This window comes from Carassius auratus, chromosome 2, assembly GCF_003368295.1.
Source record: "Carassius auratus strain Wakin chromosome 2, ASM336829v1, whole genome shotgun sequence".
In the NCBI taxonomy this organism is placed as follows: domain Eukaryota; kingdom Metazoa; phylum Chordata; class Actinopteri; order Cypriniformes; family Cyprinidae; genus Carassius; species Carassius auratus.
Window position 1 is genome coordinate 29,833,203 of NC_039244.1, and position 121,896 is coordinate 29,955,098.

The window sequence follows — 121,896 nt, forward strand, 5'->3', positions numbered from 1 at the left end:
ATCACTGCATCCTTCCCGATCCTCCAATCGGTATCCAACACGTCCTCTTCCCACACCTGACATGTATTTTGGATAATTTCCCCACCTTGGGCCAACCGGAACAGAACTTATGTTTCACTTAAATTGGTCCGGGCGGAAATATTTCCCACACTACAGTTCCGCCCGGATTAGTCACCCAGTGACAATTACATTGCAACAGTGACACCTTAAAATAAAGTATAACCAAAATATATTAGAATAGATTGTTCAAAATAAATTCCTTGGTGCTTAATCCTACCTTCATTCTTTCCTTCATCCTGTCCCTCCACCTTCAAAATTCACCTTCAAAATGATAACCAACTGGTACTAAAATTTGGGAGTTGCATTTACATAGAACTGATTGAGAACCTCTAAAAGTGTATTTTGCACTCTTAATCCGCCTCTGCTGAGGACTGGTGTCATGTTTGAAGCAATGCTTAAATGTGGTTTTAAACTGGGACGTTTTCATACCAAATGAGCCATTATCGTTTTCAAAAATGGTATCCTTGCAGGTCCAGTGCAAGAAGAACGGGCATCATTCCACCACATGTTACTGAAACACCTCCTTGTAATCCTCCACAGCGAGACTAAACCCCTGTGGTGATGATCTAAAGACAGGCAGCAATTTCATTTTCCTGTCATACACACCACACACACACAGTACAGATTTCAAAGCCTGTATCGTTGTAGTCGATATTATAGTCTCCATTAGTCACTATATTTTCATTGAAACAGATAGCCTCTGATCTCTGCCTGCCATCTGGCAACATTAAAACCCACCTACAGCACAAGTCCTGCTAAGTGCAAAACAAACAACGGCATGCTGCTGCAGAGCGGAGCAGATGAGTATTATATGATGATAGTGTTAAGCCTCTTTAAGGTAGAGAGAGCTATTCATTTCTGAAATTATTCTGTATTTTTGAGAGGAATGCATTATAGGTAATCACTGTAATAATGTTTCATTGATTGTTGTTGAGATTGTTGAGGTTTGAAAGATTGAGGTTTATGTCACTCTGAAGTTCACAGTCATGATTATTTAGTTGTTGTTTTTTTTTTATTCTATGCAGTCACACAGGAAAGTAGAAAAAAAATACTTTATAATTATTAAAAATTTTAATACATTTTAAAGTAAGTAAAAAATAAAAGTATCAATTTTACGCATGTAACCATGGTTCCTTGAGGGAACAAGATGCTGTGCTGAAATGCAATGGAGAACTCCTTTTTCATGAGCAACTCTGAATATCATGTGCTATCTGTCCAATGGAGGGGCCATGACGTCACGGGCGGGGAGATTTAGCGACCACAAAGCTATAAATGCATGTGCCGCGCAGCTGACATCAGCTTCGGGTAGAGAAGCAAACGCTGGCAGGGGTGACGGGAGTATGGCATCGAGACGCAGCGTCTCATTCCCGTCGAGGAACCATGGTTACATGCATAACCTTGAGATGTTCCTCTTCAGTAAATCGCGCTGCGTCGTAACGCTATGGGGAATGATATGCCCACACCGTCAGACAAATCCCTGCCTAGTGTGCATCTGAAGATCACAGCTAAGGTGAGAGAACAGAAGAGCCAGGAGTGGCTCACATATCTAGATCGTAAAATCTGACAAAGTTGGAGGGCTTGGGCCATCCCACAGTATTGCAGATGTCCAGCATGGACACACCTGCTAAGAAGGCCTTAGAGGCCCCATACCCCGTGTAGAGTGAGCCTTGACTCCTAAAGGCGGGTGAAGACCAAAGGACTCATAGGTAACGTTGATAGCCTCAACTATCCAGTGACTAAGGTTCTGCTTAGATGCACGAAAGCCCCTCTTGGGGGGACCGTAGCACACAAGCAATTGGTCCGATTTTCTCCACAGGGCAGCTCTGTGGACGTCAAGTCAAGTCACCTTTATTTATATAGCTCTTTGAATAAAACAGATTGAGTCAAAGCAACTAAACAACATTAATTAGAAAAACAGTGTGTCAATAATGTAAAATGACATTTAAAGTCAGTTCATCATTGAATGCAATGATATTATCATGCTGCTCAGTTCAGTTTAATTAGTATCTATGCAAACAAGTCAACGATATCACTGTAAATGAAGTGTCCCCAACTAAGCAAGCCAGACGTGACAGCGGCAAGGAACCAATACTCCATCGGTGACAGAATGGAGAAAAAACCTTGGGAGAAACCAGGCTCAGTCAGGGGGCAAGTTCTCTTCTGACCAGACGAAACCAGTAGTTCAATTCAAGGCTGCAGCAAAGTCAGATTGTGCAGAAGAATCATCTGTTTTCTGTGGTCTTGCCCCTGTGGTCATCTTAGACAAGGTCTTTACAGGGGATCTGTATCTGGGGCTCTAGTTGTCCTGGTCTCCGCTGTCTTTCAGGGCTATAGAGGTCCTTTCTAGGTGCTGATCCACCATCTGGTTTGGATGAATACTGGATCCGGGTGACTGCAGTGACCCTCTGATCTGGATACATACTGGATCTGTATCTGTAATTAATGAAGCCTAAAAATCTTTTAATGGATTTGGATATTAAAAGCATATTAGTATGTTATGTGTAAGCCAGGTTAAAGAGATGGGTCTTTAATCCAGATTTAAACTGCAAGAGTGTGTCTGCCTCCCGAACAATGTTAAGTAGGTTATTCCAGTGTTTAGGCGCTAAATAGGAAAAGGATCTGCCGCCAGCAGTTGATTTTGATATTCTAGGTATTATCAAATTGCCTGAGTTTTGAGAATGTAGTGGATGTAGATGATTATAATGTAAAAGTAGCTCATTCAAATACTGAGGTGCTAAACCATTCAGGGCTTTATAAGTAATGAGCAATATTTTAAAATCTATATGATGTTTGATAGGGAGCCAGTGCAGTGTTGACAGAACCAGGCTAATATGGTCATACTTCCTGGTTCTAGTAAGAACTCTTGCTGCTGCATTTTGGACTAGCTGTAGTTTGTTTACTAAGTGTGCAGAACTACCCAATAAAGCATTACAATAATCTAACATTGAGGTCATAAATGCATGGATTAACATTTCTGCATTTGACATTGAGAGCATAGGCCGTAATTTAGATATATTTTTGAGATGGAAAAATGCAGTTTTACAAATTTGTAGAAATGTGGCTTTTTAAGGAAAGATTGCGATCAAACAGCACACCTAGGTTCCAAACTGATGACGAAGAAATGACAGAGCAATTGACGTATGTGTCCAGCGCTCGAACTGGACACACACAATTAAGCTTTTCCTGGTCGGGCTCCCGAAAGGGAGGTGGGCAGAAGGCCTGCAGCACTATAGGTTGTGGCGTGACAGAGGGAACTTTAGGAACATAACCCGCTCGAGGGTATAAGAACGAACGCTTTGGCCGTGCCAGGTGCAAAGTCGAGGTAGGTAGGGGCCACTGAAGATCTCAAACTGAAGATCTCAATCTCTCTCTAAAGAAGTAATAGTCAGTAGCAAGGCAGTCTTAAGGGTCAGATGTCTATCTGAAATATATTGAATGGAGCTTTACAAAGAGCCTCTAAAACCACAACCAAGTCCCAGGGGGAACACGGGATCGTACTGGAGGCTTCAGCCTCAGTGCACCACAAAGGAAACGTGTCTCTAGGGGGTTTCTACCCACTGATTGGCCACCGAAGGGGACATGGTAGACCGCAATGGCCGCCATGTAAACTTTTAAGGTGGAGTGGGTTAACCCTGGAGAGAACCTGGCTTGTAGAAACTCCTGAACTGTACCGACTGGGCAGTTAACAGGATCAAGCTGGCAGTCTCTGCACCATGAGGTGAAGAGTTTCAGACATACAGTTTCCTCCTTGAAGGAGCTCTGGACTGGAGAATGGTCTCAACAACCTCATTTGAAACACCAGAATCTATGAGCTTTGCCCCATCAGGGGCCAAACACACAGTCTCCACAAGAGAATAGATCTGTCCTGATTGGAATCGCCAATGGAAAGCCATCCAGGAGAGAGATTAGATCTGCGAACCATACTCAGCCTGGCCAGAATGGGGCTACTAATAGAAGATGGACCCCGTCCTGGCGTACTCTTGCCAGAACTCCAAGGAGCAGAGCAATAGGGGGGAAACATACAGAAGAAGCCTCGTCAAAGTCTGTACCTGTCCCAGTCTCAGAGGAGCTGTATGAACTAGAGAAAACCAGATGGGACATTGCAATATCTCCTGAGTCACAAATAGGTCCACTTGAGCTTTGCCAAAAACTCTCCATAACTGCTTCACCCCCTTAGTCTCATGTGGAGCTGGGGGTGCAGAGGAGCCAGAGCTGCATCTACACATTTCGTAAATGTGTGGGGTGAGAGTGCAAGGCCGAACAGAAGTACTCAATATTGGTATGCTTCGCCCCGAATGTGAACCTCAGAAACTTCCTGTGTTGTGGAAGGATGGAAACATGGAGGTATGCGTCTTTGAGCTCTATCATGACAAACGAGTACTCTGACCTGATTTGAGATACAACATGCTTGATGGTGAACATTTTGAACTTCAGCCTCATAACTGAGCGATTCAACTGATGTATTGTAGATCTATGATCGGACACAACCCCCTATCCTTCTTTGGAACTATGAAATACCGTCTGTAAAACCCGGATTCCCTGTCTTGAAGAGGGGCCACCTTGATGGACTCTTTCCTTAATAGGGTATTCACTTCTTGTTCCATGACCAAAGCCTGCTCGGGGCCGGCTAGCGTCAGGGTAACCCCATTGAATTCTACTGTGTGCAGGACCCATTGAGATACATTTGGCAGAAGTTTCCACGCTGCTAAATAATCTACTAAGGGAGCCAGTCTCTCGAGACTTCCTGGCTTCAATAACTGCCCTAAGATCTGATTTGGGCTTGTAAGTCTCTTGGTCGCGACATGGGGGAACACAAAAGATGACGCTCTGCTTTTGTGCCTCATGGTACAATGAGCTAGTATGCACCCAGATGCCCCACGAGAGCGACAAGTAACCACCTCTGATAGCTCCTAGGTGAATCCCCAATGATGCTCTCCACATCAACCTCCTTTGAGGAACAGATGTGAAGTGTCGATCCCTCACTCCGGGGGAATGAAACCGCAGAGCAAGCTTCCGGACCCAGGGATTGGGCACTGGATCTGGCAGATGAGGAAGGAGATAGTGACTCGCCCATCTCCATTCCCTCTAACAGATCCACCTGAGTGCAGCTGCCATTCTGCCTTGCCAGAAGCGGGGCCAGCACCGTGGGGAACGCTGGTAAAGGCTCACTCCTCGAAGAGAGCCCTCTGGGATCGCAGCGTCCGCATTGGCAATCTCTCACAATGCGGGCAGTCGCCCCCCTCGAGAGCCAACTGAGCGTACTCCGACCCCAGGCAGACCACAAACAGACTGTGTGTATCCCCGCTCGTAATGTAGCTTGGGCAGGGAGGAACACACAATCTGAAATGCAATCTGGATTCGTCCTTCATATGTCTCATCTTAGCCTTGCTTTTTGACATACTATTGCTTGATGTGAGGAGCTAACAGTGAAAAACGACAATAAATAAGACTGATAAGACAAAATTAAATGCGCACACAGAGCGCTTGCTGAAAGACGTGAAGCTGATGCCAGCTGCGCGGCACGTGCTCTAATAGCTTTCTGGTTTCTACATTACCCTGCCCGTTATGTCACGCCCTTCCATGGGACAGATTGCACACGATATTCAGAGTCGCTCACGAAAAGGGGTTCCCCATAGCGTTTCGACACAGCTCGAGTTCCTGAAGAGGAACTGTTTTTGTCTAAAATGTAATTAACTATTAAATCATTTTTTTTTATTTAATCATGATCAAGTTATATTATACTTTAATTGACTGGTGACTTTGTTTGTCTTTTTTATTGTTTATAATATTCTAATACATATTATAGAAATATCAATACAATACTATGTCAAACTACAGTATACTTTTTTCATTAAGACATCAGTTAAGTTGTACCACATTTTTGCCTTTATGCCCCCCCCCCCCCCCCCCCCCCAAATATACAAATTAATTAAAATCAGAAATGAAATACATATTCATAATTAAATCATTGGGGAAAAAAAGTTAGAGTTTATTACAGTAAGGACAAATTCTCACTATTAGCATGCATATTACTTGCATATTGGCTGTTTATTAGTACTATAAAGCAGATATTAATTCCTCATTCTACATGACTCTAATCTAGATCCCTTCATCTCAACTACTTTACAAATTATTAATAAGCAGCAAATTAGGAGTTTATTGAGGCAAAAGATGTAGTTAATAGTCAATAGTACGAATCAGACATTACAATAAAGTTACATTTAAAAAGTGTATTCATGTCATTGTACAGTATATATAAATTGCATTTTAAATGTATTTTTTAATAAATATATGCAGACAACAAAATGTCACTGGCCCAAAATGTAAAAAAGTAGCTTCATTTTACAGTTCTTCTGCCTCTTCAAAAAAGCAAGGACCAATAGGTTAGAGCTAAAATGATTTTTTTTTTTTTTTATCATCCTCAATCATCTAATTAAATGAAATGGAATAAATCTAAAACTGAGTTTTGTGTAAGTAGCTTTATTAAACCAGCCATGGAGCTCATCCTGCACATTACCAATTAAAATCAGCAATCTTTCTGATCAAATCCAGATATCAAATCATTAATACTTTGCTTAATTTATCATGTATTTCAGCCTGGTTAAAGACCTGAGTTTTGCCCTCTGCTAAAGAGCATCTGTAATCTCTGAGCTGGAAGATGAAAACAATGGGCTGAGGTTTCTGCCCCTGGCACTGATGCAGAAGGGCCCACCTGAGTCTCCTACAAGACATCCAGCCTTAGCGTATGCTCCTGACATCTAAGAGGGTTAGTTATATATAATAGAGAGAGAGAGAGAGAGAGATTGTGTGCTCTGAAAATGTCATTTACCATTGTTTGCTTTGACCTAATGCAATGGAGAAATGTTTCCATGTCAGAACGCTTACGAGGTAGCTTGTGACATCATGTTTGTAGTTTATCTTAACCTTTTGGTTTGTGGGATGCTGGATTCCAGTACATCACACAGTTGTGGCCTAATAGTTATAGAGTCGGACTTGTAACCAAGGGTTGTGCAGAGCACAAATTCTGAGCATGGATCTACATACTTGGCCACATTTCCTTTTCCTTTACCTTTTCCCTTTCAGTTTCCTTTTCCTTTTCCTTAAATGGCATTATCTCAAGCACTGAAAGGCACAGGGCCCTATTGCTTTCATAAGAATTAATTTGCTTATTTACTGCACTCCTTTTCCTAATGATTATTTTTTAGGGTCCAAACACTAAAAGTATACAGGGCCCTACTGTTCTCCTATGCATTATTATCTTTTATTATTTTAACAGTATTTACAGGCTTTCATGGACTGTAAAAAATAAAAAATAAATAAATAAAATAAATAAATAAAAAATTCACAAGAGTCATCAGCCATTAGGCTCGGGCCAAAAGATGGAGCTTGGGCATGTAGTGCTCCCATGAATGCAGAAAATCAACTTATTTGTATATATCACAAGTCTTGCACTGTGCACATACGTTTACATACCCCTTGAAGAATATGCAAAATGTTAATATTTTTAAAAAATAAGACGGATTATGAAAAACGCATGCTATTTTTTTATTTATTACTGTCTTGAATAAGCTATTTCACATAATCGATGTTTATTTCTGTGCGAATTAGTGCAAAGATCATCTGACCTGATTTTGGACAAAACTGCACAAAATGTGTAGGCGGAGTATCAAAAAACAGATGTGCGGACTAGTATTGATTAGATGGGAGGAGAGCTTGACAAATCTGAGATGTGTCTGATTAGTGATGTGTCGTTCAGCACTTCTGAATGAATCTTCTAAGGGAACGAGTCACTCCCTTTCATGACTTCTCTGAAATCCCTCACCTTTGAATCTCTATTTTGAAGAGTGTGACTTCTTTGGTGTCTTTTTCTGCTTGTAATGAATTAAATAAACAAATTATATGTTATAACTTATAAGGATGATGCTTAAATCAATTTTAATAAAGTATAACAAAGCTTGATGCAATTTGGTCCAAATCAATGTGATAGTGTAGCTCACTCACATAAAAATGCTTGTTTGTTACCACCTACTAGAGTTAACATGTAATATCACTGAACTAATCCGTGAACAGATCTAAAATAATATTTGGTAAATGTATTCAAAAGACTTGAGTCACTCAACAGATGAATCAACAGTTCCACCTCATATTTGATTAGAGCGTTAGTGTAAACTGAAATGATCTGGAATGATGCCTTGTGATTCAGATGCAAGATGGGTGTTAATAAAAGGACTTTCTTGATTAATTCGTTTTAGTGAGTGAATCATCCCCAGATAGCACACATACATATCCAAGGAGTCTGTTATAGATCACTTCACCAGGAAAGGATCTGCTGTGTACAAACATCTGATAGACGTCTTAAAGATATCAGGTTTAAATACATTCTACATCATAAACATCTTAAAGATACAGTATCTTCTAAATGTTTAATTGACATCCTATAGAAGTATTTCAGATGAGCAAACACTCAAAAAATATGTCTTGCAGATGTAATGCAGACGTCAAATAGATGTCTCTGTGATGTATGTGTGCTATCAGGGTGAACACTAACTATGAATTATATTATGACCAATTATAAAGAATTACCAACTAATATCTAATCACACATTGTCATTCACTTTGGTAACTGAAAATTAGCTAATATGCAAGGTGTATTTTATTAGTTGTTAAATTTGAAAATGCACTAAAACTTATACAAAACACATGTTTGAAACCAACTCATTCTTCCATAAAGGTTTTCGGTCACACTTTATTTTAGGGTCCAATTTTCATTATTAACTAACCATTAACTATGACTTTTGCCTCAATTAAATCCTTATTTGCTGCTTATTAATAGTTTATAAGGTGGTTGTTTAGTTTAGGGTATTGGGTAGGATTATGTCATGCATTATATGTACTTTATAAGCACTAATAAACAGCCAATATGTTAATAATACACATGCTAATAAGCAACTAGTTATCAGTGTGAATTGGACCCTATACTAAAGTGTTACCAGGTTTTCAACCAGCAAAGACACTTTATCAATCATAAAACAATGACCTAAAACACAGAGCATTATACAATGATTGCTTTCATGAAATGTATTTAAAAAACAAGAACAACACTACCTACTGCATATGCTAATGTAGACTTCTGTCGGTGTCCAGCTATATCAAATTTCTTTTGATAGTATTTGTTTTTTAAAATTCAGAATATACTTCAATATGCTATTTCTTTAGAAATGTACCAAAATTGGGTTTTGAAGTTTTTGCTCATGCACAAAATCCTGACTTGTAACACAATTTCTGGAAGCTGACACTCAAACATCAGAAGCCCACACCAAATCTGCAAAACCATACACTAATTAATTATTGGTCTTTGACTCAGTTTTTAATTTCATTTTGTATTTTGTGTGTGCAATTCTTGGATTTGTGAGTAAAGTTTTGTAAAGAAAAGAGGCAACTTTTAAAAAATGTGTGTGAGCAGTTAAAAAAAAAAAAGTAAGTTTAACAGTTTTATAAATAGCATGTTAACTTGCATAGTACATAGAGTTTTGGTAGTGGTTGTGTCTGAGTGAGAAAATAATTCATGTAATTTGAAAGCTGTAATCACTGAATGCATTTTGTGCCAAAGCAATGATAAATGATCCACAGTTCAGCCCACATAGACTGCTGTTGTGCTCGCTGTGAGAAGAGGTTTGGAAAAAGTGACCTAAGTATTGAGAAATGTGTCCTAGTGATTGTAAAAAAAAAAAAAAAAGAAATCTGTAAAATAATGGTCAGGATCACTGGTAGTTACTGCAGACTTGAGGGATTTCACATTAGGGTTTAACAAATAATATTTATTATTATATGTTTTACATGTCTGACAAAAACAAACATTTCTGTGAGACCCCACATGGCTCTGAAAGCTAAGATATAGCACAAATGGACCAGTAGGTGACGCTCTTCCCTTCTGAAACTGCTAATCTCTGTAACATAACAACATCTCTGGAAAACGTCCCATCACCTGCTGTGTCAGGATCAGTGGCTTCACCCCAAACATCAGCCCCCACCATCCTGAGCAGAGAAGAGCTCAAATCAGCAGCAGAAACAACATTATCCAGCACACATGTGACAACATTTAGGGCATCACACACACACACACACACACACACACAAACAAAACTCCCTCAAGCCATTTATTTGGAGAAAAAAGAGCAGTCACAGTATGTCTTAGAAAACGCCTTTTGTGTCCCACGTCAATCAAAGTAAATATTACATTATTAATAAGGGTTAAAAGATTGCAGAATTATTATTTATGTTTTAGGGTTTCAACTGTAGTCTTGTTTAACACATATGTACTCTTCAAAACAAGTTGTCAGTAGAAATCACATTAAACATAATGAAACATCATTTCATAACAAGTGAATGAGTGAAACTCATTTAATAAATGCATCTAAAAATATAATCACAACTGAATACAATATGATATAATGATAATGCAGCAATTTCAATATTTATAATGATTCATATGTAAGTCTGTAAAGTTGTCCCTATGTAAATGATTTATGCTTTAGGTGTCATCAATATGTCAGTATTGTAGGTTTAGATGCTGTAAATACGTCAATGTTGTACATTTCAGTGTCTGTGAAAAAGTAAATAATTGAGATCTCATGAGATCACCTTGTAATACCATACAGCCTCTGAGCTATCGCTGCTGTAGTTGAAAAAAAGCAGATCGAGATATTTTGACTGATGAAACATGAAGACAATAAACACATTGTGATATGATTTATCAGGGTTCTTCAAGCCATTTTGGGAATTTCATTATAATAAGGTTTATTTAAAATGCAGTGCTAATTAACATAGACCTTATCACAATATAGATTACAATTGTATTTTCTGCCTCATTCTGTCATAAGAAGCCACATCAGATCACAGAAGGAAGTTATTTCAAACACAGATGCTACAGTGAGTTGATTTCATAAATTGTTGTGTTTTGATGCTAAGCTAAGCCAACATACTATAAATAACACGTCAATAGATATTAAGTATTTAAGTATTCATCATTGTTTGATAAAAATCATAAAATCAGTTCAAATGTTGGCATATATAACAACAATTTGTTTTTATATTTTTTTGTATTTTTTATAATTGTTTTATATTATTATTTGTTATGTTTTATATAATAATACACTATAAATACATTATATATATATATATATATATATATGAAGAGTTCAGATGCAAAAAGCCTATAAGTGCCATCTGAAATTGATTTTTATCAAGCTCCTAAGCTTAGGTTGAGTCATTTTAATGTAATGGCAACTTGATGCAGTAAGACTTTTGAGTTTTCTCAAAAACAGATTTTTAGTTCTGCTCAATAAAGATACTTTGTTGACCCAATGTAAATTTGTTTGTTCATGCAATGCTGATTTTCTCATTGTACTAATAGAATTTTTTTTTTATCACAGCTGCTGAAACAATATATATATATATATATATATATATATATATATATATATATATATATATATATATATATATATATATATATATTTTTTTTTTTTTTTTTTTTTTTTTTTTTTGGAACAAAAAATTTAATAACAAATTTTTTTTATAAGGTCACCACATTATCAAAATAATGTCAAAATGACAAAATGAAAGGTAATTTAATAAGGCCTCAAAACCAGACACACAAACCTCAATAATGGTGAAAAACAAAAAAATGTTAAAAAGATGAGCTCTTTACATCACAGTACAACTAATAACTAACAATGAAGATAAAACAATGACGAAAAAGTTGAAAAGAAGTCAGCAAACAGCAAAACAATATTTCTTTAAAGGTACAGGTTGTAGGACCTGCCACTAGAGGGCACACTATCAAAACAATAACTATCGCATGGTTTGATGGCCATCAATCGGACGAGAGATAAATCATGGATTTAACGCGAGTTCAAAGATTTGCGTGATTAGATTACATACAAAGTCAACGCAAAGACGTGATCAGGCAATGGATCAGACGCGTCCTCACATGGGTCTAGAGACGCGATGCCCTGCGTTTGGCCTGTATGCCCCATAATACTAATCTTGTTGATCGTTATAATAGCATACATTTTCTGTAAAGATACGAATCAAAACAACTCACCTGTCAAGTAAAACACAAGCGAGATCGGCATCTCTTTCTAGTTGAAGTTTGTCGCAAGCTACTTCCGCATTTTTCCACGACACTGTTGTCATGTTGTTTCTATGTCAGTAAAGGCGGTAACAAAGGGGAACTAACGTCATATACAGGCGACTGCACTGCCCCGTGTAACTGTTTAGAATGGGAATTTTCTCATGATTTACAAGTAGTTGAAAACTTTAGAGATTCAATCAGGACCACTTCCGTCAAGTATATTTCATGACAATTATATTACATACAGTTAGTGTTGGCGATATGGTTATGTTCTGGGCAACACTCCACACACCTGTCCATGCAGCCATGCTTGGACAGAGCGGGGAGAGCAGCAAGACAAACCCTCCTGGGGTACAGAACAGAACCATATTGGTACACGTCAGGAACAGCTGACTGTCGGATAATGCAATCGTGACTAACGTGGCCTGACTGAACTAACGCGATGCTCAATTATTGTTAGTTATCAGCTGGACAAAATATATAACACTAGTGGTTTTGGGATATTTTATTGCAAATATCTTACAAATTGTACCTTTAACAGTAACTGCATAACTTAGTCATGCCCAGAGATGTATAGTAACGAAGTAGAACTACTTCACTACTGTACTTAAGTACTAAAAGGCGGTATCTGTACTTTACTAGAGTATTATTTTTTTCTCCTACTTCCACTTTTACTTCGGTACATATTTTCGCTGAGTTTAATAATTTTACTAGTTTGGAATTCACACAACATAAAGTGGATGGATTGATGACTGGTTATAAGGATGTTGAAATAAAAATAAAGCAGTTTGAAAAGGATATTGTCAAGTCAAAGGAGGAACTAGACGGATTCTTTGTCAAACTGGATTATGTGGAAAATCAGATGAAGAGGACAAACATCATTGTGGATGGGATCTCTGATGAAAAAGATGAAAGCTGGATGAAATCAGAGGTGAAAGTTCGTGATATCCTTTCAAGTAAATTGGGGCTAGATGACTCCGAAATGGAAATCGAGCGAGCTCACAGGATCGGACAGTATCAAGAAGGGGGTAAGCCCAGAAAAGTTGTTGTTAAACTTCTACGTTTGAAAGATAAACAGACTATCATGTCATCAGCCAAGAGGTTAAAAGGCACAAACATTTTTATAAATGAAGACTTTTCTGAGGCTCTTCAGTTGAGAAGGAGGGAACTCCTTCCAAAATTAAGAGCTGCCCGGGACAGAGGTGAAAGAGCCTTCCTGAAATATGACAAGTTAGTCATCTTGTCCAGAACTGGAAATACTCAAACATAATTGCAATGCATTTTTAGAATGATTGTGTAATTATTATCTTACATTTTTGTTTGCTGTTTTGTTAGGAAGCAAGACAAGTTTATGGCATCTCTTTTAACAAAATTGTCAAAGAAAGGATTAATTATTGCACATTTAAATATATGTAGCCTCAAGAACAAAATTCATGAGGTGATGAGAATATGCACTGAAGATAATATTCAAGTTTTAGCATTGTCAGAAACACATTTAGATATGGCTATGAGTAATTCTGAGCTTATGATTAATGGTTTTAAATTGTATAGGAAAGACCGGGATAAATATGGTGGTGGAGTAGCCTTTTATATTAGAGAACATTTTGGTGTGTTGTTAAGGGAAGACTTAATGAACAGTTATATTGAAGACATATGGGTAGAGATTTCTGTTCCACACTGTAAACCAATTTTAGCTGGTTGTTGTTATCGGCCTCCTAGTGCTAATGTGCAGTATTTGGATAGAATATGTGAAAGTATGAACAGGGTCACAGATGAAAATAAGGCCATATTTTTATTGGGTGATTTTAATATTGATTGGATGGCTAAAAACTGCTCATTAACAAAAAAGTTAAAATCTATGGCTGATACTTGTAATCTCACACAAATGATTATCCAACCAACAAGAATTGTTATGAAGGCAAACAAGGTTAGTACTTCTAGCTGCATTGACCTTATATTTACCAATGTCCAGGAATTGTGTTCAAAGGCAGTATCAGTGGCAGTTGGCTGTAGTGATCACAATTTGATCGCATTAACTAAAAAGACAAAAATTCCCAAATCAGGAGCCAGGATTTTATTATCTAGGTCATATAAAAGATTCAATCAAGATCTGTTTATTAATGAAGTTCAGAGTGTGCAGTGGACTGAAGTGTGTCAAGAAAAAGATGTTAATAAAGCCTTAAATATTTTTATGGATATAATAAATAAGATAATTGATAAATACGCCCCACTTAGAAAAAGATCAGTAAAAACTAAAAATGCTCCTTGGCTCGATGATGAGATGAAGTGCTTAATGCTGCAAAGAGACAAGGCAAAGGAGGTAGTACAGAAATTAGGAAGTGACTACAATAAAAAATTCTATTGTAAGTTAAGAAATAGGGTTTCTAAATTAAATCATATTAAAAAAAGGGAATATTATAAGCAAAAAATTAGGTCTGCAGCTGGTGATTCCAAGAAAATATGGAAAACACTGAATGAAATAATGTGTAGGAAGACAAATAATTATCAAGGGTGTGTGGAAAATGAAGGTCAGTTTATTACTAAACCATTAGAGATAGCTAATTATTTTAACACCTTTTTTAACGATAAGGTGAACAATTTAAGATCTAGCATGTATGGCAATGATGTTCAATCAGCCTGTAGTCCTATTTCTAAAATAATGAAAAATAAATTATGCAGTTTTAATTTTAGGTCTGTTGATCAAACTACTGTAGAAGAGATGTTGCTTTCAATTCCAGATGATAAACCTTGTGGAGCTGATCAGTTAGATGGAAAATTGCTAAAAATGGCAGCTAGACAGCTTTCTCAACCGATCTGTCATATTTATAATAGGTGTTTGATTGGTGGCAAATATCCAAATCTTTGGAAAGAATCTAAAATTATTCCATTACTTAAAAAGGGAAAAAAAGACTTTTTAGGTTCTAATTGCAGACCAATTAGCATACTTCCAATTTTGAGTAAGCTTTTAGAGAAGATTACCTTCAAGCAAATTTTACAATATTTTAGTACAAATGGATTACTTGCCAATGCTCAACATGCCTATCGACCAGGACACTCCACAAGTACTGCTCTTATACATATGACAGATGAATGGTTAGCATGTCTAGATAATAAGAAACTGGTTGGTGCTGTTTTAATTGATTTTACAGCAGCCTTTGATGTCATTGACCATGATATTCTTATGGCTAAACTAAAATGTTATGGTTTTTCATTGACAGCCCTTAATTGGATGGGAAGCTATCTTTCTAATAGAAAACAGAGAGTGTTCTATAATGGATCTTTTTCAGATGCTAAAAATACTTATTGTGGTGTTCCACAAGGAAGTTGCTTAGGTCCTTTATTGTTTTCTATTTTTATAAATGATTTACCATATGTTGTTAATAATGCTAATATAGTTATGTATGCAGATGACTCTACAATGTTTTCTGCAGCACATTCTTCAGCTGAACTAAAGAAAAATTTGAGTGATGAGCTTTTAACAATTTCTAAATGGGTTCAAATTAACAAATTAATTTTAAATATAGAAAAAACTAAATGCATAATTTTTAGCCAAAAATACAATATTTCTAGGGCTGCAGATTTGAATTTATTTATTGATGGGACGCCAGTTGAACAAGTAACAGATGTTACTTTGTTGGGCGTGATACTTGACAATACATTGTCCTGGTCCAAACATATAGATCATATAGTAAGCAGCATGGGTAAAGGTATAGCAGTAGCCAGGAAATGTTCTGCATTTATTTCGTCTTTGGTTTTAAAAGATGTGGTGCAGTCAATAGTTTTATCGCATCTTGAGTACTGCCCTATAATATGGTCAAGTGCATCAGAAAAGCACTTAAAAAAACTTCAGATTGTTCAGAATAGAGCAGCTAGGTTGGTGCTCCATTATCAATTTCAGGCCAGTGTTGCTGATATGCATAGAAAATTATCATGGCTTTTAGTGAAGGACAAATTACATTTACGAGTGTTGGTATATTTTTATAAGGTAATCAAGTATCACACACCATGTTTTTTCTTTGAAAAGCTTGTATATGTTGGTTTTAGACACGATCATAAAACACGTCAAGTGAGTAAGTCTCAACTGTTTTTACCATGTCCACAATCAAATTTGCTGAAAAAGACTGTATTTTATCGTGGCTCTGCTGCTTGGAATGTTGTTCCTATAAATATACGTAAAAGTAATTCAACACATGTGTTTAAAAGAAATTGTGTAAACATGTTGTTAAAGGTATAGACGTACTTCTGCTTGTGCTGCTACTATTAATATGTATGGGTATAGTTTTGTGATGTGACTGGATTAGCAATTGTATTTTTGTTATTATTTTATTTGTTTGAATGATTTTTTTGTATTGTGCAACTCTGTGGACCCCAGGAAGATTAGCAACCACTTTGTGGAAGCTAATGGGGATCCAAATTAACAATAAACAATAAACTCCGATATTTTTTTTATGTGCTGCATCGTTACTCGTTACAATTATAATAATGTTACGAATCATTCCATTAAAAACCACTGCCAGAACTGTAGATGGCAGGTTTGATGAAGCTGGCACATCATTGAGCGAATCAAGCGAGACTGCGCGTGCTGACTGAACTGCTGTGAAGAGAGAGATGAACACCGAGCCGAGCCAGATAATGACTCGTTCACGAGTCAAGAACAGGTTGCATCGGTTCTCGGATGACCAGTAACGTTAGTTCTTTCTGACAGTTCGATTCAATAAACCAGTTGAAGAAAACAGTTCACCGATTCTTTTGCGCTCGATGCAATGGCGTCATTGGCGTTGACTGCACATGGGCTAATAACATTAACACAGAATCAGTTCAGAATCAATCACCAAAAGGATCAGTTCGGTTCCAGACGCTCTGCGTGTCGGTTTGCTTCACGCTAAATCACACATGCGCAGTATCATCAGCTCATCAGTTCACGAATCAGACGCGTCTGACAGAAACGGTTCTTGACTCGTGAACGAGTCATTATCTGGCTCGGCTCGGTGTTCATCTTCAGTTCTCTCTTCACAGCAGTTCAGTCAGTGTACTGTTTGAGTCAATGAATTACTCCGGGATATTGGTTTGTTTTAACTCAGAGGGAGTGTCAGACACATTAAACAAGTTAACAGCTTAATTCATCTGTGGATTAATGCGTATTGGAGACACGAACTGTTTAAAATGATTCAGTTCGATTTGGTGAACTGTTTCAAAAAGATCCGGTTACATCGAATGATTCGTTCGCGAACCAGATATCACAAACTGCTTTGTTTTTAACTGTCTTACAACAGACACAGAAGAGAAGACAATGCTGAATAAAGTCGTAGTTTTTGCTATTTTTGGACCAAAATGTATTTTCGATGCTTCAAAAAATGTGCTCTGATGTCTTACGGGTTTGAAACGACATGAGGGTAAGTTATTAATGACATCATTTTGCAAATTGGGCTAACTAACCCTAGTAACCGTTTTTTGTTTACAAGAAGTTACAGTCAAAGGAATTGTGATTGTCCTTTAGGTTAATCATTTGAAATAGTAAAAACAATATGTTCAAACTTTTGACTACTTTCTTTAATAGCTGCATAACACAATACTTCTACTTTTACTTTCAGTACTTGAGTAGTAAATTTTAAAATAGACTACTTGCAATACTTAAGTACAAAAAATGTTGAATACTTTAGTACTTCTACTTAAGTGTGGTGCTTAAAGAGCACTTCTACTTCTACTCAAGTCACTTTTTTGATAGAGCACTTCTACTTTTACTCAAGTATGGTTCTCTAGTACTTTATACATCTCTGGTCATGCCGCAATGCATGCTGGGAACTCACAAAGCCTTAACATTTTAACAATATTAAATTCTTTGTTCAGACAACTGTGTTAGACTAGTTGGGGAAACAATTGGGGTAATTTTGTTGGTCTAACAAGGATTTTTATGTACTTTCAAAATAATGGCATTTTTTAGTATTTGAAACTCAAAATGTTTCGTAAACTGGAAAATGAGCAGTTTTATTTTTTTACACTGTATTACGTAGCAATATTTGTTAGTTCTGTTTGTTGTTTCAGGGTTAGCATCATCTGAGGTCCTCTGAGGGGTCAGCATCATCTCTTCTCAGGTGTTCTGGATCCAGACTGGAGCTTGTGTAAATCCTAGTTACCACGGGATGTAAATCCTGTGACAAAACAGAGAAACAAATAGAGACATCATATGGACATGATGGACATAAATTTAGACAAGAAGAAGTGAAATCAAAGCTCGGTCACCTGCACACACACGTTTGAGCTAACAGGGGAAATGAACAAGCAGATCATTGCTGCACTGAAGGACATGTTCTAAGAGGCAGTGCTATTTGGCTGAAGTTAATTTCAGATCCTCACCAAGCAGCACCAATGACAATCAGTGTGGTCTGAAGGACTAGGAGAGAAAAATCAATTTGTCAAAATGAATTCATTTAAAAATAAAAATGCAATACATCTTGTTACAAACTGACAAATCAATAGACATACTCAAAACAGTGTATTTAATCCAAGTTTTAAATATTAATTAAATATAACTGTTTTATTCATAAAATGTCTCTCTAATTATATATTTGCAACAGTATAGTGTACAATTTATGTAGGGTAAAATGGGGGAAAGATGCCCCCTTTAAGAACAATGTGAATTTACTTTTAAATTGCAATAGTATACTTTTCAATAGTGAAAAGTTTAGCATGTGCAGGATGATGAGGCATCAGCCAACATGTTATTAAAAGAAAAGATATTCAGCATAACACAATGTCACAGATCACTATTTTCCAGAGATACAATTTTAGATCGATTAACCTCAAAACTGTTTCAACTTGCTAAATCTCACAAATGTTGACATGTTCTTCACACTAAGAAGAAATTACAAAATTACAGTATAAAATTAAAAACAGCATAGTCATTCTATGGTAAAAAAAAAAAAAATGGTTCTCTTTATTATGTATTTTGTTAAACTTTTGAAGAGGGGTACTGTATGTAATCATTTGAAACATTTCAACCCTGTATAAATGTGAGCGATAAGATCACTGAAGATCATCTGAAGAATCATTAGTTTAAACAATGGGACACGTTGAGACCTCTGATTCGTATGTGCTTTTTATACTGTGGTATGTGACTATATATAATGATCTCTCTTCATTTCATGGGAGTTTGATTAATAAAGAATGTTTCACCTTAACCATCACTACATATTAGAACTAAATAGCATTGCTTTTCTTTTTTGGGTTACTCTAATTGCTTCCGAGTTTCCCTGTGCATGCTCCTTTTCGCTATCTTTGCATTACTGCCTTTGTGAATTGTTTGCTGATCCCAAGCAGCTGCTTTTAGACGTGAAGGTCACTTCATAGAGGGTCAAATGACAATTGTCATTGTAATTCAGCTGCACTCCTCCCAGGGTTCATACCAAGTGAACAACAGGTCATTGCCAAAATAACTTTCCAAACAGATCTTGCATGGGTTACAAGCTTGTCTTCTGTGGTCTCATGTTTAAAATGCATTCAGCACTGATCACCTGATATAGTCTTTACACAGCCTGTGTTGTTATGCAAAGCTAGAGCCATTTATACCCATGACCAGCACACGGTTCTTTCCATCTGTGGCAGGTTGGCTGGGAAGGGAACTTCATATTTAGTTAATAGAAGTGTCAAATATAGTGGAAAATCAGTACAATCAAATCAATTTCTATTCTAAGCACTTAAGGCTGTAAAAAATAAAATAAAATAAAAAATAATAGTAATAATAATAATAGTACGGTTCAGTTAATGGCCATTATTCATAAAAATAAAAAAAAAGAGAAAAAAAAACAGCAACATTATTTTGCTTATATGCTGAGGTACTTTTATCGGCTGGTTGAAAATGACATATTTGCATGTTTATTGTTTACATTTATATGCAAACCTTAACTCCACCTAACAGCTCAAGGATCATTTATCAATGTTGTGCATCACAACATACATTATAAATACCTTTATGTTGCATTTGCTAAAAGGCTTAAGTAAAATGTTACCATTATTTCTATATTTTCTGCAGAGCATTGTTGCCACATTGAAGATGCATTTACTGTAAATTGCAACATTTTGTACAGAATACAGTATGTGCAATGTTTTCATCATGCATGGTTTTCTACCTTGTTAACAGTCCCTATGAATTCAAATGGCAAAAATGTTAGCTAATTGATTATTAATAAGTAAAAAAGTATATATATATATATATATATATATATATATATATATAGTATAAATATAAGAATATATACATATATATATATATATGTGTGTGTGTGTGTGTGTGTGTGTGTGTGTATATATGAAAATAATATGAAAATAATATCAGGTATGAAAATAATATATTTTTGCCTCAACGCTATTAAAAAGTAATGTTAAATAAAAAGTTTACAGACGTTTACTTTCTCAATCAATCTATCAAACGAAAAGGAAAAAAAAAACGAGAAAAAGAAAAAAAACATACCTTTGCATTCTATAACATGAGGACCCTCATTAACATTTTAGTACTTGAATGAATTGTACAAATTGGGATACCACCCTTGTGTTCCAATTTATCTCTGAACAGCAGGGTGATTCAGATGTGGCATGCATTATGAACAACTCAAGCCCAACGCTGAATGACAGGCAGTGACCTCCTGGATCTCTCATGGTGATGACCAAAATTCATAATTCCAAGGTTCTAGCTAAATTAACTCTTTAGCCCCTATTGGCCAGTACAGATAGACGAGAGTGTCTGTTGTCTGCTGAGAGGACAATGTGTCTCAAATAGAAGCCATGGGCCATGTCCTTTTACAGCGTTCCTCTTTGTATTTGGCACCTTTCTTGGACAAAAGGGGGCAGGACATACCTGTCAGACTGAGGATAAAGTGCCCTCCAGAAGCAGAGTCCTGCACCCAGAGCGTGTCTGACCCCGTGCTGTCTCCGTCCCTCCGTGTTGCATCGTTACCATCACCATGGCCCCCAAGAAGAAGGAAGAGCCCAAACCAGTAGCTGCACCCAAGCCCCCAGAGCCTGAGCCCCCCAAGGAGCCAGAGTTTAACCCGGCTGAAGTCAAGGTACTAACTCTGAAGAAAAGACTGCAAACTGTTTTATGATTGATATGCAGCTTTTAGATGCCAAAAAACAGAAGGAAATTTTGTGAACATTTGAGACTTAAAACTGTTCAGTTTAATTTCTATCAAAATTAATTTGCTGTCTTGTTTGACTAAAGTCTGTATGTATGTACGTATGTAACTACCGTCCGTTTGGTTTATACTGAGCAATGGGTTCTGTTTCCCTATGAGTTATGGTAAAGACCATGAAAATGGATTTGTGCTAATATTCCTGCCACTTCTGACCAAAGACTTTAAGGCACTCTATCAATTGAATGGCATCCGGTTGTTTTATTCTATCTAGAGTACAAAGTTATTTATTGGCATCATTGGTTTAAGAACCTTTAATATCTTTGGAAATTTTTCATTGCAAAAGGTTCTTTAGAATATTAAAGTGTTCTCCAGACTAAAAACTGCTCACTGCTCTTTGTGGAGCTAAAAATGGTTCTATGGCATCACATTGAAAACAGTCTTTCAGAACCTCGGTTTTTAAGAATGTAGAGTATCTTGATATCAGTTCCTCTACTGAATGTCCTGAAGACAAATATTACCTTCTCACAGATGACTGCTATGCTCTTGTTGCTTTCATTAATGTCCATGAGCTATATCAGAGTCATCACTGTATGTAGAAGGTGTAGCCTGCAGATTTATTGGCCGAGCATCTACAAATTCTTATCTTCCACAGTCTGCTGTTTTGGCAGTGTGCTGCATACATATTTGTTTAATCTGCAGAGCTCAGAAGTGATTTAGAAAGCCATTTGCTTGAACTAAACAATTGTCAGTATTTGTTTTGTTATTGTCTGAGAATTCGGTATTCTGTCTTTCCCACATCAAAATGTTTTAGCAACTCATAAAAGTTCCACATATTTAAACTCCAAACATATAAATACAGCATATCATCAGTAAAACCCAGTGGCCTATCACTTTCCGGACCTTTTTTTTTTTTCTTTTTTTTTTGTGCGGGTCTAGAAATATTTGGCTTTCCTTGTGTAAGGGTGGAAAATTGACAGTAAAGCTTAAATTTCAGACAAGCCATTTTAGTGGTTGGCATTTCCACTCTACACCCCATTTCCATAGTCTGAAAGTTTGGGGTTAGGAGAAGCCATAATATATGTTCCAACCATTGAGGTTTAGGCCACACACAATGTGATTTTGATTACCCTGCTCCAGAATGGACCACCCAAACGCTATGGTATTGTTAATTATGATACCATCGCAGATTCTCAATTTCTACAGATTTTGTTGAAGACATAAAGCAAGCATGCCATTCAACTAGAAGAGATGCAGTATTTCTAATGAGCTCTGATTACTGAGAATCATCAATTACAGTAACTATAATTTGCTGCATCCAGTGGCATTGTTTTTGTGATGTTTCATTGGGCAATATGCATTTACGAATCAGTATCTCTTCACTTATATGGACAAAATTGTCAGTGTCATGCATTTGTATCCTTCAATCACTGTCTGAGCCTGCTAACCCTGAATGGTAATAGTTTGTGCTGTAATGACAAAAGGGGTATCGGGTGTACACCCGCAGGGCCACACACACCCTCTGGCTCAAGGTTGCTCATAAATTCTTTAGGACAATGAGTCACAGGACAAACAGGATTGAATTTGAGTAACCAGAGCCTGGTGAGTGTGAGTGTGTAGACATTGACAGCTGCGTGTGTGTCCGGAGGACGGGTCGCACCCTGAAGGACAAATAGCACCTAAACATTCATAATCACATGGAATCTCATTATAGTCATGTATGTCATTTATTAGACTTCAAATTTCTGTGTAATATTTTTTTTTTTTCCTCTTGGCAGATTGAATTCACCGCTGAGCAGATTGAGGGTAAGCCAGATTTTCTGTTTGCATTTCAATATTACTCATGCTTGAAAAGTACATTTAGAGAAAACCTTAATTAAATCCTAAATTAAACTGCCATTGCTTGCATTCCCCGCAAATCAGATATTTTTTGTGTTGTTATTATATGTAATTTACATTAAAAAATACAATTAAAAAAATTCTTAAAACAAGATGCATTTTATTTATTTGACAATTTTAGGTTTGTGCTTGATCACAGGGGAAAAACATTGAGAAATACGTATTCTCTCAAAACAGAACCTTATGATTTTGCCACTTGTTTTTAGATAAATGGATTTTTCCCCATAGATATTTTGGTAGCACTTTATTTTACAGTCCTGTTCCTTATGTACACACTTTGTACTTATTAGAGTAATTACAATAACTATGTAATAACTAGGTACTAACACTGAACCTTACCCTACTACTCCATGTAATTACCTTCTATTACCAGAACTTTCTTAGGTAAGTACACTGTAAGTACATGTAAATTAACGTACTGTAAAATAAAGTGCAACCGGTATTTTTCATGCAAACAAATCAATGCAAACTATTTCACTTTGATAGCCACAATCTCTCTCTCTCTTTCAATTCAATGTACATTCATTTGCATGGCACTTGTCATGATAAATAAATATATCATTACAACGAAAAGTGATCTGTTATCTGAGGTGACTGTTATCATTCATATGGTGAAAAAGTGAGGTAATGGGATAGAATAAAAACTCAACAACACATTGCCAGGACAGAGATCTAACAGAGACTTCAAGACCTAAACCATTGGCAGCGTAGAGGGTTTATGTCTGTTGGAGTGTGAGAAGCTCAAGTCCGACTGTCTTCTTTTCTGCAGATTTCAAGGATGCGTTCCAACTGTTTGACAGGACGCCGACCAACGAGATGAAAATCACCTATGCTCAGTGTGGTGATCTGATCCGGGCTTTGGGTCAGAACCCCACCAACGCTGAAGTTATGCACGTCTTAGGCAAACCCAAAGCTGAAGGTGAGACCCTGAACCTGAGAGAATCCGTCCCTCAGATATCCACAAACTGGCCACTCTCAAACTGTGTAGATCGATCATTCCACACAGATTCATCTTGCTTATGTTGTTGGCAGAAATGCAAGTGAAGATGCTGGATTTTGAACAGTTCTTGCCCTTGCATCAACACATCTGCAAGGCCAAAGACCGCGGCACCTTTGAAGACTTCGTTGAGGGCCTGAGAGTGTTTGACAAAGAGGGCAATGGGACAGTGATGGGTGCTGAACTCAGACACGTCCTCGCTACCCTGGGTAAGCTTCAACATCTAAAATAACAATTCTAAATGAGTTTAATATTCTTTCATAGAGCACTGTGAATCTCTGTTGGGAATGTGTGCTCGTGTCTTCTCTGTAGGTGAGAAGATGAAGGAAGATGAGGTTGAGCAGCTGATGGCTGGGCAGGAGGATGCAAACGGCTGTATAAACTATGAAGGTGGGTTTGCACACACTTTCCATCGCCTGCTGTTCAGCTGTTTTATTCAATGTCAGCATGGCCAGTAATATGTGCTACCTTAAAAATCTATATCTGTCATCAACAGCTGATAACATAGTAACAAGTGACAATGAGAACCAAATAATTTATCTCTCATAAAAAAGCAATTATCTCTTAACTTCTAGATGACAATATCTCAACAAGTACAATTTTGACTTTGGATGTGTCAAAACTTTTTCCCTTACAAAATGAAAAGAGTTGACAGTTTAAATCAGAAAATTGGTTTAAACTAAATATGCATTAGCACAGAATATTGATTTAGAACTTTTATTTTCCTCCCACAGCTTTTGTAAAACACATCATGGCTGGCTGAATGGGTGAGACAAACCAGGCCTTTTCCACTTTGTCTTCAATGCATCATTATTTATTGATTGATCTATTCATTTATTTATGTTTTGTTATGTTGTTTTGGTGTGCATTCATAACTAGGTGTTTAATTCAAATGATTTCACTGTATAAAGCACTTTGATTATCATTTTAATGCATGTGCACTGAAGATTATTATTAGTGTTGATTGATATTTTTTAATGGATTTTATTTTCCTCTTCTTCAGATGATCAAGACACTTCAGTTGAGGATACAACATAATGTTGATTTTATTTAATCGTTGTCTTTTTTAATTAAAACTCACACAGGTGTTTCCTGCCATTGCTCCACTGTCTCCAACTATCTCTCAAACGTTGCTTTTTGTGTTTGTCCTCAGTCTGTTACGCCTAAATGACTCCATCCTACATCATACCTGTCTGTCAATACAAAAACAACAACAACAAAAAAGTGTAATAAATGTCACGCTTGGTTTTAACAGCCTCGTCTCTCTGAATCCTTTCACTTCACTATTCTTGGAAAACTATTTATGGAAGAGCTCTTTTCAGTCTGCTGCATTCTTTTCCTCTGATTAGTCTTTCTTTGTATTAAGATGTAACTGTATGAAAAAAGACAACATACTGTATACTGCCCATCTGAGGTCTGCTCTCTCAATTTCAATGCATGTTACATAATATATTACTTGTCATATTTAACATGTCTGTAATATTTCTGTGAAAATAATCAGATGTTTTATTCATGGCTGTTGAACGTAATTGCCTTACTATAATAATAATAATAATTCAAAAGAGAAACTCTAATGGTTTCCATTACAAATACCACTACAAAACATTATAAATCATCAACAATAACTGTTAAAACTATTAAAAAAGGTTTTGATTGTTGAAGGGTGAAAAATGGCACCTTACTGTAACCAATTTTCTAAATGTTTATTATAAAACCTTTCACTGATTGTTTACAGTTTAAAGGAAGATACTCCCCTAATTTGTGTCATGGGGCATAGGAGAAATGGTGGATAGATAGATAGATAGATAGATAGATAGATAGATAGATAGATAGATAGATAGATAGATAGATAGATAGATAGATAGATAGATAGATAGATAGATAGATAGATAGATAGATAGATAGATAGATAGATAGATGTTATACTCTCTAACAGAAGGTCAGGAAAGAATCAGCACAAGGTTTCAGTAAAAGCACAAGGCAAATCATAATCCAGCTTCTGAATTGTTTTTTTTTTCTTCTTCTTCTTCTTCTTCTCACTCCTCAGTCTATGGAGTTTTCAATCAGGATCGTCCCATGTGCTGGGCCCAGTGGTGATGTTCTCATTTTCTGTAGCAGAGGAGTTCACATCAACCCTTGATTTAGCACCCTTGTATTAACTTGTATTAACAAGAGGAATCCTGTCTCCCACAATCTGACAAGTGGTGAAGCAACGGAGGTGTTCCATTATCCTGCCCCTGATGTCATACACTTTAAATTGAGGTTAGAAAAAGAAGAACAAGAAGGATATATTGGAAGAGTTTGATATAGGCCTAACTAGAGAGAGAGATTTTTAGCTTTTAAGTTTTAACTTTTCAATCATTGTTATTTTACCATCACATCGTACAGAAAGTTTTATAATTGAGAAATAATTCAATTCAATACAAAATACTTTTGACCAAAAAAAAAAAAATGTCTTCTGTACAAATGATACATTAATTCATCGTCATCACTCAAATAATTAACATTTGTGTTTATGAAGCTAAACATTGTTCAAAACATTGACACAAATCATATTCTATTTATAAAATCATATTCTATTTCAACTCTCGACTTCATCAAAGCTCCATCTCGACCTCTCTTACATCAGATTTTAAATAGTCAGCTTTACCTGACCAATTTAAAAATAGTTTACAATAATGTTTTTGAAAAATCTTACAAAAACCCTCAAAAATATTCTCTAAAATAGATCAAATTGATGATCACAAAACATATGGAATACACGTTGGATAAATTTCTATACGTACAAATGGAAAAATAATTGAAATCAAAAATAGTCAAACTTTTTGTAAGTTTATTGTCAGATATTATGTTTGATACTGTTGTTTTAATGCATACACTTTTATCATAGAACAAAGAATGAACAGTGCTCTCTTGCACCCTCAATAGTGAGTGAACGGTGAACACTGTACTATTCTCAAATGTAGCCACTAGATGGCAGACATGCATTTCACACAAACTAGAGACTCACAGGAGTGCCTAACAAATTACTGGCTTTATAAATCATCATTGCAAAATATTGCAAAAATTTAATTAAAATTCTAAAATTGTAACCCTTAGTTTACCACATTACAAGACATCATTGTATGGTTCTGTAGTATTCAGAACTTCAAATTGTTTCAAATGTAAAACGTATGGTCAAGATATTACAAAATGATGATATTTTCCCAGTATTAAAGCAATTATGTTAAATGGCCTTCAAATAAATTTCCCCATGTTCATATCTTATCATGCATGCATTCATGTTTACATCAGAAATGGGTCTGGGTTCAAGCAATGAGTGCCTGACGTTCTCAACACCTGAGATTTTACATAATCCACTGCCAAGATGCTCTGGAAAGGACTACTAATGTGTTTTCACAAACAGTGACAAACATTAAAATGTATATGTACTTAATATGCATTTGATAATTGAATGAAAGCCATGCTGCATCAAACAAAAGTGTGCCGTCCTTATGGTTCATTCCTGCAATTTCACAGCTTAGTTTCCATTATCTCAGACCTCAGGCGGGTCTCCTGTGATCAAGAGCCCTGGCATTTTCACTTAAAGTCATCACGTCAGGTTCAAAGCGCATGAAAGTGTCCTACACGGTTCGGTCATTAGGGTGATAGCCAGTTTAATATGGAATATAAACGTGCTTTTAAATGAACAAAGGCCTGGATTTGTAACTTGTCATGCAGATAATGCAATGTGGTGATGCTTGTGGACTTTGTATCTGAGGCCTGCAGTGTGAATAGCAAATGGGGATTATTAGCAGCAAAGATATATGCCACAGTTTTAAATTCTCTGCTTTTGATATTTTTAGGATATCAGGATTGCAGTGAATAAATGCTCTTTTGTCAGAGAAAGAGGTGAATGAGAAAAAAACAACAACACGTAAAAAACAGAACTCAGTGATGTGGAGAATATCAAACCACATTGTGTTTATCAGTGACATTTCATATTTGACATGTATGAGAGATGGCAGCATTCTATAATTTATGGAACATTTTTCACAATAGGAAAAATGTGTAAAAACAAAATGCTTTCTCAGTAAAACAACTATTTGTTTCAGTTGATATATTTTATCTGTTAGTTCCCAAGCTTAACCATTAAATATCATTTTGACACTACAAAGAAAAATATGTTTTTGCTGACGGTGAGTTTTTCAACTGTTGTGGACAAACTGAATGGCATTTCAGGTAACACAGTTGACAATTTACCGTTTTGACTCATAATTTCAATGGCAGCCCTTGTCTGGCCAAGCAGATGTTATTTTCTTGATCGGGTTAACCTCAAACTTTTATATTTATATAAAAAAAAAACAAGTGACCCCAGTTTGTGTCAACATTTTTGTGAGAATTTTGTAGATAGCTGGGAGCGACTGTGAGTCTGTCCTCAGGGTTTCATCCCCAGAGCAATGGTCAAACCGAGAGAGCCAACCAAGATTTGGAAAGGGTGTTGCAACATCTGGAGCCAACAACTATCAATAGTGTAGTACGCCCACAATATGTTACCAGTATCAGCGACAGGCCTATCTCCATTCGAGTGTTGTTTAGGATACCAGCCACCAATTTTTCTCAGTCTGGAATCCGAAGTCCACTCCGTTCATGCCTTTTGTCCAGAGGTGTCACCACACATGGACTAGAGCCCGCGATACTCTACTCCAAGTGGGGGCGCGCACCAAGGCTAAAGCCGATCGCCACCGGTCTAAGCCTCCCGTATATGTCATTGGTCAAAAAGTGTGCCTTTCTACCAAGAACATTGCTCTCCTTTCCGTTTCCAATAAGCTTGCTCCCAAGTTCATTGGCCCGTTCACTGTCACCAAGATCATTAGTCTGGTGGCAGTCCACCTTAAACTTCCTCCAGCGTACAGGAGAATTCATCCCGCCTTTCATGTATCAAAGACCGTGTTTCATTCTCTGATTAATCCACTTGCCCCCCACTTCTTTCTCGTGGGTTCGTTCCGGTTCTGTGTTCTGTGGATTACGTCGTCATAACCTAAACCTTTCATCATCCCTCACCAACGCACTCAATACACCATCTCACCCATCCTGTGCTGCCAGCGAGGTCCCTGCTCCACCTGCTGTCAACTGAAGCTTTTCTCATTGATTGTCATTCATAATAAATCGTTACTTGCATTTTGCTTCCCGTCCTCTATCCTGCCATTGATTAAAAATATATATATATTTATGGACATAAAGACAATTTCAAACAATGGTTATAGCATATATTCTGAAAAAAGGTTAGAAAAAATATAATTATCACAAATGGATATGAAATGTACACTCAATTATAGAATGACCTGACACTGCATTGTCTATGCTGCAATTAGAACAAAATTATTCAAAATTAAATGATTATTTCACATAAAATGTCATATTTCTGTATTTCATGTTCATATTGCTGTAACTCGCCAAGATGCATCATGACAGTTTTGACACTAAATCTAACCAATTGTCGGGATGTGAATAAGTTGAAGGGCCACAGGTGATTCGATTAGAGACATTATCTGTCTGTTTGCTGGTGTAAAGAATGACATATAAATGAGTAAAAAATACCAAAAGACATATCCAGAGGTTCACTGTAAACAAATAATCGAGATTCTAACGGTACAGGACTTTAAAAATGTTACAGCAAAAACCTGTTAATAGTTTAATGATAAGTTTCCATACTATATACAGTGAATAACTGTAATTAATTTAATGCCATTTCATGGTGAAATACGTTTTGTAAAAAAAAAAAAATGTTTTTTAGAAGTGAAAAAGAAAAAGTCATTATATAACTTACAGTGAGAAATTGTAAATTAACATTCCCAGAATTCCCTGCATGACATTTTTTAAATGTTTTTTCTTAGTTTTTCTTCTGAGTTGTTTTCAGTCGAGTTTTATCTTATATCTAATTATATTAAATGAATGTTTATTGTCTTATTCCAGTATCATTTGTGCTGCCATGATGGTGTTAAGTATTAGTGTGAAAGACACTGTGTGCGCTTTTTACTGTATATAGGCTATAATTATTTTCATCCTCAGCTTGTGGAAAAGCTGTTTGTGATGAGCTTTGTTGCTTCATGCAACTTTCTCATCACCACCTATTTTGAACAATGGTTCAAAACAGATATTAGTTATTTTGTAGTTTGGTATATTAACATTGCATAATTTAATGAAATAAGTTAAGTATGTAAAACCTAAAATTTTGTGCCATGTTTTTTTATTTTTTATGATGAGGTTCTGGCAACCGCAGCTGCCGGTATTTTACTGTAAATTTGACCTTTTAAATGCAATCTTATTGCTATCATGTTCTTAGACGGACATTAGGGATTTGACCAACACATTTTAATTATATATGAGTCTAAGTCTGTCATATCGATAAAACTGTACCCAGATGTCATTAATGTCATTGAGCTAATGCTCTGCTCTTCTGTCTGGTCTCGGCTGAACTGTCTCATTTAATCCTATAGAGTTTTTAATCCATGCCGGTTAGGCTTTTGCAGTATGTTTGGGTCACTGGGGATGAGTCATTCTCCAGTCCCTCTGCTACTAAAATAGCTTCAAACTCCAGCTTATACTGCTTACACACCGTCAGTAAATGCTGTCTATAGTCATGGATGGATCTCCTGCTACTGCATTAGATAACAAAATATCAAACCAAGTGGTCCCTATATCTCTTTTTCTCTGCACTTACATTATCTGAAAATTTTTGCAATGACAATAGTAGCTGTAGAGTATGAAGTCAGTTCCCCTTAAGTTCAAAATTTTGCCAACCAGAAATATCTAATAATCTTAGGTTCTTGACTTTCCAAATATGTCTTAAAGCACATATTGTTACAGAACAGAAAAGGTGGTTGAACAATGAATTGATGCTCCATTTCCTTTCTTGCAAAAAAAAACCTCAGTCAGCGTATAAATTATTTAACTTGACACTCGTCCTCCCAAGATACATCAGTATCTGGATGTGATGTTCTCATTCACTTTATTTAACATATTTTTACAAACCTACATCAATATCCCTGTTGATACTCACCACTTTGCTAGTACTTTATATTAAGGGGTGTAATATGCATTGGTAAACTCTGTAGTAAAAAAGTGTAAAAATGAAATGTGACATTGGGAAAATGGGATTTGATGGATGAGTTAAGATCATTTTCTGCTATGACGAATTGAGTTTGCAGTATTACGTGTGATTTTCTTTATGTTTAGATTCCCAAAGACCACAACGTGTAAAGACAATAATAATAAACCTGACTTAATCAAAACCAAGTATTTAAATCAGGATTTAACCCTCCTTGAGGTCAGATATACACTGTAGACATACGCTTTTCAGAAATGTTTCTTAAAAAAATTACTTTTTTATATTTAAAATCAGACATCAGTCTGATGTAATCAGCAACTAATGTTGGCTAATCACTACATGAATTAAGTGTCAAGAGACGAGAGACTTTTTTCTGCAATGTTTTATATTAAAACAATAACCCAGTTATGTACATTGTTTACATCCTCATACTTTTACAATTTAAGGCATCTGGGTTTTTTCATTAAATTACAGAAAATACATTATATACAAAGTATGTTAAAAAGCAAACATAAGCAAACAAATATAAAATATGGTAATAAAACATTCTGAAATACAAAATTAATTTAAAATGAAATGATATACAAAATGTATTGTCTTTGGCAAATATACAGGAGAAAAATTCTTCTATAAGAGAAACCCTTCTATAATCTACATAATTCATAGATAACAGATTAAATTTTTTATTTTTATTTATTTATTTATTTAAACGATTACACTTTATAAACTAAAACTAGATTCATTTATTTACTGCAAGTCAATGTATTAAACCATTTAAACAGATTTTAAACATAGAGGCCTAAAGGGATTTGTTATCTTGTGGCTCCCTCTGGGGGAGAACATAAGTATTCTGGCCTTTATCTAACATTCCCATTTGTTACAAGCATTTTCAGTTATAGCTCCCTAAGGCTGGAATTTGACACAATTTGCTGTATGTCTTCTGAATAACGGGTCAGCATTGTATCCAGTATTGTTAAGTTTGAACATTGTGTTAAGTCAATTGCAGTTATAATTCAATATACAAAAACTGGCGATGCCTGACCATTTGATTGATGATGTTTGTCATGAGGGTCCACAGGTGATAGGTACCACGTTTCATGCAAATTAAAGTTAAAAAAAATTAAATCAAATTAAATTTATTTGAAGATGACGGACAGACAGACAGATTACAAAATTATCATCTTTCTCAGGGATCGGCAAAATCGACTAAAAACACTGTATTATTCATGACAGGTCAGTAGATGGCGATGCTATTTTTTAACATCTCAGAGGACCTCAGATGATCTAACCCTGAAACAACATACAGAACTACCAAATTTTGCTAAACCGTATTTTTCGGACTATAAGTCGCACCTGAGTATAAGTCGCATCAGTCCAAAAATACGTCATGATGAGGAAAAAAACATATATAAGTCGCACTGGACTATAAGTCGCATTTATTTAGAACCAAGAACCAAGAGAAAACATTACCGTCTCCAGCCGCCAGAGGGCGCTGAGCAGCATAGAGTGCCCTCTCGTGGCTGGAGACGGTAATGTTTTCTCTTGGTTCATGTCAAATTAATTTTGATAAATAAGTCGATCCTGACTATAAGTCGCAGGACCAGTCAAACTATGAAAAAAAGTGCTACTTATAGTCCGGAAAATACGGTAAGTGGGATTGCGTCATATCATAATTGCTGTTAATAGTGTTCATCGTCTGTTTGTCTAAGTCTTTAATTTTTGCCCAAAATTTTTTTTCCATACTTAATGCACATAAACTGACAGTCACCACTGATAAGCTACTACTAAATATTGTAGAAACTTTATTTTCTGTAAAGTTGTTTTGCATCATAAAAAGTGCTATACAAATAATCTTTTATTGAATTTAATATATTTTTTTAAGTTTTTAAAGTTATTAGTTTATTAAAGAAACACTATGTGCCTATGCACATTCCTATAGACTGAACACATAATGCATATGTGCACAACATCACAGTTTTCACACATTCACATTTTTATACACAGAAAATAATGGCATCATTTTCAAAAACATGCACTTTAAAACCTGTTTTCAAATGTTAGCATTTTCGGGGCCCCAAAATTTTGTTGTAGTGTAAATTAAAGGCCAAAATGCATAAAAACCCTAACTAAAATTAGTTATGGTATTATTATAATTAATTAATAATAAAATTATTACAATAAAAGTGTAGTAAACATTTTTTTCTGATTGATTGCTATTTGTATAACTACAGTTTTATTATAAATACCATGGTTAAACTATGGTTTGTGTAGCAAAACCATGGTTAATTTGTGGTTACCATGGTTAAAGGGTTAGCTCACCCAGAAGTTTAAATTAGCCCATGAATTACTCAACCTGTAGTCATAGGTGTATATGACTTTCTTCTTTATTATTATTATTAGAGTTATATTAAAAATGGTCTTTGATCTTTCAAGCTGTTTGATGCCACACAGCAGCTGTTGCACTGCATTGGTCCAAGAGAAGTTAAGTAAAAAGCACATCCATTAAAAAAAAAAAAAGTGCCTCACACGGCTCCAGGGTTTAAAAAAAAAAAAAGTTTGTAAGAAAAATATCCATATTCAAAACATAATAATCACTGTAATTTAGCTTGTACTCACTGTTGTACACTGGAAGCAGTTTCGGGGGAATGATGTATATGAGGTCACCTTTGCGCACTAATGGATTATTAAATTCAATAGTTATTGCACTGTGAATTACCATGAACTAAAAGTGAAAAACTGTATTTCATTAACATTAACAAATATGAATAAATCCTGTAATAAATATAATGTTCATTGTTTGTTCAAGTTAGATAATACATGAACTAACATTAACTAATGGAGCCTTACTGTTTAATGAACTTTTACAACAGCATGAAGCTGGTTAAAGGTCTCGCCCAGTAACAAACTAAGGCAAAGGTGGAAGAAACTGAACAGAAATGTTGAGAAAGAATTTGAATTATATACATCAGTTTGGGAAGTGTTACAAACAAACAAAAATAGATACATACATACATACTGTACATACTGTACATACATACCTACATAAGTTTGCCATACTGGATCAGGGTTTAATGTGGTTATGGATAACAATCTGGTGGCCTATTTGCAAATAGCCAAACTTGGGAAAGGACGATGTTGGATGGCCCAGTATGCTAGTTTTGATTTTGTAGAGAAGTCCAAGGCTGGACAAGAAAAATGTCCTGCTTGCACTTGTCCAGATGATGGCAGTGAACAACAACCACATTTAAGGTTTAAAGGTGCAGAAGTATCACAGGATGTTTCCATTTGACTCATGCCACATATATTTAAAGTGTTCTAATTGCAAAGTGAAAAACAAATCAATCAGTTTTGTAATAGATTTGTAATAATCTTGACCAACGACTGACTCTAATACAAGAGTGTCGGTCTCAAATGGTTTGTCTAGCTTCAAACTGAGAGGACTTATGGAAGTCATACTATAAAGCACTGGCCCTTGCAAGTGTTGAAAGAACGATGTGAGCTGCTATTTGCACTGACTTTAGATGATGAATGCTGTATGAAGGCTCCATTTGTTGTTTGACTGTGAGCAGTGAGAGAGCAACAGAGCACTGCTGAAATAACAGCATGTGAGGCAGGTTGATGACCTGTTATTAAAGTTTTTCTCAGTCGCTTTGGTACATTTCTCTAATCACTCTTGAGATTTGCAAAACAGTAAGTGCATTTCTCAAAACAACTCGTACAGATATCAAAACACAATGGATGACCTGCAAAAGCCAGTCTCTTGCTCAAAATCCTTAGTTCATCTCTCAAAAATAAATATCTGTGTCAATGAACATATCACTGCCATCAGAATGACAAGTCCTTGTGTCATAGTTTACGGAAAAGACAGTCAAATTGCTTAGTCATGTTGTCAATTTAACAGTGGAGGGATGTTCTGATGTAAACTACTGTATTGAACAGTATGCCATATGCTTATGTATGCCATATATCCATTTCAAACGTACACATGTACACATTACTGTTTGTGGGATGTTGATTGAAAGAGACTGGATAGAATTCCCAGTTACACTTTTACTAGTGGTCTGACCAAAAAAATAAAAAATAATTTTACAATGCCATTGTGATATAGAAAAGGAAATATGGGAACAAAGATGAAAATAATTCCATTTTCAGAATTTGTAACTCTTGTGTTGTCCTTTGTCTATACAGTATAAGCTTTCCAACTGAAGATTCATAAGATGAACCTTTGAGCTATTTCAGAGAAAGGGTTTATCATTGGTTTATCATCTACATTCTCTTCATTAGTCAAGATTCACTTGCACAATTCATGCCAAATTGACAAAACATCTAATAATAGTGTGTAAAAATACAAATAAAAAGTGTGCTTGGCAGTTTATGACAACTAGATTAACCATTTTGCATTTAATGACTTATATGATGAACTAAAGACTAGATGTTTTGGGGGGTAAGACTATTGCACAGAAAACTGTATAATACATTTTGAGCAACATGACATTAGCAACTGATAATGTAGGAAACCGCAGATAAATGTGCGTAATCAATTGCATGAATGTACAAAAGCAATCGCAACTTGTTCAAAAGAATGAGAAACTGGTTTTATGATGTGTATTACAGTTTTTCTCAGTCGCTTTGGTACATTTCTCGAATCATCCTTGAGATTTGCAAAACAGTAAGTGCATTTCTCAAAACAACTCGTACAAATAGCAGAACACAATGGATTACCTGCAAAAGCCAGTCTCTTGCTAAATCCTTAGTTCATGTCTCAAAAATAAATATCTGTGTCAATGAACATGTCAGTGCCATCAGAATGACAAGTCCTTGTGTCATAGTTTACGGATAAGACAGTCAAATCGCTTAGTCATGTTGTCAATATCACTGATGTATGTTCTGATGTAAACTACTGAACAGTATGCCATATGCCTATGTATGCCATATATCCATTTCAAAAGTATACATTTACACATTACTGTATGTGGGATATTGACTGAAAGAGACTGGATAGAATTCCCAGTTAAACTTTTACTAGTGGTCTGAACAAAAAGAACAAAAAACTCCTTTACAATGTTTTTGTGAAATAGAAAAGGAAAAGGAAATATGGGCACAAAGATAAAAATAAGTCAATTTTCAGAATTTTTAACTCTTTTCTTGTCTTCTGTCTATACAGTATAAGCTTTCGAGCTGAAGATTCATGAGGTGAACCTTTGAGCTATTTCAGAGAAATGGTTTATCATTGGTTTATCATCTGCATTCTCTTCATTAGTAAAGATTCACTTGCACAATTCATGCCAAATTGACAAAAAGTCTAATAATAATGTGTAAAAATAAAGATAAAAAGTGTGCTTGGCAGTTTGTGACAACTAGATTAACCATTTTGCATTTAATGACCTATACGATGAATTTAAGATTAGATGTTTTAAGGGGTAAGACTATTGCACAGAAAACTGTATAATACATTTTGAGCAACATGACTTTAGCAAATGATAATGTAGGAAACCACAGATAAATGTGCACAATCAATTGCATGAATGTACAAAAACAAATCGCAACTTGTTCAAAAGAATGAGAAACTGGTTTTATGATGTGTATAAATGACTAGATGATGTGGAGGTTGTACAAGTAGTTTTGAGAATTTCATTTTTGATTTGAGAAATGCACCAAAGTGACTGAGAAAAACTGTAATTTTCTGGCCTTCTGTGTTTTTACTGGACACTATTAAATATCTTCCAAAGTAATACTGAATGTCTGGATCGAAACAGTGAAGAAGTACCAGAGAGAACAAGCGATTGATTGCACAGGTGAAATAATGCAGCATATAAATCAAAACTGTCTAACATTAGCAAATGAAATGATGATGAGGAAGTGGTTTAAGACTGTGAAGATTCATTGCTGTTGATGGACTACAGCATCTTGATCATCGTTCTGAATCCAATCCAAACGTGGAATTAACAACAACAACAAAAACGTTTTGGTCAAAATGTTTTGCTTTTTTTTTTTTTAAATAAAACTTGCCCACATACAGTACAGGTGTAGATAAAACAAGAATGCATGAAGCTCAGCATTTAAAAAAAAAAAAGGCTCTGTTATATCGTTTGACATATTGCATGTTCAGATATCCATATAACAAAATATTCCAGGGACCATGACATTTCTGTTAAATTATCAAAATGCTGGCAACTTTTAAAAAAATGCTGACAGATAGATAGACGGAAGGGGTGATATTCTGGATTGTTGCAACTATTGAGTAAAAATAAACATTTAATCAGTTCAGTTAAAACCCTTCCATTCAGGGTCCATTATCAAAATTAAACAAGAGATATAAATTAAATTCACTGCTTGTCAGATGTCACACTCCTGACCATAAAAAGCCAAAAACAATCACTTGGTCTGTCGTGCCACTTGCAGTCCAACTATGTGGCTGAATTATAAAAGAGGAAATGCTATAGCGTAAAGGTCAGACGGCTGTGGTCTGCTTGATGCTGTGAAAGCTGATGCGGGTCGGGGAGGTGGGGATGGACATGGCTCTCGCCACTCTGACTCGCAGCGAGTGTTTGTCTTGCCAGCGGTGCCATCGCTTTCTGGCTGCGGAACGTACCTATAAAGAAAAAAAAACATGTAATCTATGGTATTTTACTTGCAGCTGCTTTTCTTCACTGATTGTGAAGGACAATCTGCAGAATTCCACAAAATTTAAAACATACAGTACTACACTCTTTTTTTTATGCATTATAAAATGCATAGCTCATTGCTTTATGGTTGCAAGAACATTCTGAACCTTGTTTCCAAAAAGCATCCTAAGCTTAAGTATATTACATCTTACAATTACATTTTACAATTAATTTTAGTCATGCTACCTGTTTATTCTTTTCAGTTAAAAACAATAGAACTGCATAAAGCATATGCTTTTATAGATATACAGTATATATATATATATATATATATATATATATATATATATATATATATATATATATATATATATATATATATATATATATATAAAAGAGCAAGAAGGACCCAAAAGCAAAGGCCGTTTCTGAACATTATTGAGAATGCACACGTTATTTTTTATTTTATTTTTTTTTAAGAAAAAGGAGCACCAACACCAAAACCTCTTCCAAGTTATGAAGTATGCTGGAAGGAGCAATATGGTTTAGGGCTTCTTTGCTGGTCAAGAGCTTTGTTGTGCAAGCAGGGGGAAAAAATGATTCATCAAGGGATTTTACAAAGGAATGTCAGGACAGAAAGGTTAGGTGATCCAAAGCACACAAGCAAAATCAACTAAAGGTTGAAAAAGAAAAAGAAAAAGAAATGTTTTCCTGAACCCTGACCGTAAGTCAATTCAGATGTCGTAGCATAACCCAAAGAGAGCAGAGCTTTAAAGACAACCTAGATAATTTTATGATTATAAAAAAGTAAGTTAGATGGGTTCCTTTCATATTTTAACTTAGTAGCACACCTTAGTAGCATGCGTCTCCAGTGCCTCAAAAACACGCACTTGCAACATCACTCCTCAGATTTCTCTTGTTCAGGAAGATGATTTATCATGCTTCAGCAATCCAAGTTGAGTCATTTTATCCTTCCTCATGGTGGAACGCAATACCCTCTTGAAAATGTCTCAGTGGACTTTATTACGACAGAGGACATGCACTATAAATGTTATTTCTTTAGTTTTTTCTGCTTCAAACACATTAAATTCAAGCACTGACTGTCCACTTGCTGCCTAATATATCAGATGTCATTGTAACGATACAATCAGTGTTATTTATTTTACCTGGCAGTAACTTATCAGTGTATACACATGCCATACCATACCAGACCTTTAGTAAATATATTAGTTTAGTTAACATTCAGATTAATTGCTCACATCTTTGCTGATTGTTTTGCATTTTTATGTTGATTTATATATATATATATATATATATATATATATATATATATATATATATATATATATATATATATATATATATATATAATGGCTGTCAAATGATTAAATTTTTTTATCAAATTAATCAGAATTTTCAGTGGATTAATCATGATTAATCACTATTTGCAACTACACCTGAATCCTAACCATTTTTTTTCTGAAATGCATACCAAAAGATAAATAACAGGACACAGATACATAATTTTCATGTATTGATTCATCAATATGTGGTTCTTTTTTTCTGAATTTCAAAAGTTTAACATTTACTTAGATCAAATTTACGTGAGCACTATATCAAACCATGCCATTTAACTACAGATAGTGTAAGAGTTTTAGGTGAACCAGTGGTTAAATATAGCCACATATCTATGAAATTATGGATAGAGAAACTCAAAAGAATGAACTCAGAAACACAAACATGCGCCACAATCACATAAGCAGCACTCTGGGCACTCTTGTTTTTGGGAGGTGTTCATTTGCTCTGCCACAATACTTTAGGATCGATATTTTCACGTTCTGAAGGCTTCAAGTGCCAGTAAAACCAAGTAAAAATGCATATGCTTTTCCAAACAGCTGTAATTTTCGCTGCATTGCATGTAGGCGTTCTGCGCATGCGCAGTGTGAAACACAGGACGCTATAACACAGTGATCCTCAAATCTGGCTCGCGAGATCCACTTTCCTGCGAAGTTTAGCTTTAACCCTAATCAAACACGCATGAGTTTGCTAATCAGTGTCTTTAGGATCATTAGTAAATCACAGGCAGGTATGTTTAATTGGAGTCTGCGCTAAACTCTGCATGAAACTCGCGAGCCAGATTTGAGGATCACTGCTATAACAGGAAGAAGATGAGATGAGTGAAGTGACATTCAGCCAAGTATGGTGACCCATACTCAGAATTTGTGCTCTGCATTTAACCCATCCGAAATGCACACACACAGAGCAGTGAACACAAACACACACTGTGAGCACACACCCGGAGCAGTGGGCAGCCATTTATGCTGCGGCGCCCGGGGAGCAGTTGGGGGTTCGATGCCTTGCTCAAGGGCACCTAAGTCGTGGTATTGAAGGTGGAGAGAGAGCTGTTCATGCACTACCCCCACCCACAATTCCGTCCGGCCAGAGACTAGAACTCACAACCCTTCGATTGGGAGTCCAACCCTCTAACCATTAGGCCACGACTTCCCCTAAGAAGAAGCTCCAGCGTATCAACTACCAAAGTCGTCTCTGTTTATCGAGCTTGGCATGAATGTATTTGAGAGTAACTGGGGTAAAACCTTAAGCTTCTTCTGTGTTTTCGTCGCGGCGCTCGCCGCTGTTTTTTACTATCTTGAGAATTCAGAGATCGACGAGACTTTCCTAACCGGAATAATTTGTCACACTGCGCATGCGTGAAATGCGTTAAAAAATTTGACGTAATTAACGACAACCAACTAATTAACGCCGTTAACGCGCTATTTTTGACAGCCCTAATATATATATATATATATATATATATATATATATATATATAGTTCCCTTTCGAAGGGAACTTCGACAATACGTCAACGACGCTATGGGGAACGCCTCAGGTGTGACAGGTGTCTGAAATCAAATATCAACTCACAGCAATCATGCTGACCGGCGACAGCCGTGAATCATCAGCTTGAATGATGAGCGTGCGACCTGGATATAAAAAGGGCGCCTTGAAACCATGACAATATCCTTTTCATTTTCAGGGACTGTTTTGTCTGATTTAAACGTCTGCTTACAGCGAAGAAATGAAACGCACATCTAAGGCAAGTCCTAAAAGTTTTGTGAAATGTGCTGACCCGTGCCCAAGATATTTGTGCCCAAGATAGATGTGTGTGTACTGTTTGGGTGAAGAGCACGCACAGGATGCTCTTGAGGGAGCGTCCTGTGCAAATTGGGAGCGTTTTCCTATGAGAACGCTCCGGTCTCGTCGGGCTCTCTTCTCGAGGGAAGAGAGTTCAGCGTCTGGTCCTCGCGGATCGGGTCCCGCTCGTGCCGAGGCAGAGCGGCGACGCGCTTCATGGGGCTCCCAAATGGAGCTCGCTGACAGTCTCGAGAGGGGCGTTAACCTCTCCGACGCGTCATCGGCTGACGAGAGGGAGCTGCAGGTGGATGACGGAGACTTTTCTCCTACTAATACTGCAGCGAGTGCTCTTCAGGCCGGGCAAGAGATGGCTGAGGAGGTTGATTTAGATCCTCAACCTCGTCAGCCATCCTGCCCCGTGTACGCAGAGCTCAGCAGGGCCTTCCATTCCTTCCTGATCTCCATTCAGAGAACGAGAGGGCATGGAAGAAACCGTACTCTGCCCGTATTCATCGACATCAACGGGGCAACTTCGCTGATGTTGAGGGGATCGGTGAGTATGGTTATGTGTCGATGCCGCCCGTTGAAGAGACGTTTGCGAACTATCTAGTTTCTGGGCGGGTGTCGACACTAAAAGCTCCGACTCTGCCATCCAAGCCCCTTAAAGCCACGGCTCGCTTGAATGGCAGAGCGTACACGGCAGCAGGTCAGGCTGGTGCTGCCCTTCATACCATGGCAGTGCTCCAAGCCTACCAAGCTGACCTGCTGCAGGATCTTGACCAGGGGGCAGGGCTGTCCCCTGAGGCAGTCGCTGAGTTGCGCCAGACCACAGATTTGTCCCTCCGGGCCACTAAACAGACGGCTGCCGCGATCGGCCGATCGATGGCGGCGATGGTGGCCACAGAGAGGCATCTGTGGCTCAACTTGGCTGATATCGGGGAGAGAGAAAAATCCCTTCTCCTTGATTCACCAGTTTCGCCTGCTAAACTTTTTGGCACCTCCGTTGAGGCGGTGGTTGGAAAGTTTAGGGAGGCGAAGGAGCGCTCAGCTGCATTTAAGACCTGTATACCTCTGAGATCCGGGCCCCAGCCCAGGCAGGCGGGAGCACCTGGTCCGTCTTGGTCTGAGGACCGTAGGCAGGACCAGAGGTCTAGTGTCGCCTCTCGTGCCCCCCCTCCATGGAGGAGTAGGACACAGAGGAGGCGGGCCTCCCGCAAAAAGAGGGACTTAAGGGAGGTCATTCAGCACAAGCGCTGCAACGCTCAGCAGAAATAGGGTTTGATCTCCCTGGAGGGCCTTTTTCTACCAGCCCTCTCCCTCTTCTTGACTCCCCAGGCGTTTACGTTACACCAGCCCTGGGGATGGGCCTTATGATGAGAACTATGTTCTGATGGCCCACCGTAGCAACTGGTTGATGTGAGCGCCTCTTTTAGGCATGTAAAAGTGGTGGACCCCAGATTCATTGAGAACTCTCTGGCGAGTCTTCACTCCGCACGCCGCAGGTGAACTTTTGGTTTGTAAAATTCTGTGTGTATAACTAACACTGATTGTATTTCTCTACAGACCCTGTTCCCTGTATAGACCTAGGGGGTCATTCTTAGAGGAGCAGTTAAAGTATGGACTTTAGGGCCCTGAAGCCTCCCCCAGTTGGTGGCTAGAATGAATTAGGAAGAAGCTCAAAGAAGAATGTGATGGCCTTCCTGTCATAACATTTTATATGCGTGGTGGGCCACCGCTCATTTCTGTTTAGCCTCAGGGCTATTAGCCACCCAGAGGGTAGAGTAGTTGGTCTTCCTAAAAAAAAAAAAAAAAACTTTTTTGCTTTAGGTTTAGACTGACGCTGGCGCTTCAGATAGATCTTCAGATAGATGTCCTGCCTATCGGTTTGTGACATTGGTATCCTGAGTACTCGCTCCCCTGAGCTCTGTTGGGTTTCAGTAGGTTGAGTGTTTTCACGGCCTCTCAATCAAGTAGGCTGTGGCTCCTCCGAGCCCTCAGGTAGATCTATGCTTGTAGGTCGGCCCTCATCCGGGCCGCCTCTGTAGCTGGCCTAGGCTATGCTAGGGATGTTGGAGGCGTGTTGCTAAGTATAGCTGCCACATTCATTATGTGTTAGGCTTCCTCCCCTTGATTTCAGCCTCCTCCCTTAAATGGGAGTTGTTGGCCAAGGCACGCCCCTTTCTCTGCATTCAGGGGTGATAGAGTAATGCAGGGTGGTAGCTGAGGTAGGATCAGTCTGGCAGGGTTAGGCCATCTTTCGCTCTGCGAAGTGAGAGTTTGTCAGACCCTGCCGAACAGAGATGTTTTTGGGCCTCTAGAGCTGGCTCCACTCAGCCCGTTGAGCTAATCGCTCGACCGATGGGTTCAAGTGGGTTGGCTTGCAATTTAGCCCCCCCGCTCCCCTAGGCTGGGCGCAGGACAAATCCCTGTCACCCTTTGGAGCCACTTGCAGGCCTGCTCCCTGTCTAACATTGCAGGGGCATATGGTTGTTACTCCCCCGCTAACTCAGGGTAGTTTTGAGTAGTCCATTCTCAGCTCTGTATGTATCTACCTCACACCACGATGGCTCCGGTTGAGCAGGGAGTTCTAAACTACATTTCATTCCGGTTTTTGAACTCCGCTCTCTTTGAAGCCAGAGCATTGCCATGGGCTGACGCCTATGCATTTAGTAGGTAGGCCCCTAATGGGGCCTCCACTAGGCAGAGTGGCGTATGTTGTACTCCCCTGCTATAAGGGTATTGCTATTTGCTGAGTACACTGCCTCTGGCAATGTGATTAGGTACCAGGATGCTGTAGCAAACAGATTTCTGCCGCGAAGGCTGCACAGTTGGGTAGTAGGCCCCAGCAGGCCTCCTTGACGGAATAGCCCCCAATAGGGTTCCTAGGCCAGCTCACCTTCGGTGGTTGGCCCTGGTAGTTCGGGCAGAAGGCTCACTGCTGATTAGTAGGCCTTAACAGGCCTCCTCTGAGGTGGGTCGCAACATTGTGGAACATACACTTGGACAAAACTATAGGAAAAGTTTTTAATAGTATGGTTCCAGCAGTGTTCGTTAAAGTAGCAGAATAGACTCGCTATCAGCTAGCAGGCTCGACCAGGCCTCCCTGTTAGGCGAGTCCCCAGCAGCAGTTACATCCAGCTGATTAGACTGTTTCAGGTAGTAGGCCTCTTCAGGCCTCCCTGAAGGTGGGCTCCCACATTTTGTGGTGGTCAGGTAGTAGGCTTTACTAGGCCTCCCTGAGGGGTTAATCCCACATACTGTGGTTACTAGGTGGCAGGCCCCACAGGCCTCCCTGGAGTTGAATTCCCGCTTCTTTGAACTGTCAGGTAGTAGGTCTCATAAGGCCTCCCTGAAGGCAAAGCCCCAAAGACAGTCAACTGGACTGCCAGTCTGGCTCACTATCAGCTATGGTTTTCAGGTAGTAGGCCTCTCCAGGCCTCCCTGAAAGTAAGCTTTCCTGCACTGTGTTTATCAGGTAGTAGGCCTCACTAGGCCTCCCTGAAGTTGAGCTCCCACATACTGTGGTTGTCAGGTAGTAGGCCTCACCAGGCCTCCCTGGAGTTGAGTTCCAAATGACTTTCAGTTTCCACTTAAGGTGGTTATCTGGTAACAGGTAGTAGGCCTCTCTAGGCCTCTCTGTAGGTGAACTCCCACATATTGTGGTTATCAGGTAGTAGGCTTCACCAGGCCTCTCCGAAGGTGAGCTCCCACATACTGTGGTGGTCAGGTAGTAGGCCTCTCCAGGTCTCCCTGGGAGTAGTTTCACGGTGATGCTGGGTTTTGTAAGCTAGTGGCCACTTACTTTCAGTTTAGCAGTCCTTATCAGGCAGCTACCGGAGGTGAGTTTGCGCCCTGGCTCGGCTCAAGTTTTTATTCTCTGCTACGGGTTCCCTCCTGGAACCTTTTTATCCTGCTACAGCCTGGTTGCCTACCAGGTAGATCTTATGCTCCCCTCACTGAGGGTCAATGTGAGTATGTGGTCTCCTGAGTCTGGTCAGTCAGTCGTAGGCCTCTCATGAGGCCTCCCAGTTAGATCAGTCCTTAGGCCCTCACAGGCCTCCTCAGTGTTTTTTGAAACACAAACACTGGGTAGATCCGTGGATCGAGTAGAGAAACTCCCCTCGCTGGCAAGGGTTGTAAAGCACTATGCTGAGTCATACTCTCCAGGATATCCCGTCTCTGAGATCCGGGCCGAGTGGTTCACTGCCTGCTCCGCAGTTCCTCGGGCTGGATGCCTTCCTAAAGGCAAGTGTCCAGAGGCTCTGTCTTCGGACAAACAGGAAGTGGCCAGTCTGTAGTGTCTTATGTAGTGACACCAGGTCAGGCCTGCCTGGTGGCATTTCAGGTGGTACATTCCCCTGAATAGTGACTGGCTGGGGTTCCCTCGGGTTCCCTAGCCACATTCCCTAGAAGGGACCCCTTCTAAGAAGTTGAAGTTGTGGTCCTAGGCCCTTGAGCAGGCCCAGGTAGACCTTTCACTAAACTATGTTTATGGAGGTTTTCTGTGGTATCATATAGCTTGGGCTATGACCGTAGGGAGTGCTGTCACTGACAGCCCTGTGTGACCTGAGGGTGAGTGGTTCTAGCGTTCATTGAATTGCTGGTTCTGACAGTTGTCACTGCCATTGGGCATGCACTCCCTTTAGCATGGCGGCGTGGGTATTTCCTTCCCCATAGCGTCGTTGACGTATTGTCGAAGTTCCCTTCGAAAGGGAACGTCTCAGGTTACAAATGTAACCTTGGTTCCCTGAGAACAGGGAACGAGACAATACGTCTCCAAGCCATGCCTCAGGGTCTGCCTGCCAAACAGTCCCTTCAGACGAAAGGATATTGTCATGGTTTCAAGGCGCCCTTTTTATATCCAGGTCGCACGCTCATCATTCAAGCTGATGATTCACGGCTGTCGCCGGTCAGCATGATTGCTGTGAGTTGATATTTGATTTCAGACACCTGTCACACCTGAGGCGTTCCCCATAGCGTCGTTGACGTATTGTCTCGTTCCCTGTTCTCAGGGAACCAAGGTTACATTTGTAACCTGAGACGTTTTTGAATTTGCTGCCAGATTATACTTGAGAAAAGTGACAAGCCTTTGGGGAAATCTACGCTGCATGCTGTACCTGTGTCAGACTGTTACTATCTTTTATTATTGAATATATTGAGTATACATGAGTTTTTCAAATCATGACAAAAAGGTTTTAATGATAAATTAAATATTAAACAGAAATAATGACCATTGAGAATTTTTTATGTTTGTCGTCAAACTGTTACCGCTTCATCCCTACTTGTAACCGTCCTATTTCTAAATCTTTAGTGGTCCCTAGTGGGGGTCGCGACCCCGGTGTTAGGAACAGCTGTGCTGGAAGAGCTACCATGGCCTTCATTCAAGTCACTTGAGAAATCTGAATCTTCAGAGGATCTTGTTTTTGGACTACACATCCCTTAAGAGGATTGGTGATTTACAGCCCTTATCATTGAGCCCATCCTGTATACATTTTTCTCCCGATCAGATGAAGGTTTTGTTTCAACCAAATCTTAACAATCTAAGGTTGCCTCCAATCCATTTCACTGTGTGGTTGTGGTGTTGAATTATTTTCTTTGACCTTTGCGTCAGTGAAGGCTGAGATACTGCACAGGCTTTGGTTTGTGAGAATGTTATTGATTTATGTTAACCACATGAGCCAGTGGCATAAATCTGTTGTTTGCTTGTTTTGATGGCCACAACAGGGGTGAAGAAGAATGTCACAGTAAGAAAGCGATTTCTCTTCCTTGAGGCACATGGGTGGGAATCAGTTAAAGGGTTAGTTCACCCAAAAATGAGTGCTATAACAAGTCTCAGTTAGCTTAAACGCAGTACACGTAGCAAGGGCTTTTAAATTATATAATAAATAAAAAGAAAACAGATAGAATAGAAAAAGTAAAGAGCAAGCTAGTGTTAGAGGTTTTTTTTTTGTTTTTTTTTTTGCTTTTGTTAATTGTATAATAAATGAAAATAAAACAGAAAGAATATAAAAAGATTAGAAAGCTGCTGCATTTACAACTGTGAGCACAAGCTAGATTAAAGTGATTATTGCATTTGAATATGGATATTTTTCTTACAAAGGCGCATTGATTCGCTACAGGAGGCCTTTGGTCACCCCAACCCTGGTCAAATCTGTCTAATTTTAATAAGGGAAATTTTAACCCAGGAAGTGGTTTAGGGCCATGTTGATGGAAGCGATCTATGTATTGATCATCATTCTGAATCTGATCGAAATGTAGTCTTTGACAAAACTTCATTTTTGTCAGCTTTTTGTTTAAAATGTGGCTTAAAACTTGAAACTTGCCCACATTCAAGTGTTGGTAAAAAGGAATGCATGAATATATACATTATATATTATTATATTATTATAAGTGTTCAGATGAAAATCTGTATTTGATTATCACACAAATAATGCAGAATCTCAAATATTTCTGAAGCATTTTTTCATTAATTGTTTTTTAAACTTTTAATATTTAATATTAATAAACTTTTAAATCCTTAAAGTTTTGTTTATTTTAATGTTTAAATTAGACTTTGAGTAACAGATTTACAGTGTGTCCCTACTGAACCCCATTGTATGTGTGTGGGAATGTTGCTGTGTCATTGTGTTTGGTACCAACTTAAAAATAACCAGCATGTATAGAGGTATTTTATTTATTGCTAAGAGCAACAAATGCAGAATAAACTGTAATGCACTCATTTGCATAGCTTGACTGAAGCTAAACAGACCTAACCTATGCATAAGCATGGCGCAGCATTGATCTGCAGTGCCTCGTATGCTCAGCTGTCACAAGAATAGTCTGCTGAAACCACGTGCATCTGTAGACTTGTGCAGTTTAATTCTCACACATTAATAGTATTTATAGCTCCTGACAGGCAGTGTGACTATGAGGTATGATTATATCAAAATGTTCACCGATATGTAGTTTTCCCTATTGCTCATGTACCATTGATTGTCTCTCTGTGTCCCAATGCTGGCCACGTGCAATAGGTTGCCGACCCTGGGAACGCTTATTAAAAAGAAGCAGCTCTCAGAAAAAAAAGAGCTGGATGATCATAGTATAGGCTTTTCATTCGAAACCTGTCTTCATTTAATCAATCGGTCAATTCGAGAGGATGCTTTTGCCTTCATCTAAACAAAGCTGACATAAAGACAGTTGGTTTTGACATGGTTTGATTTGATGTTCTAGATATTTGTTAAAATAAGCTTAATTGACAGAGTAATCTTAAAGAAGAGTATTCTCCATCTTGCCTGGGGTCATAGCAAAAATCCAATTATTCCCCTAAATAATAATCAGATATGAAGAGAGGCCATTAGACTGCAGAATAACAGTCTAAAAATACACAAATTAAAGAATAAATAAATGTTTATCTGGCAGTAAACCCAGATAATGATTCAGCTCTAAATGGCATACTGTAGCTTTAATTAGTTTAATTATGCAACTTATGAAACCATATTAAAAATCATATACATATAAATTAGACAGTTACCTATAGCTATGACTTTACTAATACAGTTGTCTAATTTATTTTGTAGTCTCAAGCATTCAGAAATTGCAAAATAAAAAATTAAACAAAATTAAGCAGTTTTAGTAACAATGTTTTTTTTTCTGTAAGGGTTGTGATGTCCATGTTTTTTGGTGAAGGAATTATAGGGGCAGTGTCATCTATAATAAAATGTTATGTGCAGAAATTGTTTATATTTTATTAGCCTACATTATGTATTTTAACAGTGTAATTAAAATGTACATATTTACATTTACATTTATTAATTTAGCAGACGCTTTTATCCAAAGCCACTTAAAAAAGAGGTTAGTGGAAGCAATCAAAAACAACAAAAAGAGTGCTATAAGTGCTATAACAAGTCTCAGTTAGCTTAACACAGTACACGTAGCAAGAGCTTTTAAATAATATAATAAATAAAAAGAAAACAGATAGAATAGAAAAATAATAGAGCAAGCTAGTGTTAGATATAGATATATGTAGATATATACACACACACACACACACACACACACACATATTTGCATAATAAATTAAAAGAAAATAGAATACAAAAAGATTAGAAATGCAGTTTTTTTTAGTAGATTTTTTTTTGTTGTTGTTGGTTTTCTTGTTTTAAGAATATAATTAAAATACAGAGTGCCAAAATTAGAGAGTCAAATAAAGATGGAAGAGATGGGTTTTAAGCCGATTCTTGAAGATGGCTAAAGACTCAGCTGCTCGGATTGAGTTGGGGAGGTCATTCCACCAGGAGGGAACTTTTTATTTAAAATTCCGTAAAAGTGACTTTGTGCTTCTTTGGGATGGCACAATCAAGAGACGTTCACTTGCAGAACACAAGCTTTTAGAGGCACATAAGTCTGAAGTAATACATTTAATTAAATGGGTGCAGAGCCAGTGGTAGTTTTGTAGGTAAACATCAATGCCTTGAATTTTATGCGAGCAGCTGTGGAAGCCAGTGGAAGCCAGTGCAAATTGATAAACAGAGGTGTGACCTGTATTCTTTTTGTTTCATTAAAAATTAATCTTGCTGCTGCGTTCTGGATTAATGGTAAAGGTTTGATAGAACTGACTGGAAGACCTGCCAAGAGAGCATTGCAATAGTCCAGACTGGACAGAACGAGAGCTTGAACAAGGAGTTGTGCAGCATGATCCGAAAGAAAGGGTCTGATCTTCTTGATGTTGAATAAAGCAAATCTGCAGGACAAGACAGTTTTAGCAATGTGATCTGAGAAAGTCAGCTGATCATCAATCATAACTCAAAGGTTTCTGGCTGTTTTTGAAGGAGTTATGTTTGATGTGCCAATCTTGATGGTGAAATTGTAATGAAACGATGGGTTTGCTGGAATCACAAGCAGTTCTGTCTTGGCAAGGTTGGGTTGAAGGTGATGGTCCGTCATCCAGGAAGAAATGTCTGTTAGACAAGCTGAGATGCGAGCAGCTACCGTCGGATCATCAGGATGGAATGAGAGGTAGAGTTGAGTGTCATCAGCATAGCAGTGATATGAAATGCCATGTTTCTGAATGACAGAAACTAGTGATGCCATGTAGACAGAGAAGAGAAGTGGTCCAAGAACTGAGCCCTGAGGCACCCCAGTAGTTAGATGTTGTGGTTTGGACACCTCACCTCTCCAAGATACTTTGAAGGACCTATCTGATAGGTAAGACTCAAACCATTAAAGTGTGGTTCTTGAGATGCCCTTTGCCAGTGTTGATAGGAGGACCTGGTGGTTAACCATGTCAAAAGCAGCGGACAGATCAAGCAAGATAATTACTGAAGATTTGGATTCTGCTCTTGCCAGTCTTAGAGCTTCAACAACTGAGAGCAATGCAGTCTCAGGTGAATGTCCACTTCTGAAGCCAGATTGGTTGCTGTCAAGGAGGTTGTTGTGTGTGACAAATGCAGAGACTTGGTTGAACACAGCTAGTTCAAGTGTTTTAGCAATTCTTAATGGTATTCTGTTCTTTTAATTACCAATCATTATTGCTTCAGTGGTTTTATATAATGCATTTTAAGTAATTTTAAAGGCTATTGATGGCTTAGATTTGTTTTTATAACCAAAAGAAATTATTATCTTATTACTTTGTAAATTATTATTTGAAGTAACAAAACCATGGCTGCAAGAACTATTAATTTTTGTGTTATTCTTGTGTTATTCTTCTACAGAATATTAGATTAGCGTTGGTGGTGGTGAAATTATTTCCAACATTAAAACACGTTATCAACGTCAACAGCCAAAAAAGTTTAACAGGAATGTGCCTGGAAGTGTTGCACTTGCTTCGTTTTTACCTTTAACTAATTATTTACAATTTATTTTAATAGATATAAAAAATGTATAAGGTTTGCCTTCCTCCTCAAATGATACTGAGCTTTAACATTGCAAAACATGCAATTTTACATATGAGTTACAGCTTATTTTAATAAATATCAAAAAAGGTGTGCATTATATTTGACACCTACAGTGGATGAACTGTTTACAGTTGTTTTTATGACTAAGTCATTCTCCTCAAATGCTATTGAGGTTAGAAAAAATGTGTATACAAATATCACGTGTAACTTTAGAGATGGCTCCTATTTGCGAATATCGAACGTCCAACGTTAAGCCAACTTTATGCCAGATTTTTACTTTTATTATGTTTTCTCCTCTCTGCGCCAGACTGCTGATGTCTTTTCCACGGGCATAGATGTCCATCCATCAGTTTTGAGCATTCAATGCAAACATGAGGAGCGAGCGGTCGCGAGCATGGATGGTGGATTGGTAGTGCGTGTTTTTATTTTATTTTATTTTTTTCTTGAGCAACTGGGATGGCGCCGCCCTGGGAGCTGGTGCCCTACGCAAACTGCAAACTCTGCGTGTTAAAGAGAGGCGGTACTGTGTGTGTATGTGTGTGTATATATATATAATAACGATAATTAGCATGTCATTTTGAGGCACTGATGACACATTCCTTAATCATAATCATCCAATCAACTACTCTTTACAGGCTTCAGACAATCATGTTTCCATAGCAACAGCTACTTATGCATATGTAACCCTCTGCGTATTCAATTACTAAATATTTTTGCTAATTTGATAATGCTGTCAACTACCAATAATGACTTAATTTAAAATATTTTTTTAATTCCACAGATGTTCTCCCACAATGCAGAAATGATAGCTCTACCCACACAAATAATATCAGTTTTACCATTCTGTTTTGACATGGAAGAACAAAATATTTGTAGAAAATGACAGATGTGTCGAGTGATAATGATATTAAGATACCGTTACAGGTGACTTAATGAAAGTAATAAAAACAGCCCTGAGCAGTTTTCAGGGTGCTGATAAATTGCTCTGCTCCTTTTGGTGTTGGTGTGAAGCGAGTCAGTGTAAATAGACTCCCACATACTGTAATAATAGACTTGGGTGGCAGAGAACAGATAAGGGGACGGGGTGATGTGGCTGTGGAAAGGGCTTGTATATTGATAGTCATCTTCCAATTCTGTCCAACCATTAAATTAAACAGATGATTGACTCACCTCCCCATTAAGAAAGCAGTAAAATACTGACACAAAGAATCCCTGTTAGAAAAAAAAGAAAAGTAATTAGTTATAAAGTCACCTTAATTAACATTGTTAAGTGTAAATAATATAATTAAAAATGCATTACAAATTTGAATATTACAATTAAATATGCCATTGTGATGGACACTAGAATAGTCCATAGCACAAAATCTAATATGTTTGACCTTTTTTGGATGTAAAGTGATTATGGTGGTTTGACAGTGGGTCTTATACCAAAGGCATATTCTCATACACAAAAAAAAAAAAAAAAAAAAAAAAAAAAACAGACAAACAAAACCACCAACAAAAGAACTCCCTGGAACAAAGCTCCATTCACGAATAATTGGCACATGTTGTTACTAAGGTGTCAGCTCCAGTTCTGAAGACCGACTGCAGAGAGCAATCAAAGGTTACTGGGAAATAATGTTCTCCGGGGAAACAAACCTATTTTCCACACTGAAGCCCTTAAAATATTCATGAGAGCAGAAGAGGAGATAAGACTCCAGACCTCTTCAAACAGAGTGAGAGCAAGCGATCCGACTTAAAACACAACCTAAGACCAACAATGGTCCTCAAATCTCTTGAACAATATTTTGTGCAATTTTGATATCTTAACAATTCTTTCAGGTGCACATGACAGAGACAAGAAGAGTAAACAGAATTGCACTCAGAAATCGTAATACCATGCACATCACAATGATTGCATAAAAGCAATGGTTCATGCATCATCCCATGAAGGACTCAAAACAGCAAGCTTTCTGTTTTTAGGCTTTCCTTTATAGCCAATAATTGGAGCTTTACCCAGTAGATGAGACCTCCCACAAGTTTGGCATGTTACATAGATCAATTTGAGTAGAAATACGTACAAGGACTTAAGAGACATTGCTGTAAAGTAGATGGCAGTTATCCTTATTTCTCTTGTTGTCAGAAATAGAAATAGTCATCTGTTTGCTGTTGCCAACTTGGCATGTCCAGTGTAGACAGATTGACTGATTATAATAAACTCTATGTGCTTTTGATGTAATGTGTTGTGTCAGTCTTGTCCGTTATGGACAGAGTGTAAGCAGCAAGTGCCACTACGCTTACCGTTTCACTTCCCATGAAAACACATTATAGTTTCTAGCATTCTGTTGTAACAAGAATGCTGTTATTCTTGTACTTGCTCGTATGAATGTATGTATGTATGTGTGTATGGGGGGGGGCATGTTTTTGTGACATATCAGGACACAATAATGACATGGGTATGACACAGGTATTACAAGGAGAGGGTGACTTATGAGGACATAACCCATGTCCCCATTTTTCAAAACGCTTATAAATCATACAGAATTAGTTTTTTTTTGAGAAAGTAAAAATGCACAAAGTTTCCTGTGAGGGTTAGGTTTAGGGGTAGGGTTGGTGAAGGGCGATAGAAAATACAGTTTCTACATTATAAAAACCATTACACCTATGAGATGTCCCCACTTTTCACAAAAACAAACATGTGTGTGTGTGTGTATATATATATATATATATATATATATACAGTATATATTCTAGTAGTAGTAGTAGTAGTAGCCTAATTATTACTGTATATAGTAACATCTTTTAACATTTTTGAGTCAGTAAGATTTTAAAATGAAGTCTCTTCTCCTCTCCATGGCTGCATTTATTTAATCAAACTGCAGTAAAAAATAATATTGTGATATTGTGAAATATTATTAAATATACAACAAAAAAATTAAGTAAACAAAAAAAGAATTGTGATGGCAAAGCTTATTTATTGTTTCACATGATCATTTAGAAATCATTCTGATATGCTGATTTGCTGCTCAAGAAACATTTCTGATTATTATTATTATTATTATTATGAGTTGTAAATAGTAGTGCTTCTTAATGAAATGTGGGACATTGTATGTGCCTTATGATGCTGGTGTGCGCGGACACATGACTACAACAAATCCATTTCATACATAGATATTCAGAACACTGAAAAAAAATATTTTGAGTTATTTTGAGAAGTGTGTGATGCATAGGTAAAACTTTAAATTCACTGTTTTAACCAAACTCTCTTCATCTCCGAGTCTCTGTCCATTGAGGAGAGACATTAACAAAAAGTTCTGTGATTTCAGTTTATAGACAGGCACAGGACGTTTTCATCGTCTATCAAGAAAGCAAACTATTCAGGTTCTCAAGCCTCTGGCCCTGAGAGAAGAAGACAATACAGACACATCTGCAACAAAGTCAAGCTCCAGTTAGCAAACCTTCACTTCAGGGTACTTTCATCAGCATGTTCCAGATTGTTAAGGACCTTCTGCACCCACCGCAGGGCCTCATCTGCATGTCCCAGATCGCTATGACCCTGTGGGTGCTCCAGGAGAGCAGTGCTTCATGTTCGAGTTTAAATGTTTAATGGCATCTTTTATTTAATTGTTCTTTACATTCTCAGTATGTGAAGAGAAAAACAGTTTTATCTTCCCATAAGATGATGTAACTCTGCAATAACATCTACCTCATGCACTTTCCATTCATTGTATTCAGTTATTTGTCCAATATCTTACTACATTTGTGTCTTTCTTGTGTTGTAAAACAGTAAGAGACTCATAAGAGACACATTTTCCAATTTCTCACATATCTTTCAGATCTCACAAATCTGTCAGTCAGCTGACGGGTCCCCACCAATTTCCATAATTACACTTTTTTAATGAAGCAGTTCTCTTGAATTGCTGTTGTACTGTTAAGGTTAAATTCATTAACTGGTACCTGAGGTAAAAGAAGGGAGAGGTCATGTGACTCTCTCTCTCTCTCTCTCTCTCTCTTTAGATGTTATTTGATCAAAATAATACAATGTGACATTTAATTTATAAACCATATTTTGTATTTTCATGGTACTAGAAGTTATGTTTTAGATACTAGTATCTTTTCCATTAAGTACTAGTATTTATTCATTCGATTGTAGTGCTTATTATTTAGGTTCTAGTGTCTTTTGTAAAGTTACTAGCACCTATTCATTAGATACCACATTGTAAATAAATACAATTTGTTCATTCAACTTAACATTTTACATTTTCACTGCCTCAACTAGTTTGTAAGTTGACTGAACTAGAGCATTTGCCCCATCAACTTTCACGGCACTCTGAAGCCTAAGTCCTAGTAGCATGAAAATAGATACTAGTATGGTTTATTGATTAAATGTTAAAGCAGCTTGCCATATACACAAATCACTTTGTAGTTCTAGAGCAGATCTCAAGGATCGGGATTTGGCATTAAAGGTTGTTGGTTTTTTTGGTCGGTATCGGCTCTCCTAAGCCCGATTCTTATTTTACATCAGCTGTCATGCCGGTGTCATGGAGTAAGAGGGGGTATGTGCCTTTAAGTGAGTTTGCCAACTGCCATTAAAAGAACAAGTAGATGCACAAATGTGCATGTGTGATGTGCAAGAGACAGTGAGGTCTGTTCTAACACCTCACACACACATTTGAGCACAAGCAAAACATTTATCCACAGAGTAACCATTGTATCAAATACTTAAAGGGGGTGTGAAATGCTCGTTTTCACTCAATATCCTGTTAATCTTGAGTACCTATAGAGTAGTACTTCATCCTTCATATCTCCAAAAAGTCTTTAGTTTTATTATATTTATAAGAGAAAGATAGTCTGTAATGCTTTTTCCCGGAAAAACACGAGTGGCTGGAGGCGTGACGTGGGCGGAGCTAAAGAATCACGAGCGCCAGTAAGCTTTTGCGTTGAGAGCGTTTGGAAGTTGTGACATTACCGTGAGGAAAAAAACATCGTCCAAAACAAACCATGGCTTACAGTCAGATTCAGTGTATATTTATTATCCAGAAGAGCAGCAGCAGCAACGACGTCTCTATGTGGTATGTACTGAAACTGTATATATTTGCTTAGCGGTTTTGGAAAATGACTAAGTTCCACTTTATGTAGTCTTTTCTTTTTTCTTTTTTTTTTTTTTTTAAGCTGTACATGTGGAAAGTGCAGTTTGATGACAACATCACATGTTGTTTACTTGATGTGCTTACGCGCCGATAGCTAAGTTAACAACACAGAGATATTTGAAGCAGTTTTACTCGTGCAGTTTGATGACAACATCGCATGTTGTTTACTTGATGTGCTTACGCGCCGATAGCTAAGTTAACAACACAGAGATATTTGAAGCAGTTTTACTCACCGCATGCGGTTCCAACAGACGATCGTGACCCTTTTTCGTTGGGATTGCGTCATCCTTAAGAAATAAACGATGTGCAAATCCGGCGTCAAACTGGGCCTTGTTTGTAAAACAAGCATCTTCGAAATGCAGGGAACAAACACAAACACTTGCACAACTCCGTTGATGCTCTGTAAAAATAAACTCCATCCACTGGTCCCTTAATGCTGTTTTTTTTTGGTAATCTGTGCAGGGTTGTCTTGCCCTGGCAACCAAAAATACACTCCTTTTGTGACATTTCACGACACTCTCGCTCTGATCAGTGAATGTCTGTTGTGCTCTCAGTGCTCTGCTATACGCTCTTCCGGCATAAGTGCCCTTAGGAACCATTTAAGGAAATTACGCTCCATCTAACGTCACACAGACCCATACTCGAAAAAAACTTTTGTTTTATTATATTTATAAGAGAAAGATAGTCCTTCAAACTCCTTCAAACGTAAAACTTAATTTTTGAAACTTTGTCCATGTTTAGCATGGGAATCCAACTCTTTAACAGTGTAAAAAACTCAGTATGCATGAAATAGCATTTCACCCCCCCCCCCCCCCCCCCTTTAAGGTAAGTGAATTGAAGACTAAAAAGTTTGAAAGTTTTCAAAAAAATCTAAATGGGCAATGGGATTTTGTCAGAAAAAGGAGCAATGGGAAATGGGCTGGAATTGGAGTTGGTATGCTGAGTCAGTCATGAACCAAGAGCATGGCTTACGAGTGAATAGGAAAAAAATAAAATACAAAGGATTAAGATGGCAACTGCAAGTGTTGTGGTCCCACAGTGGAGCTTGAATTGCTTATTTTGGTGCACTTCCTCACAATCAGTTTACAGTAAATGTAAAATATATGAATGACAATATACAGTGAGAATTATATTTTACAAGAACATTATTTGCTACAGCTGGGTTTTAAAAGACACTAAACTAATATTATTGATGGACTGGATGGATTGCAGAACTGAGCTTGATGATATAGCTCTTGCCTTTTGTTGAGGTGCTTTATAGCTGAATTTATAACGAATTTTTGCAACATGTCATTGAAGTTCATGTCGAGCTGCTTAGCTGAATTAAACTTGTTTCATAAATCATGAACTTTACACAGTTACTGAACTAAACCAACAGTGAACTGACTGGAACTGATTAATGACACAATGGGCCTATATATAATACACCTGGTGCAATGCAACACAAGGGTCAGCGCAAGAGTGTTTGCTAGTTTCAGTCCAGCGCCATTCCCATTATCCTGTCCAGTGCCACCTCGTTTAATTAGCAAATGCATTTGCGCTCATTTTTGCTCACATGGGCATGCTGGTCTAAAAAAAGGTGTGTTCAGACGCATTGCTATTTTAAGGAGCTGAAAATAGACTGCGATATAGACCAACTCAAACCTGGTCTAAAGTCTGGTGCAATGTTTTTTCTTTGTTATTTAAAGAGCGGACACGCTGCTTATTAAACAAAGGGACGCACAGCAGCACACAAACATGCCAAATATAAAAAAATAAAGGATTGCAGTGCATAATATTTTTTGTTATATAAATAAATGCCTACATGTCATAATGTATAGTCATCGCATGTATCAGAATTAGGCTATTCATACACGAGCAGCTCCGTTTCATCTCTGAGATGCATTCTGTCTTTGCGCTTTCCAAATTCAGTCGAGTAAATAGCAAATCCGTCATTGCACAAGCGCAACTGGCTCGTAAAGGGAATGGAAGTTGAGACTCTGATTGGTTTATTACACGTTACGCCCAAAAAAACACCCATTACTCATTATATTCAAATAGCAAAAGTGGATTTGGACACGCCCTGAGAGCACCTGCGCCGTGTGCTTTAGACTTTGCATTTAGTTCGCTAAAATAGGGCCCAATTTTACTATTAGAGCTGCTTTACAACAGATCATGAATTTGTCTCATATTTGAGGAATATTGCATTATGGAATCTGTTATTTTTCTGTTTATTACTGTAAAGCTCCTTTGAAACTATCTGTACTGTATAAAGCCCTACATTAATAAAGGTGACTTGACTCAACAATGGTAAATTATTATTTGCTTTTTGTAATTATGAGTCCCCTTATAATCCAGTTAAAATTACAAGGTTTTTTTTCCCTACTTTCACTGTCTATTTTTAAATACAAAATAGAGGCTTGCTGCATCATTTTACCACACACAGTAAAGGAAATAAATAAATTTCTAATAACAAGGGCCTTGACTCCCACATAGCCATTAATTCAGTGATGGGCAGCTGATGTTGAGATGCTCTGTGTGCCTACACTTTTGCTGCATTTTAAAATAGCAAACTCTTGCCCACTCTAACTATTGACAGCAAAATGCAACATAGCAGAGCACTGGCCACACTGGCAAATCATATAAATACTGTATGCTATGATATAATTTGCTTTAGACATGTAGTTAATTAATAATAAGCTACTAACAGTGGTTTAAACTGAATAGGTTGTGACAGAATCAGGACTCTAATTAAAAACTGCTTTGTGATTTTGCATCTACTTCCTCCATTTTATGTTTGCGTTTCAAGAGGGCCCAATGATTTACATCTGAATAGAATATTTTTTATATATATATATATATATATATATATATATATATATATATATATTTTTTTTTTTTTTTTTTAACTATTTTAATAGAATAATAAAAAATTTCTCCAGTTTCAAAAACAGCATCACATCGCTGAGCCAGAGTGAAACTGCTGCTGGTTTGTTTGATTTGCTGTTAAGCAGTATTCTTCTCTGGACCAAACACCTGCAACAATGGTACCGCTGAGTTAAACATATAACTACAGTTCCCAGAAGGAGGAAAATGATGTACAACACATAACTATGGGATATTGAGCTCTTGCGCCATCTGCTGAAGACACCTATATTCAATGACCCAATGCGATGTGGGCGGTGCTACCAGCACACAGAATATAAATGAAGTTGCATGCGTTATCCCCTTTGTTCAGTCCAGCTCTTCCCTGTGCCTTTGACTGTGCAAGACCTGGAGGTGTTGTAGCTCATTTACCTCCTTCTGGGAACAGTAGCTATATGCATAACTCAACGTTCCCATTCAGACAGTTCATTAGGTACAACACATGGGACATATATTCACGGCTTGCAAAGTCGCCAAGGTAAATATAAGGGACCAGCACTGCCACATACCCCATGCATTTCAAGGGAGTGATGGCCCCTGGCTTGTAACTTCTGCGGTAAGCACGGACATAGCAACCATTGCCAGAGTGACATCTAGTCTATAAATCAGAACAAATGTGTGCAGTTTCGCCCAACTAGCTGCCACACAAATGTTCTCCTACATAATGCCCATGATGTTGCCATGTCCCTTGTTCAGTGCACATGCACCCCTGCAGGCAGGGCCAACCCTCTGCTTTTGTATGCAGTAGAGATTGCCTCCACAATCCAGTGAGCAAGGCGCTGCTTAGACAGTGGCTTTCCCCGAAAAAAAAAAAAAAACGTACAAACAGCTGATCAGAAAAACGCGTAGCCCACGTCTGCTCCACATACATGTGCAGAGCCTGCACAGGCCACAACAGGCCCAAATCTTCCTCAGATTTAATAAAGGGGTTTGACAGAGCAATATGCTTCAGACAAGACTTTAGGTGTATCACAGCCTCAGCAGACCACCAACCCCTCAAACTCACCTCCACAGATGTCTACACTGCATTGAGCCAACGCACGCAAGGCGTTGTGTGCTTGTGCAGTGCATGTGCAGAGTAGCTTGCAGGGGTCTTCACAAACATTTTTAACCTGTCCCTCACCCAAGCAACTGTGCCAACATGGTTAAGTCCACATCCATTGTGCCAGTACCGAAACACTCCTCCCCAATCTGCCTGAATGACTATCGCCCCGTAGCACTCACACCCATCATTATGAAGTGCTTCGTGTGACTGGTTCTAGCACACCTCAAAGACTGCCTCTCACCCACACTGGACCCACACCAATTTGCCTACCGCAGGAATAGGAGCACAGAGGATGCAGTATGCACAGTGCTGCACTCTGCACTCACACACTTGGACAATAACAACATGTATGTTAGGATGTTGTTTGTTGACTTCAGTTCAGCATTTAACACCGTCATTCCCTCCAAGCTGACCACAAAACTTGGAAACCTGGACATTAACACCTCCCTCTGCAACTAGATTGTGGTTTCTGACCAACAGACCTCAGCATGTTAGGTCAGGCCACACCCACTCCACCACCATCACAATTAACACCAGCGTACCACAGGGTTGTGTGCTGAGCCCATTCCTTTACTCCCTCTACACCAGGGGTAGGCAAGTTCGGTCCTAAAGAGCCACAGACCTGCAGATCTCAGCTTCAACCCTAATCAAACACACCCGAAGAAGCTAATCAATCCATTCAGGTTTACTAAGGTACAGGCAGGTGAGGTTTTTTTTCAGGGTTGGAGCTGAACTGTGCAGGACTGCGGTTCTCTAGGACTGAACTTGCCTACCCCTGCTCTACACCCACGACTGCAAGCCTGTGCATGGATCCAAATCCATCATTAAGTTTGCAGACGACACCATGGTGATTGGCCTCATCAGTGACAATGATGAGACTGCCTACAGGGATACAAGAGATACAGCTCCTGGCCACATGGTGTGTGGACAATAACCTGCTCCTTAACACCAGTAAGACAAAGGAGCTCATTGTTGACTTCAGGAAGAAGAAAGGAAGCACGCTTGACACCATGACGTATGATGGTTGTTGAACGTGTCTCCAGCTTCAAGTTCCAGGGAACCACCATCTCGGAGTAACTGTCCTGGACCACAAACACCTCCAGCCTTGTCAAGAAGGCTCACCAGTGCCTCTTCTTCCTCAGGACACTGGAGAAGAACCAGCTGTCTTCAGCCATAGTGGTGAACTTTTAACTGTGTGTGATAGAGAGCCTCCTGACCAGTTGCATCACAGTCTGGTATGGGAACTGCTCAGCTGCTGACCGCAAAGCACTGCAGAGGGTGGTGAAAACTGCCCAACGCATCACAGTGACACCACTTCCCGCTATTGAGGACATAAAGAGGAAGCACTGTCTATGTCAAGCTCGCAGCATTCTTAAAGGGATAGTTTACCCAAATATAAAAATGTTGTCATTAATGACTCACCCTCATGTCATTCCAAACCCGTAAGACCTCATCTTCAGAACACAGTTTAAGATATTTTAGATTTAGTCCAAGAGCTTTCTGTCCCTCCATTGAAAACGTATGTACGGTATACTGTCCATGTCTAGAAAGGTAATAAAAACATCTTCAAAGTAGTCCATGTGACGAGAGACGAGAGAAAGAACGATAATTAAAATCCAGTTCTCCAATCACCTCTGTGATGAGTCAACCTCTGGTTGACTTAACTCCAGCTTTCCTACCCAAGGTTTCCAAACTGGTGTGTAGTAAATGCCCAAGCTTTGTGCACCCGGCAGACAGTAGACGTGCACGCAGAAAGGCTGAAGATAAAAGTCTCGAAGGCAGGAAAGAGTTAAGAAACAATGGCTCCTCCAGAAGCCACATCCCTGCAGGTGTTTCAGGTGATCTTGAAAATGCAAAAACTTTCCAGGCTTCCAGAACAGATTTATAGAAAGGAGTCAGATCTGTAAGCTCATTCTCTTCTAGCTTCATCTGAAATAAATGCTTATCAAGTCCCATTCCACCAGCTCTTCTCAAAAGTACCACTGCGGTGTCAGACCAAGCACTATCATTGTTATATAATAGTCTCTGGGCAGCTTGTAAACGAAAAGTCATTAGCCTGGATCTGATATCCACCAAACTGTGGCCTCCTTCTTGTATTGGAAGAAACAGTACAGAGGAACGCACCCAATGTTGTCCGGACCAGAAAAAGTTCACTAACTTCCTTTGTACTTCTTGTACTAGTCCAGCCGGTGGTTGTAACACATTAAATCTGTGCCACAATGTGGAAGCAACCAGATTATTTACAATCAAGACTCTCCCCCTGTAGGATAGTTTGGGTAGCAGCCAATTCCAGCGAGACAATCGGGTGCATACTTTCTCCATAACACCCTCCCAGTTTAACTTCTGAAAGTCATTTGAACCAAAATGAACTCCTAAGATTTTTAACCCTGATTTACCCCAATCAAGCTTTCCTGGTAGTGATGGCAAACAATGTAGAGGATCTTGACCTGCCCAAAAAGCCTTACTTTTTGCCCAATTTACCTTTGCTGTTGAAGCCTTCTCATATAGATGAAGGACTTCAGACAGAGCAGTAATATCTTGCCCACCACTAACCAACACAGTCACATCATCAGCATAAGCAGTAATAGAAACATTTGTGTTCTGAATCACATTTGGTATTGAGAACCCACATAAAATCTTTCTTAGATTAAAAAGTAGAGGTTCAATAGCAATACTGTACAACAAACCAGACAGCGGGCAACCTTGTCGTATTCCTCTTTGAACAGAAATTGGTTTACTCAAACTACCCCCAACTTTTACCATACATGAAGCACCAGCATAAAGGAGTTGTATCCAATTTAAAAAGCTTTCCCCAAAACCAAAAACTTTAAGTAAATTGAATAAATAAGCATGATCTACCCTATTAAAAGCTTTTTCCTGATCTAGGGCAACTTTTCTAATTTGTAAAACTAAAAACTAGTTTTACAAATATCTAAAATGTCTCTTACTAAAAACAAATTATCCATTATTGACCTATTTGGTATGCAATATGTCTGATCTTTATGCACTATTGTGTGTACGTATTTGTTTAACCTATTGGCAAGACATTTTGACAAAATCTTATATTCTGTGGTCATTAAGGCAACAGGCCTCCAGTTCTATAACAAAGACAGATCTCCCTTTTTAGGAAGCAAAGAAAGAACAGCACGGCGACATGTGACAGGCAAAAACCCATCTTTAAAACATTCACAGAAAACCTCATAGAGATCAACACCAAGAAGGTCCCAAAAATGTTTATAAAACTCTGATGTCAACCCATCAACACCAGGGGAACGTCCCGAGCTGAGCTGTGTAGCAGCAGATCAAACATTAAAAAAGTTCATCAAACATTAAAAAAGAGTCCAAGGCAGTCTTAAAATCAGAGTCCATAGTATATAGACAGGAGTAAAAATCCACTGCATGATGGCGCATTTCTGCAGTGTCAGTGGTGACCCTTCCATCAGGCAGACGGAGGCAGACCATTTGTTTCTGTTGTGCTACTGAACGTTTCAAGTTAAAAAAATACGCACTTGGGGCATCCATCTCATTTACTGCAATAAACCGAGACCTCACCAAGGCTCCTTTCACCCTTTCATTTAAAAAGGACCCCAACTCACTCTTTTTCTGTTGTAGACAGTAAGATAAACCAGGATCATGTCTATCCAACAAGTCTTTCTCTATTGAATCTATAGATCGTTCAAGAGTTTGGATAACTTTCTTTATTATATTTGTGGAATTAACAGTATATTGCTGACAAAACATTCGTATTTGTGTTTTTAAAATATTAACTCTAGTTTCTGGAGAAAAAAGAATCGCCACACCTGCACTAAGATTTGTCCTATGACTAAGTATTTGTTGCCCCTTCCAGCACATTTTCCAATCAGCTTCATTATCTACATCACTATGAGTTTCCTGAAGCAATACAACATTTAGCCTTTTTAGCTGTATGCTTTCTAATAGCAAATCACGTTTATGTCTATCCCTCCCACCATTAACATTAATGGAGGCTACCCTCAAACTAGCCATACATGTATTTGAAAGGAGAAAAGACAGACATAACAGAAAAGGAAAAGGAAAAGAAACCCATGTGATGCATTCCTGATCAGTTTATTCTAGATCAGTTTAAATTCACCTGTTTGCCAAAAGTATCATCCAAAAAGTGATTTATTTCCTCAAGGGGATATAAGGAGATTTCCTTTTGAAGATCTCCCTGTGAGCCCTCAATGTCAACTGAATCTGTATCATCAGACATGGCATCAATGCTATCATTGCCTGTACACATTAATTACCCGCTCAGATTAATTTCATCAGATTCTTCACCATTAAAGTTACTTTGCTCAATAACGCTATTTCCAGCTGTGGGGTTCTCAGCATTCCGCTGCGAGTGACGTCACTAGCGCTGTACTCAGCTGACTGTATCGGCACCGTAGACACTGGTTCAGAGATGACACGCGCTATTGTATGAAGTTATTTTTGATTCAAAACAACTGAACACCTGTGGCAGTGCGATTTGTAGTTGTAGAGAAAAGCCACAGATGTGTATCAGTAAATTTGAAGTCACAGAGAGAAATGTTTTAAGAGTTGCAAACCTGTAGACTTTTTTTCTCTCCTACAAACACAACACAACAGTTACACCTTCTCAAGTTCTTCATTGAAGGTGCACAAATCCTATTCTACAAATCACATATTTAGAAACTCGTACGATCACATTTTTGAAGCAATTGCTGCAGTGAATGTGGTGCAAAACGCATTTACACACACGCATCAAGAAATGTGAAGTCGTGGAGAAATGTTGAACATCCGCAAATTCATCCGTGAATTCATCAAATGAGAGTTGCACACTAGTAGAATATTTTCTCAGAAATGTCTTGTATATTTTTCTAACACAAACACAAAGTACATAACTACAGCTGCTTGAATCAGCTGCGATGAATCTCAAACACCGTCTTTCGCTTTCAAGTGACAAGTTTCGCGCTCTCCCTTTTGCACTGAGATATTTGGTTCAAAAGTGATTTGTGCATCTGTAGAGGTAGTGGGCGGGACTGTTTAGAGATTAGAGAATTGCAGCCAATCAGAAGAGCTACTTTGGCTCGTTGCTGAGTAGGTGGAGGCTTGGGAACCGCGTCATGGTCCTGAGACCGCGTCATGGTCCTGCTCCCCAGCTCCGCCTGCAAATTTCTGGCCTCGTGGAAGGGACCCTACTCGGTTGTGGAATGGATTGGACCGGTCACTTACCACCTGAAACAGCCGGGATGACGGCAGGCGGAGCAACTCTACCACATCAACCTCCTAAAGAAATGGGTGGGGACCCGGGACCAAGTAGCTGCCCTGAGCCTCACCGAGCCCGTGGTTGTGGATGTCAACCCCCACCTTTCGGATGCCCAGAAGACGGAGCTGCAGCACCTGGTCAGTCAGTTCCAGGATGTGTTCTCCTCTCAGCCCGGGCAGACCAACGTGCTTCAACACCATATCCGGACGCCCCCAGGAGTCGTATTTAGGCAACGGCCCTACCGAGTCCCGGAGGCTCGTCGGCAGGCTATTGAGGAAGAGGTCCAACAGATGCTAAAGTTGGGGGTAATAGAACCATCCCGGAGTCCGTGGTCCAGCCCCATTGTGATGGTCCCAAAGCCGGATGGCACCCTCCGGGTACCCCATGCCTCTGGTGGACAAACTGCTGGACCGGCTAGGAAGGGCCCGGTATATCAGCACCCTAGACCTCACCAAGGGCTATTGGCAGGTACCGCTCTCCAAGCCGCCAACCCCCGAAAATGACACCTAGTCCTCTCTGAGGCCAAGTACCTGGGCTACCAAGTCGGCCGAGGACTCATCCGGCCGCAAGACAAGAAAATTGAGGCCATCCACGCCACCCCAAGACCCGAGACAAATACCCAGGTACGAGCCTTCTTGGGGTTGGCGGGTTATTACCGTTGTTTTATCCCCAACTTCTCCTCTTTAGCCACCCCCCTGACAGACCTGACCAGGAAGGGGCAGCCGGAGAAAGTATGCTGGACCCCGTCGGCGGAAGAAGCCTTCTCCCAGGTGAAAGCAGCACTCACGTCCAAAAGAAAAGGAACCTTACAGGAACAAGCTCACGCCAAGTGCAAAACTGTGGTATTTTGAGAAGCTCCCAGACATCCAAAATATCGACCCATACGAGCTCCCTGCAGCGGAATGGCACTGAGACCTTGACCATTTACCTCCATGCACATATATGAACATTGTGAATTATCTTGTTTTTGGTGTAAGTCACTACACAATGCAGGAGTTTAAAAGCCACAAGTCTTTGTAAAGTTACGAGGCTTTCTGCTGTGGCTGTGTGCAGGACTTGGTCATCTACAAGCCTCCAGGTGGTGAAAACAGTGTTGTACTGGTCAAGGTAAGTTTCTTCACATGCATTTTAGTGTGTAGCATAATGTCATAAGCAGAATCTCAACTACTTTTTAGTTAACATTAATGGTTGGCCATTGAGCATTTTCGAACAGGCAACAGTTTGTTAGATAGTTAGCTAGGCAGCAACTTCAGATGTACTTCAGGGTTTGCAACGACATTAAGTAACATACACTTCGTAGCTTTAAGAGACAACAACATAAAGACATTTTTTAGAGAATGTACCCAAGTGACAATGCAGAGAACACACTCTCATTGACTCGGGGGCGAGATCGAAAGTAAGGTCCTTTCTTCTTATTGCAGCCAACAAAGCAATCCGGCGTCTCCTCGCCAGGCCAGAGACTTGCTCTCCCTGATGCTTTGTCCATTTCAGTAACCTAAAAAACTGTATTCCATTGTATTCCAAGTCCATTCCAAGCAGTGACTTCCAGGCATGGTAAAACAGTGTGGAATTGTGAGAACCTCCTCTACTACCTTAACAACACTCATAAACAATCATGTTTGGCCGCTGGAATCCTGCCAACATGGTGGAGAGGGTGAGGTTCCCGCGAGATACTGTGATATCAAGATATTGAGAGTGAGGAGTTGTCGTTATGGTACAGAGCCCCTAGGCTAAGACACTTTTGCAGCATGAACACAAGTATGTAGTCCGCCATTTTTGTTGTTGTTATTGCTTTTACGTGATGTAGCAGTGTCTGGCTAAGGTCGAGATGTGGGGTGATGACATCATCATTTCACAAAATAAACAGATTGGCTGTCCACACAAAGACGCAAGAGTGTCATTTTCAGATTTATCCACTCTGGGACCTTGTTTAAAAAAATAGAGGTTTCAGGATCCCCAATGCTGGATCCATCTGGACGAAATGCCGATACGATACAAATTTTTTACATATAAATGTAATCACGTCTCCGTGTGGATGGGCTCTAGGACCTGAAATACTTGGGTCAGAATAGTTTACTCCAGGACCAGGTTTGGGAACCACTGAACTAGAGCAATTGCTGTTAGTGCTCATGAGACTAATTACAATAAATCTGAATAAATATAGTTTACGGATGATCACAGTTAGATACCATATACAGTGGGGAAAATAATTGTTTGATCCCCTGCTGATTTTGTAAGTTTACTCACTTGTATATCACAATATTTTTACAGCACCAAAGTAAAATTCCTATTAGGCAATTATTTCAGTAATTGAATTATACACTTTGGAAAAAAATATTGGTGTGGTCATGCATTCATTTTGAGCTCCTTGATATGTGTTTTATTTTTATTCTCAAAAACATGGAGGTGTTTACTTGCATTTTATGAATCACAGAGGACCACAGTTTCAGCTAAAACTCTTCTTTACTGTTCTACTAAAGAGGAAAAGAAGTCATCCACATCTTGGATGGCCTGAGAGTGAGTAAATTAACAGATTTTTGTGTGTGAACAATCCCTTCAAAGGTACAGTGCTTTGGTGTATCATACTTTCATTTTTTACATTTGTAAGGACTGATTTTTACAGTACTGTACTAGACACTACCAATGTCAACTATTGTATGCAGAGAGTTTCACTCTGCCAAAAACCATGCTGTGTGCATGACCTAATTGGCCAACAGGCAGCCATCCAAGTGCCTGGACAATGTGAGGGAAACAACTCCTTGTTTGTGGCTATATGTGAATATGCTGTGGCAGGCTGTAGACCAGTTGTTACTTGAGCAGGCCCGTCAGGATGAATATATCAGTTATATAATTACAGTATGGGACAGTGTCAGTTTTCACCCTGCAGATCTTTTTCCAAAATAGTTTCAGGCTCAACCTCAGTTCATGAGTCTCTATTTTACACCTTAATCCCCTGTCCTCAATCAAATAGAGTAATATTTATCTACATGGAGGTGGAAGGCCCCAATGCATGAATGTGATGTTGACGAAAATCTTATGGCCAAATATTGAAGACAGTCTTAATGTTAACAAAGTGTTTACTGTGAATTTATTTTGTTTCAAAATGAAACCACGGTATTGTTGTGAAAACACTGTAACATATTTTTCCTTGAAGTGTTATTTGGTGTTTTTGTCATTTTGGTTGGAAAATATAAGTGGAATATCTATTGTGATAACTGTGTATACTAAACTACAGAACACTTTTTGTTCAATTTTGGATTTTAGTAATTGCATTTCAAGTTTCAGTTTTATTGTTTAAATAATTGTGGAAAAACTGTAGCATTTATTATAATTTTTTTTTTTTTAGCGCTAAATCAGCATATGAGTATGATTTCTGAAATATCATGTGACACCGAAGACTGTAGTAATGATGTAAAAAAAAAACTTGAAAATTTCCATCACATAAAAAATATACATACTGAAATAAATTAGAAAAAAACATTACTTTTAATAGTAATAACATTTCACAATATTCCTTTTTTTAAAGACTTTTAAAAAAACACAATGCATAAACCTTACCATCTCCCAGACGTTTAAATGGTAATGTGCATTTGCTATTGTTTTATTATTATTATTATTATTATTATGTGCAATCAGTAATTATGTTAGCCTATATATCTTAGCAGAACATTTACAATAAAATCAAATAATAATCTTTCCAAACACAGAAAATTGCAATTACAGATGAAAGCCAACACATGTGTCCTCTTTTAGCCTTGCTGCAATATTTCAGTGTCTTTCAGGGATGTCTCATAAATAATTTTCAATGGAAACATGGATCAAAGAAGACAGGTTGGTTGGGTAATAGGAGTGGCAGAAAAAGGGACAAGGAACCTCACAGTACTGTACATGTTCATTATTAGTACTGATTCAACTCTACATTTTTGTAATTAACAGTTGTAGTAGTAGTATTAATTATTATTGCAGCCCTTAATTACAGGAATTTTTTTTTCAAAGTGGCTTTAGTATTGGTCAACTATGATTTACTTAAATTCAAAGCAAATATTACAATAACTATCTTATTTATCTTTACTTATCTTTTCACCATAATTTTCTCTGAACTAACAGTAGTTTTATAAATGTGATCAATATGGGCATGAAAATCTCTGTAAAGACGTAATGTATGACTGACCTGAAAGGACTGGAGAAATGAGTTGAAATAGATGAATACAATCTGAGATATGTCATCCTCGCCTGGGTTCACAAAAAACAGCATGTATGTGATACCGAGTAAAGGCAGAAGCACTAGAGTGGCCTTCACCGCTTTCCTGCAATCACAGAAAGAGAGAAAATGGAGAGAGAGCAACAAAATAAATCATTTGTTTTTTGCTACATAACTGATTTGAAACTCCCTAATTTCAACTTCTCATTACTTTATAAAATATAGAGAAATTGTGTGACATCTATTAGCTATGTTCACTGTATTTAAACTTTTAAAAGGTCCCATGGTTGCAGACCTCATATTAAATATAGCAGCTGATAAGGCCCGTTCACACCAAGCACGATAACTATAAAGATAACGATAAAGATATATTTCTAAAAATCGTTCTCAATATTAAAGAATAGCAGAGTCCACACAACTGTAACGATAAAAGCATAAAGGACTGTATCCTTGGAATCATTTTCAGAACAATTTTTTTTACAGCTGATGAACAATACAAACATTGACATCCAATCAGAATCCATCCTGCTATAACGAGCTCAAGGGTTTAAAGCGGCAGACACACGTGCGCTCAATAAACAGACGATATCGTTCGCTGGTGTGGACGCTAATATCGTTATCTTTATAGTTATTGTTCTTGGTGTGAATGTGGCTTTACAAACCTTTTTTTGTTGTGATGCAAAAGAACAGTCATTTTTTGTTCCCCAAAGAACCTTTCAGTGGTCATTTCCTAAAATATATTTTTTTTTCTTAGTGTAACGATCATTTTTATTATCTAAAGAACCTTTGTCCACTACTAGGAACTTTCTGTGCAATGGAAAGGTTCCAGTGGAACCACAAACAGAAGCACGTGTGAATGTGAATTATTTGGTTATGACTGACATTCCGGAAACTATTTTATGGATAAATGTTAAATGTCTGTGTGTCAGTAAGAGAGAATAAGCTAGAACCCACTGTCCAACAGTTTGATGTCAAGCATCCCCAAATAAAATCCCTTCAGGCCCGGTTTTACAGGGGTACAGAGAAGGCTGCATCTCATTGCTTGTTTACTTGATCTTAGTGCTGCGTTTGACACCATAGAACATGACATACTCATAGATCGATTACAAAACTATACTGGTATTCAAGGACAGGCTCTAAGATGGTTTAGATCCTACCTGTCCGATCGCTACCATTTTGTTTATTTAAATGGGGAGTCATCTCATATATCACCAATAAAATATGGAGTGCCACAAGGATCCGTCCTAGGTCCCCTTCTATTTTCAATATACATGTTGCCCCTTGGTAATATTATTAGAAAATACGGGATTAGTTTCCACTGCTATGCTGATGATACTCAACTATATATGTCAACGAGACCAGATGAAACTTCTAAATAATCTAAGCTAACAGAGTGTGTTAAAAATGTAAAAGATTGGATGACCAATATTTTACTCCTATTAAATTCTGATAAGACAGATATTACTTATTGGACCAAAAAAACAGTACACAGAATCTAGTAGACTACAGTTTGCAACTAGATGCACTGCTACTTCCTCTACAGTCAAAAATCTGGGTGTTATATTAGACCGCAACATGTCTTTTGAAAACCATATTTCCCATGTTACAAAAACAGCATTCTTCCATCTTAGTGTCACAGGTCAGGTGGCCCAAGCTAGACTACGCCCACCCCTAAACCAGGACCACCTCGAGGAGTGTATCAGAGGGAAGAGTCTGAGACAGAGAATAAATTTAACAAGTTTAATTTTGAAGTAAAAGCAAATTGGAAATCCTAATCTAAAATCTTCTTCTTTGTTGCCCTCAGGGATCGAAGGTGAACAGTGCAGCGACCGGGGACTCTCCCACCCTCTTCCTCTGTGCTGGTCCCCCAATAGATGGACAGATGAGTGGTCAAGTAGGTATTTCACAGGTGGGGATACGATTGGCAAGCCAGCAGTCTGATAAGCCTCCTCTGATAATTAGGTACTTCCAACCTTCCTTCCTTCTTTCACAGATGCAGAATTTGGGACAGATGGATATAAGTCAGGTATGTACACGGCAGATACACAGCCTTAAGGTGGGGATGTGTATGGAAAGTGAGAGGTCCGGTAAGTCTCCTCCGGTAAGTATGTAATTCCAACCTTCCTTCCTTCTTCCACAGATGCAAAATTTGAGGTGAATGATATCAGTCGAGTATGTATACAGCAGGTGCACGGTCTTATGGTAAGGTGGCTTCTCCTGACACCGACAGAGTGGAAATTCCAGGCAGAGCGTGCAAGCTTCACATTCGTGACAAAGGACAGTCACCTCTCTCAGTGCAGGTGGGCCACAAGGATGCAGCAAACTCGAGGTCAACAGGCTGTGCAGGGTTTCTACTGAGACAGACAGAATGAATGCTTCAGACAAAGTATACAGTTCACATGCGTTGGAAGGAACAAACACTTCTCACAATACAGATAAATGGCAGGTATACAGCGGACTCGGAGTCAACGGGCTGAACGGGGCTTCTTCTGACACAGACAGAATGGATAATCCAGACAGAGCATGCCAGCCTCAGATTCGTGACAGAGGAACAGTCACTTCTCTCAGCACAGGTGGGCTACCAGGATGTAGCAAACTCGGAAGTCAACAAGCTGCGTGGAGTTTCTACTGGGACAGACAGAATGAATGCTTCAGACAAGTCTATAGTTCACATGCATTGGAAGGAGTGAACACTTCTCACCATACAGATAAGTTGCAAGGATACAGCAGACTCAAAGTCGACAGATTGCACAGGGCTTTTACTGAGGCAGATAGTAAATATTTCAACAGGGCATCTCTTCTCCTATTAGTACAAACAGAGGGGTTAATTCAAATCCCAGATGATAATTCCTCAACATCCAGACAGTTGGAACAGATCAATGTCACAGAACTCTTATTATTGACCGTCAGCCCACATAACACATGGAGAGTGCATGGCTTATAAGCCACTACTAAATATTGTAGAAACTTAATTTTCAGTAAAGTTGCTTTGCAATGATTTGTATCGTAATAAGCGCTATAAAAATAAACTTGAATTGAATTTAATTGAACAGAGAAAGCAAATGCCAAAGGAAGCAAACCATCAGATGAATAATTTTTACTATGGAGGTGTTTTTTTTTTTTTTTTTTTTTTTTTTTTTTTTACAGGACTGAACAAAGCAGCCAGTCTGTTGATTTCTATAACACCATAGTTTTTGTCCAGTGCTCAGTTATATAAGCCCAAAAACCATCTTATCATAACAATATAAATTAAAGATTGATTGTGCAGTATAGAGAGATTCATTATAACGTAACTTTGCGAGATGACGATTAAATGAGTAATAGCTTTTTAGGGAGTGCGCTCTTGTATGTATTTAATGCATTCAGTATTTGTATAAAACTCATTTTTCACCTGCAAAAAACCTAAAATATATTTTTACATGGATAAAGACCCACATATGTTGTGTGAGAAAATCATATAAATAGAATATATATTTTTTTTTAATTATATTTAAAAAATATATTCAGAAAATCTAGTTAAGGTTACTTAGTAGATTCAAGTCCATAAATTGCAATATACTACTAAATATACTTTAGAATTTAAAATACAGGTTTGGCATGGGTTAAACGCCTCATAACCTATTTCTTAAACCACCTCATAAACAACTCGTTTTCTTCAGAAAATGTTAAAATATAAAGTTAATGAGTATGGGTTCTGATAAGGGCTGGCAAAATTAATGAGTTAATTTTTTTTTCTTTTTTTGCGTAAAGAAATTCATGCAATTAACGCAGGGGCGGAGCTAGGGTTGGCCACCCTACTCACAACTACTGCTTCTTTCTCTAAGATAGGAACTGTGGTTAAATTAGATGTTGTACGGCCCTATATCAGTAAAAATTGTAAAATCCTGTCTTGTCAGCCATTTGTCTGTGCTTATATATGAAACTAGCATGTCTATAATGTAAGAGGACAATAGAAAACACTTTTTTTTGTTAAAGTCAGTTCATCAATGATTCAGTGATGTCATCGTTCAGCTCAGTTTAGTTCAAATAGTATCTGTGTTATCAAGTATGACAATTTTGCAAGAAATTAAGTATCCCCAACTAAAAAAGCCAAAGGCGACAGTGGAAAGGAACCAAAACTCCATCTGTGACAAAAATGGTGAAAAAAAACATTGTGAGAAACCAGACTCAGTCGGGGGACCAGTTCTCATCTGGCCAGATGAAACCAGCATGGTGTGGTTTAATTCCAGACTGCAACACAAGACACACCGTGCAGAGGACTCATCTGGATCCTGAGGTCTTGTGCCGATGGCTGTCTAGGTGACGAGGTCTTTGCAAGGAATCTGTTTCAAGAACTCATTTAATTGTCATGGTCTCCACTTGCATTCAGGGCTCTAGAGGTCATCTCTAGATTCACCATTAGGATTGGATACAGACTGGATCTGGATAACTGCAGTGACCATCTGATCTGGGTACAGACTGTATCAGGTGGCTAAGGTGACCTTGGAATAAGAATGAAACCGTCTAGTAGTGTAGATCCCATTCTTCTTACGATGTAACAAGTACATTGGGTGTTATGGGAAGTGTTCCTGGTTCTGGTTGAACTAATTAATGCAGCTTAACAGTTAATCATTAGCATAACAGTAAAAGCTAATACCATGTTTCTTGACGATGTCTCACAAAGGTGGAATGTAAAGTGTGAAAAGCAACAGTCCTAGTACTAAGCCTTATGGTACTCCATACTCCCCATTGTTTACTGCTATAAATTGATGATGGTCAGATAAATATGATTTGAACCACACCAATGCAATTTCACTAATTCCAACATTATTTTCTAGTCTAGTCAAAATAATTTTGGTTGATAGAGTTGAATGCAATGCTAAGATCCAGTAGCACTAATAGAAAGATTCATCCACAATCAGTAATAAGAGCAGGTCATTTGCAACTCTGATGAGAGCAGTCTCAGTACTATAATACGGTCTAAATACTGACTGGAAATTGTCACAGATAAAAATTGTCTCTAAGAAGGAACATATCGGATACTGTCTTTTCTAGTATATTTGACAGAAAAGGGAGATTTGAGTTGGGTCTGTAATTAATTCTCTGGGATAAATTTGTGTTGTGTTTTTTTTTTTATGAGATTCTTAATAACAGCCAGTCTAAAGTTTTTTGGGACATAATCCTTATGACTTTGACAAATGAATAGTATTCAGAAGACCATCTATGACTTTCCTTAATTGCCTTTAAGTGTAAAGGAGTTTTCTCAGATAGAAAATCAGCAAATTATTTGATAAAATCTGTATGGTGCCTTGGTGGCCTGTATACAGTAGCCAGTACAAATGTAAATAGGCATTTATCATTAACACTTATTACACTAAATAATGTTATATCAGGTACCATTCATTCAAACGAAGTATACCTGAAATAAGACTTCTCAGAAATTGTAGCAACACCTCCCCATTTACCTTTTGGATGCACCTCATGTTTATAAAAGTAATCTTGGGGGGTAGTCTTATTTAAAGTAGTTTTATAATCTGGCTTTAGCCAGGTTTCTATCAAACAGAGCACATCTAGGTTTTGATCTGTGATCATGTCATTTACAAAAAAAGTTTTTTTTTTTTTTTTGTATTTGCTAGTTCAGGGAACAAACACAGACTCTATAGCAGGGTTCCTCAAATCTTGCCCTGGAGGGCCAATGTGCTGTAGTTTAGCTTCAACTATGCTAAAACTCACCTACCTGTGATTTTCTAATGATCCTGAAGACATTGATTTGCATGGTCAGGTGTGTTTTATTAGGGTTAGAGCTAAACTCTCCAAGAAAGTGGATCTTGTGGGCCAGATTTGAGGATCCCTGCTTCATAGTGTGATATCTAGGTGTTGGAGTCTCTATGTGCTGAGAATTTAATGAATTCTGTGATGTGAGGCGGCTAGCAGGCTTACAAAGGGTACAAACTCTAAGAGTACAAACTCTAAAACTATGTGTTATATTTCTAAAGAGAAGAGCGGCACCACCCCTGCAGGAATGAAGACCACCTATTTTCAACAGGTCACATCTGCCCCCAAAATTTGTCCAGTTATCTATAAAACATATGGTATTCTGCATGCACTAGTTAAGATATCCAGCCATTGAGTGACAACAGTCTGCTGTGCATCTCATCACAATGGTAACAGGGAGAGGAACAGAGATTATTTCAGTTTTTAGTTTTTTAGATAATTAAGTTATATTTTAGAAGTTTTAACAACAGAGAGTGATAGGGATTCCAAAGTCATGAAGATACCAAAAAGATGATTAAATCTGCCTTTAAACTATACATGTATGTAAGTATATATGAGCCACATTTAAGAACATGTCTCTGAAATGCTGTGGTTTTCCAAACTGTCCTGGAGCAGCCCAGCACTGTCCCCCTAATCTAACACACACGATTCAATTTGTCAGCACATCAGTAGAGACTTTAAGAGGTAAAGAGATGTGAGGAAATACTGTCCAATGTTGTTTCTTAAGTCTAATAAATGTAACAATTAATGACATTCGGTTATAATGTAATGTTAAATAGCTTAAGTCAATGGTTAAATATTAGAATAAAAAATCATTGAGATATCAGTAGCATTGATATCAATGATCTCCTTCAGTCATAAAAAAGATGCCATTAAACAAATAATAAAATATACTGTTTTGTTTCTACTTTCACTTCAAGACTGAAAGTGAAATAAGTGCAATATAAAAGTATATTTAAAAGCTTTAATATAAGGTGCGATTAAGTAGTTATTTTATTTTAATTGATTGACAGCACTAGTTTTGGTCAATTCTGAAATTCAAGCGACATCGAAATCCTAACTTTTTTGAGAAAAGAGGATTAATTATACATAAGCTTGTCCTCAAGACTCAGACTCACGCTGTTAATACTTAGGAAATCAAGTGAAGCGCCACAACTAAGTTTGCAAATGCATTCTCAGCAAACTCATATGAAAGGACTCCTTTTATTCCCTGCTCTGACTGAACTAAGTATTGCCCTGAGATACATTCACACATTAGAAAGTCATGCTTTTATGTTAAATATTTCTGAGTTTCAAGCAATCTAAAAGCCTTTAAAAAAAACTGCACCTTCAAATCCTCAATCTCCAAAACCAAGTAACTTCAAATAACATGACAATACAGATTTGCATAAGGATAAAGATGAGCTTTTTTGATTGTGTTTAGAACAGGTTTAGTGTCTATATAGTGGCATAAAGAGGAATCTTGATCATAGAACAAAGTTAACTTAAGTAGGTTCTGTTTTCCTTGATATATGTAATGCTTCTGACACACTAAACCACAACAAACTAATGTCTTAGTTATCATATTTTAATTTCACAGTTAATGCAATAAAATCAGAGCCGAACAATAACGGAGTACATTTACTTGAGTACAGTACTTAAGTACAGTTTCAAGGGATCTGTACTTTACTCAAGTATAATTTCTGGGGAGTACTCATGACTTTACTCAAGTACATTTGAGAGGCAAATATTGTACTCTTTACTCCGCTACATTTCTATCCAAACCGTAAGTACCCATTACTTCATCGGCCCCGTCCACACGGAGAAAGAGCTCACCCCAATTCGATCTTTTTTTTTCCTCATCTTTAGAAATATCCGCGTCTGCACGAAACCACAAAACGATGTAGTATACATGCCAGACCAGCATGTGGCGCTGTAATTCTGCCACAGAGATACACTTAAAACAGAGAAGACATGGACTATGCTCAGAAACCTTGCGCATGGTACACAAATGAACATGGAACATTTATTAATCTGTGTTAATGTTAGTTAATAAAAAGACAACATGTTTTTTCATGTTGTTATTGCTGTTACGTAGCGGTGTCTGACTAGGGGCGAGACGTGGGCTGATGACGTCATCGTTTCAGAAAATATACAGAAAAAAAAATACGGAAAAATTCTCCTGCCTTTGCGTGTATGTCAGTGTGAGAGGAAGGGGCTTAATACTGTCACTCAAATGAGCTGAATTTTATTTTTCCTTCTTTGTACGCTGACCTAAAGACAGCTGATTAGCTGTTCTGATATTACACAATAATGTAAACGGAGCATTTGCTTTGATGTTCTTGAGTATGCAGTGTGTTTAACACAGTCAGGTTCAAATGTGGGTGCAAAAAATCCATGCATGCATGTTTTTTTAGTTAAAAAGTATTCAATCTGATATTTTAGATAATGATTAGAAAATGCAAATTGTGTCAGGTTGTCAACATTTTGGGATCTTCTTAGACCCACATCTGACAGCATACAATTAATATATATATACATATATATACACATTATTTTTTCACTTGTCATTATGTATAGCTTCATGGTCACAAGAAAGAGAGAGTTTCAAAATTACATGAGGTTAAGTAAATAATTAAAGAGCATTTATTTTTGTCGTTTTGTCATTCAGCCTAAGCAAACATATCTCACTACTCTTGCTCAGTACAGTCATAGTGAGCAGTAGTTAGTTAAAGATCTTTACCTGTATTGTATTGTTTCAGATGTGGTTGAAGCCCTCAGTTTTGTCATTAAAATGCGCACAATGTTGAAAAGGAACACAAAATTGATCTATATCAGAGAGAAAGAAAAGAGTTAAGAGGTAAGTGGTTGTGCATGTTCTTGAAACAGTTTGATGTTTCTGCACATAATATGCAGATATTTCAAGCTGTGGAGAGCTCATAAAGACAATTTAGGGTTTTGCCCCTGCAGAATAGCTTATGTACATTAAATACTGTTTTAATGCTTTTACATGAAGAAATAGATTCAACTTAACTAGCATCAGTTCGGTAATTCCCTTCAGTACTTCAGTTCCCTATCTGAAAACAGCAGACATTGCTCTGATATTAAAAGCTGATATTCTGGCAAGGTCTGGCTTCTATTTGCTGATGTTAATAATTTTTTAAATCACAATGTTTATTACATTTACATTTTGGCCATCTCAGTCTTTGTAATGGTTTAAGAGTTCATTTTTGTTCATATCCTTTCAATATCTTTACATTATTCCTCCACTTGTTGGACCACAAATCACAAATCAGAGATAGGCAATAATACAATAATACTTACAAGAAGAACTAAAATCACGGGCCCCTGATAAATGTAGTCTATGTGCTTTCCAGGTTCCTTCCCAAACCAGCATCTGGAACACAGAGATTTTCTTCAGTGTGTCCTCACTTCTCACAGCATATATACACTTCCACAATTAAATATATACTTTATTTTGTGAATAAAATTAACAATGGGTTGAATTGTATTTCAATACTACTTGGGACTAAGTTGGATCACATACATCTATGTTACATCTAGATACATCTAACTTTTTCTTTAGTGTTGCAACTATAATACAAGTGAAGTACTAATAGTTTAATGTTTATATATTTTATATTTTACGTAACATTTTTATTCAGTATCATTTTCAATGCCATGTTGTAAATTCAGCAATAGTTCATTAACTTACCTTACAAAATGCAGTTCATTGCTTTTGCCAATTATTTATTTACTCAAAATGTATTACTAAAATTGGGTGATTTAGTCTGAAATATACTACACATTTAAGTATATACTTGTAGAACTATTAGTATACTTACAGCATAAAATTATTTGGATAATTAAAAAAATATACTCTAAGTTTAAATAATACAAATAATTAGAAATATAAGTTTATTTATTTATTTATTTTGTAAAGGTCCTATATTGCAGGAGATGTTCCTATATTGTTAGCAATTAACTAACAATGTAAAAATCCAGTAAAAATCCTAAATTTTTATGAACAGGTTTTTATTCTTTACCCCCCCCCCATATTCTTAGCTAAAACATAAAAAGGTACACTTATTTTTTTGCATACTACTCTTTCAGTGTTATAAACATTTAATTTGGAGAAAATTACACCCATTTCCAAGAATTCCAATCAAAGGCTCATTAATTGACATCTCTTGCCTGATTTACTCTACAATTATCATGTTCAGCACTCTTTTACTCCAATCACAAGCATTTCTTTCTGCAAATCAGCTACTTACTGTTCGTTTTCATAGTAAAGTTTTCCAATGGCCCATGCTATAATTATCGGACATGGTATACCTGAAAAAGGGAAGATTGCATGCGTTGGCAAGTCACACTTTACAGAGAGCAACTGCAAAAACATGGGAATTAAACATTGTTTTCCCTATTGAAATGTACTAAACAGCTGTGCCATTTTTGTGTACAATATTTCAGTGCAAAAAGCTTTTTATACATCAACCTCCCACAACTCAATCAGGCACTAAATGCACTGAACCTGAACCTGAACGGAATTTTGTGTGATTTTTCAAATATGCACCTCCTTCCCAAATGTCAGCACCATTTGCCTGCCACAAATAACACTGAGCTATTACTGCCCACAGGAAGATGGGGGAACAGAAATGAAAAGGATATGTATGTTCATTTTCTTTTGATCAGGGCATTCGTCAAAAGATGATCAAACGACAGAAGAGTGAGTGTTCAAATCGAAGAAGAGTTCAGATCGGGCACATTTTTACATTCAGAAACTGAGAATTGCACACTGCTGATTTCATGTAATACTAATATTTGGGCTTATTTAGGTCAATATCCAATATATATAAACTTGCACAGCACATGCAAATAAACAATGCTATCAGTGTGCACAATTCCTCCTGTATTTTAATGAACAATATGGAAAGAGGACACAACCATACTAAGCAAAAGCATTCTCTGAAGTGTCTGATCACACATTCTGTAGGTCAGTCTTATTTTAACAAAGCCATGCTAAACAATGGGTTGTATTGTGTGTAATGCTTTAGAGGCCAATGATTTCTCCACCTAAATGAGCAGAGAGCAAGAAATCATGAATCTTTTAGGGAGTCACATGGAAAAGCCATTAAACATGTCTACCGGGATTGCTGAAAGACAGCAAGAAAAGCTGAATTTTCAAACTACATGGCTAAATTTGTTCAACAATGAAAGAACACATCAGATATTGAGGCAGAAATATTGTCACAAATTACTTGAGCGTACTTAACCAAATATATTCATACTGTATTATGCAGCTGATGCCAATAACTCAGATCTCAATAACTGGACTGATTTTTTTCATTGCTCTGACTTGTATCACACAGCTGGTCCATTTTTACCACAGTAATTTAGTAATTATCACTGCTCAAAAGTTTGGGATCAGTAAGATGTTTTATGTTTTTTAATGAAGTGTCTTTTGCCCATCAAGGCTAGGTTTATTTGGTAAAAAATACAGTAAAAAAGTAATGCTGTGAAATGTTATTGCAATTTAATATTTTCTATTTTAATATTCTTTTCAATATAATTTATCCCTGTGATGCAAAGCTAAATTTCCATCAGCATCATTACTCCTGTCTTCAGTTTCACATAATCCTTCAGAAATCATTAGAATATGCTAATTTATTATCAGCTTTGGAAACAGTTTGTGCATCCAAAAATGTTAATCTAATTAATTACATAATGTTGTGATGAATTAATCTAATTAATCACACATCAGATTTGAAGAAATTACTCTGCACAACAATCACTTTAAATGATCTTTTCGAAGCATCAAACAGAGATTACAAAAAGTATTTTGTTTGATAAAACTTATGACATAGCTATACTCTTTTGGACAAAGTGAGTAAATGATGACATAATTGTCATTTTTGGTTGGGTGAACTATAACTTTAATTTATTTTCATAATTTTATTATTATTACTATGAAAATATTAAATTATTTATTTAATGAAATAATACTCTAAATAATAAACTAAAAACTGGTAAATGTCTTAATGATTAAGTCATCGAGTAATTTATTCATTCGTTTGATTCGTTCAAATGGTTGATTCATTCAGGAGTGAAGTAAATGGTTCTTTATGAATGGTTCATTGAATCATTAGGCTTGTTCGACTTGATGCGGGTCATCATCTTCAGGCCGATCGGTGTGTAACATCAAAGAACCGCAAGAGCTTTAGAGAGAAATTTATCAATTTAACAATCCTTAAACATATCCAAACATTTGAACGGCAGTGTACATATGTACAAAAGGCTTCTATTTATTTATATTAGCATTACAGTAACCAATACTATAATGTTTATTAACATGCTGTTTATTAAAATCACTTCAAAATCAAAGACTTATTGCTTATGCATTTTTAAACATTTTCATAATAATACAATAGCCACAAATATTTTTTGTTATGACAAACCATAGACTGTATAAAAACATGGACGTAGTGTCCATGACGTCACCCGTAGACACCTGAAGTGTGTTTTTGAAGCCTAAAATGTGCAGAGCGGGCCTTTGCCATCTTGGCAGCGCGTCACCGCACGACTCTCCCGGATAATCGAAAATGGGCAAAAAGGCGGGAGCTAGTTGCTGAAGCCACGCCCACTAAGCAGATGTCAGTCAAGTGACCACGCCCCTAATTATGCAGAACTTTAAGTCTTAATATAATTTAAACGGATGAGTTATAAAAAAAATTCAAAGAAGGGCAAAATCTTGAAAAAAAAAGAAGCTATTTAGACCAAAACAATTTTTTCACCAGGCTGTAAACATGTTTTTTTTCTGCTGTAAAGTTGGGCAATTTAACATGAGGAGTCTATGGGATTTACCCCTATCCTTATTCGCTTCACGAGAGAGCGGGAGGTTGCTGCTCGTTACAAACTGTTGTTTGTTAATATTAAACAGGGTATTGTTATTAACTGTCACCTTCTCTTCTAAACATTAGTCATAAAGTATTCAGTAAACACATGATGATCAACACAGCTTTGATTGACCTGAGCTGAGAGCTTTTAAAAAACAGCTCACTCAAAGACAATCACATGTTTTAAGTTATTTCATATTTAATTTAATTTGGTTGTGACCAAAAATGATAATCTGAGTGGGTGAGTTGTTTGCTTTGTAATTGGTCCCTCCATTTCCACTAATTTGGTTGACTGATTCATGGCAATTTACAAACATGATAGACAAGCATTGTGACACATACAGGTTAATGAGCCGATCACAGCGTAATGGAAACACTGCCTCCTCTCATGACTTTTTGTCTTTATGTATCAGCTCTTTCCTCACATTCTAACCATGCTACAGGAGCTTTACTGCAATACTGTTATTGTGTTGTCTGTTGTTGTTTTGCTTTTTTCAAATGGGCTCCTGAAAAATTATATGTAATGTGTACAGAACAAAACTGAACAACTTGTTGTTAATGATGTATTTAAACATCATGTATGAGAATTATGATGAAAGAAATCACAGTGAAGGAGGTACAGAACTTAACATTAAAAAGGCAAATGAGAACAAGCCTATAATAAACTCCAGTAAAAATCCAAACGTTTTCTTAGGAATGAGCCACATACCAAAACATTGTGTCCTGCACCTGCCAACTTTATCACATTAAATAGATCGCTATACGAGCCGAGCCCAAACAAAAAAGTTCAAAGACACTTAATAAGTGTCATTTATAATCAATGGACATGGCAACCATTCAAGAGCATACTATGTGAAGCAATCCTCTAAACATAATCAAAACACAATGACTCTACCTGCTATAGTTACAACAGGGTCAATCTTCACAGTTTGGAGAGTGAGTTCTGTTCACACTATACTGTATTTTAAATATGGTTGTCACTCCTGAAAATGTACAGTGTGTACATGGCCTGAATGTGCTTAACTGCATTGGTGGACTGCTGCCTACAGACAGCTCCCAGAATCCTCTAGTTACACACAAAGATTGAGAATACTGTGAATGACAAATATCAAACTGTTTACTTAAGGCCTTGAAATGTCATTTAGCCTTCTCAGTATTACATGTGGTACACTTCACAATGATCTGTACTGTACTTTAAACACGTTCTAACCATTTAATTATATTAGTGCCAGAATCTTTCAAATACTCAAAGAATGCCATTATAAAAAAGTAGTATACTTCAAGTTTATTTTTAAGTATAAGTATACTTAAGTAAAGTTCAAGTATATTTTTAGAAGCAAGTACACAAATATCAGTGTTTTAGTAGTATACTTGAGTACTGTTTCAGTACTCCTTGGGACTAAATTGGCCCATTTTGTAGTATATAAAAGTATACTTTTATGTATACTTTAAGTATAACAGTAGCAAACTTTATTACACAACTAGTTTACCTCTGTTTGTAGTTTATACTGCAATTATACTAATAGTGAATTTATAGGTATACTGATAGTTTACTAATTAAATACTTTTTACACTTTGAAGTATAGCCTCAGTAAACTACTAGTTAAGTAGTTTTCTACTGCAAGTATACTCATAAGTTTTCTTTAAGTGAACGTTACATCATACTTTAAGTATAGAACTATGTCCCTATTTAGGTTTTAATGTGTATATATTTTGTTGTATGAATATCTGAACATACAAAACTTCCAAAGAAAGAACAGGGTATCTGCTTGTAAACAAAAACATTTTGTTCCAGCTTCATGTATTCATTTTTGAAACACTTTAATGTGTTTCATAGAAAATAAAGAAATACAATTTTGAACAAAAAGCTGAAAAAAGACTATAAATTGGATTCAGAATGATAATCAAAACATGGATGGAGGCGATCAACACCCCAAAGCCTGACTGTAATTATTACCTCTTCATCAGTCAATATCTTATAACGTTACAGTTTTGATGCTGTTTCATATCAGATGATCGTGTTAGATAATATGTGTTAGTTTCTTTTTTCTTCACTTGTGTTTTTTTTTTTTTTTTTTGGAAATTCTGTACAGAAATGTGTACTAGCGCCCTCTACCATATAATAATGAAAACACAGATTCTAGGAGTATAGCACAAATATATTTAGACTTTTTGTAAGTATAAATATGCTTAAATGTCATTTTAAGTATATTTCTGAGGAGTACATAAAGCCCATTTCTGAGAAGTACATAAAAAGTTAACTAAAAACATAGCTTTCCATGCTTTCCTAAGTATACTAATAGCACACTTGAATAAAAAAAAAAAATCATAAGGATACTGCAATTTCATGCCATCTGTTATTTAAGACAATTAAATTCTATATTTTTTTAAATGGTAACGTTTACACCTTGCAGTTGTATTGGGTTATGTTGTGCTTAAAGAGCTTAGATGTTTAAAATGTCATACTGCATATAATAAAATTATACAGTATGTAAGCAAAAATGGAAACATTTTATAATTACCATGACCTGTATAACAGCACTAAATGGACATTTCAGATCAATGCAATCAATACCTCAGTTCAGCAAATGTCATCACAATTAAGCTTTGTTGAAAAATGTTGTTTTCCAGTTATTTTTATGATATGTAAAATATTTATACACTATAGAAGACAATGACTTCATCAAATGTTTGGTTGCAGATTTTCTTAAAAAGATTGTGCTCATCAGAAGAAAGAAATTCATGCCGTTTTGGGACAACTCATTGGAAATTTCATTTCTGGCTGAACTATCAAGATGCCAGCGGTTGAAATGACACTTGTTGTTTATTTCTTACCATCTTCATCTTCTTTCTGGAAATTGCAGCCTTGCTGATTGAACCATTTATATTTCAGCTCTGTATCTCACTTAATCTTATATTACTTTTTGTTGCTTTTGTATATATATAGGCATGATGACTATATCCTAGGAATGTTTTTGACACACGAAATTCATGGGAATCACGTGAAAGACAGTAATGTTCCAAATAATCCAAAATGAGTATCAGACTACATTTCAGCTTTCTTATTCACAGCCAGTACAAATTGCAGATGATTAGGCCTTTCAAAATAAGCAGACTTGTGTAGAAAAAATCTACTCACACCATCCAATGAAGAGGAAGACCCATTTTCTAAGCTTGTCTGTGGAATATGTCATCACAATAGCTGTGTGAAGATAGCAGCCCTCCACAAACATCCAGAAAAAATTGGTCACCACAAAGTAATTATAGATTGTTGTTATAAGACGACACCAGGGCTGTATGGAGAGAAAGGGACGGGGCGTTAATTGAGGTGAACATTTACATGTTTTACAACACTGCAAACCTTTTAAAGATTTGACACTAAAATGAAATCTATTATAGGTCTTAAAACAACCTCATGTGCCAGGCAACTACAGCATATTATAATGTGATTTATAAGGTGCAACTTGAACTCATAAAAAAAAAAGAAAATCTACTAAATTAGTTTTTTTTTTTTTTGGACTGTACAAAAAAAAAGGTACAAACTGTCACTGATGCAGAGGTAACTAAGAGGTATATCTTTGTACCTTATTTACCTCTAAGTGGTACGTATTACGTACACCCTACAGAACCCTACAGCATAGTCCTACAATATGATATGCCACACACTGCACTTTAACTTCAATACAGTTCAATACTGGACTATATGCACATCCATGACATTTTGTGCATCCAGTTCATGTATAATCTGTTGCACCTTTCCATACATATGTGAATCTGTGTCTACATAATGCAGAATGTGTACAAACTGTGTATAATGTGTGTACTAGGAGTATATGTATGTGTATATTGAACATTGTCATCCGTATAAGTCTGTATGTCTATATCTGTCTATATCTGTATGTCTATAATTATTTCTGCACTGTATGGAGCACGCCTCCCAAGCATTTCTCTCACCAAGGCACATGTGCAGTCATGATGTGACAATAAAAGTTATTTGATTTGATTTTTGATTAGTACCTAAAGTGTACATTTTGAAATGGTATTCGTCAAGGCTATTCATCTGTTTTTTTTGCATGGGAAAACACTTCTCTCATGTCACTCTCAATAAACTCATTGTTCCTTAGTTCTTCAGTTAAGCTTTTCACCAAAGTCAGTTTTACAGAGAGTCTAAATTAGCATTGTATGTTTGAAACATTGCAAAATGAAGTATTTTTGAGAGAGAAAAAAATACTACCCCATGCAATTCCTTCAATATTACTGTAATACAGAAAACAGTATTGGTGAGGAATCGTTGGCCAACACTATACATGTAAATGATAGAAACCTGCTGATGGGTTTACATACTAATAGGCTGATAAGTAAGTTTAAAAGTGTTTCATACCTCATTCGTCTCATAAATGTGTTGGTCAATCAGCTGAAGCAAAAACCACATTACATTCCTCAGAATGAAAGTCGTAATTAAGTTCCAGTGGATTATGTTGCGAAGGCATCGGATGCTCCTTGAATTTAAAATAATAAGTCAATGTAACAATCATTTCAGCAATTACACTGTGACACAGTTTTATCATTGCATGAGCTGATTAAAGAATTACATATGCATGGAAACAAGACTTAGACCACAGTCATTTCTGAAAGATTAATCATTCTCAACGTGTATTTAAGGAAATGTTCAGTAACACTTGCTATATAGTTTGCCTATTTAAAAACAGTTTATTTTATTTCTTCTTTTTTTTAATGATTCAAATTTTTATTTTTCCTGAAAAGTGGAAACAATGTATCAAAATATTGCTGTTTGTTTGAGCATCTCAACCAGCAACCTTAGTTGATGCAAACAGAGTGAATAATGACAGAAACTATCCTGTATCATATTTATTGCAATGAATGAACATTTATGAACTTTAAACAAGGCATCAAAGCAAGGTATTACTCACACGCTAAAGTGCTGAAAATACACTGACACACTTACCTCAAGCACAGAAAGAGAATGAAGGCAATAACGAGAGCTCCAACAGATATACAGTGACCAAAGTAGTTTATGATGAGGGCTATCTTGTAGTGCATGGGGTACTTCCTCTGTTAAAAAAAAAAAAAGATATATATATATATATATATATATTACACCCGGTTCATTATTAATTCCGTCATGATTAAAGAAGGAATTCATTGTCCAAGCATATGATATGATAATAAATGATTGCAATTATGACACAAATCAATGTGTATTTCATGGAAGCTTCCAAGAGAATGGAAACAGTATAATTTATATATTTCTCAGGAGTCCTTGAATGAGGTCACAAAACTGTGACACAACTCTAAAGGAATCCATTTGTCCTTTTGCAGAATGTCTGCACGCAGAAGTCATGTGAAGTAAGACGTTAACTGATGCATGAGCAAGTAAGATAGATCGAACAGAATTTAATGTCATTACACAGCATCCAGGACTATGTATATGCTTAATAAATTCTTATGTCAAATATTAGCTACTTTATACAATGTGACAAAAGCAAAATAATTGGCCAAACTGATTATATGCTGATGTCGTTCAGAACAAGCCAGAGGCATTGTGGACTCTGTAAACAACACAAAGTAAAATCACTGACATTATTAGCATTACAGTATCGGATTTAAACCAACCAAACATTTTGGATTGCTTTCATTATAGCATTATATCTCTATATAATGCACAAGCTTATTATATATATATATATATATATATATATATATATATATATATATATATATATATATATATATATATATATATATATATATATATATATATATATATATATATATATATATTATTGGCTTATGAAAAGCCATATTCAAGTTTCAAATATTCATATTCCAGACCATATTCAAACATGAAACAACAGCAGAGTAAACACAGGGAGAACAGAGCAATTACAGCATTCCCTGTGGGAAAACAGATCAAATAAAGGGTGTCGAATTTACTGTAACTCACTTGGCAGCAGTATTTGAAACTTAATGCAAATTAATATTTGAAGCTGTATTCAAAACTATTTTGTATTGCCAAAAGGTATGTAAGCATTTATTGTCAACCCTGAATGCCAATATCTCACACGACATTAAAACGAGACTAGTGAGTCTTTCATTCAGCAATCTATCTAGCCAACAAATAAAAACAAAAAATAACCAAACTCTCAAAAACTAACAGAAATCAGTGATAAAAGAATTAGTTCCCTTTCATAGATTCATTGGACGCTACATCAGTAGGTGATGTTGTAGGAACCGTTGAAGTGAAGTGTGATGATTGTCTGTAACCCGTAAAGCATCATGCCAATCTATTTCCTGATGGCACTAGAATCACCTCTGCCTTAAAAGGACATGTCCCATCATTCCTTGCACTTCTCTTCTTCAGGAAGACGGTTTATCTGTCCATGGCGTCTACAGAGCTTATTGTAGCTTATTTCAGAAACTCACTTCACAAGTGGAGTTTATCTTCTCACTGTAAGTGTTATACGTGTTTCAAACTGTGATAATTGTAAATTGAAGTATTTCGCTTGAGACAAGACTTTCTTTTCAAGAAAAAAAGGAAGGTCATCCCTTGACACTCTGGCAACCACATGAGTCAGGATGCTGGAGACGCAATAGGAAGCAAACAGCCATTTGCTTCGCCTGACAGGAAGTCAGCCATTTTGGATTTTGAGAAGTGTTTGCTTTTGAATCCATAAGAAATTAATTTGATTGTTAGCTAAATGGCTCAGCTTCATGCCAAGACACTGTGTATGCTAAATTGTGAACAGATATTTGATATCTCAAGTTTTTTGTTGTGGCAAGGCAATACATTTATGGCAAAAAGGAAAATATAAAGTGTCTCATATCTTCTGTTTGCAGCTATACTTGGTTGTTTTAGTTTTTTTACTAATGAAATATTATCAATAATCCTTTGGAAATCACTAAAGCCTAAAATTTAAATCGAAATACATCTCAAGCAGTGAAAAGGTCCATACTGATAAGCAACCATTTCTCACTCCCAAGGCAACAAAACAGGACGTTTATGTTCATTTAGAGTTGATATGTATTTAATAATAATTATCTCCAGCAAAGAAAGAAAGAAAGAAAGAATATAAAGTTCAGGCTTAGAGCATATTTACCCACCTTTTCCTCTAAAATGGGCTCACAGTTGGAGTAGTTACTTTTCAGTGCCCATGTGCCATTGTCCAAACACTCTCTGTAAGCAATTCCTGCAGAGAAGAGAATGAAAGCAGAAGTTCATAAGTCCGTGTAGTTCTTAAAGCCCCATAAGGCTCCTTTTAGTCATTGCACATCTGAAATATATCAGTTCAGTGGTCATAATAAGGTTAAAATAAATTGTTAGTCAAGAACTTCCTTGAAGAAAATGTCCTAACTCAGGAACTTGCTGAATGCACACGCATAATATAAAACAGCTTTTCTGAACGGACTCATTTAAAGTTCTACTCTATTTCAAGGGCTGCCGGCTCTATCTAGAGTAAACCTTCCAGTTAAGAGTTCACCTATTTGATATTTTGTTTTCCATTTGGGTATTTGAACATGTAATATTCAAATGCACAGAAGAATTTACTTTTTTCTTATTCCAAGGTGTTCATTTGCATATCAGAAAATCCAGCCAGCTTAAATTGTCTTGCTTTGCACTGGTCTTTTCACTCTTTTTTCCAATTTCATGGCAAATTCTTATCTCTCTTCCAAGCTGCACTTGTGAACGTAACAAATTAGATTTTTCAAAATCCTATTAATATGTTCTGTTAATGTTATTAGGGGCTTTTTTTTACAAGGACTCAGCTGTTTTTATCCATACTGAATGCAGTTACTTTTTAATACTCAAACACTTAAAAGTACACAGGACCCTTTTATTTTGCTAAGAAATATAAATGTTATTTTATTAATTTATTTTTAAGTTTTGGGGGCTTTTACGACCCTTAACTTTCTCAAAAACTTCTAAATGTGTGTACACACCAGAATCATCAGGCATTAGGCTCGTGCAAAATCTTTTAAAAACTTAGGAGGATTCATAAGATTGTCACCAAACTTGGTCAGCATCTCTAATGATTTCATCATGGCGAGGCAATACATTTTTAGCAAAATCATTGGGTGATATAGTGCCAAAGACAGATCAGACAGACAATCATTTCTTGTATTTAATAAATAATCCACAATAACTGTCACCAATCAACTAAACCATGTGTCAGAGGAATTTCCCCTAAGCTGCAACAAACACCCAGAAGTCACTTTGCCCCGAATCTGTGAATGGCTTGATCTGAGAAAGTGCTTATGATTTGTAGGGATTAAAAAAAATAAAAGCACTGGGTGGATTTTTATCATTGTAGGGTGGTTGTGTACAGTACACACACTGCCAACATATATTTAAGTTCAAAGTTAAGTTAAAAGTAAATTGCATCCGATGTCTCCTTTAAAAAAATAAAAAATAAACAAAATAAAACAATGAATGCAAGTTTTGTCAGTTTGGTACTTTGATTTATTTACCTGAACCCAATCGAGGTTTAGGGGTGAGCTGGACCGCAGACAGAAGGCAAAAGGGCCAACAAGTGCTAAGCATCTCTCGGGGAACTCCTTCAAGACTGTTGAAGACCATTTCAGGTGACTACCTCTTGAAGCTCATCAAGAGAATGCCAAGAGTGTGCAAAGCAGTAATCAAAGCAAAAGGTGGCTACTTTGAAGAACCTACAATATGACATATTTTCAGTTGTTTCACACTTTTTTGTTATGTATATAATTCCATATATAATTCCACATGTGATAATTCATAGTTTTGATGCCTTCAGTGTGACTCTACAATTTTCATAGTCATGAAAATAAAGAAAACTCTTTGAATGAGAAGGGGTGTCCAAACTTTTGGTCTGTACTGTACATCCAGCCGGCTGTTACTGCAGAATAAACCCCAACAGGGTGATCAGGACCCCGAAATGAGCAATGTTTGCTATCAGGGAATAACCACACCTCGGAACGTTGTGATTGACCAATAAGAATAAAATATTCCAGGGAGCTGTGTAATAAAAAATTAAAATAAAAAAGCATTTACTCAACCAAGCTCCAAAAATGGCTGGTTTAGATGTTGTGTTATCCAACATTCACCAGCATTTAGTTGCTTAATGGCTGAAGCATCATTCCCACCGCCAACATTTTTTGCTGTACTGTATGTGCTGTTCCTAGTGCTGTCGCTGTAATGTTATTGGTAGACTGCACGTCTAGACATATCTTTAGAAAATAAGATCACAGATGATAGGGAAGGTATCGCTAAGGTATCATTCTGATATGACTAGGAATGAGTGCTTGTTGCTAAAGAGATAACATTCTGCTGCTGGAGAGTGCTTTTATAAACTACAGCTGTGCTGGTCAATTAAATCATTCACCAGATAAACAATCTGTCAATATACAATTACAGATGGCTCATTCATACAATAATAATATGCAGAGGAAACTTCTAATATGAATCAGTGCTAAAGTGCTCATTGCATTATAAATTCAACAAGAACTATCAATGAATGAATCAAACTCACTGAGGTTGCTGACAGTTTAATTTCCATGCATCATTTTATTATATTGAAGTCTGTTTACAGACAAATCATACAGAAAAGTGAAATTACAGCATAAATTATCTGTCCTGTCTCATTTGCACTCAAGACAGGCAACATGCTGTGAGCACCACTGACACTGTCTTCACTCCTATTGGTTGCTGCTCCTGAAAGCACTTCTGTCCTATGCAATGACGTTAGCCAATAATAAGAGTGGACATTTACTGACAAGCCTGACGGGCGAAAATATTTCAGACAAAGGATGAGAAAGAATCTACTTATATATGTGTTATATATGTGTCAAAGAACTTACTCAAACAATAACAAAGTCATGCCCCTATAAAGGTTATAAAGTCAACAATAGATGAGCCCTTCATAGGGTTTAAAAGTAAAAGAGATAAAAAGTGATTATTGAAAACTCTAGCAATTTTGTTCACTGTGGCGGCGGAGGCGTGGTTTAGCGAAGTCTGCAACGGGAGAGCGAATGAAGAGACGAGCGGTGGTAAGTGGTTCAGGTGAGAAACTGTTAACAGCTGGGTCTCATTGCAGTGATTGGCGTGGGGAACCGGTACTTAAGCCGCACGACATCCAGAGAAGAGCGAGAGAGCTGAGGACTCGTGGGGAATCCGAGCGGAGGCGAGCTGGGGAAGCCTCAAAGCAGACGGGCGTTACACAGAGAGGAAAAGACGTTTAAACGGGTGCGCATGTGGCGCGACTTTATTTTCTGTTTTCTTTTAAGTCGTATAATAAATACCCACGAGCCTCAGAACACCGATTCCGGTCTCCTTCCTCTTTGATCATTGAACAATATTACACAGGTGGCGAAACCCGGGAGGAAGGAGAACACAGGCCATGCAGTCTCCGTCAGGACCATCGCCTACGCCATTTGCGGACATTATCACATCGCTCGCGGGCCTGCACCAGGAACATCATCAGGCCCTGCTGGATCTGCGAGCCGACCATGACCATCGCTTCCAGGCCATGATGCAGGTCCAACAGGAGGACCGCGAGCTGTTCCGCTCGCGAAAATGGGGCCCACGGATGACCAAGAGGCGTTTCTGGACCTATTCGAGAGGACGGCCGAGGCATGTGGGTAGCCGATGGACAGCTGGCCCGTCCGGGTGATCCCACTGCTGTCGGGGGAGGCCCAGAAGGCGGCACAACAACTGCCCGTCCCGAACCTCCTGGTCTATGCCGACCTGAGAAGAGCCATCCTCCAGAGGGTCGGCCTCAGCCCCGAACAACACAGGCAGCGCTTCCGGTCGCTAGTGCTGAGCAAAGCAGGCCGGCCCTTTGTATTGGCACAGCAGCTCCGGGACTCGTGCCGCAAGTGGCTGTTGGCTGGAGGCAGCGACGCCGAGTCCATCATCAACGCGGTGGTGCTGGAGCAGTTCATCTCCCGCCTTCCAAAGAAGACCGCCCAGTGGGTCCAGTGGCACCGCCAGGCGTCATTGGATCTGGCCACCCAACTGGCGGAAGACCAGCTGGCGGCGTGTTCCGGGGTCGGCGAGCCCCTTCCTGCTGTTTCTCTCTCTCTCTTCCCCTGTCTCCCCCTCCCCCCCTACCCCGAAATCTGTCCCTCTCCCTAGGTACCGTTGGGTGGGGCCACCGAGGTCCGGCCCCCGCTGGAGGATGGAGCCCACAGCCGGGGCACGAGGCCCTGAGCGCGGAATGGCAGCGCCTCAACGAAGGGGGACGGAGGAGTCCCCTGCTGCTTCCCCACGCCAATTCCCAGACCCACTTCCGGCCACTAGGGCGGCGGGGAGGCCTGGGCCGGCCTGCTGGCGTTGCAGGGATCCGGGCCACTTTGTGGATAGGTGCCCGGTCATGGAGGTGGGGACGCTGGTCCGGATTCTGGATGACCCACAGGCCGCCCCCGATCAAGCCGGGCTGTACCAAATACCCGTGAGTATTAAGGGGGGTACCTATCAGGCTTTGGTGGATTCAGGTTGTAACCAAACCTCCATTCATCAAAGCCTGATACAATCCGGGGCATTGGATACAGGCCGCATGGTTAAGGTAAGGTGTGTGCACGGGGATATAGTGGAATACCCCATAAAGGCCATAGCCATTAAATTTAGGGGCCAAAAGCATAATGTGGAGGTGGCCGTTAGTCCGCACCTCCGGCATCCGCTAATCTTGGGAACTAATTGGCCAGCGTTTCAGCAATTATTGGGGTGTTTAACAGTGGGTGCCGTCGGGGGGAAGAACTGGCCGGGGGGCAGGGCGAGCACTCAGGTGGGAGAATCTGTACCAGGACCTAGCGTGGTTGTCTCGGGGGATCTGAGCGGCGTGGCGAGGCTAAACCTTTCCAGTCGCCATGACTTTCCCCTGGAACAATCCCAAGACGAGACACTCAAACATGCGTTCGAGCAGGTTCGTTCTATCGATGGGCAGGTCCTCCATCCTGAGCGCCCGTTAGCCCATCCGTATTTTGCCATTATCAAGGATCGGTTGTATCGAGTGACCCGCGACGCTCAGACAAAAGAAGATACAACCCAATTGTTAGTACCTCGGAGCCGTCGGGAAATGCTTTTCCAGACGGCTCACTGTAATCCTATGGCAGGGCACTTAGGAGTAACGGCGACACTAAATCGTCTAACGACCCGATTCTTTTGGCCGGGCATTCACAAGAACGTGCGCAGGTGGTGCGCGTCTTGTCGGGAATGTCAGCTGGTAAACCCACCGGCCACCCCAAAAGCGCCATATTCTGCTAGTGCAGGTCCCCTTCGAACGAATTGGTATGGACCTCATCGGGCCGTTAGAACGATCAGCACGGGGACATCGTTTCGCGTTGGTCTTAGTGGATTACGCGACACAATATCCTGAAGCAGTGGCGCTCCGCAACATCTCGGCGAAGAGTGTGGCGGACGCCCTGTTTCGCTTAATCTCCCGCGTGGGAATCCCAAAGGAGATTCTCACGGACCAGGGCACCGCGTTTATGTCACGCACATTAAGCGAATTGTACGGATTGTTGGGCATTAAAGCGGTGCGTACCAGCGTCTATCACCCACAAACGGACGGCCTGGTCGAACGGTTTAATTGCACATTTAAAACCATGATCCGGAAGTTCGTACAAGAAGACGCGAAAAATTGGGACCGTTGGCTAGAACCCCTCTTATTCGCTGTGCGCGAGGTCCCCCAAGCCTACACGGGGGTTTTCCCCCTTCGAGCTTCTTTACGGACGTCAGCCCCGGGGGGTGTTGGATGTCCTGAAAGAAACTTGGGAGGACGGACGCTCGGATAGCAAAAGTGAAATTCAATACGTCCTGGCCCTGCGAGCAAAACTCCATACACTGGGGCGGCTATCTATGGAGAATTTGCTTCAGGCCCAGGACCGACAAAGCCAGCTGTATAACCGGGGGACTAAGCTGCGAAAATTTGCACCGGGAGATAAAGTTCTCGTATTACTGCCAACCTCTAGCTCCAAATTATTAGCCAAGTGGCAAGGACCCTTTGAGGTCACACGGCAGATAGGAGATCTCAATTATGAGGTAGTACGAACAGATAGAGGCGACTCACGGCAAATCTACCACCTCAACCTCCTTAAAAAATGGAGCGGGGAGGAGTCAGTGCTGCTAGCGACGGCAGTGACTGGGGAGGAGGATCTCGGGCCGGAGGCGGTTACTAAAAAGAAATCCCTCGCACTGGCCCTAGGGGGAGATCACCTCTCGCCCTCGCAGCTCACTGACATTGCACATTTGCGGACGTGTTTTTGCCCCTACCTGGTCGGACTGACCTGATTCAGCACCACATTGAGACAGAGCCGGGTGTCGTAATTCGCAGCCGGCCATATAGGTTACCTGAACACAGGAAAAAAGTAGTTCAGACTGAATTAGAGGCCATGCTGGGGATGGGAGTAATCGAGGAGTCACACAGTGATTGGGCAAGCCCGATAGTTTTGGTACCTAAAACGGACGGCTCAGTGCGGTTTTGTGTAGACTATCGCAGGGTGAATGCAGTATCTAAATTTGATGCTTATCCAATGCCGCAAATTGACGAGTTGCTCGATCGGTTAGGCACGGCTCGCTTTTACTCGACATTGGACTTAACCAAGGGATATTGGCAGATCCCCTTATCTCCCATGTCCAAAGAAAAGACAGCCTTCAATTTGTTACGCTTCCTTTCGGCTTGTTCGGGGCCCCAGCTACGTTTCAGCGCCTCATGGATCGAGTACTGCGGCCCCATGCTGCATATGCTGCGGCCTACCTGGATGATATTATCATCTATAGTGGGGACTGGCCGCGGCATATGGAGCATGTGAGGGCGGTCCTCAGGGCGCTGAGACAGGCGGGGCTGACGGCCAACACGAAGAAGTGTGCAGTTGGGCGGGTGGAGGTAAAGTATCTGGGCTTCCACTTGGGCCACGGGCAGGTACGTCCCCAAATCGATAAGACGGCAGCAATTGCAACCTGCCCCAGGCCCAAGACCAAAAAGGAGGTGAGGCAGTTCTTGGGGCTTGCGGGATATTACAGGAGGTTTATTCCTCATTATTCGGACCTCACCAGCCCGTTGACTGACCTCACTAAAAAGGAGGTACCGGATACGGCCCATTGAACGGAGCAGTGCCAACAGGCCTTTACCCGAGTTAAGGCTGCCCTGTGTGGCGGGCCGCTCCTGCACTCTCCTAATTTTTCTCTCCCTTTTTTCTTGCAGATGGATGCGTCGGACAGGGGGCTGGGCACGGTCCTGTCCCAGGAGGTGGAGGGGGACGACCGCCCGGTGCTGTACATTAGTCGGAAGCTCTCGAAGAGAGAGACTAAGTACAGCACCATAGAGAAGGAGTGTTTGGCCATTAGGTGGGCGGTTCTCACCCTTCGCTATTACCTCCTGGGACGGGAGTTCACCCTCTGCTCGGACCACGCACCTCTCCAGTGGCTCCACCGCATGAAGGATACCAACGCGCGAATCACCCGTTGGTATCTAGCTTTACTGCCATTTAAGTTCAAGGTGATTCACAGGCCGGGGGCGCAGATGGCTGTGGCCGACTTCCTCTCCAGGAATGGGGGGGGGGGGCTGCAGGCCGGATGGCTCCCCGGCCTGAGTCGGGCGGTGGGGGTATGTGGCGGCAGAGGCGTGGTTTAGCGAAGTCTAATTTGTGTTGGATGTCCTGAAAGAAACTTGGGAGGACGGACGCTCGGATAGCAAAAGTGAAATTCAATACATCCTGGACCTGCGAGCAAAACTCCATACACTGGGGCGGCTATCTATGGAGAATTTGCTTCAGGCCCATGACCGACAAAGCCAGCTGTATAACCGGGGGACTAAGCTGCGAAAATTTGCACCGGGAGATAAAGTGCTCGTATTACTGCCAACCTCTAGCTCCAAATTATTAGCCAAGTGGCAAGGACCCTTTGAGGTCACACGGCAGATAGGAGATCTCAATTATGAGGTAGTACGAACAGATAGAGGCGACTCACGACAAATCTACCACCTCAACCTCCTTAAAAAATGGAGCGGGGAGGAGTCAGTGCTGCTAGCGACGGAGGTGACTGGGGAGGAGGATCTCGGGCCGGAGGCGGTTACTAAAAAGAAATCCCTCGCACTGGCCCTAGGGGGAGATCACCTCTCGCCCTCGCAGCTCACTGACATTGCACATTTGCGGACGTGTTTTCGCCCCTACCTGGTCGGACTGACCTGATTCAGCACCACATTGAGACAGAGCCGGGTGTCGTAATTCGCAGCCGGCCATATAGGTTACCTGAACACAGGAAAAAAGTAGTTCAGACTGAATTAGAGGCCATGCTGGGGATGGGAGTAATCGAGGAGTCACACAGTGATTGGGCGAGCCCGAATTGACGAGTTGCTCGATCGGTTAGGCACGGCTCGCTTTTACTCGACATTGGACTTAACCAAGGGATATTGGCAGATCCCCTTATCTCCCATGTCCAAAGAAAAGACAGCCTTCAATTTGTTACACTTCCTTTCGGCTTGTTCGGGGCCCCAGCTACGTTTCAGCGCCTCATGGATCGAGTAACGGGAGAGCGAATGAAGAGACGAGCGGTGGTAAGTGGTTCAGGTGAGAAACTGTTAACAGCTGGGTCTCATTGCAGTGATTGGCGTGGGGAACCGGTACTTAAGCCGCACGACATCCAGAGAAGAGCGAGAGAGCTGAGGACTCATGGGGAATCCGAGCGGAGGCGAGCTGGGGAAGCCTCAAAGCAGACGGGAAAAGACGTTTAAATGTGGCGCGACTTTATTTTCTGTTTTCTTTTAAGTTGTATAATAAATACCCACGAGCCTCAGATTGCGATTCCGGTCTCCTTCCTCTTTGATCATTCAACAATATTACATTCATAAATTCAGTGTTTCGCTCACTTGATTACACATTTTCTTTACATAAAAAAGTTTACATTTAAAAAAAATTGAATAAGGATTTTAAGTACCTGTTGAGAATGTGTATGCAGATGGATGGCTGAGCTCCAGAAAATGAACAGCAAGTTGGCATTGAAAGGATTTCCAGAAAAAATATATGCGGTTGCTTCCATCACTGATATCTGATGTAAGCCTATTAAAAGGTATTAAGATGTGTTTGGTCAATCCCATCACAAGTGGATGACACTAAATACAGGTGGGGTGTCAAATGTTTTGAGCTTCTCTACTTTGACCTCTTCCAGAGTAGTGGAAAATGCATTTGATTGGATTGCTCCCATAGTGTGGATGCTCATGTGGTCAAATGCATTCGAACAGACACCACTGAAGGCCACCTGACTGGACATGTAATCATTGTGAGAGAAAAAAAAAAACGTTTCAGCCATTGGTCAATAGTAAACACCATACACAATATTATTCCACCTGTCCTGACTTCTAGCATAAACCCAAAGCATTTTGCACAAGTTTTGAGGTTATCATTACCGAAATTATAGTGCCTGCTTGTCTTGTCTTTATCTGATGCCTCATTTTGTGAGCATGAACTTTGTGTAAGCTTATTTCGTCCAATGGATCAAAATAGCTGAGAAAGCCCATACATTTACATTTATGCATTTAGCAGACGCTTTTGTATGTTTTCTGAGAATTGTATCCATGACCTTTTGTGCTGTTAATGCAATGCTCTACCACTGAGCCACAGGAACTCACAAACAACAAAATACAATAATTACAAAATCTATGTATTCAATCTGCAAAACTCTAACCTGCAATCTCTAATGTCATGTGTGACCCATTCCTACCTGTTCTCTTTACCTGATTTGTAATTTTCTATCATCACTTCATTATCCTAGTAAATTGACTATTACAGTGTTAAAATTGTTTCATACTGTGTAATATAGTGTAATATACTGTATACTATGAAACAGTGATTACAAACTCCCCAAAAATATATTTATATACATGCTTAAAACAATTAAACTATTAAAAACTAAAAGATATGCTAGATCAAGCCTTAAGACGTTTTTTCAATACAACCATTTTAAACACTACATTAATTTTATCAGCACAATTAATTTCAATAGAAACAGAAGCTGAAAAAAAAATTCTTAAATGTTCCAAATGATTGGTTAAGCAACTCTCTTTATCATACACAGGTCAATTTTAATGCATGTCATGTGACTGTGACAGACTTTAGAGTGGCTAATGGGATTGATTGATATGTAGTCATGTGATTAAATATTTATTTTTCAACTAATTTAAAATGCTAGTCATTTAATGAAAAAGCTTTTGGTTACTTAACATTTTTTATTTAAGATGATTTTCAAGGAGGGGGGATCAAAAGTATAAACAGCAATCTTGGGGGTGTTAATCATTTTTTAATTTATCTCTAGTTCACATTGTATTATTTTATCATTTTTTGCATGTTGCAGCATGCTTTTTTTTAAGCTGATTTTAGCGCTTATATCATTCCTTTATCAAAATCACAAAATAAATCCTTTGTTAATTCAAATCAAAGTGAAAATATATCTTCAAAGTTAACTTGAGCCTGAACAATACTAATATAAACTGATCCCAAGAAGAACATCAGAGGGCTTATAAAAGAAGGGGGGGGGGGGGGTCTTGATTCTCCATTTTTTCCATCTGAAGCAATTAGCATTATCAACTTTTAAGACCAATCAGACAGCAAGTCTTAATTTAAGGAATTAAGTTTGAGCAACAAAATGTAATTATTACATTTAGGGTGATTATTTTCTATAGTGTTCAAATGCTTATTATTTTAACTGTTAATTTATGTGTTTTTAAACCTGTTAGGTCAAAGTCATTTTAAGATAAGAAATTTACTCAGCAGCCATCTGTGAAACGCCTCTCGGGGCATGCTCCAGCTCCTATAGTTTTGAATGGGGAAACATCAAATTCTCTCAAACTGTTCATAAGCTTATGATTAAATTTCATATTTGAGATCTGACAACAGCTGCCTCATAAATGTTGTTTTATTATACTCCAATAGCGTTAAAAAAGCTTATGGCAAATATTATGCCAGACTTTTGCTTGAAGAGCTGAAGCGCATGTTACAGTCTGTTGCAACCACTTTCATTACCATTTTTATCCAAACATGTCGACTCACATGAATCTAACCCATGTGACTCTAGGCACATCTTCAGGGCAGTGACAGGGTGTGCTGAAACAGATTTTATTTGTTTACTTTTTATCAATTATATGTAAATTCATGTCCCAGTTATCACTATCAAAAAGTAAAAAAAACACTTCATCAGCCGTTATTCTATGCGTCACATTTTTTATCATCTGTGGATATTTTCCATATGTGCAAGTAATTAAAAAAAAAAATTTATTTGGCATTAGAAACTTTCAAAAAAAGTTTTTGATCATTTGTAGATAGTCGATGGGCATTTTACATGGTAAGCATTTGTTGACATGATAAACAAAACTTCATTTAACCGCCCCTTGCCAATACTTGTATGCTGATTAAAATATATAAATAAAAATGACAGATGTTTAAGATACTGTTACTATACTTAGATTGTTTTGAATTTTGACTTTTTATACAAATGTAGCAAGTTCAATACATTCTGTATATACTACATTTGAGTTTGTTTTATTGCATAAACACATTCAAACACACAACTAAAAAAATTTGTGTGTAAAAAATTTCAACATCCTTTTTAAGTTTTTTACTTTTTAATTAGTCTTCCCATTAGCATCATCATTTTGTTCATTCATATAGATTTGTGAACAACAGGCAGGATCACATGAGCTAATAATGACACAAAACAAATCAGATTTGTGTGTCTACACATAAATAAATAAAAAGATGCATGTGTTGCATTGGTTATGAGTCTTTATGTGTTTGGCTACAAGCATGAATTTCAAACTTTCTCTAAATGTGTTTTTTCCAAGATTTTCAAAAACGCATCTGGATCTGAATATGCAAAAATTCTGATTTTTGCTGGCAGTCTAAACAAGGCCTACATTATTATAGTGTTTAATCAGTTTCACCTGTGCATTATTGTCATATTGTTTACCTGTGTATATTGCCCTGTGTTAGAGTCTTTGGATGTCGGTCGTTGTCTTTACTAGTTTTGGTAAAGGTCTGTTCTGTTGCGTTTTTGGATTATTGTTGGATTATTATCTTCCCTATTTAGATTTATGTTACACGTTTGGATTATTATCACATGCCATATCTGTTTGGATTATCTTCACTTGTATTTCAAATACTTTCCTCATCCCTGCTTTGTATTGAAAGCACAATGGAGGCATTGCCTCTCACCTGTCTCTCCCTCATTCATTCTTGATAACCCCCACCAAACCCCCATGCTTTAGGGCAGTGAATCGCAACATTTTTGGGTACCAGACCCCAGGCCAATTCAGAACCATCCTCAAGGACACCCAAAACAAAATTATCCTCTTTAGCAACGAGGGGAAAGATAAAAGGAGTGAGGCACCCAGGAACATGACAAATATGAAAACCAAAATAGCAATGTCAGATTTGAGAGTTATTTATTTGTTTGTAATGGAAGGGCTGAGTATCTTGAAGGCTTCTCAGTTTCATAATGACACACCAGGTGTTGTATCCTGCAGGAAATCAAGGACCTCACGCTTCACTGAAGAACACAGCCATAAATGAACATTTTGGAATAAAAAAATGTGCCATTAACCAGCACAAATGCGGAGGGCATCTTTAAAAGATAAAACCTCTTTAGCAACATCTTCTGCTGCCATTAATATTTATTAAGCAAACTGGAAATTGGCAGTTCATAACAGTTTATCTGAGTCTGGAGTTAAGCACAATCTATTCATTACTTTGAGTGCTGCCAGCATCCGGGAAATAGTGGATCAACACAGATAGCTTGCAGTAACACCACACACACACACACACACACACACACACACACACACACACACACACACACACACACAGGGAGAATTTAAACCTATGGACACTTGTGATGGACACATTGATTGAATGTTCCTTTCCATAAATCCCATTACCAATGTACTTACAACTTAAAATCTGGCATTCTTTCAACAAAACCTGCATCAAAAAATAGAAGACAAATGACTCTACAGCTTACTTTATTTAAATGCATCAACTTTGTGTGCTGAAGGTGGAAGTCTGAACTGTATAAATATACTTAAAGCTGACAAGGAAACTACAAACTTACCTTTAACTTACTATGGATTAACTATGGATCATTTTAAAGAAATTACTTTTCAGGACTTTATTTCTCTGGCCAATTTTCACTCTAACAACCCATTCGGAAAATTCTCAAAGAATAAATTGATTATTGCGTAGGTGTCAGTAAAAGTTAATCCAACATCGGCCATTGCAAGAAAAAAAATCACAAAGTTGAGGAAGATCCACAGAGGGTATTTTTTAAGTCAATCATTTTACATACTAAGATGTTTGTGTGAAACATATTATCAGAATGTTTCGTAATGTGTTACACTTAAAAGGACATAAAATGAAATTGCAAAACAAATTTTAATAAAAACTTAATAAAATATATAGATACAAATAACTCTGTAATGGGATATTACATACTGTGGGATACAATAAAGAAATAATTTAACCAAAAATTAAAAATAATTCATACGTTTGTGAATGGGTCGAAGACAAGACATCCGATTTTGGTGTCAGCATCAAATAAAATTTACAAAAGTAATTTTATGTACATAAAAAGCATATTTAATGTTTCAAAAAAAAATTGCAAAGTAAATGTCAGATGTATTTATATAAATATTAACACATACTTATTCTGAACTATACTTATTAAAATATAAAATATAAAATGTCTACATACTAAATTTTGTTGTATTTTTAAGCAATTAAAACTAAATTCTTGGCAAATAGATCAAACCAAGTGGTTTAAAGAACAGTGGCAAAGACTGGAAAAGATTTAAAATGACAATGAATTAGTTTTGGGGCTGAACTGTGATCTTTAAACAGAGTCTTTTAATGTCATCTAATGATTCTTGTTCTAAATAAGCTTGACAAGACCTTTTGCTGTATAAACTACTGGTACACCAAATGACATTTTAATCTTCCGTAAATCTTGGTAAAAGTGTATGAGAGTCATTATTTTTTGCTAATTAATTAAAAGGATCCATTTAATGTACAGGGGAAAAAATTACGCTATATCACACTTTCATTGTTTAACTTATTTTTTGACTTTGACCCAAATGAATATTATCATAATATTTAACAAACTATTACACTAATTGGCATCTGATCCATCTGACCACTAAATAACCACAGGTCACATGAAGATGTTTCATACATTTAACAATCAAAGTTTTTATTTAGTGGCTTAGGTGTCTATATTCTTTCAGCAGGATGGTTTCGAAGACTAATAATTGAGAAGGTTAGAAGGCTGTCTGCTTTGCTGGGCTGGAAATGAACCTTAATGGCAGGAAAAATCTAACCAGGAGATGAAAAAGGCTGTTTAAATATAGCCATCGTTATCAGCTCAATCTATTTTTACATTTTCTTCTCACCACCGGGCTCTGTCATGGGACTATAGCAATTCTGTCAAAGCCCGAGAGCCTAAGAAACCTCAAAATGTGCCTGATCCACATTCAAACAAAAAATTATACCCGTAAAAAGGATGAGGTGTACATTTTGTATAAAAAAAAGAAGAAGAAAAAAGCATACAGTAAGAACGATTACAAATCTATTTTTACTAGTGGGTTAGTAGCACAAGCTTCTGTCACATCTGAGCATTATGGTGTTGTAGACCTGAAAATACACCTTGTCTGATGCAGAGTTAGTCATTAAACAGATTTAGAATCTCAGATTAGTGCAGCGATTTAAATGCAGTTATTACAGTTCAGTAACTGACATGTCAAAGTCAAACATAAACGTGCCATTATATGCTGTAGCACTCATTAGGTAATGGGGAAGAGTCAAAGATAAATCACTTACACCCTAATGTGTACGTGGACGTCCCTTGCCATGCCGAATCATGCTGAAACAGCTTGAGCTGTCTACACTAAGCATGTCAATTCAAATCAAGTCACCTTTATTTGTATAGCACTTCATACAATACCGGTTGTGTCAAAGCAGCTCCACAGTGATAAACAGCAAAACAGCAACATCTGTTATGAAACTCATCTATGGAGATTATGCTGTAAAGAAGATCTAAAAGACAACAGAGTCACATTAGCTCAAGTCAGTGATGTTTCAGTTCAAACAGTGTTGCAAGATAAGTTGTATAACAATTAGGGATGTAACTGATCCAATACTCAGTATCGGTATCTGTGTCGTGTGGTACAAATTAATATTAAAGTTATTCAATTCAGGTTGATGTAAACTCTTTTCTCACTTTGCATCAATATCCTCTTCACATTGTGCTTTAAACTTTTCTGTGTGCTATGAATACATGTTGCTTTAAGTGTGTCATTCTGTGCATGGGATGCGCATGAAGCACTTTGGCCACTCTGCTTAATAGTTAATAGTAGATAGTCTTTCTGCAAAGAAAGACTGTTAGTAGCCTTTTCTTCTGTCCTATCTATTATGTTTCTGCATCATCAGTGTGCTATACATTTAAAATATTTATTTTTCAAATTTGAGATTTATACATCATCTGAAAGCTGAATAAATAATATTTACATTGATGTATGGTTTATTAGGATCTGACAATATTTGGCCGCGATACAACTATTTTAAAAATCTGGAATCTGAGGGTGCAAAAAATCTCAATATTGAGAAAATCGCCTTTAAAGTTGTCCAAGTGAAGTTCTTAGATATGCATATAACTTATCAAAAATTTAGTTTTTAACAAATGCATTTTACAACAATACAAAGAGCAATGTGTAACATTTTACCAGATATAGTCCTACACTTATTCACTTTTATTTGTTCACCTAGTTCAGTGGTTTTCAACCTGTGGTTCATTCAGTAAATACAGTTAACAATCTAGCTTCTGATAACTTCGTTATTAACCCAACAATAGCGGGGTCAGTTAATGTTTTTGAAGTGGGCCGCGCAAACATAAATGTGTGATTGTGTGGGCCGCGAGCTGAAAAAGGTTGGGACCAACTGACCTAGTTTATAACTGTATTTTTGTCATATTGTGTTTAACTGTAAAAATAGTTATGATCAGGTTAACACACAACAAACTGTGCTAGTATTGGATATGGATATGGATATGATCGGTTCCGTTTCCCTCGATTAATTAAGCAGAATCATGTGCAATATTTGCCAACTGGTTATTAATACAGAAAATGCATTATTTTAATTTGGCATTTCCACTGTCTTGCATTAGTTACAAACATCCAAAAATTTGCCACAAGGTTGCGGATACAAGAATTCAAGAGTTTAAAACCAGAGCTTTTTCTTTTAAACAGATGCATGCACTCTGTCTACATTATGGAAAAAGGCAAATCTTTTTAATCTAAATCTGAGTTTAGCAATCTCTAATAAGATATTTGTTTTTTAGCATCCAGTGTGGATGGCCTATATACTTTCTAGACAGTATCATGTTCAGTGCAGACAGGGTGTTAAACTAAGTTAAACCAGCTCCAGAAATGTGAATTCGCTGACAATCTTCACCAAAGCCGAAGCCCTGAAAACTCATTAGTCTTGATAATCCATGCCATGTTTAATATCACTGACACTAAACACTATTTGATTTTGTGTGTGATGCTACCTAACACAATATGCAAGTTTGAAGATGTGGATAAATAATGGGAACTGACAGCTGCAATGACAGAGAATATTTGAAGTAAAGCAACGCTGTAATATGGAAAGAGCTGTAAACAGATTGTTTAAATTTCTTATTTTGTAGTCCCTAGGATAAAAATTGCAACATGCAGTTTTGGAACATGAGAGTGAGAATTAATTAATTTTTAATTAATTAAAAAATCTAACTTGAATTTATTTGTTGGGGCTGCTAAGGAGAACATTATACTTCTAAGAAGGTGCTAATGAAATTAGACATCCATGGAGGTGATGTGAGCACAGCAGGGGTGTAATTATGTTGAGATGAAACCAGGGACTTTGTCTAGAGAACATACCAAAGCAGAAGGGTCTGAGGGAGCTTCTGAAAGAGAGAAATATTTCATAGACTTGACTTGTCAACTTACACTGAACGAAATTAAAATTAAAATTATAAATGCAACACTTTTTTTTTTGCCCCCATTTGTCATGAGCTGAACTCGAAAACCAGTCAGTATCTGGTGTGATCACCATTTTCCTCATGCAGTGCAACACATCTCCTTCGGATAGAGTTGATCAGGTTGTTGATTGTGGCCTGTGGAATGTAGGTCCACTCCTCTTCCATGGCTGTGCGAAGTTGCTGGATATTGGCAGGAACTGGAACACGCTGTCGTATATGCAGATCCAGAGCATCTGAACATGATCAATGGGTGGCATGTCCAGTGAAAATGCTGGAATGGCACTACAATGGGCCTCAGGATCTCATCACGGTATTTCTGTGCATTCAAAATTCCCTCAATAAAATGCACCTGTGTTCGTTGTCCATAACATACGCCTGCCCATACCATAACCCCACCGCCTACATGGGCCACTCGATCCATAACATTGACATCAGCAAACCGCTCATCCACACAACGCAATACAGGCAGTCTGCCATCTGCCCTGTACAGTGAAAACCGGGATACATCCATGAAGAGAACACCTCTCCAAAGTGCAAGACATTATCAAATGTGAACACTTGCCCACTCAAGTCGGTAACAACGGTGACCTGATGAGGATGGCGAGCATGCAGATGAGCTTCCCTGAGACGGTTTCTAACAGTTTGTGCAGAAATTCTTTGGTTATGCAACCAATTGTTGCAGCAGCGTTCTGGGCAGCTGGTCTCATTCGATCTTTGAGAGTGATGATACTGGTTTTGGAGGTACACGTTGTCGTGGTTACACGTTGTCTGCGGTTGTTAGGCCAGTTGGATCTACTGCCAAATTCAGGTTGAGGCACCAATATACCTAATCTCACTAGTTCAAGCTTATTCTCCCTCCAGAAGCTTGTGTTCTGCAAGTGACCAACGCCTTGTGGTGCCATCCCAAAGAGGTTCAAAATCACTCTCAAGGACCTTTTACTGGACTGTGCCCAGCAGGTGGAATGACCTCCCAATTTCAATTTGAACAGCCGAGTCTTCACTCATTTTCAAAAAACATCTAAAAACTCATCTTTTTCACCAGCACGTGACCAACTAATACTAGCACTTACCTTTCTTGTCTATCCTATTCTTAAAAAACAAAACAAAACAAAAACAGCTACGGGTTCTGTGATAGACTAACTGAGACTTGTCATGGCACTTGTATACTGCTGTTGTTCTCTTGTTGGTCTGATTGCTTCTATTGTTCTTATTTGTAAGTCGCTTTGGATAAAAGCGTCTGCTAAATGATTAAATGTAAATGTTCAGTGTGAATAATGAAAACGAAACTGAAGATGAACGTTTAGTAAAGTTTGATCTTCTATATCACTTTTATCAAAATAACTAGTGGTAAATGAAATAATTACTGATCCTAATTTGGATGCACTCCTGTCTTAAATTGGAAGAATATAACTAAAGAAAATACCTCAAAGAGAATAAGAAGTTAGGTTTGTATATATACACACAAAAAAAAACTGCAAAAACAATAAGGAATAAATCTTATTGCAAAGAAGTTAAGCTTGTTGCTATGACTAGGGTTTTATTGGCCATTGCCTCAATCACTGGAATTAAATCGCTTTACAGGCTTTTGGACGTGCCAAATGATGATGGTGGCGCGTCTACACACAGTGGCTTCTCTCTCTCCTGTCAGAACGTTTTTGTTTGTTTTTTGTGGGGAAAAGTCCAGAGTCAGGTCAAGTCACCGTTGACACTCCAGAGTCAGATCAAGTCACCGTTGACACTCATGAGTTAAGCACTACCACAGTTAGACCTCAGGAGTCAAGTCAAGTCACTGGTGATCTTCAAGGACAAAGTCAAGTCACCGGTGTTCTTCATGGGCAAATTCAAGTCACCATTGATCTTCATGTGCAAAGTCAAGTCACCAATGATCTTCATGGTCAAAGTCAAGTCACCAGGGTTCTTCATGGGCAAGGTAAAGTCACCTACTATCTTCATGGGCAAAGGCAAGTCACCAATGATCTTCATGAGAACATTCAGGTCACCAATGATCTTCATGAGCAGAGTCAAGTCACCATTGATCTTCCTGAATCCAGTCTAAACTCTGCGGAACTACCGGAGCCTCTCCACGTCTCTGCTGAACTACCGGAGCCTCTCCACGTCTCTGCTGAACTACCGGAGCCTCTCCACGTCTCTGCTGAACTACCGGAGCCTCTCCACGTCTCTGCTGAACTACCGGAGCCTCTCCACGTCTCTGCTGAACTACCAAAGCCTCTCCACATCTCTGCTGAACTACCGGAGCCTCTCCACGTCTCAGCCGAACTCTCTGAGCACTCGACTGATCCTGTCGTGGCCACGGAGGCCACCCTTAACTTGTTCATGTTCTCTGTTTCAGACTTGTCTATCCAGACATGCTCTCATGTATCATCGATCCCACTGTGGTGGTCCTCGGTGCCGCCCTGGTGAGCTCCTGTCTCGACCGCATGGCTGTGGTGGTCTTCTGCGCTGCCCTGGTGGGCTTCTGTCTCAACCCCACAGATGTGGTGGTCTTCTGTGCTGCCCTGGTGGGCTTCTGTCTCGACCGCACGGTTGTGGTGGTCTTCTGCGCCGCCCTGGTGAGCTTCTGTCTCGACCAGACGGATGTGGTGGTCTTCTGCGCCGCCCTGGTGGGGTTTCTGTCTCGACCGCACGGTTGTGGTGGTCTTCTGCACCGCCCTGGTGGGCTTCTGTCTCAACCGCATGGATGTTGTGGTCTGCTGCGCCACCCTGGTGGCTCTGACTCAACCACATGGCTCCAATTCCACCTTGCTCCTTCCTGGATTCCTGCCCTGTCAGTTCGGCCCTGGGCCACTGAACTTTCTGTTCTCCCCTGGACTTGTGTCTTGTTGTTGATTTTGTTTTTGTTTTTGGCACTCCCTGTCTCTGTTACCCTCTATTACCTGTCCCTGGTCCCTCCCCCTGGTCCTCCGCCGGTCCACCTCCCTCCTGGGCTTCTTGTTTTTGTTTTCTGCACTTCTTGTCTCTGTTTCCCCATTTTACCTGGCCCTCCATCCCTCCCCCTGGTCCTCAGCCGCTCCAACTCCATCCTGGTTTCTGTGTTCCTTGGTCTCTTCTTGGGTTCGGGTGGAGCATCTGGTAGCTGTTCAGTGGAGGAGGGGGTAATGTCTCGCTGTCTGGTCTCTGTTTCCCTGAGTCTCCACTAGTGGTCTCACTTCCCCATAGGCACCTCACCGTAGGCACTACAATTCCCACAAAGCCTTGTCCATTCATCACAGTAATTGCACTCCTGTTAATTGCACTCAGGTGTCTTCACTTGTTAGTCATTATCCTCCCTATATTAACCAGTCCTTATCTGTTTGTCTGCATTGAGTCCTTACTTTCTGTAACCAAGTTTCCTCGCGTTCCTAGTCTTCGAGTTCCTGTTGTTGTTCCTGTTTGTTTGTTTCTGTTTTGGACTGATGTTTGGTTACGACCCCGGCTTGTTTTGACTTTTGGATTTTGGATAACCCTATTAAACCTTTCAACCATGCGGACTTAAAGAGTGTGTTCCCAAAAATAACACAATAAATTTCCAACACGAGGTAAAAACATTTTGGATTTTGTTTACACCACCCAGAAAGGAGCTTACAAAGCCCTTCCCCTCCCCCACCTCTGTGCCTCAGACCAGATCACTGTCTTGCTAATGCATGCATATAGACCTCTCATTAAAGTCGCCAAACCAGTTCACAAGCAGATACAAGTGTGGCCAGAAGGGTCGTCAGAGGCTCTTCAAGTCTGTTTTGACACCACTGACTGGAATATGTTTAAGGAGGCTGCCACATACAATAACACTACAGATTACTCCGAGAATGTCACTGCCTAATCTGCCCTACAAAGCAAAAAGGCAGTAACTACGCAGAGTGCAGAACTGAGAAAAATGACTTAAAAGTTATCCTGTCATCCAGCCTTAGTAATTACTGTGTACTTAGTATGCACTGTACATGTGGAAGAACTGACAATAAAGCAGACTTTACTAGACTTGACTTTATGAATTACTTACTATACATGGTGATCATGTTGGAATCGAATGGGCAAGATATATATTTTTTAAGAGAAACTGTTTACAGTTGTTGACATCTTAGTGAACACTGTTATTTTAATCTGGTTATTAAAGGTGTAGATTCATAAAATAAGATGAGATGAACTGCATTTTCACACACTGATTAAGTAGCGATAAATATAGAGTATGTTGGGAAAGCTAGTCACATTCAAGTCACATTTGTGACCCAGGAGGACAAAAGCAGTCTTAAGTCATATATGTATATTTGTAGCAAGAGCCAAAAATACATTGACATGGGTCAGATTTTTTATGTAGATCTTTACACAATACAGACAGTTTCAAAGCATTAATTAATGTTCATGAATTATAAACTGACTTCAGTTTCAGCTATAAAGCTGCTTTACAGAAGACAATAGTATCATAATTCCATTTAAAGGGGTCATATGATGCTTTTTTTTAAAGATCATTATTTTGTGTATTTGATGTAACAGAATATGTTGACATGCTTTATTGTTCAAAAGACACTTTATTTTTCAAATACTGTACATTATTGTAGGTCCTCTATGCCCTGCCTCTCTCATCGTTTTCTACAAAGTCCCTCCTTCTGACAAGCGCAATCTGCTCTGATTGGCCAACTGACCCAGTGCATTGTGATTGGCCGATCACCACAAGCACTCATCAAAAATGTAATGCCCCTTTCCATAATCGCAAGCTTCATTTTTCAAAATAAATGTAAAGACAGTTAATAATAACCTTAGTTTTACCATCAGTTCAAGCCCAAAAGGGGAACAGAGTCCCGTGACAGACACAGTGATGAAGCGTGTACGTGTTTGCAGTACATAAGCCACGGACGGTTAAGACAGCTGACTCCACTGTGTGACCCTGTCTCTCTCTCTCTCACACACACACACACACACACACACACACACACATACCTGTGAGTAGCACAAAACTCAGCATTTGAACATTTAATAGTAAATACTTAAACTAATAACAAAACATACTTACATTCTGTGAACTGAATTGAATTAAATTGAATCGTAGCAAAGTCCGAATTACCTCCTCTCCTAGGTTCACGAAACGGTTGTCCATAAAATGTGTTGCTGTTCTGTTCCTAAATGCATCTACTTTTGGAAGGCTAAATAAAGTGCTTTTGCTTTCATCTAAATACACACAGCATCTCCCTGACATGGCTGCTTCAACACTAACTGCAGTTACTGAAACCATGAGTGAACATTTGGCCAGCATTGCACAAATATTTCCATGTAGTGGCATAGACATGTGGGGGTGCGGTGGTGTTGGCACAGTGGATAAGACAAATTCCTTTGGTGTGAGAGACCTGGGTTTAAATCCACTGTGAGACACCAATGTGTCCCTGAGTAAGACACTCAACCCCTAGTTGCTCCAGAGACGTGCGACCTCTGACATAAATAGCAATTGTAAGTTGCTTTGGATAAAAGTGTCAGCTAAATGAATAAATGGGGCGTGGAAGAGTCTAAACTTTGATAAAGAATAGCTTTTTGGATCTGAGACATTAGTCTTTGCAACTTTACTGACTTTTTAATGCAACAAGAGCTTGTAACACTCCAAAGTGAAAGGAAAAATTGAAATCGCATCATATGACCCCTTTAAGTGTTTGTATTCTTATCCGAGTAGCTGCTGTTAAGTTTAGCCTCCTAAACTGCGATTTACAGTATCTAAGCCGGAAACAGAGCTTCAAAACCTCAGTATTAGCTAAAGGATGTTGATCAAAATAATGATACATAGCAATTCAAAAGCAGGTCTGGTTTCCAAATGTTCTAATATATTCCATTCTGTGAGCAATTAATCTGATTCACGTCACATACTTGAATCGGTTCCCTAATGGATTTGGTTCCTATAATAGATTGTTTGAAATAATGCTGTTAATGAATCAGAGACGGGACAAGTTGAACATTTATTTAAGCAGCCACTGAGGTGAGCAAATGGAATAGTAGTATTAACCATTAAAAGCTGTATATTTCATATTAATCAATACATCAATATGGGGCAAAACACTGATTCGCATGATAATTGTTTCTCATGGGGAAGTAATCGATTTTCCTACAGGGGTTGGTAAGTGATTTTAATGCCATCCGAATCCAGAATGCCTGTGTGTTTCTCCCACCAACTGTGAAAAAAAAAAAAAAACACCTCTACAAATCAGTTGCCTACTGTTTTTGACAAACACCAAGGTCAGGTGGTAATTTAACTGCCGTCTGAATCCATATCTCTGGGTTTAAAATAACATATCAATTCAAAATTCATTTCAATTTCAATCCTTATTGACAGCTGAACACTGTATGGTAACTGTGACACTTCGCTCTATTTGCATGCATATATTATTTATGTAATTAAAATGACATATTATATTATAATACAATGTTTCATAACTGCTCCAACACAGCGAGTGGGGAGCTGTTAACTCTTTCCCTGCCAAAACACAGAATTTTCTGGGTATCCGTGTTTTAGGTAGTATATGGTAATTTGCATGTACAGGACTTTTGATTCAAAGAAACAAGAGTACACAGTGATTGGCACAAGCTGGAATGTGTAGCGAGAATGTAGACTACACAGCTATTCTAAATCGCAAATCTAAATAATTGGGAATCATGTAAAAAAAATTATAATAAAATAAAAACAGTGCACATTTCATTTATCTATTATAAAATCTATGTAGTTTTGTTTGCTTGGCTGTTTCCTTATAAAAGTCGAGAAATTTGTCAAGTTTTTCATTGGGTGTCATTTTTACGTTTTCGTAATGACATTACGTATCGAGTATCAATACATAACCCCTTTTAAACCAAACCATGAATGCACAATTATCTCAGATAACTCAATCCAGCCATACTAAACATCAACAACAGATGCGTTTGAGGTCATTTGTATCCGTGACTGAAGATGTTCCCTGATGAAGGCCTGAGAGCTGGTGAGCGGCCTCCCTGCCGGCCGCGGCTCAATCGAATACCCTCCTCATTTCCTCCGAGAGGGTGTGGAAAGAGGCGCAACATTGATGTTGATTCTCCCACACCGCCGTCCCCCATAGGGCGGCCTTGCCCGATAGTAGAGTGAGCATGAATGCCACCTTATCATTTGCTATTTCGGATGATAAGGTACATCCTTGCGCATTTTTTTCCCATTGATTATCTCCTGCTGAACGCAATTATGACATTGGTAACAGAGAGTTGTTGGCCGTCAAATTAGCTTTAGAGGAGTGGCGTCACTGGCTGGAAGGCTCAGGGGTACCTTTCATTGTTTGGACCGATCATAAGAATTTAGATTACATTAGAAATGCACAAAAAGACTAAATTCCAGGCAGGCTCGGTGGGCATTTTTTTTCGGTCGCTTTGATTTTACTTTATCGTACCGCCCGGGTTCCAAAAATGTTAAACCCGATTCTTTATCACGTCTTTTTGATCCCTCGGCCCGCCCGGTGACTCCCGAGTGTATTTTACCTGAGAAATTAGTGGTCTCAGCACTCGTATGGGAGGTCGAGTCAAAGGTCAAGACGGCCTTACAAGGGGTAACCTAACCGAAAGTTGTCCACCGAACCGTTTATTTGTGCCGGAGGAGTTAAGGTCCGAAGTCGTCCAGTGGGGTCATCGATCTAACGTGGCTTGTCACCCAGGGATAAGTCGAACTAATGGGTTGGTTAAACAACGATTCTGGTGGACACGTATGGCTCGTGATGTCCGCGATTTTGTTTTGGCTTGCTCAGTTTGCGCCAGTGGTAAGTCATCTAACGGACCTCCTGATGGGCTCCTTCAACCGCTGTCTTTCCCTTCGAGACCCTGGTCCCACATCGCACTAGATTTTGTTACCGCCCTCCCAGCCTCTAATAGCATGGCGGTCGTTTTGACCATAGTGGAACGGTTCTCGAAGGCGGCACATTTCATTCCCTTGCCCAAATTACCAACAGCCAAGGAGACAGCGGTCACTGTCCTAGATCACGTCTTTCGGCTTCATGGCCTCCCAGTAGACGTGGTTTCTGACAGGGGATCTCAATGTATATCAAAATTTTGGAAAGAGTTTTGTAAATTGCTAGGAGCGTCAGTTAGCTTGTCTTCGGGTTATCATTCCCAAAGTAACGGACAATCTGAGCGAGCCAACCAAGATTTAGAAAGGACGTTGCGATGTTTGGTCTCCAAGAATCCTTCTTCCTGGAGTCAACAACTCTCTATGGTGGAATACGCTCACAATTCGTTACCAGTGTCAGCTACGGGCCTTTCTCCATTTCAGTGCAGTTTAGGTTACCAGCCACCAGTCTTTCCCAGTCTGGAATCTGAAGTCGCGGTCCCCTCCGCTCACACGTTTGTCCAGAGGTGCAACCGCACCTGGCCAAGCGCACTAAGGCCAAGGCCGATCGCCACCGTTCAAAGCCTCCCATTTATGCCGTGGGTCAAAAAGTATGGCTTTCTACCAGTAACATTCCTCTGTGTTCCATATCAAATAAATTAGCTCCCAAATTTATTGGCCCATTTACTAACACCAAGAACATTAGTCCGGTGACAGTCCGCCTCAAACTACCTCCAGCGTACAGGAGGATATACCCCGCCTTTCATGTGTCCAAAATTAAACCCGTGTTTTATGCACGTATTAATCCGCCTACTCCGGTTCCCCCGCCGCCGCGTCTCGTAGATGGGGAACAGAATTATTCGGTTAATCGTATTCTGGACTCGAGGCGGAGGGGACGAGGATACAAGTACCTGGTGGACTGGGAAGGTTACGGTCCGGTGGAGAGGAGTTGGGTACCTGCTAGGGACATATTAGATATTGGTCACTCATTACACTCTCCCTACATATTGGTTTGTCTCACGTCTTGTGTTTGTGAGAACGTTGTTTAATGTTGGAACCTCTGTCTTTTGCTTCTGTGTCGTTTGCGTTAGATGTCCGTGTCTTCCCCCGGAACCTCATCCACTCTCCGCACTTTCACTAAGCATCAAGACTTACCTTCGGCTCTATTCCCCGCAGTTCCTGTGCCATCCTCTCCTGCTGCCTTCTCACCGTCACCATCCGGAATCCTCACTGCCTCACCACCATCTTGGATTGTCGTCTTCCCTGCATTGTTTTTGTATTCTTGTTTGTTTGTTTAATTATCATTAAATTGTTGACTCACACTCCAGCCCCTCCTTCACCCAGTCGTCACAGTTTTGAGACAAAGGTCTTGTTAATGATTTTCATGTTTTTTCTAGGTAATTAAAACAACAGTTTTGTAATAACTGTTATGACTAAAGGAACAATAATTGATGTGATAATAAATAGCTAACTGACTTACCCATTTGTTGACGTCAGGACTATGAACATACCTTTCTGTGTTTCTGACCCTGTGACCCAGTTTCTGTCTCCCATTGATTGTTGATTTGATCCTAGGTGTGTCTCTCCTTAGTTCCCTCATTATTCTGAGTTTAAAAGCCCCAGTCTATTGGGTTCATGTTTGTCGGGTCTACGTGTTTCTTCCAAGCTCCTTGTGTGGATTATTCTCCTGTGATTCCTGGATTAAAGGATCTAATAGACTGGGAGTCTGAACTGGAAATCGAACTGCCCCCTCTCCTCCTTCTGTCGTCTACATTGGTCCCATGCAGCCCTCCAACATCCTTGGTTTTCTCGTCCAGCTCTGAGGGGGCTTCCGATCCTCCTTCATCCCCTCGGCTCTACCTCTTCCTCTGTCACTCTGGCTCCACATATCCGCGTTGGTCATCTCCTCTACCTAGGACCTCCGGATCTTCCCAGTCACCCTGGCTCTTTAGCTCTTCATCTCTGCCTCGGTATCCTCCACCACCGGCTCCGCCGCCATTGGAGTTGGTGGCCATTCCTCCTCCATGGCTTCTCTGTATGTCAGCTCCACTGCGGGTTGACACCATGGCTGTGGCCTGGGTCCAGCTGGACTCCTCCTGCTCCAAGCCCCTCCATCGTCTCCTCCCTGGCTCCTCCCTCCTTCATCACCCTCCTGGTCTCTGTCTGCCAGCCTCCTCCCGGATATCCGTCCTCTTACGGAACCTCCTCCGAAGTTCCCACCAATGCCTCCCTCTGTTCTTACTTGATTGCAAATAAATCCATAGACACTATTTAACTGAACAGAGATGACATCACTGAAATCAATGATGAACTGCCTTTAACTATCATTTTGCATTATTGACACACTGTTTTCCTAATGAATGTTGTTCAGTTGCTTTGACGCAATGTTTTTTTGTTTAAAGCGTTATATAAATAAAGGTGACTTTACTTGACTTGACTGGTGTGAGGACCCACCTTTCAGGAGGGGGTTTTATGTTAGGACTATGGATTTATCTATGTGTGTTTCTGCTCCTGTGACCCAGTTTCTGTCTCCCATTGATTGATGATCTGATCCCAGGTGTGTCTCCTTAGTTCCCTCATTATCCTGAGTTTAAAAGTTCATGTTTGTCGGGTCTACGTGTTTCTTCCAAGCTCCTTGTGTGCATTATTCTTCTGTGGTTCCTGAATTAAAGACTGTTAATGTTTCCTCGTTTCCCTCGTGCTCCTTACTACAGTGCAGTGTGACAGTTTACATGACATGATTAATTTTTTATATATGTATAACATCTTAATATCCTTTATGTTTGGTGTGCACCTGATAATCATATTTATACTCAAGGAAACCATTGTATATCAAAAAATATATATATAATAAAAAAATTATATAAATCTTATCATAAAATAAAATGTTACTGTAATTCAAACAGTATATTGAAAGTTTTCAGAATCTTCAGAATAAATATTTTGTTCTGTATCTTTAAACTGAACATTTTGATGAAAAAAAAAAAAGCTTTTATTTTAGATTTGACATTTGCCTGCATACATTAATAAAATGTATTCATGATCCTGGCATTGCTGGTGCCATGTTCTACATGGTTAAGCTACAGGAATAAACAAATAATTTACTATTCATTGAAAAATGGCATGTTTTTTGCATTTACATTTACTAATGATTTATGATTGTGACAATTTACAAAAATATTTTTAGATTACTTACAACACATTTGTGACATGGTAACATATCACTTATGAAAATAAGATTATCTACAAATTTATATTAATGTTTAGTAAATGTTTAGTTCATCAACAACAAACCAATTTTTTAAGTGAACTTAATTATAAAGTGTTAACCTTGTTGCTTGCAGTTCTGAAAGTGATGCAGAGGGAGAATCCAGCACTGAGTATCTGTGCCTTAAGGTACAGTGGTCAGGATCAAATGGATTACTTTGAGAGACAGCACTAGACAGCTGGATGGATCTTGCAAGCAGGAGGGTTAGACACAAGTGCTAGGCCAGGTGCTTCAGGCAGCGGCTCTGCACAGCAGAAGGGTTCAGTGACACCATGCTATTAAGAATTACTTTGATGCAAACTATAAATAAAACTAACGTTAGGTTTGACTCATCGATTTGAGCTACATCTGTGAAAGCAAATATGATTTAATTGATAAAGTTCTACATTCACCAAACTAAATAATGTGAGCATAATTAGGTAAAGCATTTTGCTGGTAATTTTCTAGTAATGCTTTGTACTCACTGTGATAGCATTGTTTACATTGTTTACATTTGCTCTCATGTTTTTTGGGTTTTTTTGAGCACCCACTAAACTAAAGCAATAATTTAAATCAAGTAATGCTACAAACACATTATCTGCTAGTTATGTTGCTTTTCTCCATCATTTGATCAATTAATGAAATACTGTTGCCATGTTTGCTAGAAAATTAGCATGAGGATCCTTTTAAATAAACATCTTAACTGTGGCATGCAGACCTTTGTGAATAAAACACATAATAAACTTAATTATAAACCACAGAAAGAAGGCCTGTTTGTGCAGAAAAGAGTACTAATGGCACAGCGCTATGCCATCAAGGTGGTAAACTGGGTTAGTGATGCCAGTGCATAAGATAACCAGTTTTGTGAATAAAAAGACTTAAAGAGCCAAGATAAGAAAGACTTAAAGATTGCAATATAATCATATACGAGCAAACAGAGAGACATTTTACTATTTAAAATATAAATTCAAAGCTCAGAAGTGAAAGGCTTAAATTTGCCCAGGAGCCCTGTAATATCCTCCAGTGTGAAATTCACATCAATACACTGAACAAAGTTACATGCTGTGCGAGCTCACAGGAGGGAACCACTTAATATTGATTTGTGATCATAAGTGCCAGTTACTGCAGAAGATAAGAGACATTTCGAAAATGCATATTATATATATGCTGTGATTTTATTTTAAGTCATAATAATATGCAATGATAAAAAACAGAGGAAAAAAAGCAAATTTCACATAATTTCACACAAAACTCCATAAATGGGCTGGACAAAATTATTGGCACCCTTTCAAAATAGTGGATGAATAAGTTTGTTTCAAGCATGTGATGCTCCTTTAAACTCACCTGGGGCAAGTAACAGTTGTGGGCAATATACAAATCACACCTGAAAGCAGCTAAAAAGGAGAGAAGTTGACTTAGTCTTTGCATTGTGTATCTGTGTGTGCCACACGTAGCATGGACAGCAGAAAGAGGAGAAGAGAACTGTCTGAGGATTAGAGAACCAAAATTGTGGAAAAATAGGAAAGTCCATCTCCAGTGATCTAGATGTTCCTTTGTCCACAGTGCGCAACATTATCTAGAGGTTTGCAACCCATGGCACTTTAGCTAATCTCCTTGGACGTGGACGGAAGAGAAAAACTGAATAAAGGTTGCAACACATGATAGTCCGGATGGTGGATAAACTGCCCCAAACAAGTTCCAAAGAAATTCAAGCTGTCCTGCAGGCTCAGGGTGCATCAGTGTCAGCGCGAACTATCCGTTGACATTTGGATGAAATGAAACGCTATGGCAGGAGACCCAAGAGGACCCCACTGCTAACACAGAGACATAAAAAAGCAAGACAAAAGGTACAAGACAAAAAGCAAGTAAAATGTACTTGAGTAAGTCAAAATCCTTCTGGGAAAACGTCTTGTGGACAGATGAGACCAAGACAGAGCTTTTGGAAAGCACATCATTCTACTGTTTACCAAAAATGGAATGAGGCCTACAAAGAAAAGAACACAGTACCTACAGTCAAATATGGAAGAGGTTTAAAGATGTTTTGGGGTTGTTTTGCTGCATCTGGCACTGGGTGCCTTGACTGTATGCAAGGCATCATGAAATCTGAGGATTACCAAAGGATTTTTGGTCGCAATGTAGGGCCCAGTGTCAGAAAGCTGGGTTTGCGTACGAGATCGTGGGTCTTCCAGCAGGACAATGACCCCAGAGATACTTCAAAAAGCACCCAGAAATGGATGGCAACAAAGTGCTGGAGAGTTCTGAAGTGGCCAGAAATGAGTCCAGATCTAAATCTCATTGAACACCTGTGGAGATGCTGTTGGGAAAAGGCGCCCTTCCAATATGAGAGACCTGGAGCAGTTTGCAAAGGAAGAGTCGTCCCAAATTCCGTGTGAGAGGTGTAAAAAGCTTATTGATGGTTATAGGAAGTGACTGGTTTCAGTTATTCTTTCCAAAGGGTGTGCAACCAAATATTAAGTTAAGGGTGCCAATAATTTTGTCCAGCCCATTTTTGGAGTTTTGTGTGAAGTTGTGTCAAATTTGCCTTTTCCTCTGTTTTTTTTTTTTTTTTTTTTTATTCACACAAAGGGAATAAAAATGTGCATAGCAAAACGTGTAATTGCAATTCTTTTCTGTGAGAAATACTTAATTTTCTGGAAAAATTTCTGAGGTGCCAACAATTTTGGCCATGATTGTATGTCAGTGTCACGATTATGGACTTCTGTTGTGTTTCTTTAATTTCCTGTTCTCCTGTCTAGTTTTGTTCCTTGATCTAGTTTTCCTTAGCTCCCTTGATTAGTTAATTCTGTTCACCTGTGTCCTGTTAATTACGTAATTAGTTTCTCTATTATGTTTGTATAAATACTCCTTGTTTAGTTCTCTCAGTTGCTGGTTATTACCTGTGTATGCTGCTTCTGTTTCCCTTTGTTTTGTATGGATCTTCATCATCTTGGATTATTATTAAATGTTATTTAGATTACCTTCATCTTCATGCGCCTTCTTTCCACAAGAGTGTGACAGAATCGGCCCAAAAAAGTTAAGTGTGTCCTTGTGTTTAGTTTTTAATTTTTGAAAGCTTTCACCCCTCACATTTTAGGGGCAAATATCACCCCTTACATATTACAAATATGTAATAACAATATATTTCTCACATTTATGGAGATTCTCACAAAATTTCATGCACCAAGATAGAACATCCTGTGAGTGTGTGTGTGTGTGTTTGTGTGTGTGTGTGTGTGTGTGTGTGTTCAAACTTAAAGCTGAAAACTGAAACAAGCTTTTAGTCACACAGAAATAATTGAGAATGTAAAAAAGCTGAAAATGTTCTGTGAGGGGCAGGTTTAGTTATAGGGAGATAGAAAATACAATTTGTACAGTATAAAATCCATTATGCGGAGAGTCCCCATGCACAAGGATAAACCAGATCCATGTGTGCTAGGAGAACTTCACTATTCTGCTTAATTTAGCACATTAAAAATGAATGGGGAAAAAAATGTGGCTGGGCAGATAATATTGTCTGCAGAAGCACAATTTGTAAGGAAACAATTGTGTAAATTATTAATAGCATGTCATTTATATTAACAACAATTGTATAAATAGCTTTTGAGAGGAAAAACAACAGCTATACAAGTCCATGATATCGTACAAGTCTTAAATGTTCTAAAAACAGATATTAAATATATCTATAAATACACTGACTCACTTTGTGGGGCCCCTTTTTTATGTATTTATGTAGGACTGACCCTCAGAAAAATAGGCTAACAACTATGCACAATGAATACAGAAATCTTATCCTCGGACGTTTTTAATTAATAAAAAAGCGAATAGGAGGCACTTACTACTGGTGTTGTATTTGATGCCGTTAATGAACTCCGGACACGGTCGCTCAATTATTCGTCCAGAGTTGCTTCTTGGCCAGCAAGTTCCGATTTCATCCGTAGTGGCGTTACAATACAGACCTTGGAGGAAAATACAACCGGTGTTGATTAATGTGCATTATAAGCGCTGAGTAAGACATGCGCTGCTAACAAAAACTGTAATCCTCACCGTCGACACTCATCGACGCGAAAGACGAATTCTCGTATAAAGTGTCCTGAAAAGCATCCATAAGAGTACAGTTGGTGTCGCCGAATTCCTCTAGGAAGAACTGAAAGAGGGACGCATCCATGATCAAAAGCAAGTAAAGGCTTCAGTGGGTAGAAGAAGCGACGAGTCTGCCTCCCTGTCAACTTGAGACAGTTTCGTCTCGTCTTCACTGATGACAAATGATCCCGGAGCGCGTGTGACCGACCGCGCGATTCAAGGAATCCTGGGGATGGTTTTGTGCGCGCGTTCATTCACGGGATGATGGTGATGTCATAATGAAATGTCGAGGATCAAAGCGGACGCTCTAAAAATGACCTTCTGAAGACTCGTTTTCTATGCTGTCCGTTAAGATATGTTGTTATTAATTGGATTCAAATGTTTGAAATGTTAAGATAAATCAGCATGTATACAGTACATTGAACCCCGTGTTATCAAAAGTAGTTGGAGAAGGATTAATAATCTGTATTCGCCACAATACTAGCCTATTCTAGACAATTGTATCTATCAATGACGTTATATATTATCATAGTTACATTATAGTGGCTGTGCTACAGATAACGTGTTTTACATTGTAAGGGGAAATTCATATATTACACATCTGCGTTTTTGAATTGGGCTACATTCACACTGGAACCCTCTGGAACAT

The 121,896-nt window shown here is 38.5% G+C and overlaps 2 protein-coding genes across 2 annotated transcripts; one reads left to right on the forward strand and one right to left on the reverse strand.

The window, feature by feature from the left end:
- Nucleotides 1-21,075: 21,075 nt before the first annotated feature.
- Nucleotides 21,076-25,471, forward strand: LOC113039900 (myosin light chain 1, cardiac muscle-like). The gene is made up of 7 exons (XM_026198057.1): nt 21,076-21,255; nt 23,100-23,127; nt 23,990-24,139; nt 24,253-24,426; nt 24,530-24,607; nt 24,952-24,984; nt 25,221-25,471. The coding sequence occupies exons 1-6, from the start codon at nt 21,154-21,156 to the stop codon at nt 24,978-24,980; spliced, it is 561 nt and encodes a 186-aa protein (XP_026053842.1). The 5' UTR covers nt 21,076-21,153; the 3' UTR covers nt 24,981-24,984; nt 25,221-25,471.
- An 11,900-nt stretch (nt 25,472-37,371) lies between these two features.
- On the reverse strand, nt 37,372-121,515 carry LOC113039904 (corticotropin-releasing factor receptor 2). Its single transcript, XM_026198071.1, has 12 exons — nt 121,212-121,515; nt 121,004-121,123; nt 89,196-89,281; nt 87,040-87,146; nt 86,455-86,572; nt 85,213-85,366; nt 79,455-79,515; nt 78,505-78,577; nt 77,924-78,009; nt 69,418-69,553; nt 52,091-52,132; nt 37,372-37,899 (listed from the first exon to the last, which is right to left on the reverse strand). The coding sequence occupies exons 1-12, from the start codon at nt 121,330-121,332 to the stop codon at nt 37,759-37,761; spliced, it is 1,245 nt and encodes a 414-aa protein (XP_026053856.1). The 5' UTR covers nt 121,333-121,515; the 3' UTR covers nt 37,372-37,758.
- Between the last annotated feature and the right edge of the window lie 381 nt (nt 121,516-121,896).

Coding starts and splice junctions, on each gene's coding strand:
- LOC113039900 (XM_026198057.1), top strand. CDS start 21,154: ATGGCCCCCAAGAAGAAGGAAGAGCCCAAACCAGTAGCTGCACCCAAG. Junction 24,427..24,529: donor ACACGTCCTCGCTACCCTGG/GTAAGCTTCAAC, acceptor TCTTCTCTGTAG/GTGAGAAGATGAAGGAAGAT. Junction 24,608..24,951: donor CGGCTGTATAAACTATGAAG/GTGGGTTTGCAC, acceptor TTCCTCCCACAG/CTTTTGTAAAACACATCATG.
- LOC113039904 (XM_026198071.1), bottom strand. CDS start 121,332: ATGGATGCGTCCCTCTTTCAGTTCTTCCTAGAGGAATTCGGCGACACC. Junction 87,147..89,195: donor AGCCCATTTTAGAGGAAAAG/GTGGGTAAATAT, acceptor TTTTTTTAACAG/AGGAAGTACCCCATGCACTA. Junction 69,554..77,923: donor TCTGAAACAATACAATACAG/GTAAAGATCTTT, acceptor CTGTGATTGCAG/GAAAGCGGTGAAGGCCACTC.